Source organism: Podarcis filfolensis (assembly GCF_964270895.1).
Source record: "Podarcis filfolensis genome assembly, chromosome: 9".
NCBI classification, from domain to species: Eukaryota; Metazoa; Chordata; class Lepidosauria; order Squamata; family Lacertidae; genus Podarcis; species Podarcis filfolensis.
In genome coordinates, this window is record NC_139610.1 from 19,241,703 (window position 1) to 19,371,574 (window position 129,872).

General features: G+C 43.3%; 1 protein-coding gene and 2 long non-coding RNA genes across 3 annotated transcripts; 2 read left to right on the forward strand and 1 right to left on the reverse strand.

Moving 5' to 3' along the window:
* Positions 1 to 3,850: 3,850 nt before the first annotated feature.
* Positions 3,851 to 10,924, reverse strand: LOC310770380. The gene is made up of 2 exons (XR_014552128.1): positions 10,825 to 10,924; positions 3,851 to 4,950 (listed from the first exon to the last, which is right to left on the reverse strand). It is a non-coding gene; the product is annotated as an uncharacterized lncRNA (long non-coding RNA).
* Positions 10,558 to 76,542, forward strand: GABRA4 (gamma-aminobutyric acid type A receptor subunit alpha4). The gene is made up of 9 exons (XM_083630496.1): positions 10,558 to 11,209; positions 11,427 to 11,545; positions 41,689 to 41,756; positions 44,077 to 44,297; positions 44,393 to 44,475; positions 46,106 to 46,249; positions 48,703 to 48,855; positions 59,890 to 60,149; positions 74,422 to 76,542. The coding sequence occupies exons 1-9, from the start codon at positions 11,127 to 11,129 to the stop codon at positions 74,956 to 74,958; spliced, it is 1,668 nt and encodes a 555-aa protein (XP_083486622.1). The 5' UTR covers positions 10,558 to 11,126; the 3' UTR covers positions 74,959 to 76,542.
* Positions 76,543 to 77,768: 1,226 nt separating this feature from the next.
* LOC310770332 lies at positions 77,769 to 81,570 on the forward strand. Its single transcript, XR_014552079.1, has 2 exons — positions 77,769 to 80,286; positions 80,367 to 81,570. It is a non-coding gene; the product is annotated as an uncharacterized lncRNA (long non-coding RNA).
* The last annotated feature ends 48,302 nt before the right edge of the window (positions 81,571 to 129,872 follow it).

Genomic DNA, 129,872 nt, shown 5'->3' on the forward strand with positions numbered 1-129,872 from the left:
TGTTTACTTTCTAAAATAAAGGATTCTAGTTCTTGGACCTAATATGTTCACTCAGAAAATGTTATTTGAAGCCAAATGGCAAACTATCCTAATATATAGTGTTTAAAATCCGATATTCCCCTTTGATATAGCAAATTACCTTGGTTAACCATTATATGCACTGGCTGTGTGAATATTTCTCCTTGACATTTTGTGGTACTATCCATGGAGCTTGGTCCATTAGGGTAAATGGAGAACTGGCCCGTTGACCTCAATCTGTCAATCTTCCTGCCTGTCAGTCTTCCTCTTCCTTGGCCTCACTGTTGTCCTTGTAGAACTCAACAGAGAAGTGGATGTGGGATGGGTGGGAATTAGAATCAATTGACTCTCCCTGTCATTGGGTCAGGCTCCACCTACTGTCCGGGTTCCCTGTATTCCACACCACCAAGCTTAATAGACACCAGCTACCACTGAATACTATTTACAACTATGGACAGAGTGCAAACTTATAAGGGCAAAACTATATCTTCCATGAAAAACAAGGGGTCTTCAAGAGGCATATTGGGCAGGGGTCGACAATGTTAATCTTGCCTGGGCCGGATCGGTCCCACAGAGATCCTTCTGTGGGCCGGATTGCCTGCGGTTTTCAGCGATTTTGGGCATCTGCATGTGCAGATGCGATTTTCGGCACTGTGAAAGCGAGTCCCCGTGCCACACTGCGCTGGTTTAGCACAGCGCGCAAGCGGGCAGCTTGGTTCGGGGGCGGCTTGTAGGCCGGTCAAATGACCTCCATGGGCCGGTTGGTTGCTGACCCCTGCTATTGGGGCATGCCACACTTGTGTGCAAACCTCACAGGTGAGTGAGGAATGGATGAGCACGGTAAGCTCAGCCTTATCTCTAAAACGTCATTGTTTAAAGCAAGTAGCTTCTTCGACTTGTGGAGGCTTCCTGGTTCAACCGGTCACCCTGCATGAGCTGGAGGGTCATGGAGATAGCAGCATGGTATGTTCATGTGTGAGCTCAACATGCTCGTCTCTGCTCATGGCTAGGGTTTACCTGCAAGCAGAGTGCTGAAACAGGGATCTGGATTGCAGACAAACTTGCTGGCTCAAATAGCGAAAGGTCCCTTCCAGATGAGCGGCTTATTGTGCATTCATCCCGATGTGTTCGCACGAAGATTGCATGGAGGTTAGATGACCTCAGCTGTTTATCAAGCATTCATTCTAATTGGCCTGTGGGGAGGCTCTAGATGGCTTTAAGCAAGCACCCCCCCACACTTTCCTTGTCCTTGCCCAATCTTTGCAGAAAGCGGGTTTGTTGCGCAAGAGTGCCCAAATCGATTGCGCAGCCTGAGATTGTCAGAACATGATTGAATCCCAGCTGTAAGTGGCAACAGCCTGGAAGTGCCTGAAGCCACCATATTTTAAGAGTTTGGCTCAGAATGGCACCTGATCTGGGGTCACTGTCTCTATTCATGGAGTGTGAGCAATAATGTGCTCCCCTTGCTAAATTTGCGTGAGAATCAAGTGCTTTGCCTTTATTGGTGCATATTGGAGTTCACATTTCAGGTGGCACCTCCTCTAGGGAAAGGGGAGCTGGGAGCCGGGTTGAAAACTCTGGAGCCGCACCAGTTCTTGCTTCTAGCTGAGGGCAAAGGCTAACTCTAGGTCTTTGTTCGCCTCACTCTTTGCTCTCACCTTCACGGTCACAGAAGGAAATGTGGCCTTTTCCCTTCACTGCTTCGCCTCTGCCTGCCAGCCCCTTTTCCACAGCCCTGCAGCAGTGTGTGAAAACTGTAGAGGGATTGTTACAGTTGCTCAGGGCAACAGGAATTTATGATACGTTTTGCATCATAATTTAGAAGCCTCAGAAGGGGAACATTGTGTACTGAACAGCTCTCCCCAAGACTCCTCCCAAACATCCTCGCTCTCTCTCTTGCTGCAGGCTATCAGAAGTCGAAATAGCCATTTAAGAAACAGCTGGGAGCAACCAGGAAGTAGACAGGACATATCCTTTAGGCCTCCTTTGTTTCATCGCCTTCCTTCTGTTTCTCATTTGTTCTTGCTTCCCTGAGCACTAGCCGAAGAAATGATCCCCTGCTCTGGATACTGCCAAGCGTATTGCATTTTCTTTCAAACAAACAAGCCTAACAAAATATCATATAGCAGGACTTTCACAGAAATCCAAGGTGGAGACAGATGTCAAGCTACCTGCTGCTGAAGAGAAGTCTAGATTTGCACAGAGGCTATATCTGACATGACTGCCGGCAGTGTTGAGAGGTACCATTGGAGCAAGACTTGGGGGGCAGAGGTCCAGGGCCCCACTCAGCAGAATGAGCAGAAGGGACCCTAAACACAGCAAGGCTGCATTTATGGATGGGGGAAGAAATCTGAGTCAGTGCACATTAACAGGCGAAAAAATGAACCTGATCTGCACTTTCTGAAATGATATGTGAACATAAACACAGCCATCCTTCAACATCCACAGTTCTCCACGCTTGCCATGGAGTTTTCTTATCAAATAATGTGTGCAAAAATGCTTATATCCAGGGAATGTGTTCATAAAGGCGTATGCTAGGGGAAATAACAATACATCAGGGGGAATTGCTTGCAAAATATGCATCTTAGGAAAAACTGCATGCAAAAAAAAAAAAAAGTGTGTGTTTAACACCCCCCCCCCATTTGATGCTGGAATGTGGAGAACTCTATTTAAGAATGGGGAGGAAAACTGAGAGAAACTTGAAATTGATTCCTCCCCAGCTACATTTAAAGTCAGTGAAGGCACATTACCATCTAAAGAGCCCCTCTCACAATTCTTTTAAGACCAGAGTCCAAAACTACCCACCTGAAGTACTAGTAAAATCTCCAGGGCAACTTTACACAATCCATTTCCCATGGAATAGAAAGAAGGCACAAAAATGTCATGTTGTATAATAATCCTTCAGTTTGAAAGACAGAGACTGAGCAGACAGCAGCCAAGCAGCCAATCCTAGTCCAAATCTGCTTCTGGCCCATAAACAACAGTACCATCCTTTGGACTCCAAGGCTTTGAAAGTTTAGAAAAGCTTTCAGGTTTTTTTTTATCTTGACAAACCTCTACTCCCAAAACAGTTCCTTCCACTTTCCCTGGCCAGGCTAGTTTTTTTAGCTTCCTCCCTGGTGAGGGGATGAGCTTTAGGATGGCACAACTGTTTTGATTGCCAATCAGGACTCTGAGGCTCATTTCTTTTTCAGGCTCTGCCTAAACTGTTGAGGCATTTCAGTTCCCAGGAGAATATTCCGGAAGGTGGCAAATTCTCTGCCTCAAAACCGAGTGAAGAATTTCAGGTGCATCCACGAATCTAGTTTTGATACTATCTAATATTAGTTTAACATTGCTGAAGGAAGCAGTTGGCTTGACCTGTTGGATCAATCCATCAACCTCTGTTGGATGATTTAGAAGGATTGGTTCTGGCATCACTTTCACTGCCCACCCACCTTCTTCCTTCCAGCCCTTAGTACATATCGCTTCCTTCATCTGCCAGTATGAACTAGAAATATAGTTCCATTCAGTATGAACTGAGCTGAAGTGTTTACGATAGAGGAGTTCTCTCTCTCTTTCTCCACCCCCAACAAAAAAATGTTCAGAGACAGTTTCACTCTCAAATTGTGGAAGAATTCTGCCACTCTCCTTGAGTATACTCAGCAAACCTCTCTCCCCTCCATGCTTCACAATTTGGGGAGGCCATTATCATTTAGCCTTGTCCTGATGGACTTCCATACATGGGTGATGTGATATTGTTGCCTGCCACCCCAATCTCTGAGTGATGCAAGATTCCAGGCTCTTACCCAAGGTTCAGTTTCATCAGAATGAGGGACAGCAGAGACTGCGGTATCATTATGTTATATGGTTTATTTACACACATATGCAACCTGAGCCTACAACGGAGAGGCTCACAGCATCAACACCCCAAAAAGGTCTTGCTTCTCCCATAGCCACGGCCATGGCTCTCAGCAGAAATCAGGCATGTCTCTGTCTCTCAAGTGCCCAGCCTGCTTCTAGCCTCTAGCTCACACAATTCAACCCTGGCTTTTGTCCTTCTAACTAGCAGCTAGTTGAAGGAGGGCCCCCACCCATTTTTCCTCTGACACGGAACCACTTCCTTTCTTACCTTAATGACCCATAATTAGAGGGCATTGCCAAGAAATGTGCCTTGTTGAATTCAGGAATTAGAAGGCACTCAGGTACAGGCTCTCCCCACACCCCAAAACTCACAACACTATGTTCAGTCAGCAGGATCATGAGGTGTACAGTGCAGTCATGATGTGAAACAAGGTTTTAACCCCACACATTTACCACAGCCCCCAGCCCAGCATGTATTCTGAGTGCACTGCAGACATATAAACTAGGAAGAGTGGGAGTTATAAGCAAAGGATAACATGCAGAGATATGCATAGATGACAGCACCTTCTGTGGATGCCATAATCACCTCTACTCTCTCCTCTCCAACATCAGCAAAATAGTTTTGTGAAATATGTTTCCAGTACATTAAAATACATGGGTGTAGCTAAAGGACAGAAAATATGAACCCTATGATTGATTTAGAATTCGAGAGACTTGGACACTGAAAGGTGGAGCAAACAGAAGCACAAGGCCTTTGGAGGAAGCATGAGCCTGAAAGCAAACTGATGTATGTCACCTGAAATGGAAGAAAGGGGAAATCACAAAGGAGGAGTATACATGAGTAGCCAACAGTTGCAGGGTGAATGTCTGGTGGGCTAAAGCTCAGAAAGAGCTCAGGCTTGCAAGAGAGATTTAAAATAATTTTAAAAGGTTTCTTCGGCTATGGTCAAAGCAAGAGGAAGAAGAAGCAATCGATAGGTCCTCTGCGTGGAGAAGATGGAAAATTGCTATTGGGTGACAGACAGAAAGTGGAACTGCTCATCACCTACTTTGCCTTGGTCTTCACCCAAAAGGAAAGTGATGCCCGACCTGGTGATAAGAGAATAAACAGTGTAAGGAAGGAACTGCAGCCCAAGATAGGAAAAGAGGTGGTAAGGGAACACCTAGCTATTTTAAATGAATTAAAATCTCCAGGGCCTGGTACTAAAGGAGCTTGTGGATGTAATCTCAGCGCCTCTGTCTATAGACTTTTATGATTCTTGGGGAACAGGAGAGGTCCCTGCAGAGTGGGCAAATGTTGTCCCTATCTTCAAAAAGGGGGGGAAAGAAGACCGGGGTAACTACCAACTGGTGTGCTTGACAATGATACCAGGGAAGGTCCTAGAACAGATCATTCAACAGTCAGTCTGTGAACACTTTGTTGTTGTTTAGTCATTTAGTCGCGTCCAACTCTTTGTGACCCCATGGACCAGAGCACTCCAGGCACTCCTGTCTTCCACTGCCTCCCGCAGTTTGGTCAAACTCATGCTGGTAGCTTCGAGAACACTGTCCAACCATCTTGTCCTCTGTTGTCCCCTTCTCCTTGTGCCCTCATCTTTCCCAACATCAGGGTTTTTTTCCAGGGAGTCTTTTCTTCTCATGAGGTGGCCAAAGTATTGGAGCCTCAGCTTCAGGATCTGTCCTTCCAGTGAGCACTCAGGGCTGATTTCCTTAAGAATGGATAGGTTTGCTCTTCTTGCAGTCCATGGGACTCTCAAGCGTCTCCTCCAGCACCATAATTCAAAAGCATCAATTCTTCGGCGATCAGCCTTCTTTATGGTCCAGCTCTCACTTCCATACATCACTACTGGGAAAACCATAGCTTTAACTATACGGATCTTTGTTGGCAAGGTGATGTCTCTGCTTTTAGAATCATAGAATCATAGAGTTGGAAAGTACCCCAAGGTTCATCTAGTCCAACCCCCTGTAATGCAGGAATCTCAACTAAATCATCCATAACAGATGACCATCCAACCTCTGCTTAAAAACCTCAAGTGAAGGAGAGCCCACAACCTCCCAAGGGAGTCCATTCCAATGCTGAAAAGCTCTTACTGTCAGAAAGTTCCTCCTGATGTTTAGTCAGACTCCCCCTTCTTGTAATTTGAAGCTATTGGTTTGCCTTCTACCCTCCAGAGCAGGAGAAAACAATCTTGTTCCCTCTTCCATGTGACAGCCCTTCAGATATTTGCAGATGGCTATCATACCTTCTCACAGTCTTTTCCAGGCATAGCAACCACAAGGCCAATTGCAAGTTCTTCTAACATCATCAGTCAGGACACCTCCATACAATATTTAGTGCTGAATTAATCTAGCACCACTTTAAGGAGAGTTGACTGCTTCCTCCCATTATACAGTCTATGGGTGACTTTGTGCATTTCAAAGGCATTAGGAGCAGGACATTCACGGCTGCAGCACTTGCTTTATGGAAATCCCTTCCTACTGTCCTTAGATAAGCACCAACTGTGTTGAACTTCCTTCAGAGTTTTCTGTTTCCATGGCCTTTCTCTGAAATGTGACCCCAGCAACATGCAACATTGATCAATGTGATTTTATTTTATTCTGAATTTCATGCGGCATATTGCACTCTTCCATTGTATGCTGCTCTGGTTTTTTTAAAATGTGCGTAATTAATTAACTAAAATAATGGTTTTTATTTTATTGCACCTTGTGAAGTGCACATGTGTTTGATGAATTTACTGTTGCATTTTTCTCTGTATGGCAGAATCCAGTATAACAATTTTATATGCCGTTTGGTTGTATTTGAGTTTATTTCCAGTGGACATTTTATTTTTATTTTTTGTATTTATGGGGAAATCTTTGGCTATGATATCTATCACTGGAAAACAGTCACACTGGTTTATTGTTTTGGGTACAGAAAGGATGGTACAAGAAGAAGAAGTCAAAATTAGACATTCTTTGAACAGGTGGAGCCTTCCTGTTAGCTGTAGGTGCAGTAGGCAGGTATCAATATCTGAAACAAGTACACAAGAATGCAGGCCACTGCTTTCCCTAATTCCTGAATGGTGTATGTGTGTGTGCATGAGAGAGAGAGAGAGAGAGAGCATCAGGGTAAGTTGTAGGCAAGAGAACAGAACCGAGTCATCTGGACTGCAGCAGAGCTGAGCACTCACTTTGCTTTTGTAATGAGAGAAGGATTGCGGTTCGTTGAGAAGGTCTCTCTCCCAGCTCATTGAACCAAATGACCAAATAACTCACAGCATCTCCAGACTGCCACTCTTTCCTTATTCAATCACATACTGGCAGGTTGCACAAGAAAGTTGATTTGGAACTCTTGTGTAACAAAACCCACCCGCCATTTTTTTTGCAACAAGGAAAGTGATGGCAAAATGCACTGGGGAACATGAGATAATAACATTTGCCCGAGGCAACATTTTCTAACCTCCCTGCAGACAAATCAGAATGAATGATTGATTTAACAGCTATTGCTGTTACCCTTGATGCAAGCATAGCAGGATGACTGCTCAATAAAAGGTTGCTTCCTTTGCCTGTCTTAAAACTTACAACATTCAGTTTCACTGGATGGTCCCACTTTCTGGTATTACGAGACAAGAAGAAAAAACCTCCTTATCAACTTCTCCATACCATCCATGTGTAAATTTATACACTGTTATTCATTCCCTTCCCTAAACTAATTGTTGTTGTTGTTTAGTCATTTAGTCGTTTCCAACTCTTCGTGACCCCCTGGACCAGAGCACGCCAGGCACTTCTGTCTTCCACTGCCTCCCGCAGTTTGGTCACACTCATGCTGGTAGCTTCGAGAACACTGTCCAACCATCTCGTCCTCTGTCATTCCCTTCTCCTTGTACCCTCAATCTTTCCCAACATCAGGGTCTTTTCCAGGGAGTCTTCTCTTCTCATGAGGTGGCCAAAGTATTGGAGCCTCAGCTTCACAATCTGTCCTTCCAGTGAGCACTCAGGCCTAATTTCCTTAAGAATGTATGCGTTTGATCTTCTTGCAGTCCATGGGACTCTCAGGAGTCTCCTCCAGCACCCTAAACTAATAAGCCCCAAATATTGTAGCTTCAGACTTTTCCACACAGGGAAGTTTTCCCAGCCCTTCGGTCATTTTAGTTGCCCATTTTCTGAACTTTTCCAAGATCTACCATAACATTTTGATGTGCAGCAGAAGCCCCAGAGTGAAGTGCTAATCATTCCTGTTGCCAGTCACTGCTCTCTCCACACCCCTCTTCATTGGAGCAGGAACAGGGAGGCCAGATTCGGCCATAGGTCCTCCAGTTGCTGATACCCAAACTAATGTGCATCCAGGACTATGAGACTGTAAATCTCATTTTTCTGTTTTGAATAATACTGATACACTTCCATATAGCAGTAATAGAATTCACGCAGAATACTGTATGCAAAGAGAGCAAATCTAGATGGGACCTAGCTGAATTTCCGAAGAAGAAGAAGAAGAAGAAGAAGAAGAAGAAGAAGAAGAAGGAAGAAATGCAGCCAGAGCAAATAAACTTGCAGTCTTCTCAAACTCAAGCAGGCCTTTGTTTTGAAGAGTTGCTTATCTAGATGGAAGCCCTTTGAATGAACAATAAAGTGAAGTAAATTTTAAGTACAGCATCACAGAGTCTCTCTGTGCGTTCTTTATCCAAAGGACTCAGGAGGACACCTTTAGAGGAACAAGATCTGAAGTGCAATCTGGAAGAATTCAAGGGTACAACAGTATTGAAGATAATCAGATTCCGTTTCAAAGGCAAAAAAGAAAAGAAAAAAGTAATGAGACGCTCATGTGTGCTGGTTGGTGATGCAGGGATAAATGAATCATTTAAGCTGTAGTTCTCTATAGACCTACCTGGAAGGTTAGCCTTAGTCGGCTCGGTGGAGCTTACTTCTGAGTAGACGTGCACAGGATTGTACCATTCAAGTTCTACCTCCACACCTGTATTTAAATAACATTTAAATACAGGATGGCCTTCGGATCCAAGAATCCCTGCTGTGGGTCTGGCTGGCTCAAACTGTTTGCATGAAGCACATTTCCCAGGAGAAATCCAGCAAGCTCTGAAATCTTTCTAAAATGGATCTGAGGAAGAGTCACCTAATCCCTTGATGCTGGTGTGATGGAAATTATTTGGGTCACCAAAACCTGGACTTGATCGTGCTGTTCTAAAGGCACTTATCTGACTACCACCCTCTCTGAAGCTGACATCTCTCTGTTGAGTGGCCAGGGATAATTAGCCGGATTATATGCATTTGGTAGGGAGAGCACTGTTTTTAGCATCACAGTGCACTGGGAGGGCTCCTCTTTCTCTAGCCCCCTCCTCTTTAATTTTATGCCAGGATCTCTGTAGGAAGAAATCGCCTTGTCACCCAGCCTCTCCCATCAAAGGAGCGCACATGTGCTCTTTATTCTCCCCTGGTTTCATTGTCTTTTTTTTGGTGCCTCCCTCTCCCTCTCTCCCTCCCTCCAAAAGACAATCAAGACAAATGAAGACTTCATCACCATGATCACGGCCAGGACATCTGGGAAGGAATGGGAGAGAGACAGAGGCATGCACAGCAGAATAGCTAGAGAGAAACTGTGACAGCAAGTCTGCGTCATTCTGGGATGTGGGGTTTCGAAGCAGAAGTGAAAGTGGTAGCGTTGCCCGTAGGCAATGAGGCTGGATAATGACAGGAAGAGGGGGGGTGAAGGTCCCTGAGGGCCATTGTGATGGAGGAAAGGGAAGGCAAAAAGAGGCGTCTGCACAGGCAGTTGATAGGGGTGTGTTTTTGTGTGTGTGTGTGTGTGTGTGTGTGTGTGTGTGTGTGTGTGTGTGTTTGAGAATGAGGGTCCTTGCTGGAATTTGCAAAATGACTTTTCTTGCCAATTGCTATGTGTGTGCTCTCTTCTCTCCCATAGGGAAACAAAATTGCTCTTGAGGGATACTACTAGCAGTTTTTAATCCACATTAAGGAAGGAAAGATTAGTAGTGGCTGTTGCTCATCAGGTTGCGTTTTCTAAGGAGTCTGAAGCCTGCCCAAAGCATACGGGTTGGAAGTCTTTCCTACTGATCCCAGGTGTATAAAAGTTGGTCATTTCGTATCCATGGCTTGTGAAGGGAAGATGCTAAGCATATGCTGAAAGCCACTCTTTTCTGAGCGTTTCTTACGTTTCAGGACATATGACTTGGCCACGGGAACAGACTTAATAAGGAGATTCGTGTTTAAGCCTAAATGGGATCTCTGGAAAGTCTTCAGTTGCAAAGAAGAGGAGCTTTAATTAAACCGGTTTGCAAAGGGAGTCCTTCGGACTTGATGGTGGCGTAGCTCAGAGGCAGAGCACAATGCGAAAGGTTCCGGGTTCAATCCCAGACATCTCCAGTCAGGGTTGAGAGACACTCATTGTCTCCAGTTGACAATACTGAGGCAGAAGAACGAATAGCCTCCTCGCTACAAACCATCTCCTTATGTTCCCAAGTGGGAGGGCGTAGCACTTGGAAGAAAAGGCGCTCTGCACACGCTCAGAGGTGCGGGATCAACAATACGTCATTGCCATCGCTTAAGATTTCCAGAGAATATGAGCCCCGAGGTTCTGGGGCAGGCCTCTTGACGGAGGACCCGCCGCCGCCCCAACTCTCGCTAGAAAGAGAAAAGTACAACATACACTCACAGGAGGGGCCCTGAAACCATGTTGCAAAATAAAATAAAAAATTAAAAATCCTCCTGGGGCGGAGTAGCGGGGCGGAGTCAGCCAGGAGAAAGAAGAAGAAGAAGAGGTGGGGTTTGGAAGCCTGTTGCCCCCTGGAGTGGAGGGAAAGGGACTTGGGAGCGGAGGCAACTTGCGCGCGCGTCCTGCGTCTGAGCGCGCCACGCGTTTGGCAACGGGAGAAACCGACGCGATGTAGGATCGGGGCGGCGGGGGTTTGGCTCAGGGGATCGGGGCCCCAGCCCAGCCCAGGCTCGCCCCCTCACCTCCTCCTCTGCTTTGGTCGATTGGCGTCTGCCAGGCTCCCTCGCTGGCTCTCCAAGGCAAGCAGCAGGCACATCGAGCGTGTGGCTGGGAAGAGCGGGTGCGCCGGTGGCGGCGGCGGTGGGTTCGCTTCCCTCCCTCTCCTCCTCTCCACTCCACCCCGCTCCTCTTCTTCTCCGTCTCTGTCTCTCTCTCTCTCCACCCCCCACCCCGCCTCTCCTCCTTTTCGCGGCTGTGTGATCTCTGGACAAGGCGTTTAGTGACGGGGGAACGTGCTACCAGGCTTAAAGTATGGCAAGCAAAGATGGTTTCTGCCAAGGAGCCAGCGATCGCGATGCCTTGGGGTCTGTCTGTCACCTTCCTACACTTCCTGTGCCTGACGACCTGGTGAGTAGCAGGGCAGCATCCCCACCCCCCCCACCCCTCCGTCCAATTCCCTGGCACCCCTTACTTGATGCCCCGGATTTGGGAAGGGGAGAGAGAGAGGAAGGTGAGTTGGCGAGGGCGAAATCAAAGCTGCCACCTCTCTCTCCCCGCCTCTCCTTTCTTCTTGCCTCTTTCCCACTAAAATGCTTTTGTGCTTCCACCCCCCACTCCCTTGTAGCCTCACCGTGCTCCCGGGACAGCTCAAAAAGGAGGAGAAATTATGGCCGGAGAATTTCACGCGCATCCTGGACCGTCTCCTGGATGGTTATGACAACAGGCTGCGTCCTGGATTTGGGGGTATGGTTACTGTGTACGGTCCCTGCTGTCTGTGCTGAGTCTGCCTGTGTGTCTTGTCTGTGGGGGAAATTCGCCTAGGTATGCTTCTGTGCCTTTCCAAACCAAAACAAAAACAAAGTAATGATGATGGTTGATTTTCTCTTGTTGTGTGCCTTCCACAAACCATGTTGAACCCATTTCCCTCCTCCAGCTCTGCTATATCTGATCACTTGGATGGGGAAGGGGGGGGAGAAAAGGGAGGGAGAGCATTCTGATTCTTTACATCCCCCCCCCCACAAAAAAAGAGAGCCACATTCCAGATTGTGGCACCCAAAGCTGCTCCTTCTATGCTTAGAAACGCCACAGCCACCCACTGGTTCTAGCACAGCTTCTCAGACCAGTTTCCTGGGTCCTGTTTTGGATTTCGGCGGCAGCTTGTCAATCAAAATTCCGCTACATGCTTAACATGAGTAGGGAGGAAGTTTGGTCTCCTCCTCCGAGTTCACATCCTTGGCGATCCAGCAGTGGCAAGGCGACGCCGGGGAACCTTCCTCCCTGCCAGTTTCGGCTACCTCCTCTCCCCTGCCCCTCTCTGATTCCGCCACATTAAGCAGAGAAAACAGGGATTTAGCAGCTGGGCCCCCATTCCTCCCCACCCCCCGCCCAACCTCATCTGCAGATTGTGTACATGGTGGTAGGAGAGAAGTTGAGAGTTGGTTGCCTGGATCCTGCCACTTTGGGGGCAGCAATCGCTTGGCATTCTGTCAAAGGAGAGCAAATGCAGCTGCTGCTTCTGATTAAAAACACACCCGCACACTCCGGCAGTGAGGCTATGGGAGGTTTTATTTGGTTTTTTAAAAGAAATCTTGCACCTGCATCTGATGATCTTGGCAACAACGTTCACATCGAAAGCCCCATCCCTTGCAGGCGGTAGCAGCAGAAAGTGGAACGCCCCCTTCTTTAGCTCGCATTTATGCCCCCTCAAATTTTTTAGCTCTAGTCCAATACATGGGGACCTCCAGATTTTTGTAGCAGCCGCTCATCCTGGCTTTGCTTAATTGCTGCCCTCGCCGCCGCGTTAATTATACTTGTTCATTTTTCTGATTTAGCAGGTTGGGTGGCTGAACTTTGAGTCAACCCATGGCCAGATTTGTGGGTTGGATTTGTGACCCAGGAGGTGCAAAAAGTCCCACAGGATCAAGCAACACTCCGCCTCCCCTTTGCTTCCATGACAAAGTGTTGAGGGCTGGCTGCAGCTCTTCCTTGTTGCTGGAAACGGGCATGTGTCAAAATGTAGGATGAGGCGATGGAGTTATTTCGGAGGCTACTATGCAACCAGCACTGAGCAAAGACTTTGCTGAGGCTTGTTCTGTGAAAACATTGTGCTTCTTTCTTTAAGTGCTTAGTTTAGACATGTGATACACCTACGCTGGCATCTATGCCGGTAATTTCCAGATATGCTGTTACCCAGTGCAGTCATAATGGGAAGCAACTTGGCACTATCAGTTCCTGCTTATTTTAGACATCTTTTCAGTAGAGTTGGGCTGCTCTGAGGTCTGTTGAAGAACACGAAGCATAGATGAAGTTAACCTTATGAAAACATCACACTCAACCAGCGACACAACGGTGGTTTTCTCGTCTCTTTTATACATTTCTCTCCAGTGTGCATGCACAGATATTGTCTGATCACAAATCTCATAAACGTTTTGCATGTGTTTTTGTGAGATGGTAGCTTTTACTTGATCCACTTTGGTTGGCGTGAGGTTCTGGAAACTTTTGAGTTACAAGAGAAAACTTTACCAAGAAGATTAAAGGCAGCCAATTTTTTCTAGCTCAGCTCCAAAGAACTGTGGCCCAAGTTAGACATAAAGAGAGCTTTTGGATTTGTGGTTCTTGAACAGCAGCTCTCCATGTCACATGGCAAAGTCCTTTTGAGGGAGATTATGAAAGTGGTTTGTGATACTGGATGCAGGACTAGTCTGAGATATTTTGCTGCCTGAATCCAAGGACAATAAGATGACCAGACTGGTAGCTGGATCTTATTTCCAACACTGGCGATGGGGCATTATGTTTCCATAGAGAGCAACAGACTAGCTTAGGGAGTGCAGGCCAGGTCAGGCCGCAAACACATCTCTGCCCCCCAACAACTTGCTGCCACTCCCTGGCTCTCATGATAGGATACTGCCCCACACTATCCAATGGTAGGGCCAGTCCTGATGGCATAGGACACTACAATTCAAAGGGATGGGGAGGAATCAAAAATTATACTTGACCCAACTGCTTAGGCACAGTATGAACTTATGCATGTTGTTCAAAACTAAGTCTCACTATAATCAGTGGGGGTTGCTGTCAAGTAAGTGAGTTTAAGACTGCAACCCTAAAACAGTTATTTTCCCTATATGTGGAACAAAATCAGACAACTACATGTAATGTTTAGAATATTTTCTCTCATCCCAACTATTTAATCGCTTCAAACATGCATGTTTGCTTATTGAATAGCATACATGGCGCTTAAAGAGTTTAAGGTCTTTGAGTTATATGATGTTCTACCAACCCAAGAACTAAAAGGAATTGCTCCCATTGCTTGGTCCCTCCTCCTGCCCACCTAGCAGTTTGAAAGCACATCAAAGTGCAAGTAGATAAATAGGTACCGCTCCGGTGGGAAGGTAAACGGCGTTTCCATGCGCTGCTCTGGTTTGCCAGAAGTGGCTTAGTCATGCTGGCCACATGACCCGGAAGCTGTACGCCGGCTTCCTCGGCCAATAAAGCGAGATGAGCGCCGCAACCCCAGAGTCAGCCACGACTGGACCTAATGGTCAGGGGTCCCTTTACCTTTTAGTCTGGCACCCACCCATGTATCTTAAAAATGTTTAGAAGGCAAAAATGATGTACACACACAGTTAAGTCCAGTCACACCAGAAGTGGTTTAGTCATGCTGGCCACATGACCCGGAAAGCTGTCTGAGAACAAACGCCAGCTCCCTCGGCCTGAAAGCAGAGATGAGCGCTGCACCCCAAAGTCAAATTCAACTAGACTTAACCATCCAGAGGTCCTTTACACCCCCCACACCACAAAATGATAACTTTTTTGTCTCTAAAGTGAAGCAAACATTTGCATTAATAAGCAACTAGAGTCCCTACATGACTGAGAATCAGCTACAGAAGTGTTGAATGAACAGATGTATCAGCTTCTGGCTCCACAATGATGTGTCCCACAAACTATAGCTGGCCTGCTAAAATGCATGATCTCATCTATTTTACATCTTGTGCAGATTTCATAGTCACCTGAGAAAGAGGCTGTTAATCTTTCTGGAATAAATGCCAATTTTAGGGTCCCATAAATGATTATATGTCACATTATCTATCTGAGGCACATAAAGTCATATAATTGAGAGGTACCCTCAGGGGCCATTTGATGGTTGGAGAGTCAGTGGTTCAGATAAATAGGAGTATTGCTACACAGGATTCACACTGAGATGACTCTAGATTGGGGTGGGATTCCTGTGACAAAAAGATTGCACACATGACGGTCTGCCTAATTTCAAAGTAGGGCAGCCATCACCAACAACATAAAGAAAAAGAGTAAATGGATAACATAAAAATAGTTATAAAGGGCAGAGATTCGCATATAATTTTCATGGGCTGATAGAGTCCATTTTAGAAATAATTGCTACAATTTAAATACATCTCACCAGAGTGGAGAAGACTGTGACCAGGTGACTTGTCTACTTGCTCATCTTCTCTCCTAATGATAACTGCTGATGGACAAGTTCTGCCTTCACTTAAGTATATATTTAAATTGGGTCACACTGGGCAGCAGAGGTGACATCTTGAATAAAATATTGGAGTGGCAGGTAAGGCCCACCCCACATAATCAATCACAGGACGCGGTGCACGCACACCAATTGAATGGCAATGTCCATCAACTTTGGGGGCTGCCCCGCCCCCTCAAAATTTTTATTGGGTGGTGGGCAAAGGGACCTTAGCTCCTAGGAGTTGTCTCCTATGCAGAGGAAGGTGCTTCCATATAGAGGAATGCTCTCTGTAAAGTATGGTGCATGGGTGTTCTCTGTCAAAATCCCCCTGCAAGCAATTTGTTCAAACCTGTGGGAAGAGTGACCTGTTCCTCACCAGGGACCTGCTAGGCATGGGGTGGAGGAGGGCTGGCAGAAAGAGAGAAAAGTGGGTGGCGGGGGGGGGAAGGGGTGGTTTGATCCATTTTCAGTTCCTAACCCTACTCACTGCTGGCTTTGACCCCACCCACAGCTGGCTTGCAGCCCCTGAAAGATAAAAAGGTAAAGGTAAAAGACCCCTGACAGTTAAGTCCAGTCGCAGATGACTCTGGGGTTGCGGTGCTCATCTCGCTTTACAGGCCGAGGGAGCCGGTGTTTGTCCGCAGACAGTTTTTCCGGGTCATGTGGCCAGCATGACTAAGCCTCTTCTGGCGCAATGGAACACCGAAACCAGAGCAGCAAATGGAAACGCCATTTACCTTCCCACCACAGTGGTACCAATTTATCTGCTCGCACTGACATGCTTTCAAACTGCTATGTAGGTTGGCAGGAGCTGGGACCGAGTAACAGGAGTTCACCCCATCGCGGGGATTCGAACTGCCAACCTTCTGATCAGCAAGCCCAAGAGGCACAGTGGTTTAGACCACAGTGCCACCCCACCCCTGGAAAGATGGTGACCCTTAAAAGGAGAAAAGGTTGCCCACCCTGGTCCAACATGGGGCAGATAGTAGATATTTGGGCTGCTTCAACAATTACAGTTATAGGCTTACACCTTAAGGAGAAATGTGTGTAAATGATACAAGCATGTGTTTGGAAACACTTTGCCTCGTACAGGTATGTCTGCTTGAGAGGTGAAGGTGTATGTTTGATGGCAAGCCCGGGTTATAACACTATCTCTGTACTCTGTAGGCTTGGTAGGCCCTACTCCAAGGGGCTTACAACCTTGAAAGAGACCCAAGCGGAACAGCAGAGGCAGAGGAAGGAAATTTAGGTAGGAGAAGGATGTGCAATTATTTCAGGTGCATGTACTTTTTTTAGGTACATGTGACTGACAATGCAATCCTAGGCATGTCTCCTTGAAAGTCCGTCCCACTAAGCCTTATTGCTGGCCAGGTGTGCACAGGACGGCAGTCTTAGATGCAGTAGTAGGGTATTGTGAATAGGGGTTTATTCCAAAGGCTTTGCAGAAAAAGAAGAGTTTTGAGGAGGGATCTGGAGGAAGTGAAGGTAGTTGGCTTCCTAGGTGTATTCTAGGAGTGGATCCTAGGCAGCCAGGGAGAAAAGATAGAGGAGTTTCAGGGAGCATTTGGACAGCTAAGGGTGGTGAATTTGGATAAATGAAGGTTTGTTGGGAAAGAAGCACAGAGAGATGAGGACTCTAAAGGTAAGAACAAGACACTTGTGCAAAATCTCATTACGAACAGGAAGCCAAAGCAGGAATTTAAGGATGGGCTTTATATGGTCTTGAGTGATGAGGAAGGTGGAAAGTTTTGATAGCAGAATGATGGATGGACATAATGGACCAAGATGAAACAGTGGAAGTCCACTTCAGGTGTGGAATGGGGCAGCTGATTCTTGTTGAATGAAGATCCAGCAGCAGACCTGGGGTTGCTGCCATGTAAATGAATGAAGCAACCTTGTAAACTAGGAATGTTGGAGAACTACCATGCATAAGATAGGGTTTACTTTGTGTTCACATTTGGAATGGAAGGAAAATTCAATGAAAGCCCTAGAAAGAAAACCTTTGAAATCCAAGTTGGGTGTTGGGCCATTTTTGTTGCTTCTTTGTCCAAACTCAAAAAGGTGAACAGTTTTTAAAGCTCCTAAGAAGCAGATTGAATAAAAGACTCTGATTTGGGGAGATAGTATCTAGCCTTGTATTGTCCATTTTTGTAGTAAAGGTACCTTTCTGCTGAACTAGAAAGAACTCATATTATGATTTAATCGTGATTGTATGGCAGTGTGCAAAGGTTTGTTTCTTTGACATAACTCAGAATAGCAGCAGCTGATTAATCATTAAAATATTCTTTTTCTTCTTCGTTTTTTTCTTTTTTGCTGACAAACTTTTATGCCAAAAGTGTTTCACTTTTTTCTTTTTTTTCTTTTTTGGAAAGCATGTAATTCACCAATGAACACATAAGTAAACAAATGTCAGAGAGCATGGCAAGATTCAATGAGAAGAGAACATTTAATGTTAAAGTTGTGTTCCAGGTTGACAAGCAATGGAATATTTAATGTTCCTGCTGAATCATGTTTTCCAGCACATTTAGCTCTGGTTAAATTCTGTACAGATTTCACAGAAGCTGGGCTGACATGTCACAGATTCTGTGAAAGCACCTGTGTGGCAGTTGTTATTATTCATAAAATCACAGAATCATAGAATTGTCGAGCTGGAAGGGTCCACAAGGGTCATCTAGTCCAACTGCCTGCAATGCAGAAATCTCAGCTAAAGCATCCATGACAGATGGCCATCCAACCTCAGTTTAGAAGCCTCTGCTTAAACCTTCTTTTTAGTTTCATTTCATTTCATTTAAACCTTTTATTTAGTGTTAGGGGAGGGGTAGTACCTCTTGCTGGGGACACTTTGTGCTCCTTCTGGGGGAGTTTGTCCACCTTTGGTCCACACCCTGCACTCAGCTTTCACCTGTGACTCCTAGAAGCTGTCAGCATGTGACCATGGCCACACCCAATATCAAAAAGCACACTTATCTGCAAAGGCTTAAGACCTATATGTGTTGTTTTTTTAAAAAAAGAAAAGGTGAAAGCACTTTCTTGAGGGGGCTGGGAGAGACTACCAGTGAGGCAACTTTTCCACGCCCCATCTCTCTCTCTCTCTCTCTCTCTCTCTCTCTCTCTCTCTCTCTCTCTCTCTCTGTCTGTCTCCATTGGACTCCAACATTATACAGCTATCATACTTCTGCCTGTGTCCATTTAGCTTAGTTTCAATCTCCATCCTAAAGGTAAAGGGACCCCTGACCGTTAGGTCCAGTCACGGACGACTCTGGGGTTGTGGCGCTCATCTCGCTTTACTGACCGAGGGAGCCGGCATACAGCTCATGTGGCCAGCATGACTAAGCCACTTCTGGTGAACCAGAGCAGCACACGGAAACACCGTTTACCTTCCTGCCCAAGTGGTACCTATTTATCTACTTGCACTTTGACATGCTTTTAAACTGCTTGGTTGGCAGGAGCTGGGACAGAGCAACAGGAGCTCACCCTGTTGTGGGGATTCGAACTGCCGACCTTCTGATCAGCAAGCCCTAGGCTCTGTGGTTTAACCCACAGCACCATCCGCGTCCTAACCCCTATTAAAATTGCACTGGCATGAAAAATGTAGAGGCTGAAACAGAATGGGCCGACTTCTGCTGATAAACACCTTGGGTAGGATCCGGCCAAATTTTAAGTCATATGGATTTCCTGCTGAAATTAATGGGCCTTAAATGTGTCAGCTTGGCTGGGCTGTGCCCCTTGTGAATTATAAATAAAATCCGACCGGTTTATTACAACAAATCATCATGTAACATTCTGCTTTCTAGGTTAGAACAGAATGACGTGTAAGCGTCTGCTGAAGCCTGGATGTTTTCCAAATTCCCCACCCCCCCAACCCGATAAATATTTCCTTATCAGTAATTTTGTCGTACAGTTTTCCTGGAATGTGGAGATACTGTTGGCTTTCTGTTGATTTCCTAAAGATGGCATGTACCCAGATTCAAAGAAATCTGAAACCATCTTGGCTTCAGTAGAGATTTCATCAATTGCAACATTGCCTTAGACTCTTAAAATTAGTCCCTGTCAGTACACTTCTTAGCATTTGTAGGGTAAAAGGCTGAAAAATGAGTAGGAAGTGCTATCAGCTTGCTCATCTAGAGAAGGGGATTTGTACCACCCTGCTTTTTAAAAGTGGGCGTATGAATGGTTCTAACAGCCATCAGCCCAGCCCCCAGGCACTGTGAGTTCCAGCCACCACTGGTTATCCACCCTCTGCTTCTTCTAGGAGTTCATACCCAAAAGAGGTATTTTAACTGGGAAACATAGAGAGACAGAGGCATTAAAGACAGTCAATACAGAAAAGAAACCAGATGATTAAAAAAAATTCCTAACTTCTGTTTTGACTCTTCATTGATAATAATTTGCTGGGCTGGAACTTAAAATTTTGGGAGTATGACTGTCCATTCAATTACAACAGGATTGGAACCATGGCAGGTCTTCTCCTCTCCAATCCTCTCTCCATCCCCCCTCTCTTCCTCCATGCTTTAGAGGTGAATTTTACTTCAAACCTCTTGATCAGTCAGAGCAATGGGTTGGGCTTTGTGTGCCCAGCCACAGACCCCTCACCCCTGGGAGCCAGGGCCAGGAAAAACAAGACACAACGCAGTAGGATTAAAATTAGGCCACAACTTTATTAAATTTCAGATGTAGGAAACCTTGGCTTAAGCATTGGGCGGTTATCCCTCTCAGCCCCCAATTGGGGACTGAGGCTGGGCAAGGGCGAGGCAGGAAATATAGGGGAGACTGCAAAATGGATGTTTACGCAGCTGCCCCCCTCCAGTTCTGGGAGTTTGACCATACACCGAGCACTCGTGGCCAGTGACTCCCTGCGAAAACCCCTCAAACGGTGCCCTGCTAACAGCACTGCGCGAGGGGTGCGTAACCACGCTACCCCTCCATTCCGTTGATGGACTAAAGAATACCGCCCAAGGCCTAAAACCACCAAAGTTGTGACAATTGCTATGGGGAAGGCAAAACCTGCAGAATCTGGGAAACGGAAATAGCAACCATCGTGCGACTGCAGCAATGCCCACGGACCTGAAAAGGAAAAGGTTAACCTGCAACAACCTTAAAACAGTTAGAGGGAGGGTAGGGTGGGTGATAAGGGACACGGGTGGCACTGTGGGTTAAACCACAGAGCCTAGGACTTGCCTAGGTCGACAGTTCGAATCCCCGCGAGGGGGTGAGCTCCCGTTGCTCGGTCCCTGCTTCTGCCAACCTAGCAGTTCGAAAGCACGTCAAAGTGCAAGTAGATAAATAGGTACCACTCCGGCGGGAAGGTAAACGGCGTTTCTGTGTGCTGCTCTGGTTCGCCAAAAGTGGCTTAGTCATGCTGGCCACATGACCCGGAAGCTGTACGCCGGCTCCCTTGGCCAATAAAGTGAGATGAGTGAGATGAGTGCCACAACCCCAGAGTCGGCCAGGGGTCCCTTTACCTTTACCTTTGGTGGGCAAGGTGAGCAGTCATTACTGTTACTTGAAGTGACCAGCCAGTGTGCAAGTTAACTTTGAAGATGGACCTTCCTTCTCTATTGTTAAAAGGGAAATGAAGCAGGAAAAGAGTCATTGTCTCTCAGGAAATAGATATTCCTTAAAGATCACCAATTATTCACCTGGCAGGAAGTGTATTGTGATGGAATGGGCATTGAGTGTAAGACAGCTCTCGAACCACTCTTTGTCTGCTTTTTTGGCGTAGGTGACTCACCCACGCCAAAAAAGCAAACAAAGAGTGGTTCGAGAGCTGTCTTACACTCAATAACCAGCACTTTGGACCAGCTTTTAATTTATAGCTAGATAGGATCTGAAAATGTAACTAAATTGTGTTTTCTCTGCGCTGTTACCTGAAATATTTTTGTAATGTTGATGGAGAGTAAGTGATTGGGATTTTCATGCTGTTGTGCAATTACAGTTCTACTATAGTTGGATACCTGTTTGGAAGGCTTTTATCGACTTATAAGTACAATCTTGGATGAAAGTACTGCTTGATATTGTATTATCAATATGAGTTGACAGTGTTTATTGGCACTGTGTATTTTTCTTTCCTTTTTTAATATCATGTTTTCTTGGTCTTTTTTCCCTCAAGAGTTTTTTGTCCAAGAGTTTGGAATCTGTGATTTTCAGGATACCAAGGAGGGATTTAGGCTTGTGTTTAAAGCTATGCTTTAGGAAAAAAAACTATTGGATAACTAGGCAGAATATAAGCTGATGCAGGCCATATGATAAAGATAAATTCCCATGACTCCTGTAAAACGTTGTCAATCATAGCTTCTGATCTCAGTAAGAAAGGAATTCAATTTGCTGTAGGTTTCTTTCAGAAACATATATAATTTCTGGCTTCTCCTTCAACTGTATATGTTATAAATGACTTATATAATAACGTGAAACAAATGCCAGTCACGAAGCATGACTAGTTTGGTAATTTAAAGGGGGGGAAATAAGAATTTGAGACTTGATGTGAGATATTAAAAAAACTATGTTTCATATTTAATTATTAATATCTGATAGCCTATATTTTGTAATCGCATACCACTTGCTATTTTATGTTTGTAATCTGCTAGCTGCTGTTCCTTAATAGTCGACAATTTATCACTCAATAGTAATTGTTTAAAATCAGCATTGGCTTGTGCTAAAAGGAGTCACATTGGTTCTTTGCAACATCTGGAACAAACTCATTTATATCAGTCCTTCATTACAACACTTTACTGAAATACAGATACATGGTCCTGGTTTGTACATCACAGTAAGCCATGCCAATCCCTGCATGCTTTGATCCTTCCCACTGGTGTGTGGGAGAAACAAACCGTGATCCCTGGCTTAGCATCATAATTTGTTTCATTCCAATCAGACCTAAATCTGTAGCCAGAGTTTGCTCTTGATTTATTCTTCAGGGTTTGTTTGGAGTGAAACAAATTATGATACCCAGTTTGAAGGTAACATTAAGCCAGGGATTTGGGTTTGTTGCTTCTGCACACAAGGCAGGTGAAATCTGCACATTCACAGCAAATCATTAACTCTGGTTAACCGTGGGAAACAATATTTATTGGCCACCAGCTATATTTCACCCAGTATTAAGGAAATGGTTGTATTTAGAAAAAAGAGAGAAGATGAGATAAAAGGAAAGACTTCTTGTCATCAAAATCTTTGGCTTAACAATGTTGGTTTGGAAGAAGATGTTATCTTGGTTTGCCTCAAATATATATATATATATATATATATATATATATATATGTATGTATATGGCGTATTTCACTGAGACAATTTAGGATGATGCACAGCACTTGTTCATTAGCAGGAAACCTGACACTACATTATTCCAACGTGCAAAAGCAAGTTAGACTCTTGCCAACTACATTATATGATCATGAAGTATAGCTGTAAGTTAGAAAGCGTAAGTCTCACTCAAATAATTTAAGTGGAATAGTTTGCTGATAGAGTCCTGCCAATGGGTTAATCTTTCCTTGCATGGAAGACGATACTGTGTCCTCACATGGTTGATTCTGTGCCTGGTGCAGGGAACTGCAGAAATAGCTCCCTTTATGGAGCCTTCCCTTGCTAGCTCCTCCTAGTTAAGAATTGGGGGAGATGGAGCTGTCCATCTCCTGCTGATCTTCTGTATAGCAAGGCTTTGGAAAAACCTTTCAGCACCTTGGACAAGGCACGCATACAGACTGTCCGAAAGAGCTTTATTTATCTCTATAAAAAGAATAGGTACATACTCTTTGATTTAGGAGGGCATTTATGAATAATGAACTTATGCATTGTGAACTTGGAATTTTCTTTTTCTACTGACTGCAGGATTTAGAGCCTCTATGTATTTTTTTTAATAAAAAAACATTTTATTGTATTTCGGCTATCATGCTAGCAGCAGTTTGATACATCAGCGATGCTTTATTATCTTTAATTCTAAAACACTCTGAGCTTCTCATCATGAATGTACAGGGGGAATATGAATCTGGGAAACAAGCAAAATGCCCCAAAGTCTTCAGGATTTGCCATATATTTGGAATTGGGAGAGCCAAGACAGATGAGGCAATAACAAAGCTCTTCAGGAATTAACATGCTAAAGTGTCTATTTTAACATATCAGCTCTTTTTCAAATGACTCGCAAACTGAGCAAAAGTTCTTTAATAGTTTCTCAGACCCTGTGTTTGCTTTGTAGTAGGAGCGGTCATTAAAGTCAGTGGGAGTTGAACCCACCAATTTTTGCTTGGGGGGGGGACGACTCATATTTATAGGCTCCATGTGCACAGATGTATTGATTGGTCCTTGAAAGCCTGGCGTCTCAGCAGTAATTCACTGATCAGCCATATCTCTACCTTAGAAGCAGGGGAGGGCTATAGTTCAGTGGCAAAGCAACTGTGTTACATGCAGAACAACTGGGATAAACCCCTGCCTGAAATATTGGAGAACTACAGGTATTCAGTCTAGAGTAGATGATATTGAGTTAGATAGACCATTGGGTTGACTTGGTATAGGGCAGCTTCCTATTTTCTTAAGGGCCTTAAACCACAGCTGTTCAAATTTACAATGTCACTGTTAACTTTCAGAATGTAATTCTTTGGTTCCTGGATGGGCATCCCAGGGGTCATAGCATTCTGCTGATCTTCCTCTCCATAAACAGAGAGAGGGGTTTGCTGGTGGGGCATGAGTCTGCTCGTGGTTTACCCAATACATTCCTGAATGAAAGGGAGGGCTATAAAAAGCCCAGCAAGACTTGGTGGTTCTACCGTCTTCAGTTTTCTCTCTCTCACCCCCTTTGGATTATGCTTGCGCGCACACATCCATCAGTTCCTTCCCCATAGCTGAGATATGCCACTATCTCAAAATTGATGGCTAACAATATCAATGAGCTCTCAGTAAGGAAAACAATTGTCAGCCAACTATCTTGGGCCAATTTCCCTAACAGAAGGAAGGCCAGTCTGTAGTAATGGCAGAAAGAAGCAGAAATGTCAGGGTTATTATTTTAACAAAAAATGCATTGAGCAATTCAGAAAAATGACCCAATGGATCTGTGAGGATTTGTGAGGAGCAAATGGGGCAGCCATTTTGTGGCCCTGAGCTATATCAATTTAGGCCGCTGGCCTTGTTTCTCAAACACTCACTATTTATTGGTTTTTCAAGCACATAGTAAACCAGTGTTATAATTGCACCTGCTTATTTGGCTCCATACCCCATTCCCCATTGCTCAGTTCTAGAAAGGCTACCAAATCACTGCATTGTACAACTTCTTGTGCTGTATCCATACTTCCCAATGCTTTCCCAAAGGGTGGAAAACTTGTGGCCTTTCAGGTGATATTGGACCCCAGTTCCCTAAGACTCCTACACGAGTATGAGTCTGGCAGAGAAACAAGCCCGACTGACATGTTCTCTCCCTCCTGGTCATTCTTTCGGGAGATTCAAAATCTTTCTCCAGCCCGAACATTACAGCGACTGATGCCTTAGAGGCATCAGCACACTTCAGGATCAGCAGGGTATAGGCAGCCAGCGTATATACTCAGTGGCCCAACATTTTGGCTAAACTACATTTCTTTACATATACACACTCGGAGCATTGTAACTCATCTCCTTCCTCTTCAGCATCAGACAGTAAAGAGAAAGAACAAAGGACAAATGTCCTACATCACAGAAACACAGTAATACAAATATCCTGTCTCTGTCACTTCCCACAATGTGGAATGAAAACATACACCGTCATGTGATATAACCAATCCCATGACTGCAACACGGGGAAAGAATCCTAACAGGTCAATGCTAGGGAAGATGGAGTTCATCAACTTTTGGAGGGACACAGGTTCCATATCCCTGTCCTACTGAATCATTCATACCAAAAGTTTCACCTGAGCTGTCAATTTACTAGACAAGCCACTATCCCCTTGAGTACAAACCTTGTACAATATGATGATGATGATGATGATGATGATGATGATGATACAGACCAACCTTCTGGGGTTGTTGTAAGAATTATGAAGATGTTGCATGCAATGCACTTTGCCCACTTGAAGTTTGATATATACATGCCAAGAGTGATTATGGATTGGTTATTCTATAACTATAATTAGGTTTTTTATGGTTTATTTAAGTGTTAAGTGTTCTCAGGTTGGATTTGGTGGCTGTTCCTCACAGATACTGATTAAAGGATGTAGCCCTGACACGACTTACAAGTTTGCCTTCTCTTCAATGGGATTTGCAAGCTTGTAAGTATTACCCAGATGGTCGCCTTAATCTTTAACATGCCATTTTAATTGTTACTAATTTAATGCAACAGCATAGCTTATCCACTCCCACTTATCACTAGAGTTTGCTGTTCTTTCAGAAGGAAATAATCAGGGGGACTGCAGTGATGCTTATAGCCACACACACAAAGCGCTCAGTAATTTCTAAGTGAAGGATTTGGGACAAAAAAAGGATGGGGGACTGGTACATGAAAGCAACCTTAACAAGAAAAGCTGAATGTGCACTTTAAAGCACACTCAATGCACATTTAAAGCACATGGCTCCCTCACCCCAAATCCTAGGAAACGTAGTTTGTTAAGGGTGCTGGGAATTGCAGTTCTGTAAGGGGGGGTAGACTAGGGACGCGGGTGGTGCTATCCTTCTGAATAGGTATGTGGGCCACCTTGGCCTAGGCTCCTCCACTATGGTCAGCTGTGTTCCTATTTAAATTATAGTAATTATATCTGGGGGACGCGGGTGGTGTTGTGGGTTAAACCACAGAGCCCAGGACTTCCGGGGTGGCGCCATCGGCAATGGCGGACTCCCTCTGAACCGGAGGGACCAGCTCCGCGCGAAACGGGTCTTTTCCGCTACGGCGAAGCGGGGACCCTTTAAAAAATCACAGGCGGATGAAGCCTGTGACCATGGGACTCGGCGGGCACCTTTAGCGCCCCCCCAACCCGCAAAGGAACCCATAAACAGGCTCCGAAGCGAAGAGGGGTGTGTGGCGCGGTGCTGTGAGTCTACTGCTTTTTCCGTGGAGCGAAGCCGCATAGCCGTTGCCGGAGAGCGCTGCCTTTTTCCTGGGACAATTTGGCATCTAAAGAATCACCCGTGAGTACTTAAAACTCGAACAATTGGACTTCAAATAAGGATTGGCCAGTAGAGAGGAATTGGACTTAAAATTTACTTCAATTTGGTACTGAAACGGTAAGGTCTAAACAGGAAGTCAGCCTTCCGTTTCTTTGTAGTCAGAATAAAGCAAAGATAACGTAACTAGAGCATAGAAATTCACCTTTAAAGGACTGGCTTTCATCATTTAAAATCGTGGAACCCCCCTTCGGTAGCAGGAGAAGAAGGGGGACCTCTTTTTGGATTGTCTAAACCTGCAGAAGTGAGTTTAAAGTAAAGTAACTTTCCACCGTCCTGATCCTGGAGCGGAGTGTCAGGACTGACGTTTGAAGCTCATTGACCAGAGACAAACGTTTCTGACAGATAGTTAAAAGAAAAGTAACATAGTGACTCCATTGTTTCCTTTCACATTTCAAAGGAACAAATATTGACTGAATATTTTAAAAAAGAAACTTTGTTGTTATTGTTCTTAAAAGAAAGAATAAACAAGTTGTCCCCCTAGAGGGAGACTGTGAAATTGTAACCAACTTCAGGAGCTTGCAGCTGTTACAGATTACAATCGTGGGAAAGGACTTGTGACCTTGCAGGACAATGTTTTCAGAAGCCCTGTTGGGGCATTTATCTGAAATAAATGCCCTATTGGATCAGCTAAGCCAGAAAATGGACTTGATGACTAATGCGACCAGAAATTTTGAACAGGCAGTAGGAAACTACATGGAGCCTACCCAGGAACTAAAACAGGAGTGTGCTATGACAGCACAGAAGAGAGAAGAGGATACTGCTGAATCCTGGGTGTCAGAAATGGAGGGAGCTGCGGCCCTGCAGGATCATGAGCCTTTGGATTTGATAAATGAATTTGGAAAAAACCAGACTTGGAAAGATAAAGTTAGGTTTGGTTTGGTAATGGGGGGTTGGAATGACCCTCACATGCCGGGATGTTTGGACTTTCTGAGTCTGGTAATGGGCCGTCAGATGTTTGGAGCTGTGGGGGCTTTTAATTTTGAAGGGAATCTGAAACAGGTGTTTGAATATCACATGGAGTTTAGTCTGGACTATGGAAATGGGGCTGATCTGTTGAAAAGGGTCAAAAATATTACTAAGCTGGAGTTCCTACGAGTGGAAGGAAAATATGAAGAAGAGCCGCGGAAGGGACAGGGAAGAGACTTGAGGGCCTCGGATATAAGGACACCAGGTTAATGCGCTAGATAAATGGGACAAAAAGGACTGACAAAATCTGGAACCAGGAGGAAGGGACGCTGGATGAAGATTGGATTGTTTTACTTGTTTTTCTTTTATCATTAGGACTGCTTTAAAATAATTGATGAATGCTAGAAAAATGTTGAAATGGAACTACTTGGTTCTAGTAAAAATGTTTAAAGAATTAGGTTAATGGTATGGTTATGAGAAGTCGGTAAAAATAAGATTTAAGTTTCAAGGTTTGCTATAAGACAAGATGAAAATAGATTAAGATAATGTAAGGACAAAATATTATGAATTATGGATAGGATTTGCTGTGATAATTATTAACCAGGATACAAGAAAGGGGAGGAGGAGGAGGTCAAAGAAAGAAGGTAATGAAAGTTAAAAACTTGAGAATGATGGATGTATTTTTTCTTTTTCTTTTTCTGTTTTGTCTTTTTTCTGTTTTTTCTTTTTTATAATTTTAAAAAATCTTTAATAAATATTATTTAAAAAAATAAAAATAAACCACAGAGCCTAGGGCTTGCCACTCAGAAGGTCGGCGGTTCAAATCCCCGCGACGGGGTGAGCTCCCGTTGCTCAGTCCCCGCTCCTGCCAACCTAGCAGTTTGAAAGCATGTCAAAGTGCAAGTAGATAAATAGGTACCGCTCTGGCAGGAAGGTAAACGGCATTTCTGTGCGCTGCTCTGGTTCGCCAGAAGCAGCTTAGTCATTGCTGGCCACATGACCCGTAAGCTGTACGCCCGCTCCCTCGGCCAATAAAGCGAGATGAGTGCTGCAACCCCAGAGTCGGCCACGACTGGACCTAATGGTCAGGGGTCCCTTTACCTACAGTTCCCAGCATTCTTTGGGGGAAGTAATGCATGTTGGATGTACTTTAAGCGTATGGTGTAGAGAAGGCAAAAAAGGATGTCGATTTAGCCCTGCTTTACCAGAGAAACCTACCCAGCCAATGAGCACACACTTCACCTGCCAGGGAACGATCCCTTCCCTGGCTACATTTCACACCCACACGATCCCTTGTGATAAGTGGGAAAGAAAACTGGAGAGAAATGATACACAGTGAAATTCTGTTTGTGTTTACTCAGAAGCAGAAATGTTTTCTCTAGAGAACACTCTGGCGTTTTTAGCGGAACTCACATTGTGGTATGCCTAGGATTGCTAAGCCCCATTGAACACAACAGAGCTTCCTTTTGAGTGGGCATGCATAGGATTGCACTGAACACAGGACAAATGCCGAAATATAGCTGTCCTTTGTCAACAACAAACTGTCACTGTTTTCTGTGTTGAATATATGCTATATGGTAATTTATGGCCCTAATAGGAATTTGCACATGTTGCCTTGCAACCAGTCCACACAGAAGGTAGGCACCCTATATATAGAAATGAGCAAACCAGTGATATTTTAGGGAACAGGCTGGCAGGGGGGCCCATTACTTACATCACAGGATCCTACACAACACAAAACACTGTTGCTGTATGTAGGTTTTATTTTATTTGTTTTTTATCTTATATTTTGGAAATGTACATCCACGTTTTTTTCCTTTATTTTTTGGGGGGGTCCCCAAGAGAGTGGGGCCCTAAGCTACAGCTTGTTTAGCTTATACATAAATCTGGCACTGAAACCCGTATCTCATAAGAGCAATCTAGGTGTTAGGCGCAAATGAGCCTAACCAAGCCTCTGTGTTCTTTTATTTGAAAATGAAAAACATTTTTGGAAAGGGCCAAGTCTGGGTGGAGCGGTGCTTATCCTATTTTCTGCTGACTGGTATTCTGTTCCACTTAACTCCCTGCTCCCTGCTTTTTCCCATCCGTGGCTTTGCAAGCTTTGTGGGCTCCTGTAGCAGTGGGTGGAGCTTGGGACCATAGCTGTCAACTTACAGATTTGAAAATAAGGGACCAGCAGCCTCAAAAATAAGGGATCAGCAGCCAAAATAAGGGATTTTTTTGGGCACAGCTATGTTCAACTTCTGAGCCCCTCCGAGTCAAAGGCAGAAAGCCCAGCCAGCAGCCAAACGAAGTCTCAAGCTTCTTATATATTTATTATTTTGGAGATAGTTGGTAAGTCATTATTGTGTGTACTGGGAGTTTTGCCCCCAGTCCTGATCTGTAATATGGGTTTAAATATACTGACCTACCTTAAAGGCTTCTTTTAACCATTACTGTGATGATTATACACGGAGTGCTTTGACAGCTCAGAGAAAATGTAATAATTATAATACTCCAAAGAACTTCACCCTTTGGAAAACGTGACTGCATTTACCCTGGATCAAAAGACATTTCTCTGCAGGAGTTCTAACCCTTTTTTTTGTTTATTAAAAAATATATGATTTGATCTTAAGTTCCTTCGCCAGTAACCAGACAGATAATTGCAGCAGGGATGTGTACGTGGGTGCAGTTAATGATAAATATAATGAGGGCTGGTTCAGGAGCTTGTGAACTGGGAAGCGACTATATCATTTGATGCTGATTGTTTTAAACTTTTTAAAATGCTGTATTTTGAATTGCTGTTACTAGCTCTGGGATGTTAGAATGAAGAATGGGTAATAATAATAATAATAATAATAATAATACTTGTTAAATAGGTAAAGGGACCCCTGACCATTAGGTCCAGTCGTGACCGACTCTGGGGTTGCGGCACTCATCTCGCTTTATTGGCCGAGGGAGCCGGCGTACAGCTTCTGGGTCATGTGGCCAGCATGACTAAGCCGCTTCTGGCGAACCAGAGCAGCAGACGGAAACGCCGTTTACCTTCCCACCAGAGCGGTACCTATTTATCTACTTGCACTTTATGCTTTCGAAGCGCTAGGTTGGCAGGAGCAGGGACCAAGCAATGGGAGCTCACCCCGTTGCGGGGATTTGAACCACCAACCTTCTGATCGGCAAGTCCTAGGCTCTGTGGTTTAACCCACAGCACCACCCGAATCCTTTAATAATACTTGCTAGTGCTTACAAAATGTTTTGTGTGTGCTATTCATCACCTGATGAAGCCTCTAGCCCACCTTTGACCCAGTCATATTTTTACCCTATAGCTAATGTCATATATGACATGTAGTCACCATCATAGGGGTCCTTTTGGACTCAGAAGAGGGTGGAACTGGAGAAGGAATGGGGGTGGAGCAGAAGGGGTATAATGGGGTGGGGCGCACTTACATGCACTCCGTCAATGTGGGGGGGGGGGCTGGGAATGGAACCCCCATGTGAAATGCTCCCTACCTGTATTCAGTGCAAGCTTTGACTTAAGCCTTGGTAGCCAGCCTGTCGGAAAACAAGAGAAAAATTGGAAATGCAAAGAATGTGGTTTTCTACGATTCTTCGCAGATAATTTTCATACAACAAGTGTTCCAAGAAGCCATCCGTACAATTGGCTTCATACTTTTGTTATAAACTTATTCTGCTTACCTGAAAAACAAAATTGTCAGTGTCATTTAAGCCATGAAGTGAGGCTGATCAGTTTTCCAGGCAGCTGTCCAAATGGCAAAACTGGATGACTCAGATGACTGCTAAAAAGATATGGGCCTAGTATTTACCTATACATTGTCTTTCTTGATTTCTTTCCCAGGTTGGTAGTGACTGAAGTTATTACCATCTGTCTACTGCTCAGTGACCTTGGCAAAATTAGATGGTATTCTTAGCACTGTCCCCAGTGGACAGGTGTCCTGCTCATGAAATTGGCCCCAGTTGATACCTTGTTGGCATCTTTAGCTGATAGGCTGAGTGTTGAATAACAGTGAAAAGCAAATTACCTCATAATTTCTTCAAATGACCTTCTTTGAATCAGGAAGATGTCATAGATGTGGTTGCGATCTTCAGTTTATCTCCTCAACGGCAATGTTTTCAAACTTCTTTACCTTAGGGGACGCTTTCTATGTAGACATTATTATTTTTTGTTTATTGAGGTGTCCCAGCACATATTTGCATGTGGTGGCCAATGAGGTGCTTTATAGATGAACTCCCATCAGGCCAATGGTCAGCTTGCGAGGGGAACTTGACGGAGAGGTTGATATCTGCCTTTCCATCATATTAAACACCACACACTTGTCTGAGACTACTCACTGCAGAAAAGAAAAACCAATAATGGCATACAAACTTTAAGAGGAGGTTTCTCATGACCTTCCTCCCTAAGGAATATGCAGGGCCACAGCTTCAAAACCATACCAACAAAATAGATCTTTTTGGTACTGCATAGACTACTCAGCAGCAGGGCTATAGAGCTTCTGTGATTCTGAAGAACTGCCGTACAAGCATACAGTTTGACTGCAACCTGCTGAGAACTACAGTTGTCTTTTTAAAAAATGCACAACCAAATTTCTAGGTAGTGTGGCTACAGATATATCGGCTTGAACGTGTGTGGAGAAACCATTTCAAGTCTATTATTGCAGCTACACAGACTAAAACATCATTTTTTCTGTGAGTAGGGTGTACAGTTATACAAAACGAGCGGCAAATATACGCTGACTTCATAGTTTTGTGGCTGTGGCGAACATTTGCTCTTCTAGTTGCATGTGTGTGTGTAGGTTAGTTCCTTCTGTATACAATGGTACCTCAGGTTACATACGCTTCAGGTTACATACGCTTCAGGTTACAGACTCCGCTAACCCAGAAATAGTGCTTCAGGTTAAGAACTTTGCTTCAGGATGAGAACAGAAATCGGGCTCCATCGGCGCGGCAGCAGCAGGAGGCCCCCATTAGCTAAAGTGGTGCTTCAGGTTAAGAACAATTTCAGGTTAAGTATGGACCTCCGGAACGAATTAAGTACTTAACCCGAGGTACCACTGTATAAGCCATGCTCAAATCGATGCACAGGTTCAGAATCCCACAGAAACACTAACAGCGACCTGAAATATTAAAAACTTAAATTAAAAAAGGGGGAGATCGGAGAGCACCATACTTACACCCTAAATAGTTGGGACCAAAATACTTCCAGGAATAGAAGGGGTTTCATTAGGGCAAACGAGGTATTGATCCACCATTTTCAGTGTACCCTCAGAAAGCCCCAGGCTGCCTCGTTTCTTACTTGCAACCAGTCAGAGGGTGGCTCTGCCTGTTATTGGCTGTGGTGTCACCCACTGCTGACCTCCCTGCCTCCCATCCTACCAGCCCAAATGGGCACCAGTCAACACTGGCTCTAACTCTATGAGCCTGTCTGCCCACACAGGACTTTTGAGGAGCTCTGCTTGATTCCTCCCATTCGTCTGCCATACATGTTGTTGGAGGGGATTCAGGAAAAGGCCGTCTCTGTGGCAGCTCCCAATTGATAGCACTCTCTTTCCCAAGAGAGCTGTCTGTGTTGGTATTTTGCACAAAGTGAATTTTGTATGTGTGTGTGTGCTGGCAGGCCTTTCTGGTTTTTGTTGTTGTTTAGTCGTTTAGTCGTGTCCAGCTCTTCGTGACCCCATGGACCAGAGCACGCCAGGCACTCCTGTCTTCCATTGCCTCCCGCAGTTTGGTCAAACTCATGCTGGTAGCTTCGAGAACATTGTCCAACCATCTCGTCCTCTGTCGTCCCCTTCTCCTTGTGTCCTCAATCTTTCCCAACATCAGGGTCTTTTCCAAGGAGTCTTCTCTTCTCATGAGGTGGCCAAAGTATTGGAGCCTCAGCTTCAGGATCTGTCCTTCCGGTGAGCACTCAGGGCTGATTTCCTTCAGAATGGATAGGTTTGAACTTCTTGCAGTCCATGGGACTCTCAAGAATCTCCTCCAGCACCATAATTCAAATGCATCAATTCTTCGGCCTTTCTGGTTACTGAATGCTAAAAATTTATCTTTTTTTAAAAACAACAACTTGCATCTCTGTATGTGTGTGCTATAAATAAATTTTATTATTATTATTATTATTATTATTATTATTATTATTATTATTATTAAATTCTGATGGTGTTCACCACCCTGGGCATCCTGGAGTCGAACTGGGGAAGCAGGATATAAATATTTTTGTGTGCATTAAAAGCATTATGAAAAAAGAATAAGTACCATACAATCTTAGAGAAGTCCTAACTCTGCCTAGCGCCAGCAATGGGACATGGTCCAAGGTCACATTCAAAGAATTATAAATGCTAAGTGTTACTTAGTGCTTTCAAGTGTTCAAAGAGATTCAGATAGGTTATATAATCCTTACGCATCACTAGGCGACACCAGTTCTTAAAGAACAGGAAGCAGCATATTAGAGATGCTCCGTAAGGTGCGCAGGACAAAGGCTCTTGCGGGCTTTCAAGGCAGCCCCTTGAATTGGGCTGAGAAACTAACGAGGAGCTAGTGCAGGCAAAGAAGACTTGGAATACTAATGAATTGGAAGTCTGTTGCTGCTCTTGAGCAACCAGCCTAGATATCTGAGTAGGAGAGGGAGAAGTGCAACTGCCCTCCCCCAGCTCACCTATAAAAGCATTTTATATTCATAAATATTTATTATCAATTTAAAGGCGTAATTTGCTGGGAAGTTACAGATCTGCCTGCTCCAAATGGTCGTGCTTTTCCACACCGAAACTGTCCCTTTTCTGTTCTTCTGTTCCCAGTTTGCCTTTTTTCATCTCAGCTGAAAGTGAGTGGCACAGAGTGAGGCTCGGCAGCCGACGTGAGATGGGGGTGGGGCAGCCACTGGACACTCTCCCTGTCTGATGTGAAACTGAGTAATAATTGGATTTTGCACTCAGTTGCTTTCCATTCTTTGGAATGTTTCTTCCTCTGAGCGGTGATTCATACTTGACAGTGCCCATTGCAGTGTGTGTAAAGCTCCCCTACTATTTAGCTGACATTAAAAATGCTCACCACTGAATCTATAAATAGTTCCTAGAATGCAAACGGGGATTTTTTTAGAAGGTCCACCAAGGAGCAGCTTTTCATTTTCTCCAACCCAGCATTAGCTTGCTCTTGTGTAATAACTGTATACCTTAGCATCAGAATGTTCATCTGTACTGTGAGCAGATGTTTTCTTTTTCTTTTCAATGTGGTAATAAAACAATTTCCCTCAGTAGCACCTTGTTGTGCCACTTTGCCTGGGTATGTTAAGTTCTAAACCAAAATAAATTTAGGTATTAAGGATACGCAGGTCCTGGCTGGCATTTCATGTTTGTGTCTTACACTTCAGCACGCAAGCTGGCACCCAGGGTGTTCTGTACTGTCTGAAATGGTGTTAAATTAGTCTTTGAATTCCTAAAAATTTCCCTCACTGCTTTTGGTCTCACGCTTCAGAGTATGTGTACTCCCTTAGGATTAGCTTGAGGTTCAGTTAATAGATCTTACTATGGATGTTTCCCATTGCTGGTTGTTTACTATATGTGTTGCATGCACTGGGTGGTTCAAAGTATATTATTATTTAATTTTCATAGTGCTTTTATGATGCATGAAATTCTAGAGAACAACACATTAAAAGAGAGAGAGCAGGTCTCTGCCAGAAAGCACTAACAATCAGTAATGCAGGAAGCAGAGGGAGGGAAGCAATAGAAGGAATATGGGCTTTAAAAAAATGTATCTATAAAGGCTTTAATCAGTGTTTTTTCAGTTGATGTGCACTGGAGCGCAGTTCCGGCACCTCTCTGGCAGGCGCCATTGAGGGCCAGCGCTCCCCACCCACTTCTTGCCTTTACATACTTCTGAGAAGCTCAAAACGGACATTTCAAGTCAAAATGCCAGTCTACACTTTGTTAAGTTCTATGACTCCACCTTGAGGGACGCAGGTGGCGCTGTGGGTTAAACCGCAGAGCCTAGGACTTGCCGATCAGAAGGTCGCAGTTTGAATCCCCGTGATGGGGTGAGCTCCCATTGCTCGGTCCCTGCTCCTGCCAACCTAGCAATTCGAAAGCACACCAGTGCAAGTAGATAAATAGGTACCGCTCTGGTGGGAAGGTAAACGGCGTTTCCGTGCGCTGCTCTGGTTCGCCAGAAGTGGCTTAGTCTTGCTGGCCACATGACCCGGAAGCCAATAAAGTGAGATGAGCACCGCAACCCCAGAGTCGGTCACAACTGGACCTAATGGTCAGGGGTCCCTTTACCTTTACCTTATGACTCCACCTAGCTCCTAGCCACATTTGGTCAAGCTATGGGGTGGAGCCAATTCATATTTCCTTTTCTTAATTCTGTCTCCTGTGTAGCAGTGGCGAGTTTTAAGCTTTCCAGCCAGGCCTCTACCATTGCACATGTCTTCTTCTTTTTCTCTGGCGATCACTCGTAGCCGAGAAAGATTGTCTTCCATAAACATGGTTTTAACAATGAGTCCGTAAGTGACTGTGGAGGCCAATTCTGGATCCACACATCCTTCCACAGTGGGGCATAGGTTTCTGGGCAGGAGTTGGTCAAGGTGAGGGTTTGCCAAACGTGCCTTCCTCTTAGCACGTTTCTTCCTTTTGTCCTGAGTTTGAGCATCTTCAAAGTCTACGACATCTTTGGTAAAGGCTGTTCTCTAATTGGAGCACTCACAGGCCAGTGTTTCCCAGTTGTCGGTGTTTATATACATTTTTAAAGATTTGTCTTGAGAAAGTCTTTAAACCTCTTTTGTTGACCACCAGCATTATGCTTTCCATTTTTAAGTTTGGAATAGAGTAGTTGCTTTGGAAGATGATAATCAGGCATGCGAACAACATGAGCAGTCCAACAAAGTTGATGTTGAAGAATCATTGCTTCGACATTGGTGATCTTTGCTTCTTCCAGTACACTAGCATTAGTTTGCCTGTCTTCCCAAGTGATATGAATTTTTTTTCAGAGACACCGTTGATGGAATCTTTCGAGGAGTTGGTGATGGCATTTATAAGTGGTCCATGTTTCACAAGCATACAGTAAGGCTGGTAGTACAATAGTTTTGTAAACAAGCATTTTGGTTTCCCTGAGAATGTCCTGGTGCTCAGACACTCTGTGCTTCAATTGGGAGAAAGCTGCACTTGCTGAGCTCAGGCAATGCTGAATTTCGGGATCAATGTCGGCCCTTGTGGCAAGATAACTGCCCAGGTAGGAAAAGTGGTTGACACTCTTCAACGTTACACCATTGAGTTAGATTTGTGGCACTGCAGAGGGGTTGTTTTGTCCTTGTTGGTGCCACACTTTGGGTTTTTTGGATGTTGAGTGATAGGCTTCTGTGACGATATTTAGAATGGTTTGGAAGTCATCCTCTGAGTGTGCACACACTACATTGTCACCAGCATATTGAAGCTCTGTGATGGAAATCATGGTAACTTATTCTTTGTTTCCAGCCTACTCAAGTTAAAGAGCTTTCCATCTGTTGATATATGATTTCTGCCCTGGTCGGGAGTTTCCCTTTGACAATGTGTAGGATCATGGCAATGAAAACAATTAATAGAGTTGGGGCGATAACGCAACCCTGCTTAACACTTGCTCCCACTGTGAATGGTTCACTTTGAGAGCCATTGTTATCTGCAATTGTTTCTATCATTATCATGGAGGAGCTGAAGGATATTCACAAATTTATCTGGGCAGCCAATTTTCAGAAGGACAGTCCACAGGGCATTACGATTTACAGTGTCATAGTCAGGTTGATAAACGCCATATACAGGGGATGGTTTTGATCTTTGCATTTTTCTTGTATCTGTCAAGCAGTGAAAATCATGTCCACTGTCCCCCTAGAAAGTCAAAAACCATTTTGGGATTCAGGAAGGGTAGCCTCAGATACAGTTAGGAGATGGTTTGCTAAGATCCTTACAAGAGTTTTGCAGGCCGCAGTTAATAAAGAGATGCCTCTATAGTTTCCGCAATCCATTCTATCACCTTTTTTTAAAAAAAGGTTGATAATTTTGGCATCCCTAAAGTCTGCTGGGATCTCCTCTCTCTCCCAGATTTTTTCAATGAGCTTGTGAAGTTGTTATGTCAGTTCATTTCTGCCCACTTTGAAGACTTCGGCAGGTATCCCATCAGGTTCGCTGGCTTTGAATCAAACAAAAGCAATCCGATGGATTTCCAATGACAGTTGAAGCATTAGTTCTGTATGCTTTGGCATGTTAGCTTGACCACTGATACAAGATCTTCAGGTGTGTAAAAGAGAACCCAGCAATGCAAAAGCTTTACACACATGGAACCAAATGCCCTGCAATAAGCAATAAGTTTATGACAAGGACATCCAAGCCAATGTACAGTGAGTCCAAAATGGCCTTGCAGGTGAAGCAGGGAGGCCTGGCAAGCCTAATTTTGCCCATAGGTCAGAGGTTTGTCAACCCTGTGCTAAGCGAATAAAGTCATGTTCAGAAAAGCTGTCATTCCAACAGGAAGATGTGGGGACTTTCAGGAGTTGATTTCAAGCAGCTGCACAATCTTGATGACTTAGGAATTAAAAATGGAAAGTCAGAAAAAAGAGATAGAAGGTGAAGACTTTTGAACTAGAAAATTGCAGGAGCTGATTGAGGTGACTGTGATCCGAACATGGCTTGTATATTGCTTCTTTGTTGGGAAAAGCTTCTAGTGATTCCTGCATTCATCTTCTTCCGAACTGAACTCTTAGGTGTAATTTACAAACTGTGAAGTGAGGTAATTTTACATGCTTTTGTTCTGTGTTCAGTTAGCAGCTTGAAACCTCCATATCGGGCCAATGGGAAATAATAATTTCACTTTTCTCATTGCTTATGCTTCCTTTCTGCATTTTGACACTAAGTGACATTTGCGCACACAACAATGTTAGGCACAAGGCAAATGCGCTTTACCTTTCAACAAAATCTTCACAATGTTGTCACATTGTGCCTGCTAGGCTGCAAGAGTTGTTTAAAAGAGCCCAATAAACCCAACAGCCTGGAAGTTTGAAGGCTTCGAAATATATGGAACTTCTTCCTCTTTGGTATAGCCAAAGAGAATAACCATCAGGGACGAATCAACAATGAAACTAATGAAGGTTAAGCTTCAGGGCTGCTAATCCTGGTGGGGCCCCAGAAGCATCTTTAGTCCACACCGTGACCCAATTAGAGTCACATGACTCAATCTGAGTTGCAGAGGGCCTTCTCGGTAGTGGCGCCCGCCCTGTGGAACGCCCTTCCAGCAGATGTCAAAGCAATAAACAACTACCTGACATTCAGAAGACATCTTAAGGCAGCCCTGTTCAGGGAAGTTTTTAACGTGTGATATTTTACTGTATTTTTGGTTTCTATGGAAGCTGCCCAGAGCCAGATGGGCGGGGTATAAATAATAAATTATTATTATTATTATTATTATTATTATTATTATTATTATTATTATATATCTGTTGTATATATTTCAACCATCCCAAAGTTTGAGAGTCAGTAGCACAGATGCTGTAAAGGTGTGCTGATCTGTCGTGGAACAAGCCCTTTGCAGAAGATAATAGTGGCTACCCAGACCCAAAGCTGTCAACTTACAGATTTGAAAATAAGGGACCAGCAGCCTCGAAAATAAGGGATTAGCAGCCAAAATAAGGGATTTTCCAAACACAGGGAGCCCCTCCAAGCCAAAGGCAGAAAGCCCAGCCAACAGCCAAACGAAGCCTCAAGCGGTGGTTCCCACAGCGCAGCAACCCGGCAAAGGGGATGCAGCAAGGAAAACCACCGTCACCTCTCCGCTGGGAAGCGCTGAGCAAAGGCGAGTCCCCAGGCAACGCAGCCGATTTGATCAGCACAAGGCATGCAAGTTCCACCTCCCCAGTCATTCTTAGACTCCTTATTGGGTGAGCAACACAGCCAAGCAACACAGTTGGAGCCTCCCTCCTCCCTGGCCGGCAGGCAGGGAGGCAGAGGAACTGCTTCTTTTGAAACCCAGGAAATTTAAGGGACATCATCAATAAGGGACAGCAGTGGGACACAGCGCTGGGATAAGGGACTTTCCCGCCAAATAAGGGACAGTTGACAGCTATGCCCAGACCTCATTGCTGGTTGTGAACGGGCTTCCATGATGGTTCAAGCTTCAGGGCCCCCAAAATGTAGGTCCATCACTGATAGCATTGAGATTCCTGCATTAGACGTTTATGTTGTGAACTGCCCTGAATCTATGGATGAAGGGGTGTGTATGTATACTAACTAACTAACTAACTAACTAACTAACTAACTAACTATCCAACCAAATAAAATAAAAAAATATTCTATATGCCTGAGGTCTTTTTTAAGATACACAGTTTTGCAGCAGAACCCATCTATATTATTATCACTGTCCACCTGCTAAAGTCATAAGAACATAGGAAAAGCTCTGCTAGACTGGACCAAAGGTTGCCCCCATGATACTATAAAGATTTTGAACCTGGAGAGAGCATGGTGGAGGTTCCCGCCTGCCTAGCTAAATAATTCTTTCCCATCACAGATTTACCTAAGTGTAAGTCTGTGTGCTTTTCAGGGGGGTTGAAGTAATAAATGTGTTATGGATAATAGTTTAAGGGGATGGAAGGATGTGCTCAAACAAGCACCAATAGATTGTGCCTTTCAAATATACCTACTTGAGACAAAATAGCTTTTGGAGGCAGCAAAGAATGTCAGCCAGTATGCTGATTTTTAAAAAAATCTAATAAGGATAAATTGTTTTGTAGAAATATTATGGACACTGTTGCTATTTTGTTTGCTGTAATCGTTTGAAAAACTAAAATGGTGCGTAGGGTATTAAGAGACTATAATGGACAATAGATGCTGGTGACTTGTTTTCCAGCTCAGTATGTGAACATGCTGGCTATGTAACTTGGCTTAATAAACCATAACTTGGCTTATTAAGACAAAATATGTATGAGCATTTTGACTGCACGCTCGGCCACTTTGCTCCTTCCTTTGCTGTGAACTGATTAACCTGGACATTAATTGTGGTCAAGGATGTTAAACTCAAATGATTTGGAGGGCAACCCCCCCCCCCGAAAATGCTTGGGAGCCACAGTATTCTCATAAATAAATGCAGGTCCCACCTTCCGAACACAATGCATTCCCAGGAAATAATTTGTTAAGTGAGCATTCACATAATGAGCTGATGAGCCATTATTTCTTATGGGAACATTTCTAATCCATGAGCCAACTAGCAAAAGAGAGGCAGAGGAAAAATCTGATTTGTCTAATGTCTCCTGCTCCCTGATTTGTCTGAATTATCCTGCTTGGTGATTTGTCCGTATCTTTCTCCTCACTCCCTCTCTCCATGGTTTTTGCCTAAAAATGGCAGCCCCTAGCCAGCAAAGCACAAAAAAGGAAGGAAGTGGGCAAACTCTGGCTGTTTGGATATCTGAATCAGCCATGCATGCAGCAAGGTTTCGGCATAATTCTTTGTGTTTGGATAAGCGAATTTTCGCATAATGAGCAGGTGGATTGTGGGACCTGTGTGTATTCTGAGTGAGGTGTGGTAGGATTGCATTGGGAATTCTAACTTCTTTATGTTTTCTATTTCTCATGTAGTTGGATCACACTCTGGATAGGTTCACATGCAAGAATGAACTCTGTGCCCACACCTTTACCCCATCCTCCTCCCTCTACACTTCCTTATCAATTGATTACTTGCAGATTGTTGGTAAACCAGTTGGCCATTGCATCCAAACTGGCAAACTATGGCATGTACCTACGTTGCAGAATGGGACTGTAAAATAGTATTTGATCTTAGGGTGTTACACTGATTTGCAAAGCAAGCACAAACCATAGTTTGCCAGCTTGGATGTAACTGCAAAATATGGTCTGTGGCAAATGGCATGGTCTGCAGAAGATGGAGCACAAAAGTGGAAGAGGGATAGGGAGTGTGAACAAGGGAGCAACTGAGTATAGGGTTTGCTCTTCTAGTGTCAAACCATAGTTTGGTGTTATATGTGAACTGAGTCTTTGCGAATGCAGTTGTATATTCCCCATTAACCCAATTTGAAGCAAAGTTTGAAGGACCAGATCACTTTTCTCTTTATAAATAAGAGCTTTTTCCAGATCTTCATGTGCATGTATTTTCTTGCCCATGTCAATCCGAGACAACGCATTACAAAAGCATTTCTGAATTATACCAGTGTACTTACGTAAGTCAAGAGATGGCATGAAAATCAACATTATGCAAGAATTTCCAAGTTCAGCAGGCTTGGTTGGAAGAACATGCTGCCTGCACATTTTCCTCCGATTAGTCAAATGAATCGTCAAAGTGACAATTGCATAAGATGTGGCTTTTTTTTCCAGTACAATCTTTCCTGCTTTTAAACCTGAAACATTCCAATTTTCCTTGCTCACTTCCTTTTTATATATATTAGGTCCTGTAACCGAAGTCAAAACAGATATCTATGTCACCAGTTTTGGACCTGTTTCTGATGTAGAGATGGTAGGTATCACTCGCTTTCTTTGATTTTGTAGGGTTGAGGTGGCGGTGAGGAAATGAACCCCAGTAATGAGTGAACGACTAATTCAGATGCCTTTGTGCACTGCTGTCAATCATGCAAAGTAGGGAAGATTAGCAGCAGCCTAATTTTCAGGCTATTTTTAGATGTGGCAGCCCTGATTCTGGTCCTCCCATGCAGGCTGGATTTAGACCAATGTGTGTGAGTTTTTTTGGTTTTTGTTTAAATCGCTTTCAGCAGATATACACCAGCTATGGAAATGATATAGCCAGTTCTTTGGAGAATAGTCACCCCAATATAGAATAATTCATAACCTTGTTGGATGCGAAGGACAACAATGGCAGGAACAGAGGCATTGGATACTGGCATCAAAGACTTAGTCTGAGCCATGGAAGTCTGAAGTCTGTGAACTGTACATATTAAGCAAAAGACGCCCATTTCCCTGAGTTGCCTCATTTTGCACGATTTATACTACTCCTTTAAGTCATGGGGAGGGGCAAGAAGCTAATGCAGAGCTATAAGGGTGTGCCCTCAGTTGCTACAAATCTTACTAATCTTCTGAGGTTTCATCAGGTATTGCCTGTTCTCATTCCAACAGTAAGGACTATAAATTCTCCCAATAGATAAACAAATACAGTGGTACCTTGGTTCTCAAACTTAATCTGTTCCGGAAGTCCGTTCCAAAACCAAAGCGTTCCAAAACCAAGGCGCGCTTTCCCATAGAAAGTAATGCAAAACGGATTAATCCATTCCAGACTTTTAAAAACAACCCCTAAAACAGCAATTTAACATGAATTTTACTATCTAAGGAGACCATCGATCCATAAAATGAAAGCAATAATCAATGTACTGTACTATAGAATAAATAAGAAAGTATTGTAGATTATAAAAATTAAAATTATATTTTGTTCTTACCTGCACTGATGATAGTCATTGTTTGGAGGGCGGGGGGGCTTTTATCCATTTCTGCAGTCACACAACCAATCAATCAATCAATCAATCAATGAGTAGATGAACTGGGTTCTACACAGTCACAAAAACAAATTAACTGAAAAAGCCTCAAAAACAAAATTGCAAAATAAATAGCAAAAACAAAAGCTTCAAGCTTAATCCGTTCCGGAAGTCTGTTTGACTTCCAAAATGTTCAAAAACCAAGGCGCAGCTTCTGATTGGTGCAGGCGCCCCAGAAACAACAGCCGACAGCTGCAATGGACACTCAACTTCCAAAAAATGTTCGAAAACTGGAATACTTACTTCTGGGTTTTCAGTGTTTGGGAACCAAGGCGTTTGAGTACCAAGGCATTTGAGAACCAAGGTACCACTGTAAATGCAAGCTGAGGTTCTCAGGTAGTTGAGTTTCACACCCAGTTCCATCTTCCACACATTTTCTCTCCTCCTGCTTGGAAGTCGCAGCAAATGCATAGTCGTGACGCTAGTCTATGCCTTGCTCTTGTTCAATCTGTGCATTTCCCAGTGCATGCTTTTCAAGTGCCCAGTGATTTCACAATTGGTTTGCTAAGGTTTCAGACCTAGTCACATTTATTTGGGACTTGATTTCAGCTGAAAATATCAACTTCGTGTGCATATCCTTTTCCATATGGACTTGCCCTCTCTGCTGAGGTTTGTACGCATTTGCTCTGGAGCCTCTTTGCTCTAGATGTCCATATGACCTTTGCAGTTCACATAGGGTTCTGCATTAAGCCATATGCATGCACCTATAGATCTTTATCTACACACACACACATTTTTTTAGTCCTGTGAACGCATTTATGAAGGCCATTGGAAAGATGTGTGTACATAAGTGGTGTCCAAATAAAGGGCTGCATGATCATTTTGTGACATGCTACTTCCCATTTGGATCATCCCATCTGTGTTTTATTTGTTGAAATTAGATAATATTCCTTTGATTTTGGCTGATATAATTAATCATGTGGCCCACTGCATATTTTAATTTGTCCATCTGTTTAAAAAAAATAGCGTGGACATGAAAACCATTAACATATGTTAATGAATTAATCATTCTGTTTCCAGTTCTGTGCTAGAGTACAAGTTTAATTGCGTGCTTCTTGCCATTCTATTAGATTATAGTAATTATTTTTGATTGATTTAATATGTATAGCAATTTATTTATATGAGTAATGTGGAAAATTAAAGTATTAAAGGAGTACATAGTTCTGTTTAATTGATAGAAATGTGTTTAGGGAGTTTACAGTTACCAGTGACTAATTTGTCCTTGAGGGATATTCATAGAAAGGATATGCTTATAAAACATATTAAGTTTGTGTCTCTTCCAAATTACTGTAGGAATACACGATGGATGTTTTCTTTCGTCAGACGTGGGTCGACAAAAGATTAAGATATGATGGTCCCATTGAAATTCTAAGACTTAACAACTTGATGGTTACCAAAGTGTGGACACCAGACACTTTCTTCCGGAATGGGAAAAAATCTGTCTCACATAATATGACAGCCCCAAATAAACTATTCAGAATCATGAGAAATGGTACCATCCTTTATACAATGAGGTAGTTGATTTATCTATCTTTCTGTTCTTTTATTTTACTTTGCGTGAGAGAGGGAACACATCATTCTGGGGCTAATTCCATTTTGTTCCTTATAGGCTCACCATAAGTGCTGAGTGCCCCATGAGATTGGTCGATTTCCCAATGGATGGTCACGCCTGTCCTCTGAAATTTGGGAGTTGTAAGTCACACAGACCTTCTCTACTTAACATTTTATGTATGAAACTGGTCAGATAATATCCAGAGCTGCATGGCTTAGGTCAATTGAAATTAATAGCAGGGAATATCACTGGACTGGTTGAGAAATGGCAGCTTAAAACAAGGGAGAAGGGAGTTGGGAAAAGTTCTGCTGTTTTGCTTCTTGGTGTTGGCTACTGTGTGGTACCCATCTCTGCCATTTCTCAAAGTTTTGTGTGTGTGTTAAAAACAACCACCCCTCAGTGTTTCTCTATCCCTGCTTTACTCAAAGTTGTGCGGCTATTTAAAACCACCATGTTCCTGTCAGTGTTTCTTCATCCCTGCCTTACTCAAACTTCTGCTATTGTTTAAAATAGCTGGTCCCCCCCTTTAAGTGTCTCTCCCTTCTCACTGTACTCAAAGCTCTCCCTCATCCATTTCTCGCCAGCTCATGTGACAGAGATAAAGGTTGTGGAGCCCTCTAATATTCCATAGTACAATGTATTTCGCTCCTGGTACCATATGTTTTCTTTAGTGTGAAGTTCCAGGGGCAATGTAGTAATTTAGAATATATATATATATTTCATTAACAAGAAGACACCCATATGTGTACAACACCCATCAACTGAACTTAAACTTCTCTAAGTGAACAAGTTCAATGGCAGACTTGCTTTTTAAATTCTGTTTCATCTTAAAGATCCAGTAACATATCTCACAATGGGGTGTGTGCACAAAGATGGCTGTGGGGGCGATCTGGGTGTAAAGAAGAGCTGAGAAAAGTGAGGAAGGGGGAGGAAATGGGGTGCAGGTAAAAATGGGGTGTTGCAAAAAAAAGAGGGGAAAGGGGGCAAGGGAATGGGAGAAGTGCCATTAAAAGAAATGCAGAATAGAATGGGGTGGTGATTTCACAACTGAATGGAAGGTGAAAATGAAGCTAATTGCTATGTGTGGCTTGAGGAAGATTCAGGAGTTTACCAATAGGGTAGTTTGTGTTCAAGAGGAAGTTGCACAGAAGGAGGGAGAGGAGAAGGAGGCATGGATATAGGGGTGAAAGTGAAAATGGCTGTAAAGTGGAGTCACTGCAGAATTGAAGAGAGAAACTGCTTCAGAAATTACAGGGAACCAGGCAGAGGGCCTTCTCGGTAGTGCCGCCCTCCCTGTGGAACGCCCTCCCACCAGATGTCAAAGAGAACAACAACTACCAGACTTTTAGAAGACATCTGAAGGCAGCCCTGTTTAGGGAAGCTTTTAATGTTTGATGCATTACAGTATTTTAATATTTTTTTGGAAGCCACCCAGAGTGGCTGGGGAAGCCCAGCCAGATGGGTGGGGTATAAATAATAAATTTTTATTATAAATTATTATAAATGGGGTTGGGAAGGTGAAAAATTAGCTTAGTAATTGTATGGGGTGGGAAGAGGAAGCTCTAGGGGTTAATATGGGGTGAATGGCAGTGGTGGGTCTGGCAAGCAGAGCTGAGCAGCGGTTCACTCCCTAGTAAAAAAAATAAAAATATAATTATTAAGGTGACTGGCTAATCAAAGTAAAAAAAAAACCTGAAGCGATCCAAAGGCCTGTTGGCATCCATAGGTCAAGACCCAACATTTTAATTGTATGTATTCCCCCCCCCCCAGATGCATATCCAAAGAGTGAAATGATTTATACCTGGACAAAAGGACCTAAGAATTCAGTGGAAGTTCCTGAAGAGTCTTCCAGTTTAGTTCAGTATGACCTGCTTGGGCATACAGCATCCACTGATACTGTTAAATCCATTACAGGTAAGAATCTAGTTGGTGATCATCAACTTAAGGGGTGGAGTTAGCAGTCTAATTTTGTTTTAGCCAAAGATGCTTTGGAAATCTGACGGTAGCCTAAGAGGCATAATAAGCATATGACAAATCCTAGACCATTTATCTCCAGGCTTACACTAAAGCAGATAGCCTGTTGCTGCATGCTGTTCTGTCTCTCTTCGGAAAGCAAAGTGAAAATGGTTGAAAATGCAAGATTGTAGCTACCGACATATTTTCATAGCCGTGCTGCTGGCAAGTGTTGATCTTTGTGATTTATCATGCTACAAATTGCATGCAGATTGTCGAACTAAATCCCTATTAGAATTGCTGCTGGAGCAAACACATTAAACATAACAGCTATTACTGCTGGGTTGTTTTTTAATTTTTAAAAAATATTTTTGTGTAGTGATAAAAAATAGCAACAGGCAGCAGTGTGAGAAGTGGCAGTGCTTAAGATCTGTGGGTGTTTTTGTTTTTCATTTTTTAAAAAATGATGGCTGTTGGTTGGTTATATGATTGTATTGCTAAACGCTCTATTGCTGGTGCAGTTTGAAACATGCTCTAGCAGAGATCACGACAGAATTAAGCAACAGAGGGAGCAGATGTAGGCGACAGATTTCCGAGTGTCGTTATTGATAGCAAGATGAAGCAATATTTTCCTAATGTATTGGATATTATCTGTAAGTGAGATATCGCTGATCTATAATGGAATATCAGGCCAAGATTCTTAGATTGCTCCTTAAGAAGGTGTCTCCATGATCTTGGTAAAAAATCTCAGTATGTACCGTATTTTTTGCTCTATAAGACGCACCAGACTACAAGACGCACCTAGTTTTTGGAGGAGGAAAACAAGAAAAAAAATATTCTGAATCTCAGAAGTCAGAACAGCAAGAGGGATCGCTGCACAGTGAAAGCAGCAATCCCTCTTGCTGTTCTGGCTTCTGGGATAGCTGCGCAGCCTCCATTCGCTCCATAAGACGCACACACATTTCCCCTTACTTTTTAGGAGGGAAAAAGTGAATCTTATAGAGCAAAAAATACGGTAATTATAAAACAACTAGATCCTGGAGTGTAATGGACTTCCCAGCAAGATACATTTCCTTCCAATTCTTTTAAAATTGAGTTTGAATAGCAGCCCAAATCCGAAATGATGGTTTCATACCAGAATTTCCACCAGAAGGCTCAGGTTGTTTATAGCTTTCCTTTAAGTGGGTGGGTGGTACGTGGGAGGAGAAGATGGGCGGAAGTGAGGCAATTAATTGAGCATTTTGATCATGCTTTGGGTTTTGGCAGGCAATTTCTTTTCACGGTGTGGAATGAAGAACATTGGTCTGGTTCTATCCTGCACACAGTTGCACTTTGGAACAGACCTGACCCATCATGGGCTTAATAAACCTCCTGTTCTTAATGCATGCCCTAGACTGGAGAAACAGGGATGGAAAAACAGTGACAGGCAGGTGGCCAGTGACAACACATCTGGTCAACTATGTTTGGCTCTGTAGACTAGGACATGAGCATGGGAGAAGGCATGCAAGCCTGCAATATGTTTGATAATCCTTAGCTCTTTACTGTCTTGGCTTTGAAACTCATTTGCTCTTGTGCAGCATTTTTTGGTAGGCCCTAAGCCTGACTCCAAGTAGGATGGAGAGCCAGCCCATTTCTTTTCAGATGGACCTATAACCACCTCACTTCATTTCCCCCCCTCCTGCTTTGAGCATTGGACTGGTCCCAAGGTCCCAAGCATACTTTCCATACAGCCACTATTATGGAAAATTTCCCATTGCAGGCCCCACTGAAATGAATGGGTACTCAACTACACAAGCCCAGGGAGGTGCTTTTGTGCTGTCCCCATTCATTTCAATGGGGTTTAAATGGGAGAACTTCACCTGGTGAATAACAACTATGCTTGGTATTCATTGCCTAAAAAAAATCAATGAAAGGAAGACATTTTCTTGGTGCATCTGTTGAAAATATAATCCTGAAGTAGTAATTATATGTTTTCCAGATGCTGCAGTATCAGAACAGACAGCTAATATTATACTTATTTTCCCCTCCCTCCAGCGTATACCTACATATCTTTATGGTACGTGAAAGTATGAGGGATGTCAAACAGTCCCTATTATTTCATGTTTTACATCCCACCTCCTGGATAGTATTTTAAGATCTACTTACTTTCCCTGGACTCAGTATGGCTTTTGTTTATTATTATATATCCTGTTCTTCCTATGTGGAGCTTGGAGTGACTCATGTGAGCTCCCACTGCTGTCTTAGCTAGGCTGAAACTTCTTTCACTGTAGTGAAACTTCATGTTTTCAGAGCCAAACGAACTGAATGCAATTTGAGTAGCTGGAGAATGTGTTAAAATAAATAAATAAATCTGGGTGTACTGAAAGTTTTTTTATTATTATTAAATATCATTTTTGGCTTTCCCCCCCTTTAAGGTGAATATGTCGTTATGACAGTACACTTCCACCTCAGACGAAAAATGGGTTATTTTATGATACAAACATACATCCCATGCATCATGACTGTGATCCTCTCCCAAGTTTCATTTTGGATCAATAAGGAGTCTGTTCCTGCCAGAACTGTTTTTGGTAAGTCTCACCACTGACTTTGTATGCCTTTTTAGTCTTCTTGAGGAGCCCAACTGATTTGAATGAGAGATTTGACCAAGTAAGGCGTATGCCCTCAGGCTCTGAATCTGTAATGTCAGCTTCGCTGATACAGGCCCCTTTCTCCTCCTGCCTTGGCGAGAGTGAATTGAAAAAGCAATTAGGAAAATCGATTACGCGATATTAGAATGAAGCACATTAAAATGCAATTTGAAAGAGGATGCTCCAATTGACACTGAAAGCAAGAGGAGACAAACGGCATGGAGGCAGCGCACAGGGAGCTGAGGGGGAAATCTGGGTTTCTGACAAAGGAGAGGAGAATACAGATACGGCTGAAGCAATTTTCTAAAGAAGTTATCTTTCTAAACCTCAGCATTGCCATGCATTGGAGAAGGATTAATCAAGTGGAGACCATTGAACCAAAAGACCTATTAAGCAGTACATTTCAGAGAGAGATGAATAAAAGAGGTTAAAATTAGGCCTGGCAGGGGCGGACTTTCCATCTGAAAGAGAAATCTGAATATGTATGTATTACTTAGCCCTCCTCCATTTCATCCCAGCAAGAAATCGCAGAAGAAAATTCCAGTGGCGCCTTTTCTTGTTGAGGCTGTAGAAAGGTAATAGGTTTTACAGAACTGAAAGTGCTTTGATATAGATCCATTTTTGCTTGGGGTGTGTAGATTTATCCCCACCTAATCCTATGTTGTCTCGGCTCAGACAGGTTCCCATAATAAATTAAAGCCTGATAAATAGGTTTTGTCAGAGATGACGTTGATGTTTCATTGATGTTTTTATGGCTCTGCTGTTGATTTTGTCCTTATATGTTGTACTCCACCTTGCTTGAATTTTACGAAAGCGCAGATTATTAAATTCATTAATAAATAAATACTGGCGGGATGGATTCAGAAATCCATATTAGGGCAATGCCTTTATTAGGCTAACCAAAAGGTCACAAAATTTTTTGAGTTGCCCTGAAATCCTAATATGAGTCGATCAGTGTTTCCCAAATGTGGGTCTCCAGCTGTTTTTGAACTACAGTTCCCATCATCCCTGACCACTGGTCCTGCTAGCTAGGGATGACGGGAGTTGTAGTCCAAAAAATGCTGGAGACACAAGTTCAGGAAACCCTGATTTAGAGGGTTGATTGGAGACTCTCCCTCACACACAGGCACCCCACACAAATGACCTGGGAGACAGGATTCTAAATTGGAGGAATTTTGGATTCTCCCCCCACCCCCATGGCTGACATGACTATCTTTAGTGGGATAGTATTTGTATGTGCACCCAGCAGGCAGGTGGTGATGTGTATGCTGTGATGGGCTGTGGTGGGTGGCTGTCAATTACAAAGGGGGTTTGGGGTTGGCTTACCCACACCAAGAGGAGCTCAGAAGGATGGAAAGGATCCATGGTAACTTAAATAATATTGTTGCCTTTGTTTTTGTTTTTTAAAGATATTTATTGAAGTTTTACAAAAACATAGGCTTACAAAATAGAAAAAAAGTCATATAGAAAGAAAAAGATACAAAAACGAGAGCATACAAAAATACATAAAAAAGAAAAAAGAAGAATAAAAATACGAAATACAAAAAACAAATAGATAAAAAAGAATTAAAAGCAAATCCGTTTTTTGTAACTTTAAACTCATTAGCTTGTTTCCTTGGCCTCCTCACACCTCCCCTTATTGTATTCCCATTTAAATAATCAAATCAGCAAATCCTTACCCTCTTTCGTTTATCTTAACTCTATATCTTAACATATTATAACTCTATATTTTCATCCGTTATCAATTCATTTTTGCATATTCTTATTAACTTTGTTGCTAATGCCACTTATTTTCAATCCAACATCATTTTAACATTCATTAATTTTACAGTGTTTCTGCAGATAGTCTTTAAATTTCTTCCAGTCTTCTTCCACCAACTCTTCTCCCAGGTCTCGGATTCTGCCAGTCATTTCCGCCAATTCCATATAATCCATCACCTTCATCTGCCACTCTTCCAGGGTGGGTAACTCTTGTGTCTTCCAATACTTTGCAATAAGTATTCTTGCTGCTGTTGTTGCATACATAAAGAAAGTTCTGTCCTTCTTTGGCACCAATTGGCCGACTATGCCCAGGAGAAAGGCCTCTGGTTTCTTCAGGAAGGTATATTTAAAAAATATTGTTGCCTTTGACCATCCTGTATAAGTAAGGCTGATGAGCATTTAGCAATGAGTTTACTGTACTGTGTGTGTTGCCAGAGAACTGTTTGTTGTAGGATGGGTGCTGCTCCTGCAGGCAAGCTTCTTCAGGTCCACAAAATGTCATCCAAATGCCAGCCTGTATTTTCCCCCTTATTTACCTAACAAGCCTAGAAGTGTCTACTTGGAAGTCCCACCTAACTCAGTGAGGCTTACTCCCAGGAAACCAGGTATTGCAGTTTTAATCTAGACTTACCCTTTCCATGGAAAATCCAATCAGTTAAAAAACCTTGTTGTTGTTTAGTTGTTTAGTCGTGACCGACTCTTCGTGACCCCGTGGACCAGAGCACACCAGCCACTCCTGTCTTCAACTGCCTCCTGCAGTTTGGTCAAACTCATGCTGGTAGCTTCGAGAACATTGTCCAACCATCTCGTCCTCTGTCGTCCCCTTCTCCTTGTGTCCTCAATCTTTCCCAACATCAGGGTCTTTTCCAGGGAGTCTTCTCTTCTCATGAGGTGGCCAAAGTATTGGAGCCTCAGCTTCACGATCTGTCCTTCCAGTGAGCACTCAGGGCTGATTTCCTTCAGAATGGATAGGTTTGATCTTCTTGCAGTCCATGAGACTCTCAAGAGTTTCCTCCAGCACCATAATTCAAAAGCATCAATTCTTCAGCGATCAGCCTTCTTTACGGTCCAGCTCTCACTTCCATACATCTCCACTGGGAAAACCATAGCTTTAACTATATGGACCTTTGTTGGCAAGGTGATGTCTGCTTTTAAAGATGCTGTCTAGGTTTGTCATCGCTTTTCCCCCAAGAAGCAGACATCTTTTAATTTCGTGACTGCTGTCACCATCTGCAGTGATCATGGAGCCCAAGAGAGTAAAATCTCTCACTGCCTCCATTTCTTCCCCTTCTATTTGCAAGGAGATGATGGGACCAAAAAACCTAGTTGCCAATAAACCATTGGTGGTATTAAGTCCCCATCTGAACGCACCCTGAAGTTTGTAGCAATAAACCTTCATTTGCTGGTCTTTGTGCTCAAAGGTGAAAATGCTTTAAAAAAATACTGTATAGTTTCCATGGATTTTTTTTCTAGCTAGCAGTCTTTCAGCAAGTTTGGAAAATTCCATCGTTCCAAGAAGTACAGTTCAGTGTTTCCTGCTTTGTTTGTTCTCTTTCCCATCAGAGGAGCTTCAGGCTCCCAGCGGCCTGCCTTTGTCTTGTTAGATTTGATTATATGAGAAGCAGGGTCTTGCGTAGCCCTTCAGATTACATTTCTCCATCTTCAAGCAGGCATGAAGAAGCTCTTTATATTTTTAATGTTTACAGAGACCCAGCAGCTTTTGTCTGGGTGAAAAGTTTTCAATGGGAAGCTCTTATAAGTACAGCTGATGCCAAGAGCCAGGGATAGCTAATGTGAGCCAGTTTCATGTAAAATAAACATGAACAATGGTTCAGGGTTTCATCATCCCCCTCCCTTGCAAAAAATGCTTATGAAACAGTGAGATGTTCTAGGTGTGAGACTAGAGGAAGGGCAAGGCCCAGCTAAGACATTTCTCTGTCTGAGGCAAATATTATGCTCCCCATGCCATTCCAATCACCAGAAGCAGACTAATCAAGTGTCTCTATTTTCCAGGGACAGTCCCAGATTTACAGAAGCCGTCTCGGTTTCTAATCTGATCCTGGAATGTTCCACTTTTCCTTAGACAGGGGTGCCCAAACCTTTTCCAAAAGGGCCAGATTTGATGAAGTGAACATGCATGAGGGCTGACCAAAGTTGTTGAGCTTTTTTTTGGATTGAAGTTGCTGAGCTTTTTAAAGGACATATACTGCCACAGTGGCCGGTGGGCTGGATTAGGCCCCCGAAACGGACTTTGGACACGCCTGCCTTAGGACATCCCTATTTTCATTGGAGAAATGTTGGACAGTATGGTTATGTGGCCCCAAGCCAATGAGATAAGTAACTATACAGCCTTCAGAGCCAGTGTGGTGTAGTGGTTAAGAGCGGTAGACTCGTAATCTGGGGAACCGGGTTCGCGTCTCCGCTCCTCCACATGCAGCTGCTGGGTGACCTTGGGCCAGTCACACTTCTTTGAAGTCTCTCAGCCCCACTTACCTCACAGAGTGTTTGTTGTGAGGGAGGAAGGGAAAGGAGAATGTTAGCCGCTTTGAGACTCCTTTGGGTAGTGATAAAGCGGGATATCAAATCCAAACTCTTCTTCTTCTTCTTCTTCAGAAGACATCTGAAGGCAGCCCTTTATAGGGAAGGGTTTTTTATGTTTAATGCTTTATTATGTTTTTATATGTGTTGGAAGCTGCCCAGAATGGCTGGGGCAACCCAGTCAGATGGGTGAGGTATAAATAATAAAATTATTATTATGGGATAGAATGTCCCTATTTTCATTGGAGAAATGTTGGAGGGTATGCTCTCTTTCCATATTCCCGGTTGAATCTCATTCCTGGTAGTCTTCCTGCAGAAAGATTTAACAGATAAAGAGCTTCCTTAAAAAGGACCAAGTGATAATCCTGCCATTTCCCCTCCAAGCAGCAAAGTGAATTGTTCCCATTAATACTGATGTCACTAGTTCTATTTGGATTACGCGAGGAATAAGAACAGTCACAGTTTAGGCTACAACATAAATATATTAGCATTCATATGCCAAGTAGGCAATCTGATACTCTCTTTAAAAAGACTTGAGTTTTTAATGAAATACACGATAGTATACTTAACAATTAAATATCCGGGGAGCACTTCTCTGCTGTGCTTCTGTGTATATACCCAGAGAGAATCAGAAGGATTAACAGTAGTCTTTTGTTATGTTTGGAATTACTATTTTAATCTGAAAGGCCCCTTCAAAATAAAATGTGTAAGTTCCCAAATAAAGGAATTGTCTTCCAGTAGGATACAATCCTTGTCTACATAATGCAACACAATTCCCCTCCCCTGCGCTTTCTGCCTGTGCTGCCCAACTCTCCAGCATGAGATCTGGAAAGTGGCTGCCTCCTGGAGGCTGCCAGAAGGGAAGCAACTCTTTGGGGTGATCCCTCATGGATCTGAGGCCAAGTCTCCAAACTTTTGCCCTGCTGGACACAGCAAGGAGAGCAGCAACTTGGGCATCGTGTTACAAAGGTTGGATGCCACTCCCAAACTCTACTAAGCTGTGGCAAGATTCCAAGAGGTTCCAGGAGCTCACCCAGGGTCTGTGTTCCCACGAGAGTTAGGATGTGTTGGAGACTTGCCGTGCCTTTAGAAATACAGTGGTACCTTGGGTTACATACGCTTCAGGTTACAGACACTTCAGGTTACAGACTCTGCTAACCCAGAAATAGTACCTCGGGTTAAGAACTTTGCTTCAGGATGAGAACAGAAATTGTGCTCCAGTGGCGCGGCAGCAGTGGGAGGACCCATTAGCTAAAGTGGTGCTTCAGGTTAAGAACAGTTTCAGTTTAAGAACGGACCTCTGGAACGAATTAAGTTCTTAACCCGAGGTACCACTGTATGGTTTAGTTACACATATTTACACCTTTAGTCAGCATGGTCAGCTCAAGAGGGGCTTGTCCCCCACAGCAGTACAGCACTGGAGTCCAAGGTATCTCACCCGGCCTGCCTTCAGCCAAGATCTCAGCTATCCCCAAGCCTCATGCCAAAGACCCCAACCTCTTCTTGTGACATCACACCCAGTTAGCATGGCAGCCTTCCAAATTCCATGTCTCTGTTCACACCTCAGGGCGGGAGGGGGGGGGGGGAGGACAGTTATCGTGCATTGCCAATGGTCCTCAGCGACCCTGCATTGTTTCTTAATGCCCCCAGTTTGGCCAGGTTGTTGATGTTGTCGACTGCTGAAACCTTGTATCCTATTTGCTGATGTAGTGCGCACCCCTTACAGTATCCGATCCTTATTTAATGAGGCATCTGGCCTGCCATTGTTAGAGGCACTAATCTTGAGTAAGGAAAGTTGCTCCGATATGAGAGTTTTCTACCCAAGATCCCTTGGGCTCAGCCTCATTTCAATGGACTGTAGTCTATAGTAATAATAATAATTTATTATTTATACCCCTCCCATCTGACTGGGTTTCTCCAGCCACTCTGGGCAGCTTCCAACAAAACACTAAACTGCAATAACCTATTAAACATTAAAAGCTTCCCTAAACAGGGCTGCCTTCAGATGTCTTCTAAAAGTTTGGGGGGACTTCCGGGTTGGCGCCATCGCCGAATGGCGGACTCCCTCCGAGCTCCGGAGGGAGTCTGCTCGGCAGGGGCTGGGTTCTACCGCACCGGCGATGCGGGGACCCTTAGAAACCACGGCCACGGAGGCCGTGGACATGGAGACTCGGCTTGCACCGTTAGCGCCCTCCCGACTCGTGAAGGAGCCTTTTTAAAGGCTACGGATCGGGTGCCGGGGAGAAGCGTGGTGCCTTGAGTTTTCTGCTTCCCCTGCTGAGCGAAGCCGCATGCCATCCGGCGGAGAGCGCTGACTTCTTCCATTGAAAATTCGGACTTTTCAACAACAACCCGTGAGTAAATTTGGAAATCGGGTTCAAAAGGAGGAAAAAAAATTTTTTTTTCGAATTGGATACGAGCGGGGGGGATCCAAAAAGGAAGTCAGTCCCCTCCCTATTGTAAACTTTCCAAAACAAGGACGGGGAAACCAAGACCCAAAAAGGCTTGCATTGCTGATAAAAATCCAAAATTTCACGATGGGGAACTACAAGAACTGTGCTGGAGGAGGAACTGGAGAAGGGAAACGCAACCCCCCCCCCTGGGAACCGGGGCGACTGAAGAGAGAGCCTGGTGAAAGGAGTCGGAGATTTTGACAGCTGTCAAAATAGCTGTCAAAGTCGAAAAGTGGAGTGGATTTTATTATGAGAACTTGGCTGGTTAAATTTGATACAATTTGCTACAACTTGTTAAAATTTGGATACAAAATGGCGAATATGGATAACAAATTGACTTTTGGATTAGAGGAAACAAAGTTACAACAATCCCCCTTGAGGAGCTTCGGGACATTACAAGGATCGGGAAAGTGGAAAAACACCAAATGGAACTTTACAGGACTGGTTATCTTCTGGGAAAGCTGCAAAACGGAAATAACATCTCGTCTTCAGGGTGTTTTCTTTTTTGTTTTTTTAAAGGAGACAATAGATTTTTCTATTGAAGAAAGGAAGGGACTGAACGTAAGGTTTTGCCCCTGAATAACAACCATCCCTGCAGACTTACCAAACTTTCGAACTACAACGTTTTAGCAGCGGAACAAAGGGAAATCAGACTACAACCTGGAAAGAACAATGGAGGGAGTTCTATTACAGTTTTATTAAAAACTGAAGTTAAAGTTTTGAAAAATAATGATAATAATAATAATTTTGATTTTCAAAAAAATTTATTTTTAATTTTAAAAAGAAAAAGCCAGCAAGGAGTTGGGGAAAAGTTGTGATTTATGGCCTTAAGAATTCCAGGCAGACACCAGGGGTTGATGGTCAGGGGGAAATTAAACCGGGGACAGGGGGGGGAGAACTAAAACTCCAAAGGCTTGCCAACTTGGTTATTTTTTGCTGAATTGGTCTATTAGTCATTATATTTTTTTTTTTTATTTTCTACCTTTTCTGTTTCTATTATCTGGGGTGCTTCTTTTATTAAAAAATGGAAATTGTGGAATGACATGGGGTGGGTCTTGGGGAAAGAACACTGGGTTTTTTTTTTTTCTTTTTTTATTGTAAAACAAATTAAGTTTCAATTTGGATGGGGAACTTGTTTGGCCAACAATATGAAAGGGGAATATGGTAGGGGTGGGGGAAGGGGGGAGTCCCGTAAAGTGATATTTTTTGTATTTTTGAAAAATTTTAATAAATATTATTAAAAAAAAAAAAATAAAAGTTTGGTAGTTATTTTTCTCTTTGACATCTGGTGGGAGGGCGTTCCACAGGGCGGGGGCCACTACTGAGAGGGTCCTCTGCCTGGTTCCCTGTAACTTGGCTTCTCGCAGCGAGGGAACCACTAGAAGGCCCTCGGAGCTGGACCTCAGTGTCCAGGCAGAATGATGGAGGTGGAGACGCTCCACCTTTAGGTATACTGGACCAAGGCCGTTTAGGGCTTTAAGGGTCAGCACCAACACTTCGAATTGTGCTTGGAAACGTACTGGGAGCCAGTGTAGGTCTTTTCAGTGTAGGTCTAGCAAATGTTGAGGTCACCTCCTCTCTGCTTCCCCATACTCTTGCTTTTGATGCTCCTCTTAATTTCTTTATTCTCTTCTGCATTGCAAGGCAGATGTGAATGTGCATACCAAACCCACGCTTCAGGTGATCCTGAATCCACATTAAACATGTTTTTAGATGTGCTGTCAGATGCCCAGAGTGGCTGGGGAAACCTAGCCAGATGGGCGGGGAATGAATGAATGAATGAATGAATGAATGAATAAATAAATAAATAAATAAATATAATAATTATGTCTCAAGTGTGCATTGTGACACAGATGCAGTTTTGAAAGTCTACAGTCTAAACACAAGCTTTCCATGCACAGCTTTCCTTTTGCTGGAATGAGCACATGTGCGCATGCACACACATGCACACAGCATTGCAGAACACAGAGAGCCTTTCCCCGAGGTGGTGATGCTCTGTACTAATTCAAGCTGCAGCCTCAGTCCAAGAGCTGTAAGTGGATTGTTCCATATCATTAGAGCTATATTACAGAACTGTCAGGAGGAACACTGTACTGCTGTATTTGATCACATACCGCTGTCTCCTTGGCTGCTTTATTAAAATGTATAGTCTCTCATGTTATTTTAAAGCAATATTGAGTTCATTCTTCCTCTCTGCCTTCTGGTGGAGAAAGAGAGAGAGAGCCATAAACAGAATTTGCAGTGGAATCACTGTCATTTAGAGCTCTGAGCTTCAGTGGAGCCTTTTAGGTTTGCAAAAAATAGGTTTTTGCCACACACACAACCTCCTTGGATAAAACACTTTAATTGCTATTGGGGTCAGGTAGACCACAACTAAGTAAGATTTTTAAAAAAGCAATAACAAGATGTATTGGACCAAGGGATTCAATCTGTGGTGGTATGTCTTTGAAAATACAATGGAAAATCATACAGCACATAGCACAACAGGTTTCAATTGCTAAAACAGGCGGAAAAATAATCAGTCGACTGGTCCACCAAGACCCTTATCAATTTCCAAGCATGAAAACTTTTTTGACCACAATCAGAGTTCTAAGCATTCTTTCACCGAAGTAATGACTCCATTTTAATGTAAAATTATGAATTTGTTTTCAGTGCTTATAATGAGTGCATGCAACTGTATCCAGATGATATTAGTGTGTGTGTGTAATGGCAGCCCCCATGTTAATTCCCGTGATGTCTCATGGATCCTGGCTATCTCTAGTAGCTAGGAATAAAAATATGGAATGGGTGAGGCCATAGTTTTAACTTCTGCATTAATCTAAAATAGTTATGGTGCTGTTAAAGGAGAGTTTTCACCACACTGGAGTAACTTAGACACTAACAGTCAGTGTGGCATTGTGGCTAGAAGAAGAAGAAGAAGCGTTTGGATTTGATATCCCGCTTTATCACTACCCGAAGGAGTCTCAAAGTGGCTAACATTCTCCTTTCCCTTCCTCCCCCACAACAAACACTCTGTGAGGTGAGGGGCTGAGAGAGATCAGAGAAGTGTGACTAGCCCAAGGTCACCCAGCAGCTGCATGTGGAGGAGTGGAGACGTGAACCCTGTTCACCAGATTATGAGACTACCACTCTTAACCACTACACCACACTGGCTCTCCAGTGAGTGCTGGACTAGTACCTGGGAGACTGAGGGTTCGAATCTGCCCTTGACCATGAAGCTCGTTGGGAGACCTCTCTGCCAAACCTACCTAGAAGCTTGACGGGTGACTTCTCATTGCCTCTCAGCCAAACCTACTTTGCAGGGCTGTTGTGGGGATTAACTGAGGAGAAGGAGAACCATGCATGCCACCTGGCTGGATGATGAAGAGTGGTAGGAGGCACCAGCTGGGAGACCCTCATGGGAAACCCCAGAGGAGGAAGGCTCAGAGCCAGGAAATTGATGGAGGCTGAGAGGCAGCAGAGTGGGAGGAGGGATTGGAGGCTGAGAGGCAGCAGGATATAGGGAGCAAGGAGAGTTGGTGACCGGGAACTGTTCTGACTCAGAGGCTAAAGTAGAAAAATTCTAGGGGCCTGCCTCTCCTACTGCGACAAGCTCCCCTCTCCACTAGTCTCCAAGGACATGCAAGGCGATGTGTAGAGTGGAGCAGAGATTACAGGTGCCCAGGTGAAGTTTGAGACTGCTTGGAAAACATCCGGCAGAGGAGGAGCCCTAGAGGAAGTGGAAGGCGAGGACTGTCAGTCCTGGGAACTAGCAGGGCAAGTCCTGCTGGAAGTGTTGCTAAGTTGTATGCCATATTCTTGAATAAAGAATTAACTGCACCAATAGTCTCTGCTTCCTGTGTGCTGACCGACATCTGGGCCCAGCCCTGACACTACCTTGAGTTCCTTGGGCTGGGAAAAGGGATATGATTGCAATCAGTCAATCAATCAATCAATCAATCAATCAATCAATCAATCAATACCTCACTCATGCAGTGTTTCATCCTCCCCACTTTAATTTCAGGTGGGGTCTCATTTGTCTCAATGCTTTTTAACGAAATCCTCAAATGCACTCCCCCCCCCCTTTTGGTAAGGAGAGTGTTGAAACGCTTGCAAACTATTTCAATTTGCGCCATTTTGTATTTGGCTATGGCCCCAAATATATTGGAGTGATTTTTTTATTTAAAAAATTGATATGATTCTCAAATGCAGCAGCGTTGCTTTGCTTCTTTTCTTTTTACAGGGATAACAACGGTTTTGACCATGACAACTCTGAGCATCAGTGCGCGGCATTCTTTGCCCAAAGTCTCCTACGCCACCGCCATGGACTGGTTCATTGCCGTGTGCTTCGCCTTCGTCTTCTCTGCGCTGATTGAGTTTGCAGCTGTCAACTATTTCACTAACATTCAGATGGAAAAAGCCAAAAGGAAGGCCGCGAGATCTGCTCCTGAAGTTCCAGCAACTCCTATGCAGAAGGAAAACTGTGCAGAAGAGGCACCCACGGTATTTAGCCTATTTAATATGCATTAAAACATGACTAGTGAAATGTTGACCAAAAGTGCATTCAAAGCTGGGTCAGGGTTGAAGTGCATGGTCAGCTTCCATTCTAGGGTGGTTTGAACCCATCTTGCTTTCCATTGTCCTCTAGCTTCCTTTGAGACTATTACTTTTGTCCACAACCTAGACTGCACTCTTACTTAAACTGACTTCTTTGCCTTTTCCCTTCAGTCTTACATTTCTGTGTTACTAAGTGTTACTACAGTAACATTTCCATGTTACTACAGTAACATTTCAGTGTTACTAAGGCAGAAAGCAGTGCATCTGCAACACCAGTAGCAATTACAGTGGTACTTTGGTTTTCGAACGTAATCCGTTCCCGAAGACAGTTCGAGTTCTAAAATGTTTGAAAACCCAAAACTTAACAGCCGAAAGCTAGGCCTCAGGATCTTGCATTCAGTGGAAGCTGCGTGGCATCTTCGACTTCTGAGGCGTGTTCGAAAACCGAAATGTTCGTCAGTGGAGACGTTTGAAAACTGAGATACCCCTATACACTCTTTTTCTCCCCTTAAAACCAGACCTCTTTGCTTTACTTCCTTGTTGCCATTTTCCTAGATAGGCAAGGAGGTCTGAAGGTCAAAATTATATATGTTAAAGAGTAGGCAGCTCCATGTAGCATATTTAAACTTAAAAGTAAGCTTTTGGGGCCCTTATTCAGATCAGGATCACTGCTTGTGGGGAAGAAAGGTTTATTTATTATCTCCTGTACCATCATTCCCACCCTCCCAGTTGCCTCCATGCTCTAAGTAGCAAATGGAAAAAAGCTCCCATGGGCACCAATGGGAGCTTCCACTTACCTTTCACTACTTGGTGTCGGGCTGATTCTGGGGGAAATCATAGTGGGAAAAGAAACGATTAAACTTCCCTTCTTTGCATGTGTGGTCTCAGTCTACATTGCACCGCCATGATTACTTTACAGATTGGATCTGGACTTGTTGTGGGGTTGGTTTCTGGGACTGACTCCAACCTATGATCCTGGGACTCATGGTGTGACTCTTCTGTACACTTTCAAACAGGATTTTCAAAGCTAGAAAGCTTTGAAGCTGGGAAGGCTTCTCACAATTCTATCTTTCAAATTGGTGCCTACCACGTGTCAACGACATTTTGGAAAATCCTTTCTGAGACCATTCTTCAGGCTGCATATTCTCAAAAAGTTTCCCTGGCCCAGTCCAAAGAAAGTGGATTGAATCCTGCAGGCAGAGATGGAATTGTATACATTCCTTGTTTAGTGCCATGTTTTAAGGGTGCGATAAAACGAACAGGAAACGCAGAGGCTTTTATTTTCACTTGATGCATCTGAAGGAAATTACCCTCCATTAAACTGTTATCGGAAGCAGACATCCACATGAGACATTGCTGTATAAAATGAAGCCTCAGCTCATTTAGGCTGACCCTGAGATAAAGCCACATCATCAAAGTGCTATCACACCATCTGAACTGGCCGTCAAGGCTGGGCATCAGGCTGCTGCCTGTACTTTACACTCGGACTCAAAATATTACAGCAACTCCTCTTCACTCCCACACTTAGTGTTCAAAGTCTCCCCTTGGGATCAGCCATCTCCGCCCCCCCCCCCGAAGAATACTCCTGGGAATGATAACATAGCAAGGGTATTTTATTCCCAGGAAAGCCACAAGATTGCTGCAGCCAGTCAAGATGATGCTTGATGTGGTGGCAAGCCTTTAAAAAAGAAAGTGGTGAGCAGGAAAGGAAAAGCACTTTGACTGCCCCATATTAAAACATCACCAGAAAAGAAGAAGTACATAAGTAAATAGGAAGCGAGAAGGACATGGATTTGCATATAATATGAAAATGTATATGTATAGATGTCAATCCAGATATAATTAAAGGTAAAGGGACCCCTGACCATTAGGTCCAGTCATGGCTGACTCTGGGGTTGTGGCGCTCATCTCGCTTTATTGGCCAAGGGAGCCAGCGTACAGCTTCCAGGTCAGCACGACTAATCGCTTCTAGCGAACCAGAGCAGCGCACAGAAATGCTGTTTACCTTCCTGCTGGAGTGGTACCTATTTATCTACTTGCCTTCTGACGTGCTTTCGAACTGCTAGGTTGGCAGGAGCGGGGACCGAGCAACGGGAGCTCACCCCATTGCGGGGATTCGAACCGCCGACCTTCTGATCGGCAAGTCCTAGGCTCTGTGGTTTAACCCATGTCCCCCAGATATAATTACTATAATTTAAATAAGAACACATCTCACGACAGTGGAGGAGACTGGGGCAAGGTGGCCCACGTGCCTATTCAGGTGCTATTGATGGGCAACTTCAAAGCCTTTGTTCTCCTTTCTTATGGCTCCTCATATTTAAACTGGACTTGGGCCAGGCTGCCCTTCAGATAGAGGTCTTCTTCAGTTAAAGGATTGTCATCTGTCAAGCAGGACGCAATGGCACCCTGTTGGAGCCATCCATGGCCAGTCTCATGTGATATGAATGCAAATGTAACGAAAGAGTTTGATGGGACTTGGAAATAATTTTAAACCTTCTGGTTGCTTCTGAGATTTACTTGTACTTCTGTAATTAAACTTTTCCCTGCCCCCGCTCTTTCCACCGCAAGTACCAACATTTGGCCTAAAGCATAAGCAATTATTATTTTTTTCTTGGTTAACCCAATGCAATAACTTCTCCTAACAGGCCTCCAAAGGCTATAAGTTTCACATGTCCCTTCGTAAGCTAATTTAACCTTGGTTACTTCATTGTATATGCACAAATACTGCCCTACATTGGTTTTACTATCCCTTTCCTTATGGGCACTGCAAAAGCAATCACCCTTTCTTGCATTTCCCCCCCGGTTCCCCCTCTTTTATTTGTCCCCAGCTTCTCATAAAATAATAGCATTAAAACAAAAGCTTGCCGTGCTGCTTTATCTAAATTGTTTTTCTTTCGTTACCCATATTTTTGAGGCAACAAGTGAATAATTGGTTTCCACGAACTGAAAAATAATGCAAAATTCATGGGCCCTATTCTCCACTCCAGCAAGAAACTTTATTTCATCTGAAATAAAAATGGGTTACATATAAGAGTTCATTTCGCCTCTGATTGCTTCTAGGTTCAGAGTTTCTTTGCTGGGGTGAAGTCATAAGAAGTAATTGGCTTGAAGGAGTTCATATTTATAGTATGCAGTTTGAAGATAATTGAAAAGAAAATACACAGGTGGAGTGTAGCTTGGGAGAAGATGCCTCAGAAGATTTGTGACAGGAAATACGGATCCAACAAGATTGAGCTGAAGGTCACTTATGGTGACATTTCAAATTAGGCTTGTTAATCCATTTGTAGGAACACAGGAAACTTAAGATGTCTTCTAAAGGTTGTATTGTTACTTATCTCATTGGCTTGGGGGTCACATAACTCCATACCCTCTAACAATTCTCTGATAAAAATAGGGACATCCTAAGGAAAAGTGGGACATTCTGGGATAATAATAATAATAATAATAATAATAATAATAATAATAATATAATATTATTTATATCCCACTCATCTGGCTGAGTTTCCCCAGCCACTCTGGGTGGCTTCCAATCGAGTGTTAAAAACAATACAGCATTAAATATTAAAAACTTCCCTAAACAGGGCTGCCTTCAGTTGTCTTTTAAGATAAGATAGCTACTTATTTCCTTCACATCTGAAGGGAGGGCGTTCTACAGGGCGGGAGCCACTACCGAGAAGGCCCTCTGTCTGCTTCCCTGTAACGTCACTTCTTGCAATGAGGGAACCGCCAGAAGGCCCTCGGCGCTGGATCTCAGTGTGGGTGTGGAGACGCTCCTTCAGGTATACAGGACAGAGGCCATTTAGGGCTTTAAAGGTCAGCACCAACACTTTGAATTGTGCTCGGAAACGTACTGTGAGGCAATGTAGGTCTTTCAATATAGGTGTTATGTGGTTCCGGCGGCCACTCCCAGTCACCAGTCTAGCTGCCGCATTCTGGATTAATTGCAGTTTCCGGGTCACCTTCAAAGGTAGCCCCACATAGAGTGCATTGCAGTAGTCCAAGCAAGAGATAACCAGAGCATGCACCACTCTGGCAAGACAGTCCGTGGGCGGGTAGGGTCTCAGCCTGCGTAGCAGGTGGAGCTGGTAGACAGCTGCCCTGGATCAAATCAGAAACAGGGATGGCTACTGTAAATCTGTGACTGTCCCTGGAAAATAGGGACACTTGGAGATCTGGGTCACTCCCATTCATAACTGATGGTACCTGCGATAGAAGCCTCTGTATGAAAGCAGATGCTGAGCCACTGAGTTCCAGCCCTCCCTAAATTTAGTTTCTAAGAAGGAAAAGCACTCACAGTGGTACCTCGGGTTAAGTACTTAATTCGTTCCGGAGGTCCGTACTTAACCTGAAACTGTTCTTAACCTGAAGCACCACTTTACCTAATGGAGCCTCCTGCTGCTGCTGCGCCGCTGGAGCACGATTTCTGTTCTCATCCTGAAGCAAAGTTCTTAAGCTGAAGCACTATTTCTGGGTTAGCGGAGTCTGTAACCTGAAGCGTATGTAACCTGAAGTGTATGTAACCCGAGGTACCACTGTACTTGCTATCTGGAGGGTTAGTACATTTTTGCTACTTGCTACTTATAAACACCATGCTTTGGATTGTATGGACTACTGTGCGCGAGGCTGATAGATGGATGCCCTCCCTTGTGACAAGGGGTTTGACCTTGAGGAAGGTTGTTTGGCCCCTTCCAACAGTCTTGTAACACAAACAGCACACACACACACACACACACACACCCCTCAATCTTTTGCGGCTTCCCCAGTGGTTTTCAAATTATGTTCTGTGGAACCCTGGAGTTCCTCTGAAGCTTATTGAGAATCCTTAATGAGAAGATCAGAATTGCTGAGCAAGTTATTCCTAAAAGCCTATCACTACTCATCATCTCCTGCAATGTGCAACTGCAGGGAATATGGGGTATTATTTTATAATTCTATTCCAGGGCATACCCTCTGTTTATATAAGGTAAAATCAAGTAAGCCAAAGAAGCCTTGCCAGTAGCCAGGATGAACTGAGTGTTCACCTAAAAAACTTCTCTGAATTACTCACAGTATTCAGGATTCCATTTATCTCTTCTCATTAAGCGTGCTGGCTGGGGCCGATGAAAGATGCACCACATTGGCTACCCCTGCCCTAGAGAGATGCTATAGAGGTGCTCAATGAGTCTCCTAGGGGTTGAGGGTTTTTTTTTTTGCCTTCCTTGGACTCCAGAAAGGGAAGTTTGTCAAGTATCTCACAAGCCGCAACAGAAGGTTGATAGGCCATGTGAGTCTGGCTTGGTGAGTCATAATGTATAGTGTGAGAGTAAATAGTGTTAGCAAAGTCACTTAAATGATGCTGGTGGAGACTGGAGAGAAAATAAAACCTGATAGCACTTAATAATAATAATAATAATAATAATAATAATAATAATAATATATTATTTACATCCCACCCATCTGGCTGCGTTTCCCCAGCCACTCTGGGCGGCTCCCAATCGAATATTAAAAACACAATACAGTGGTAGCTCTGGCTGTGAACGGGATCCATTCCGGAGGTCCGGCCGTATCCTGAGGTTTTTGCTACTGGAGGTGCTGCTTCTGCGCATGGCACGATTTAGTGCTTCTGCACATGTGCAGAAGTGGTTTTTCACTTCTGTGCATGCACACGCAGCGGTAGACCGCTTCTGCGCATGCAGCGAAACACTTCTGGGGGTGCCGGTAACGTAACCCAAAGTTCCACTGTACAGCATTAAACGTTAAAAACTTCCCTAAACAGGGCTGCCTTCAGATGTCTTTTATAAGTAGGATAGTTGCTTATTTCCTTGACATCTGGTGGGAGGGTGTTCCACTACTACTAAGAAGGCCCTCTGCCTGGTTCCCTGTAACCTCACTTCTCACAGTGAAAGAACTACCAGAAGGCCCTCGGTGCTGGACCTCAGTGTACGGGCTGAACGATGGGGGTGGAGACACTTCTTCAGGTATACAGAACTGAGGCCATTTAGGGCTTTAAAGGTCAGCACCAGTACTGACAACACTGGTATAATTTGAGAAGAAAGGAACAGCGAGGTCTTGTCTTTCTTATTTCAGACTTTGTACATCAGAGGGAGACATTCAACCAATACAAGTGGGAAAACTCCCTCTGAACTACAGAACTAATCAGGAAACATGGTACCTCAGCAAATTTATGCCCCTCTTCTTGGTTGCTAAGCAACACCTCCAGCCTTATCCCTTTTGGCTAGTTGACTCCAGCGCTAATGGAATTAACCCTTTAGTTGTGCCTGGATAGTGAATGAAGACATGAGCAGGGAGCATGGAGACGTGCATGCCAGTCCTACTCCGGCCTCCCCGTGCCAAATTGCCCTGTCCAAGCCACCAAAGGGGGCTTCTTCGTGAGGACTTCCAACAAACAGAGCATTGGAGGACAACTGTGAGTGAAAGATAGTGAGCATAACAGAAAACATTCTGAACTAGCATGCCTCCTTTTGTGCTGGCTTCGGAACAGAAGTTAAAACCCAAACTGTAGTTGCTACATGGGAAACCAGCCTAGATAATCAGAGAATAAACTCTGCTAGTTTGAATTGCCACTAACTTTTAGGTTTTTTTTGGGGGGGGGGGGGAATCCTACCATTTACTTTGAAGCAGACACCGAATGTTAGAAGAGGGTGTGCTGGAAGCTGACCTAGTTTCTAAGCTGTACTCTCCAGGGGTACATGACAAGGGTTAAATATTGTGCTAATAAAGATTAGGAGATAACCAGAAAAGGAAACATTTTGCCTTGACCTGATTCGCAAGGAAATGCTTTATCACAAGAATTTGTTTTGTTTTTTTAAAAGAAAATCCATACATCTTTAAATATACAATTTAATGGAATAAAAACAAGAAGAACCGAACTCAGGAGCATGAAGACTATAATAATAATTTCCATGAAAAATCCCATGTGGGAGCCTAACTAGTTCTTTTGGAGGATATGTGTCTGCTATCAGCACAAGGCTTTCCACCCATCTCCCTGCTGGTTTTTATCTATTTTATTTATTTAATAAACTGCATACGCTGCTTGATTGTAAGAAAACCTTTAGGCACTTTACAAAAATAAGGTCTAGTAAAAGAAAGACATAACTGTGGGATGGGATTTAATGGGCAGGAGAGGATATTAATTGTGATTTATCCCTCCAGGTGCCCATTTGTGGGGGTTGAGCGGAGTTTTAAAACCCCACCCTTGGCAGCAAAATTAAAAGCATAGAAATTAGACTGTAAAACCCCTTTTTTGAGCAAGTCCAGCCATGGAGTGAGCTATAGCTCTCCCTATCTCACCCTGCTCAACAAAGAATCAGGCAACAACTTGGGAAGTAAGTTTAAAAACATGAATTACTCCCTTATAATATTGCGTTGGTTCACAGCAATGGCAGCAGTAAAAACTATGCAGGGGAAATACTTATACTTACAGTATAGGTAAAGGTAAAGGTACAGCTTTTGGCATGTACCTAAAGTTGGAGCAAGTGGAGGCATGTCTTGCATCCATTGCTGGTCAACAGAAGAGAGAGAGAAACAGGAAATACCATTTTCTCCTTCCTTTCCAACAGCAGAGGGAAAATGACATCACACAAAGCCCTCCCTCCCAATTGCATTTTTATGGTTTGAGTACCTGAGTATCAGCAATGCAGTTCTGTTGTATTAGCCCCTTCTCATGCTAACTAGCAAGAACATGCATGCTAGGTTTGGCTACTAATCTCCCACAATAACATGATGCCATTGTATTGGCATTCATCCATCCATCTCCATGCCAGTTCAGTGCATGTTGCTTCCTGCGGAGAGCAAAACACTGAATGTGGTGTCACTCTAACTACTGCGACAGTGCCATTCCTTCATTCAAGTTACCATTTTAGAATAATCATAGGCTAGTCCAGTCTTCTCCAGTCTATTGCCTTCCAGATGTTGCTCCATTACCCCTAGGCAACATGACCAATGGTCAGATATGAGTCCAACAACATCTGGAAGACACCAGGTTGGGAAAGGCTGGGTTAGTCTTTCCCAGTAGACTGGGAGGGCAGGGTAGATTCTAGAATGAAGAATAAGAGTGTTGGCTGCTGTGTGCTAGGAAGATCCCAAATATTAAATTCTGCAGTTGTTCAGCTTGTGGGGCAGATACATACCTGAAGCAGCCTTGCATCCCTGCCATGTTTCTCTAGGCCACTTTAGTGTCTAAGCCTTGGGCAGATTCTGTCCAGATGCCTGCAAGCTATGCATGCAAGAGATGTCCTGTAACTCGTAATGCATGGAGTATCATCCAGCCCAAGCTGAGCATGCTTAAGTCCCATTTATTTCAATGTGTGAGAACTAATGATCATAATACATATATTGGATTGTATGTCTGTGGACAGAGTTGCCTTCTTTTAGCTTTAGTATAGTGCTTAATTTTTAAGTTATGTATAGGATCCTCATCATCATTGATCTCCAGCATTATAAGAGCTAAAGATTTACTCCTTATCTTCATATAATTGGATGTCATAGAATCATAGAATTGTAGAGTTGGAAGGGACCCCAGGGGTTATCTGCGCCAACCCCTGCAATGCAGGAATCTCATCTAAAGCATCCATGAAAGATCATAGAATCATAGAATCATAGAGTTGGAAGAGACCACAAGGGCCATCGAGTCCAACCCCCTGCCAAGCAGGAAACACCATCAGAGCACTCCTGACATATGGTTGTCAAGCCTCTGCTTAAAGACCTCCAAAGAAGGAGACTCCACCACACTCCTTGGCAGCAAATTCCACTGTCGAACAGCTCTTACTGTCACGAAGTTCTTCCTAATGTTTAGGTGGAATCTTCTTTCTTGTAGTTTGGATCCATTGCTCCATGTCCGCTTCTCTGGAGCAGCAGAAAACAACCTTTCTCCCTCCTCTATGTGACATCCTTTTATATATTTGAACATGGCTCCTTCCATCACCCCTTAACCTCCTCTTCTCCAGGCTAAACATGCCCAGCTCCCTTAGCCGTTCCTCATAAGGCATCGTTTCCAGGCCTTTGACCATTTTGGTTGCCCTCCTCTGGACACGTTCCAGTTTGTCAGTGTCCTTCTTGAACTGTGGTGCCCAGAACTGGACACAGTACTCCAGGTGAGGTCTGACCAGAGCAGAATACAGTGGCACTATTACTTCCCTTGATCTAGATGCTATACTCCTATTGATGCAGCCCAGAATTGCATTGGCTTTTTTAGCTGCCGCATCACACTGTTGGCTCATGTCACGTTTGTGGTCAACCAAGACTCCTAGATCCTTTTCACATGTACTGCTCTCAAGCCAGGTGTCACCCATCTTGTATTTTTATGGCCATCCAACCTCTGCTTCAAAACCTCCAAGGAAGGAGAGTCCACAACCTCCTGAAGGAGACCTTCTGAAGGAACCTCTTGAAGGAGACCGTTCCACCGTTGAACACCGTCGAACAGCTCTTATTGTCAGAAAGTTTTTCCTGACAATCTCCTTTCTTGTAACTTGAAGCCATTACTCAAACTGGGGGGGGGGGATCAGTGTCCCATATACTGGAGTGGACATTTCAGCTGAACATTAGGAGAAACCCTTTGGTGGTTAGAGCAGTTCAGCAATGGAACTGATTACTTAGAGGAGAGATGGGGAACCAGTGGTCTTCCAGATATTTTTGAATGACAACACTCATCTTTGATTTAAAGCAGGGTTTCCCAAACTTGTGTCTCCAGCCGTTTTTGGACTACAGTTTCCATCACCCCTGACCACTGGCTAGCTAAGGGTCATGGGAGTTGTAGTCCAAAAACAGCTGGAGACACAAGTCTGGGAAACCCTGATTTAGAGGGTTGATAGGAGGCTTTCCCTTGCTGAAGGACTTCAAAGCAGGCTAGTCATCAGTTGAACATGATTCAGCTTTGGGCTTTCTGCACTGAACAGAAGGTTGGAGGAGATGCCCTCTAAGTCTATGGTGTTATGTTTCATGCTCCCCCATGTAAAATATTTCCTACACATTGTAAGCCATCACATATGAGGAAGCATTTAGATATACCATCTCCATGATATTCTGGAATTCTGTGTCTTGCTCTCTAAATCTACTGTGGTATGTTTTTTACTTGTTCATTTGGTTCCACTGTTTGTAATTTTTGTTTGTAATTTTTGTGGTGCTGGTTAATAGGCAGGTGAGCTACCTGCTGCAAATCTCAGCTTTTGTAATCTCAGCTTTTGCCGGGATGCACAGTTTCAGCTCATGCTAAATTTGCAATCCGACTTCACTGGAGTGCAAAATTGGCTTGCTTGTCATAAGCTGCTAATACGAGCAAAACAATATAATACTTCTTTTTCTGGCTCAAGTGGAGGATTATGGTGGCTCAGAGGACTTTCTTCTTCTTCAAAATTTGCACTGCAGGTGAACAGCTGTTTCTAATGGGCAAACCTTGTTAAAAATCAAAGAGCATGGGTTGTCTTGTACTTGAGCACCATGTTTGCTTGATAACAAGCGGTCACACCTAGAGAGTTTAGTTGGTGAGGAGGAAGCAGCGGAGGATCTGTGAGTTGTTTTTGCAAACAGAGATTAGTAGCTCCTCTCCCCCCACCCCTCACTGCCCCTTATTGTATCAAGATGGATTTTGAACCATAAGGTGAGACACACAATCTTATTGAACAGAGCTGCCATAATGTTTAACAATAGATTAGACAGATTTGCAGCAAATTATGCCAACGGCATACTCCATTGCATTACACACGGTCAATTAAATGTGCTTCCATTTGGAAAGAGACGGCTGCAGCATTAATTACAATATTTATACATGCCTGCAAGGAAGTTTGCCTAGTTATCATACCTTTGTGCCAAATAGAGCTGATAAGATTTCCACAAGTGACTGTGCTGATGAAAAGAGCATCTTGTGCGAGCCCTTGGGAGAAATCAAAAAAGTTAAAACTCTGCTGTTTCTGGCTGTCAAACACACACACACACACACACACACACACACACACACCCCTTCACCCCTTTTCAAAACAAAGAATATTCAAAACATTGTGTTGGGTAGGTAATGACTAAATGCTTCTGGAAGGGGCAGCAGGGGGAGATCTCAGAAGTAAATTCTGCTTAATACTGCAAGTTTTGGCCTACCTGAAGTAAAGGCCAGGAGCAAACTGTCAGCTGAATGCATAACAGAGAACACCTCTGAGGAAAATTAAACTCTCTTCTTTCCCCATAATAAGGTGCTTCGGATTCCATTTCGAAAGAAAAGCATTTGCATGTCAATGTATTTTGTATCAGTTTCTGTGGGGAACAGTATCAAAGGTTACCCTGTTCATAAAAAAACCATCCTGTTCATCAAAACAACACCCCAACCCTGCATAATCACCACTCTAGTAAATAAACAATAATAACATATCAGGCAGAGGTCCTAGAAACAAACCTTTATCTTTTAACGGTATTATTTTTCACTGTTATTCTTCTTCTGTCTCTTCATGCAGTGCATTCTCAAGTGGCAGAAAAGCTGGCAGTAGGCTTAATAGCAATAGGGTTCAAAAGACCACATGCAAGAGGTCTTCCTATTTATTATACATTTTTGTGGCTGCACACAATCATATTTTTGGGTTCCTCTTCAAATGTAAATGATTTGTTCGGGAAACAAATTATGTTTCCTTCCTAACAAATCCCCACCCCCATTGTGCCATCATGTAGAGCGCTCGATGGCATAACCAAGTTTTCTTACCATTTAATTACTCTGTGTTTTCAAAGATGTGAACATTACCACTGGGTTTCTCTGCATTTTTGAAGGCTTAAAGTGCTTTACAGTGGTATCTCGGGTTAAGATCTTAATACGTTCTGGAGGTCCGTTCTTAACCTGAAGCTGTTCTTAACCTGAAGCACCACTTTAGCTAATGGGGCCTCCTGCTGCTGCCGTGCCGCTGGAGCACGATTTCTGTTCTCATCCTGAAGCAAAGTACTTAACCTGAGGTACTATTTCTGGGTTAGCGGAGTCTGTAACCTGAAGCGTATGTAACCTGAGGTACCACTGTATTGTCAAGGATTTCTTAAGTAGCAGTGAATGCTCTGCTCTCAGAGTGTTATAAACTTCTATGCACAATTACACAACCTGTGTGCACGTCCACATGGTACATTGCTCTTCCCCCCTTTTCGAGATGAAAGAATTGTGAAGCTCAGTTGTATACGTGTATATCCTGCCACATGTTAGGTTGTACGTGTAACAAAGGGACTCTACTAAGTGTATGCCATTCTGCAGGCATGCCATTCTTTTAACTCTCCTCAACGTTGCCTGTGCTTATTTCCGCTCCCCATTCCACTTACTCAAGCCAAGGCATAACCAATGTGGTTCTTGGGATGTTGATGGACTCCAGCTCTCATCAGCCCCAGCCAGGATGGCTAATGATCAGCCATGATGGGAGTTGTAGTCTAACAGCATGAACGCTTTAACAAATCAGCACACTGGAAAAATGGAGATGGATTTATACATCAAACTGCATGTTTGTACATGTTGGTAGCATCCTTTTGTCTCACAAGACAATGGAGTACACCTCTGAAACTGCTGGAGAATCACAGCGCCTGCTGTGGCTGCAGGCCTGGGCAGTGTGTTTGGACGTAAATGTGTGCATGGCTGCAACTAAAGACTACAAACCTATACCCATTTACCTGCAAATAAGTTCCTTTGAACTCAGAGACACTTAATTCTGAGTAGGCACATACAGAATTCTGCTGTAAAACCATTTGTCATCAGAAGCAATGCTGGATACAAAAAGATATCCACAGTGTTCAAAAATTTTTACAGACTCATCAAATTCCTATGTTCTTTGGTACTGCAAGAGACAGCATTACTTTGGGTCGAGATTTATTTTGTCAGGAAGAAAGAATGCTCAAATGAGTTACATCACTGGCATTTATTCAATTAAGATTTTTTTATTTTTTACTCCCTGAAAATTGGAGCCACATTCAGTGGCGTAGCGTGGGGGGTGTAGGGGGGGCCGGCCGCACCAGCCGCAACATCTGGGGGGGGTGCACGCTCGCACTCGCAGCTCTCTGCCCCTACCTGGCTCACTCACAAATTACTTGCCTTGCCCCGGGTGCTGACAACCCATGCTACACCACTGGCCACATTTAGCCATAGCTGTGAGTATTAAGGTCAGTCACACTGCACCATTTCACACTGGGCTAAGCATACAAGCACTGCCAGAGGGAAGATTGGCACGTTCAATCTCTATGAACAAGCTTTACATCCAGATTTGAAATTCAGTCCGCATGAACTATGCAAACTACAGTGTGCTGAAAACATTTCCCACCCGGGCCTTTATTAAAATGGGCATAGAGTTGTGCTAGAACACAGCTGAGTACCTGGGCTATTTCCAGAAATATCAATGTGGCTTGCATTACATGGATCTTTCCCATGGATATTGTCCCTGTTGTCAGAGCCTTTCAACATATTACAAGAATGAGGTTGTAGACAGAAGTGGTAGAATAATGGACTGTACCACTTCGGACTGCACTTTGGAATGTTCCCTCACATTGAGAGGTTTGTCAATTATATGTAACCTCTGTCTACTCTATGCAAAGTAGCTCTTCAGGCTTAAAGTTTTAGCATGACCTTGATCGACTGGTTTATTACATTTTGGGAGGTCTTTATGTAAGGGAGCATATAACTCCCTGTACTCTGAAAATGAAATGCTACAGTCTGGAATACTACCGTGATATAACTTTATGTAATATGCCAAATAGCTTCTCAATCGTCAGCAACCCAACCAAAATAGCTGTCTAGTGTCTACATTGCCAAATCACAACGAAAATTCAGTGAGATAGTTTTCTAACTGTGATTGTCTAACTGGCCATATGAATATGTTGCTATGTAATGGGAATAAGAGATTTCATGTTGACCAACAAATCTGCACTGAATGCCCTAGCCGCATTCCTAAATTTCAGGATTTTGCTCATGCAAAATTCTTTCTAAAGCTGCAGATGTTCTTTTTGTGTCAATTTTTTATTAAACTTTAAAATCTTTAGATATAAATTCCAGATCCCAAATTTGTTATGCATTTCTCTTTCAACTTTGACCTCCTGCTTTCCCCTCCGTGCGGTTCTTAATCCCATCCTATTTACATATTGCATTTTAACAAACTTTTCGCCTAGGAGATTCTCTTCTATTTCATATATTATCAAATTTTCTACCGCTGCTCATATTTCAAATCCTGCTTGCGATTTCATCTGCTCATGATATTTTCTGATGTTGTTCTTTTTCATATTGCAGAGCACGGACTCAAATTCAAATGTGAGAAAAAGAACTAATACCACCGTACAGACGGAAACGGAGAGCGTCAGGAGAATTGATACAGGAAACAGTTCCATGCCACCTTCCACAGTAACTCAGGGGCCTTCGGACGTTATGCCCCGATCTCCCTCAGCATCAAGTCCGAACCCCTTCAGCCGAATTAGCATATCTGAAACATTGGCTTCTGCAAGAGCTACTCCTTCAGCTCCTCCCTCTACCCCAGTTTTAACAGGATATATACCCCAGCAAGCCACGGCTGGATCTCCAACCATTCATCGTTTACTTGGATCTAGACTGGAGCAGATTCAGACTACAGCAAATACTTTGGGGGCGCCTTCAAAGTCGTCAGTCATCGCTCCTCCTCCTCCTCCTCCCCCACCCTCAAGCTCTGGCACCAGTAAGATAGACAAATATGCACGCATTTTGTTCCCTGTCACCTTTGGAGCATTTAATATGGTCTACTGGGTGGTGTATCTATCCAAGGACACGATGGAGAAATCGAAAAGTCTAATGTAGTCTTGCTGCTATGTAGTAGGTTTTTTTCTGAAATTTATTCTACACACATTTGAATGCAGAGTTTCTTCTTTTAAAGCTATTTTTTAAAAAAGAAACCTTTAATGCTTATTTTATAAAAAAAAGAGAGAGAAAAAGCTCTGTGCTCATTTTCCCATGGTAAAGGGCAGGTATTATTAGGTAAATTAATGCAGCAAAATGGAGGGGCAGGGAGTATGGACACTGTCTTCCAGGCCTTTTTGAAATGGTGTTCTGTTTGAACAAAAATGCATGGGGCCATTGGGAAGAACAGAGATGGGAAGCAAATATATTATAGTGATATACAGATACATGTATACAGTAAATGTGGTCTGACTTTCCTGAAAGTGTGCACCAGTAAGTAGAAGCTGATGTTTTCATGGCCTAGCTGCAGGACAGTATTCTCTCCTGTGAGTTGAGATGGCTGTGAATTGGAGGTTATTCATACCTTCGCTGGTAAAGACACACCCTGGAAAAGAAAATGCATTCATGTAGTGGAAAGCAAAGCAAAAAAACTTGCTGTATGTGGGGAAGCTTTCAGAGAAAAGAGCTATGCAAATAAGGGGGTAGATAATTTCTACTAAACAAAATGCACAGGCAGTTATGTTTTTGAACTAAGCTTGGGTGGGTCTTAAGGTAAAACACTTGCACAAAATCTTTTTGGCTGCCAAATTAGGGTCATGACCAAGCCCAATTTAAGTCAGTTCCACTAATATGAATGGGACACAATAGTGCTAAGCTTGAATTGGATTGTATAACCTGTCTAAGTAAACTGGAACTCGTCTTATTTAAATCAACTTGCTAGTTGCATTGCCCTGCATTTCATGTGCATCCTCCATAAATCATTTAAGCATCATTCTTCCATTTAAGCTATGTTAGGCTCAAGTTCACTTAATGTTTGCCCTTCAACAGTTGCTTTATAGAAGAAGAGTACCAAATGGATGGATTTGCCCCTCTACTTTCCGTGATATTTTTGTTTTTTCTTCCCTCGCTTGCCAGGATGTTTCCCCTCTTCACTTGCTTTGATGTCTTTAGCTTACATTTCTAATACATCTTACCTTGAATATGTGAATATTGAACCAGGGCCTGGTTGTTGTTCCTGTTTCAGTGGCCTTAGTCACAATAACTTCAGGTCTTTCCACTGTGGCACTGGGGCTGCTTCCTGTGGATTTTAACCTAGGTACTTCTGTGACATTTGTATGTAGGAACCTATGTTTCCCACATGAATGTTGAACAGCCTCTGTCTGACCATGGAACTGGGTCATGGCAAAGCGATTCCCATACCAGTGTCAGAACATAAGAAATGAGCCAATTCTGAGAGTACCGTGTTTTAAGCACTTTACTGGTTTAGCCGAATTGTACAACCTGCAGCACCAACCCATAAATATTTAGAATGTGGATTCGTGACAGCTACAAACTACAAATGTTAAATTTTGGCAGCACTGCGGCAACATTATGATAACATTGCACTGGAGCAAACATTTACGACTTCTGTGAGCTAGTCCTAAGGGATTGCTTTGGAGAACCGTTTGTGTTTCTCTTGACTTACAACTCTGAAAAGAAAAGAAAGATCAAGCTCGGAAAGTATTGTTTCCATCAAAATTGTATCTCGCCTCATGTCTCTCCTCATTTGTGTATTTCTTCTTTATCTGTCCACGAGTCTCCCCACTCCCTGGATTCAATATTTCACCAAAAGGCAGACAGCCAACATGTTACAAGAGGGGTAGGCCATCACATTGGCACGGGAAGTAACTATGAATACTCCCTTCAACATTTTTGGTATGTCTGTCTGTAATGCAAGCTGTGAAGGTTCAGGTGAATGAATAACCTGCTAGGGTCACCCCTAGAACACTACAGTGGTACCTTGGGTTACAAACGCTTCATGTTACGAACTCCGCTAGCCCGGAAGTAGTTGCTCTGAGTTGCGAACTTTGCCCCGGGATGAGAACGGAAATCACAGGCCAGTGGTGCAGTGGCAGTGGGAGGCCCCATTAGCGAAAGTGCGCCTCAGGTTAAGAAAGGTTTCGGGTTAAGAACGGACCTCTGGAATGAATTAAGTTTGTAACCCGAGGTACCACTGTACTTCTGCATTCTCTCTAGTAGTGTCTTCAGTGCCTTTAAAAGCAGACAGCTGTTATTGCCCATGTTTTCTCAAGATATATGGACAAAGTCCCTTTTAAAAAGCCTGTTTCCAAGTTTTCTTCTTAAAGTTCACCTGGTTTCATACAGTTCTAAAAAGAGCCTTCTACAGTGCCATGAAGAAGCACTGCCCATCACTGCGTGACTCTTGACTGTTTTCGATTATGCATACTGCAGAGAATGTGAATTGAAACAAGTTTCCCCCCCTTTCTCATGAAAAAACTAGAAGTTGGGGTCCTCCAATGAAGCTGAAAGTTGGAAGATTCAGGACAGAGAAGAGTGTTGTCACACTCAGGTGTGGCTGGCCACTATAAGAACAGGATGCTAGACTAGATGGGTGCTTGGTCTGATATTAAAGTTACTTGCATTCTTACGGCCTTGGCCCAATATACCTGAAGGAGCATCTCCACCTCCATCGTTCAGCCCAGACACTGAGTTCTAGCTCCGAGGGCCTTCTGGCGGTTCCCCCACTGTGAGAAGTAAGGTTACAGGGAACCAGGCAGTGGACCTTCTCGGTAGTGGCACCCGCAATGTGGAACGCCTTCCCATCAGATGTCAAGGAAATAAACAACTCTCTGACTTTTAGAAGACATCTGAAGGCAGCCCTGTATAGGGAAGTTTTTTTATGTCTGATCTTTTATTGTGTGGGTGGGGTATAAATAAATTAATAATAATAATAATAATAATAATAATAATAATAATAATAATAATAATTCTACTTCTGAAATGGGGGGGCCTCCTGTTCTAATGGAGGCTCCCCATGCATTTGTGAATCCTGATCTTCCAGGGTTTTAAAACATGTGGGGCATCTCTGTGAGTATAGGAGGTGCCTCATTTCAGAAGTAGTAGCCAAACAGAAGAGCAGTCAAAAGGAACAGCACAATAAAATAGGCAGAGCTATAGGTGTGACTGGGTGACCTTCATGACAGTAACTCCGACTGTGGTACAGATGGCATGGCAGCTAGCTAGAATACTATCTTTAAATGACACCTTTCTTGCTTAACAGACTCTACAACTGGTAAGCCCAATGTTACTAGAATTCCATAGATGGTGGAACTAGTGAAATGAATTAATGGCTTTATTATTGCCCCATATCTAAGTTAGATTCTGAGAGGGGGAGGTGGTAATCAGAGTTAAGCCTGAGCCCATACAGGTGATCAAATTGTCCTTAATTGAGTCCTCTCATTCTGAGGCAAACTTGTTTGAATCATTCAGGTACAGATTCACGGTATAATATGTGTCTGTGTCCACCTCCACATTCTGGGAATTTCAATATTGTAGCTGTCCAGTTGGAATGTTTTGTATTTATTTTGAGTCTTGTAGTAGATTTATGAAGCAAAGACTGGGGAAATCAGAGGAAATCAATGCATTACAGATGGCACTTACAGAAGCCTTTTTCTCTATCATGCCTTGTGAATTTTGGACTGTGCTGAAAGTACACCACAATGATTCAAAGATTTCAAAGACCTACAAGCAGTATATAGTAAAAGCTTTTTGGCTGGGTTACATTGTTGTTTCTCTGCCTTTATGAAATCCCATTGTTCATTTCCTCCATGCCATCTTGGGAGTTGGGCCTGTACAATGACTAAGCAAACAAGCTGTATATAGTCTGCTAGCCATAGTTAGTGGGCTACCAGGGGCTTGATAAATTATCATTTTTTGTAGTATGCTGGCAGCTATCTGGCAGGCCACAGTGCATGACTGGTGGGCTGTGTTTGGCTTGGTGGGTCATGAGTTGCGCAGGCCTCTCTTGAGAGTCAACTAATTCCTTATATTCACACATCAAGATGGCTGCAACTGTCCTTGTGTAAGCAGCAGGTTCACACTGAAGTTTCTTTACATGGCCAGGCACTCAAGTACACGGCTGTGTGTGGAAAAAGAATAGTTTGTTCATGTGAAGTAGGCCCCAGCCTCCTACACTCCATGCTCCCACCATGGGTGCCATATTTCTTGACTTCTTCACACTTCTTGCACCATATCTGTCTTCAGCCCCACAAGTAGCTGGGCCCACTGTAGTTAATAACTCACAATCAAATCTCCTTCTTTCAGCTATCGAGGCAGAGTCACAACCCACAAATACAACTTGTTTAATGGTTACTCCAATAAAGCATGCAAAATTGCTTGCTTCCCCTCTGTTTGAGATGACCTGGGCTTCATTGAAGTAGTTTCTAGTCAGAGGAGACAGATTTTCTGGGTGCCTCAGAAGCCTGCAATATTGCTGTTAAGGTTGCTTTCATCACCAATCTACATTCTTTCCTCATCTGACATGCGCCCTCCCTCTCGTACTTCTTTCTTCATTTGAATGGTGATTGTCCTTTCATGCTGTCATTTTTCACCAACAGCCATTTTAAAAAATGCTGGGAAATCATGAGTGAAGCCCCAGATTCCCTACAGTTCCCCACCTCCCAACTCTGGGATCAAACACAGTAGTGTCCAGGAAGTGGCAAAGAAATAGGGCAACCAATATCTCCCTGGGATTGTACAACTTGAGAATGGAAGTAGCCCCTTATAGATTTGAATACAGAGCAAGATTTCCTTTCCCTCTTAAGAAAGTTTCTGAGGCTATTTTCAAATCTTTCCCCTTTTAATCTGTCATTTTACAAGGGATCATATAAATACCTCTCAACACCTGTGTGCTTACATCCAAAAGACACAGATAAAGATAATTCTATTCCAAGTCAAGAAGTAACAATCATTCTTATCATTTTTATACAGTGTTTTTTTAAGTGTTCCGAGCTTAAGTCTCTGAGAAGCAAAATGTATTTTTTTTGTTGATGTATAAGCACCGCCAGCTGAGCATGTTTGGTTTCCAGTACTGAATCTGGTGATGCAACAGATATGCTTTAAAAAATATTTTCTATTGTGTTGCTTTGTAATATGTAATTTGATTTACTTTTGGGGGACATCTTTCTGTGTTCTTGCATTATAAGGATTTTTGAAGCAAATCAGTCTATTGGAATGTAAAATCTGAAGTCGAATTGTGTCTTCAATCCTTTTGAAGAAGGCAATGAGAGAATCCTCCTTTTTAATTGGTAAATTAGCTTTTCTTTGTAAATTAGCTTCTTTTCCTTTTGTAAATTAGCAAATCCATCAAGAACCTCAGAAACAGATGCAATTCTGTGAAGGTGACTTCAGAAAACTTCTCAAATCCAGACAGGGAGTCTTCAAAGGGCAGTGTGAAACTCTCATTATTTATTTTTTTAAAAAAATCAAACATATGAATCATATAAACGAGAGCTCCTTGTTATCAAGAGCCCCTTTGGAACATGAAGGGGTCATCCATTGGGTTCCATCCATAAAAAGGCATCTTTTGTGAGGACTGGTACTTTCACATAGGCGTTCAGTATAGGATCAGTGATGCCCTGTGCTCAATGGGAATGTTAGGGCAGAAGGTCGGGAGACCAACAGTAGGTGGAGGCACATCAACAGGCAGGGCCAACTAATTCATCTTTTGTCCCCAGTTTCCTCCCTTTTGAGTTGTGCATGGGAAAGGCGAAGGAAACTGGAAGACAGTATCCACCCCCAGTCCCTTGTAAGTAGGTGGAGGGCTGGCTGAGAACAAAGTGAGGTTAGTGACTCAGTACCTCTTTGATCAAGTGGACCAGCCTCTAGTGTATGTGCTTAGCATGTTTTGTGTGATTTTTCCAATTCCAGCTGCACAAAGAGCACACAACAGGGTGCTGCTGGTTCTCACAAATGGTGCCTTCTTATGATGCTTCTTGAGAGCAGCTTCCACAAGGGGTAGGGGCTATTACCAGGGCCCTGACAAATACACTTTGCTGCCTTTACAGCAAAGGTCCTGGCCAGAGCAAGTCATGTTGCATAGAATCTAAGGACTCATCTACACCGGTTGGTTATAATGTTAGAAATGACACCCGAGGGTGCTGCAGAACAGCGATCCACCAGCAATGGAAAAATGCATTGAGCATTATATAACATTATTTTTAATAATATTTTTACAGATCAATGTAGATCCAGCCCAGGTGTGGCCAAGTTATTTCAGCACTTGAGGGGGGAAATCTCACTAGCACCTCTTCTTGGGAGTAGAAATACAACAACAATAAATAAATGAATTAATTAATTTAAGCACAACCAGAATAACCTAGTGAATCCTCCCTCTGCCTACAGAACTGGGCCTAAATATCTGGGATCAGCCCAATGTAGAAAGTTTCATCAGCAGTGCTCTCAGTCCAGCTATAGATTGCTAGTTAGGACTTACTCCCCTTGAAATCAGTGGAACAAGATAGTGACTAACTCAAGGATGGTTGCTTTTAATGGGGCTTAGTCCTTACTAATAGGAGTTGGATTAGGGCCATTGGCTTAGGCCCTAAAATAAGTTGATTGAATTGAAGACAATTCTCCCATCCCTTCTTTCTCCCTGCAGCTGGGGGTAGGTGGGTGGGTATCTTCCAAAACGATGTGAGGGGAGGACAGGTGGGAGAGGGAGGAAACACCTCAGGCCAAGACTGGCTCCTAAATTAACTTAAGGAAGTTCATGGAAGGAAAGTTTCCTCCAAGCAGCAGCACCCATCCCAAACATTTCAAGAGGGCAAGATCCAACTCATAGTCTTTAGCAGGCCTGGAGCCCAAGAAGGTTTGCCATGCTTAAGTCCTATTGAAAGGAATGAGCACTGAGTTAGTTCCCCCACTGGTTTCAATGCACCTAAGTACAACTATCTTTCTCCCAATACGTAGAGTTACAAAGTGTGTGCACACCCACAAGTTGTACATCTTAGCAAGCAAAGCTCATTTGCAATTGGTTCCTTTTGTTCCCCACCCCCCACACTTCTATTTGCAACATCAAATGTCTTGCAGGCATTGAGAAGTGGAAGATAATGAGACAAGAGAACTAATGTGTATTATGTGTACTGCTATAATTAACTTTGATTAGTTTGTTGATCTACTCTGATTTATTTTTTTTAACTTGTTTCCGATTATCTGGTTTCAGCATGCTTGCTATACACTTAACAAAATTCTGTATCCACATTGTCTTCTGGAGTGACTTATCAAAAGCCACTGTTTTATTCTACAAAGAAACAAGGACTGTATAACTGTGGTTGTCATACAGAACAAAAGGTGTTTCTTTTCAAGTCACTGTTATTTATAAGCATGTTTATTGGTTTTTTTTATTATTATTAAAAAAAAAAGAAGGGGAATGGAGATTGATGGAGAAGGCAGAAATCTGCATGAATTGCTCAACAGGACTCCCAAACTCAGTCACTTTACGTGTTAAAATATTGTAGCTTGGCTTGTTGACTCTTAATTATGACAGCTTGTTGTCCTCTTATGTGAGAACATAAGAAACCAGGGAGCCTGGAAATCATGAATATTTTCCTTTCTTCCACATTTCAGCTGAAGGGGCTTATAAACCTCATCACTGCGCCAATTAATGTCAGAGTCTCCCTCCCCAGCAGCTCAGAGCTTATTCGCTTTCATGGCAAGAGGAACCATGAATAATGTATTTTCAGAAGGGAAAAGATGACTATGTATGTGCTTCATTGTTTAGGTTGAATTGGAAGAGAGACAATCTTATTGTCTGGGGTTATTTTGTTGTTGTTGCTGTTCCTTTCAAATCTAGGGTTGGAAATATTGGAGACAAGAGCGTTTTAGGAGCTGACAGTAGTATGATAGAGGCATTTGTGGTTTCTTTTCTCTCCTTGTTGCCTCTGGCCCAACTGGTTTTGCAGGGTTTTGAAGCACTACAAAAACTTTTAAAAATAAGACTTAGTTTATAGTTATTCAAAGTGTTTGGTCTCATTCTTGGACATCAGCTGGTGTTGCTTCCATCTTGCCGTGGTGGTAGTCCATTGAGGACAGGGCACACCCAATGTTTCCTTGTTATATCCCACACTGTTAAATGGTTGTTATGCTGAAGATGGAAGGAGGAATTCAACATTGCCCTAAGGCGATCCTTCCATCAGGGAAAACATTTTGGCTTGCCAGATGGAACAATCTCCCTCCCCTCCCCCTGTTTGCTGTTCCAGTGGTTCTCTTGACCCTTGATTCAATTTTGAGGGGTTCAGGAGGATGAGGAAAGGTGGGAAAGGCCTCTTGTCCTAGCAGAAGCCCTTCTGCATGACTTCCACTGACAGGACTCATTGGTTGAATCCTGTCCATAGAAAACACTTTTACCTCCCCCCCCCCAGCAAAAACGTTCAGCGTGATCCACACAACCCGCAGGATTTCTGCATATCACCAATACATCACAAATATGGTTCACCTACACTTATCATGGATTTAGTTTTAAAGCCAGTAAACAACTTGTATGAACAGGTTGCAAATGTGTGCAACTAAATATTTGTACCATGTTCATTAGGAACAACTCTTGGGCGAGAGTACTGTAGCATTTTAATACAATTCACCCATTCATTCCCATTGAACCTGCACAGGTGGCATGACTCCCAATCGAGTATTAAAAACAATACAGCATTAAATATTAAAAACTTCCCTAAACAGGGCTGCCTTCAGATGTCTTTTAAAAATGGGATAGCTGCTTATTTCCTTGACATCTGATGGGAGGGCGTTCCACGGGGCTGATTGTGTTGACTGTCAGAAGAAAGAGCTGTCCTATGCCCAGTTACATCCCTGCTGGAATCAATAGCACAAAAACAACTCTTTAATTTGTCAATGTGTATTTTAAATAGAGGTAAAAGGTGCTTCTTAATACTAACTCAGACCAATGCCTCAAGTAGCACATTGATGTGGACTGGCTCCAGCAGCTCTTGACGGGCTCAGGCCGAAGCCATTCCCTGCTCTACTATCTGAAGTCTGGTTTACATGTGCAGCAGAATCTGTGGCACGATGGGAAAGATGCACTACACTGCAGGCAGAGAAGGCCACATTTTGGTGTGCGCCCTGTATAGAAAAAAGCACCTTGCACAGCTAGAGAATTAGCACAGTAGGAATGGGCTGTGTTACAACATTCTCCCTGCTGTGATAGTTTTGTATATGTAGGGTGGTGTTGTTTAGTGTGGGAGACCATTCAAAGTGGCACTGATTACCTGCAGTGGTTTGGTTCACTCTACCATTTCCAGAATCTGCCATCTTATCTTAACCCCTTAGATTAGGCCTCTTCAACTGGAGATGTCAGTGACTGAACTTGAGATCTTGTACACAAGAAGCTGTATGTTGAAATAGCCATTAACTGGAAGTTCCAGTGATGTTATACACACAAAACTATATGCTGAAATGTTAGACGGGGTAGGGAAAGAACACAGAAGACCTGGAACTGTGGCAGAGTAAAAGAGGAGTTATCAAAAACGGAAGGCCACAGCTGAGATTTCTAATATTGGCCATTTTATAGCACTTTCAGTAGTCACATTGACAAATCTCACTCTGGAGGATGGTAGGCCCAGCCCTGCAAGAAATTACAGTGGTACCTCAGTTTATGAACTTAATCCGTTCCTGAAGTACGTTCTTAAACCAAATCCGTTCTTAAACCGAGGCACACCTTCCCTAATGAGGCCTCCTGCCATTGGTGCCCTTCCACTGTTTGGCTTCCATTCGTAGACTGAGGTAAAGTTTGCAAACCAGAACACTACTTCTGGTTTTGTGGAGTTTGTAAACCGAATAGTTTGTAAACAGGGCTGTTCATAAAACGAGGTACCACTGTACCCCATGGTGTCACCAAACTCCAAACTTTATCTGGATATGAACTCTGAATTTCTCAGGCACTCGAATCTTGCTTCATAACAAGGAAAATCTTCACAATTAGCAAAAAGAGAGCCCTGTTTACTGTCATGTAAAGAGAGCCAGCGTGGTGGAGTGGTTAAGAGCGGTGGAGTTGTAATCTGGTGAACTGGTTTCGCTTCCTCACTCCTCCACATGCAGCTGCTGGGTGACCTTGGGCTAGTCACACTTCTCTGAAGTCTCTCAGCCTCACTCACCTCACAGAATGCTTGTTGTGGGGGAGGAAGGGAAAAGGAGATTGTTAGCCGCTTTGAGACTCCTTAAGGGGAGTGAAAGGCAGGATATCAAATCCAAACTCTTCTTTTTCTTCTTCTTCATGCCTATTCAAGTGTGTGAAGATTCTAGGGCTTGTGAAAAGCCAATCAAAGCAGCTTAAGGCATGACATTAAGTTGGATACCTGAATCTCAGCTTGCTGACCAAGGCAGTTTTCCATTTAAAAGGGAGAAAACACTGAGATTGGTAGGCAGACAATACACAACCACATCCTAGAAATAACCTGATCAAGAAGAAATATGTGACAGGTCCATCCAGCACTGAATTATGCAGAGGAAATCGAACTTCTGCACAGTCTAGTTTGGTTGTGCTAATTTCAAGCTGGGATGATTCTTAAAATGGAGTTTGGGGGCTGTTTGAAATGGACACAGCACATTCATCTGAGTTATCAAGTCCAAAAGTGTCCCAGTTCATTCATCACAAGTTGCAATTCTATACGCACTTTCCTATAAGTCCCATTGAACCAAATGAGGCTTACTTTTGCATGGACATGTATAGATTTGCATTGTACATGTGCAATCCTATACCTGTTTACTGGTGAGTAAGGCCCATTGAACTCAGTGGGACAAATGTTTGAGTAGATCCGAGTGTAGGTTTGCATGGTAAAGCAATGTGCCCAGAGGATTAATGAGTAAATAATAATGACGATGATAAAATAACCCAGCTAATTATTGAATCTGAATGTATACATTCAGTCTCGGTCACCTGACCCGAACCACAAAAATCTAGAGTGGTGAAAATAACTGTAAACTTGTTTTGGTATTGTGCAGCTTAATTGTTACCTTACCTGTATTATGAACATCTGTGTCTTTTGAAAAAAAAAGAAATCCATCTTGAAAAGGGAGAGGTTGTGCAAAACTGTTCCTATTATATTCCAATGTATGCTGCTGATGTCAATAAAATACTATATTGTGAGAGTTCTTAACCAGTGTCGGCTCCAGCTTCTGCAGGGCCCTTGGTCAAGACACCTTCCATGGGACCTTCTCCCCAAATGAGTCCACCCCCTCACTCTGGCAGTTCCATACTCTTCAACATTTCCCCAATGAAAAGGACAACCTATGGCCATACCCTCCAACATTTCTCTGATGAAAATAGGGACACCCAGGTCTCAGCTAGATTGGCAAAGAAAAAGCTATTTATATGCATTGTATATGCAATATAGCATTGTGCCACCAGATGGCGCAGTGGAGTCCTGTTTGTCTCTACCTGTTTTCCCTGTTTAAATTTACAACGCATGTAACACTTCTTCGATGTGTCTAGATACAGTCCCAGGGCTCTTTCTTCTAGAAAAAGAGGTGCTAGAACTCACCATGAACACATCCCTCTTTCTCTTAGAAGGGCAATGGCACCCATCCGAGAGGTGCTGGGACTGAGTTCTGGTGAGTTCTGGCTGGGAAAAAAGCCCTAGGGACGTCCTATTCCATATCCTGCAACATTTCTCCCATGAAAATAGGCACATCCTAAGGAAAAGTGGGACATTCTGGGATCAAATAAAAAATGGGGACGGCTTCTGTAAATCCAGGACTGTCCTTGGAAAACAGGGGCACTTGGAGAGTCTGCAGTTCCAGAAAGCTTGTATCAAAGGGCCCCTTCTGGTGTGTGCATGTTTTTGGCTTGGTGAGACACAAGTTGTGCAGGTCTATTCAGAGCACATCCTTTTATTTCCCCCCATGTAAGGGAATTGGTGCTATTCTGTCCTATGGAAAATCATCATCATTATCATCACCAACATCTGCTCTGGAGATCAGCATCAGAACAGAGACAAAGCCTACAACGAGAGGATCCGTCTAGGGGTGCAATTTGTCTTCTTGTAGTATCTCTTTTCTCTTCATAAGGATACATTTTTTGCTCAAACTTCTGTAACCATGGGACTCAGAGCTCCTTTTTGTAGTCACGTTAAATCCTACATCCCACTGATTTATCACTAAGATGTTGCAGATGGACAGGTAAGAGGATGGGCTTCATCAGTGAGATGATGAATGTTAAAGTGCTGTATAATTTATTGAAGTGGCACAGAAGCTGGCCAGCATCCTAATATTATTGTCAAGATGCAGCTCGGTCCATTAATCAGCTAAAAGCTAAACAAATTAAGCTAATTCTATGCCTGCAGTTGAAACCACTAAATGTGCATTTTCAACATCGTTCTGAAAAAAATACATTTCCTGTTATTGTTGTTTTCATTCTCTCTCCACAGCTCTCATTTATACATTCTTTGCCTTAAAAAAATACGGAAATTTGAAAACGATGCTTTATACTTCAGTGTTTTATACTTCTATTATTATTATTATTATTATTATTATTATTATTATTATGTGCATGCTCCATGCTACCACTGAATGTAGTAGCCCAATATTGATTTCTGCCTCTGTAATGTGTAGGGCCCCCTTCATGGATCACTGCCTTGCCGTGGCGAAGGGGCTTGAATAACTCAGAGAAGCTATGAACTATGCCGAGCAGGGCACCCAAGATGAACAGGTCATAGTGGAGAGTTTTGACCAAACGTGATCCACTTGGAGGAGGAACCGGCAAGCCACTCCAGTATCCCTGCCAAGAAAACTCCATGGACAAAGACAACAGGCATATAAAAGTTATGACGCTGGAAGATGAGCCCCTCAGGTCGGAAGGTGTCCAACATGCTACTGGGGAAGAGTGGAGGACAAGTACAAGTAGATCCAGAGCTGATGAAGCGGCTGGGCCAAAGCCGAAAGGACGCTCAGTTGCGGATATGCATGGAAGCGAAAGGAAAGTCCAATGCTGTAAAGAAAAATATTGCATAGGAACCTGGAATGTAAGAACCATGAACCTGGGTAAGTTGGATGAGATGGCAAGAATAAATATTGACATCCTGGGCATCAGTGAACTAAAATGGACGGGAATGGGCGAATTCAGTTCGGATGACTATCATATCTACTACTGTGGGCAAGAAACCCGTAAAAGAAATGGAGTGGCCCTCATAGTCAACTAAAGAGTGGCGAAAGCTGTACTGGGATGCAATCTCAAAAATGATAGAATGATCTCGATACGAATCCAAGGCAGACCTTTTAACATAACAGTAATCCAAGTTTATGCACCAACTACTGAAGAAACTGAAATCGACCAATTCTATGAAGACTTACAAGACCTTATAGAAGTGACACCAAAGAAGGATGTTCTTCTCATTATAGGGGATTGGAATGCTAAAGTAGGGAATCAAGAGATAAAAGGAACAACTGGCAAGTTTGGCCTTGGAGATCAAAACGAAGCAGGGCAAAGGCTAATAGAGTTCTGTCAAGAGAACAAGCTGGTCATCACAAACACGCTTTTCCAACAACACAAGAGACGACTCTACACATGGACATCACCAGATGGGCAACATTGAAATCAGATTGATTATATTCTCTGCAGCCAAAGATGGAGAAGCTCTATACAGTCAGCAAAAACAAGACCTGGAGCTGACTGTGGCTCAGATCATCAGCTTCTTATAGCAAAATTCAAGCTTAAACTGAAGAAAGTAGGAAAAAGCACTGGGCTGGTAAGATACAATCTAAGTCAAATCTCTTATGAATACACAGTGGAAGTGAAGAACAGGTTTAAGGATTTAGATTTGGTGGACAGAGTGCCTGAAGAACTATGGATGGAGGCTCGTAATATTATACAGGAGGCAGCAACCAAAACCATCCCAATGAAAAAGAAATGCAAGAAAGCAAAGTGGCTGTCCAACGAGGCCTTACAAATAGCGGAGGAGAGAAGGCAAGCAAAATGCGAGGGAGATAGTGAAAGATACAGGAAATTGAATGCAGATTTCCAAAAAATAGCAAGGAGAGACAAGAAGGCCTTCTTAAACGAGCAATGCAAAGAAATAGAGGAAAACAACAGAATGGGAAGAACCAGAGATCTGTTCAAGAAAATCGGAAATATGAAAGGAACATTTCGTACAAAGATTACCATAATAAAGGACAAAAGTGGTAAGGACCTAACAGAAGCAGAAGACATCAAGAAGAGGTGGCAAGAATACACAGAGGAATTATACCAGAAATATATGGATGTCTCGTACACCCCAGGTAGTGGGGTTGCTGACCTTGAGCCAGACATCCTGGAGAGTGAAGTCAAATGGGCCTTAGAAAGCACTGCAAATAACAAGGCCAGTGGAAGTGATGGTATTCCAGCTGAACTATTTAAAATTTTAAAAGATGATGCTGTTAAGGTGCTACACTCAATATGCCAGCAAGTTTGGAAAACTCAGCAGTGGCCAGAGGATTGGAGAAGATCAGTCTACATCCCAATCCCAAAGAAGGGCAGTGCCAAAGAATGCTTCAACTACCGCACAATTGCACTCATTTCACACGCTAGCAAGGTTATGCTTAAAATTCTACAAGGAAGGCTCAAGCAGTATGTGGACTGAGAACTCCCAGAAGTACAAGCTGGATTTAGAAGAGGCAGAGGAACCAGAGACCAAATTGCAAACATGCGCTGGATTATGGAGAAAGCTAGAGAGTTCCAGAAAGACATCTACTTCTGCTTCATTGACTATGCAAAAGCCTTTGACTGTGTTGACCACAGCAAACTCTGGCAAGTTCTTAACGAAATGGGAGTGCCTGATCACCTCATCTGTCTCCTGAGAAATCTCTATGTGGGACAAGAAGCTACAGTTAGAACTGGATATGGAACAACTGATTGGTTCAAAATTGGGAAAGGAGTACGACAAGGCTGTATATTGTCTCCCTGCTTATTTAACTTATATGCAGAATTCATTATGCGAAAGGCTGGGCTGGATGAATCCGAAGCCGGAATTAAGATTGCCGGAAGAAATATCAACAACCTCAGATATGCAGATGACACAACCTTGATGGCAGAAAGTGAGGAGGAATTAAAGAACCTTTTATTGAGGGTGAAAGAGGAGAGCGCAAAATATGGTCTGAAGCTCAACATCAAAAAAACGAAGATCATGGCCACTGGTCCCATCACCTCCTGGCAAATAGAAGGGGAAGAAATGGAGGCAGTAAGAGATTTTACTTTCTTGGGCTCCATGATCACTGCAGATGGTGACAGTAGTCATGAAATTAAAAGACGCCTGCTTCTTGGGAGAAAAGCAATGACAAACCTAGACAGCATCTTAAAAAGTAGAGACATCACCTTGCCAACAAAGGTCTGTATAGTAAAATCTATGGTTTTCCCAGTAGTGATGTATGGAAGTGAGAGCTGGACCATAAAGAAGGCTGATCGCCGAAGAATTGATGCTTTGTGAATTATGGTGCTGGAGGAGACTCTTGAGAGTCCCATGGACTGCAAGAAGATCAAACGTATCCATTCTTAAGGAAACCAGCCCTGAGTGCTCACTGGAAGGACAGATCGTGAAGCTGAGGCTCCAATACTTTGGCCACCTCATGAGAAGAGAAGACTCCCTGGAAAAGACCCTGATGTTGGGAAAGATGGAGGGCACAAGGAGAAGGGGACGACAGAGGATGAGATGGTTGGATGGTGTTCTTGAAGCTACCAGCATGAGTTTGATCAAACTGCGGGAGGCAGTGGAGGACAGAAGTGCCTGGCGTGCTCTGGTCCATGGGGTCACGAAGAGTCGGACACGACTAAACGACTAAACAACAATGTGTAGTGCAATTTGCTCTGTGTTCTGATGTCATAGGAGCACAGGAAATGAGCTAATACTTAGTTGGCGGCAGTATGCCTCTGAATACATGAGAACACAATTATGTGAGAGTGCAGTTACACTTCACTTGTGTCCTGCATATGGGCTTCCCATGGCATCTTGTTGGCCTCTGTGAGATCAGACTGCTTTTTCTAGATGGGTCTTTGGCATGATCCAGTAGGGCAGGATAGAAATCTTACAAATAAAGAAACAAAGAAGTTTCTTTGGTACACTCAAGGCCAGCCAGCGTGAAAAATGGCAAGCCAAACAATTAGAAATGCTACTGAACGCCTCTCGCTGCGGTTTGCTTCAGGATCAATATGTTCTCTCTCACCCTGATGCTAATTAGTGTTCAATATAGATGACACCCTGTCTGCTTGATAGATTTGTGGCTATGGGCTGTTGTTTCCTTTCACAACATTCATGTCCCATTGAGTGCCAGTTGTCCACAAATTAGATGCATGAGTTACTATCATTTCATATTGTTCTGCAGCAAGCCTGCATATCCTGTGATGCACAGGGTAAAAGTAGCACACTAGCCGCGTGTGGTGGTTCACCAATGGCTCCATAAGCCTCCAGTTTTTCATTTTTGGTTGGGAACTGTAAAACTGGGAAGAGGAGCTTTCAGGAACATAGGACGTCATTATGACTGGTGGGTCATGGTGCATTAAACTTGGCAGGTCACAAAATTGGGCAGTGAAGTTCTTCAGAATGAAACCGATCACATAATAATGTGATCCGCCTTCTGGTTCTCTATCTGCATGTATACCCCCCCCCCCAGACCACCATGAGGGATGCGAGTGGTGCTGTGGTCTAAACCACTGAGCCTCTGGGGCTTACTGATTGGAAGGTCAATGGTTTGAATCCGTGCAACGGCGGTGAGTTCCCATTGCTCTGTCCCAGCTCCTGCCAACCTAGCAGTTCAAAAGCATAGCAGCGCAAGTAGATAAATAGGTATCGCTGCGGTGGGATGGTAAACAGTGTTTCCATGTTCTCTGGCTTCCATCATGGTGTCCCGTTGTGCCAGAAGCAGTTTAGTCATGCTGGCCACATCACCCAGAAACCCGTCTGTGGACAAACGCTGGCTCCCTCGGCCTGAAATGAGATGAGCACCGCACCCCATAGTTGCCTTTGACTGGACTTAACCGTCCAGGGGTCATTTACCTTTACCTATTTACCTGCTTAGAAGCCATTTTGGCAAGTGATATCTATTTAAGCTGACTGGGGATAAGGACACCTGCAGGATTATAGATTCCCCATCCTGCTCTAGTTTAAGTGAGATCTGGCTCTTGAAAGCTTATCCCACAATACATTTAACAGTCTTTAAGGTGGCACATTGTTCTTCAGGGCTTTTTGTTGCCGCTGAACCAGACTGATAATTCTAGTGTTGTATTAACTGAGGTGGAGTCTCTAATGTGAGGGCACTAATTGCATTCTTCTCTGCCCTCTCCCAATTACTTTTAAGAAGTTCATTTTCTGTTCAGAGCTTTTAAGGGAGGTGTGATGGGTGTTCTTTTAAGATGTGTGCTATCTTCTCTATATGCAAGCTAATTAGGAGAAATTTGATGTCCTCGCCGGAATGCATGTTAATTTCAAACAAGCTCCCTTTGGTCATTTCATTTTCTCACTTCCTGGTCTGACCACTTGGAAGCAGGGCTCATATGTGAACAGAATACGGAGTTTTTGGGGTGCGGGGTCATGACCTGTAGATGCCAGGTGAAACTTTAAAAGAATTAAAGAGAGAAGAAAATTCATTGCCTCCTCCCTTCTCCCAGTCTATCATAGACCTAGATCTCTCTATTTGACTTTTGGGACTCTTCTTGTGCCACACTGACTCTGTTCCACCACCTCCTGAAAGTGTACAAACTGTGTACAAACTGTATCAAGTTTGTGAATTTGAAATATGTGATATTTGCCATATCCTGCTGTTTCCAAAGGCACCAGTCCACAGTTAAATCCAGATGCAGAAGGTCAAATTAGGAGTCTGCTTTGGTCAAAGAAATGACCAGTTTTGGAATGAAGTGCCAATTACACTTGGCCTCTCCAAGTCCTCTAGCAGTGGATGGAGCTGTGAGGCACAGCTGATCAAGAAAACATAGTAGCCTTAAAGCTGGGTGTGAAAATATAGTATTAATATTTCTTCCTTCCTGTAAATTGAAATAAGCAATGATTGTACAGCCTCCTTCTATTGTAATTTCCCTTCTTTATCTGTAATGTGGACATAAAAGTTGGCTATGGATATGAACTCTGGTGGGCTAAAATTATTTGGTAGCTCCATACGATGGTAGAACAAATCCCTTGGGCAGAAAGTATTATTACAGTTTGTCTTCCTTACAGGACAGAGTCCCTCAGAAGAAGAAGGAAAATAATGTGCCGCAATCTGAAAATGTCTTCAGGAAACAGCAGTATGAGTAAACCAATATCTCTGGCTGAGTTGTCTCAAGATGCTGCCTCTCAGCTTGAAACTAGTTCACGATCAATGCTCCTATGCAAATTTCCTAGATATGTGCTAAATATTCACTTCAGTTTTAGCTTTTAATGCTGCAGTTTTGAAGTAGAATTCCTCCTGTGCAACGGTGTTTGGATATTCACCCTCCCTCTGCCCCAAATCTGCTCAGTGCCACTGTAACCCTCTCTGCCATTTTGGTCCTGTTTTCCCTCCTCCCTTACTGCTCCACTCTTTTTCAGAATTGTGGTCACATGGACTATCCCACCCAATCAGAATTCACAGTCTATCACCTGGTTGAAGGCAATTGTCCTCAGTAGAGGAAACGAAATCAGATTTCGCTGTGGAATGATGGGGGAAGTAATGGTAACTGAGGGCAGTTTAAATAAATAATATTGTTTAAAGGAGCATCAACTCCTCCGCTCCAAAGCCCTAAGGAAAGGAGGCATTATTTAGCATCACTAAAAATGTCCGTAAAAGAAGATGAATAATAATAATAATAATAATAATAATAATAATAATAATAATAATAATGTATTATTTGTACCCTGCCCATCTGGCTGGGTTTCCCCAGGCACTGTGGGCAGCTTCCAACAAAGACCAAAAAATACACTAAAATGTCACACATTAAAAACTTCCCTGAACAGGGCTGCCTACAGATGTCTTCTAAATGTCAGGTAGTTGTTTATCTCTTTGACATCTGATGGGAGGGCATTCCACAGGCGGGCGCCACTACCGAGAAGGCCGTCTGCCTGGTTCCCTGTAACTTGGCTTCTCGCAATGAGGGAACCGCCAGAAGGCCCTCAGCAGTGGACCTCAGCATCCGGGCAGAACGATGGAAGTGGAGACGCTCCTTCAGGTATACTGGGCCGAGGCTGTTTTGTCTTAGCCAGAGATTACAAATTATAAAATCAGAGTTTATTTTTTTCAGCTGGAACTTTCCGGGACTCAGTGCCGGCAATTCTTAGGTGGATGCTATTGCCATTATAAGGAAACAAGGGAGGCATTCATGGTGAGTTCTGGCACCTCTTTTTCTAGACAAACAGCACCATATAAAATGCGTGTGAAAGAGAAATTAGTCATGTTAGTTCCTGGAAAAATGGATATGCCATTTTGGGACTGGAGAGATATGGAAGAAATTGGTAATCCCAACCTGGATGCAACTCTCAGGAGAATGCAGAGCAGGGAGGGTGAACACACATTTGGTCTCAATGCTTTCTCTCTTAAATGTCACCAGGTGACCCTGAGAATAGCCTCCCAACAGCAACATGGTCAGGACATCCTCCTGATTAATCTTTTCACAGGAATCCCCAAACCGTGTGCCAAGCATACTTGTGTTCTGTGATGGAACCGCTGCAAGAAATATTAACAGCTCCAATCAGCCCAAAGTTCAACCGACAGATAAGGCTGATCACTGCATCTTTGCAGGATTCAAAACTCTGGCTTTGCTACTTTCTAGTCACCCTCCTGAGCTGAGTAATTCTTGGCCCTGATAGGGGCTGCCAAAATGACAGCAGTGCAACTTGGGCCACAATCCTATACACACTTACAGTGGAGTAAGTCCCATTGAACTCATTGGGGCTTACTTCTGAATTGACATGCACTGGCTTGCACCGTAAAGCTAGGAACTATGAAATTTTACCAGGAAGATTTCCTTCCACATTCTTTGTTTTCACCCCACCAGACAATTTTTTTTCACATTCTCTCCCTTCCCCTGCCATTTCTAGGTGTTATACTAAAATAGCCAACTATCCCTGGCATTTAAAAGACTGACCTGACTTCATAGCACTCCACAGAACAAGGCACAGTATTATTTAAAGCATGAATTATTTGTAATAATTATTTCATTTGCGAATTGTTTGCCATGATGCATCCCAAAGCAATTGACAGTAAGAACATCAGCAGTAAAAACACAAACACATTTTCTAGTCCAATGCAGATAAAAGACCAGAGTTAAAACCTCCATTTAAATGCTTGTTGGAAGAAGATGGCAGAAGATAATAAAGGTAACTATAGATAATGGAGATAAGATGTGGCCCAGCTTTGGTTCCCAGGCAGCTTGGCCTCAGTTTCCTTCCCACTGTCCACTTTTTCAATCCATTGGGGACCTCTTCCATCCTTGCCTCATCTGCATCCTTCCTTCCTTTTTTTCAATTCAGTCCTATTCAACCCAGCTCTGTGGCCATTCTCACAAGATACCCACTGTTATGTACTGAGTTGAATAGGATCCAAAAGGCAGCAGTCTGATTGGTCCTAGAACAATAGGGTCCAGAATGCAGCAGTCTGATTGGTCCTAGAACAATAGGGTCCAGAATGCAGCAGTCTGATTGGTCCTAGAACAATAGGGTCCAGGATGTGGCAGTCTGATTGGTTCACAGGAGCCACCCAATCCAGCTCCAGGTGGAAGTGAATCCACAACCTGATTGGCCTACAGGTGAATCCCGGAATAAGCCAATCACGTGGGGCCCATTTTGTAAATGATGCATATAAAGCAGACATTCTGGGGGAACTTCCATTCCTCCTCACCACTATGAGCTGAATAAAGAGCATGAAATCCACTCTCGACTCCGAGTATATTTCACCCACCCTAATTGTCGAAGCCTTGCAGAATGTGTTCCTTGCTAGCTCCATTCTTTAACACGAAGTATGCTGATTGCTAGGCATGCAAATAAGTTTGAGAGGAGGTGAGTGGTTGGTATAATGGCTGCCGATATCATAAAAGGGGCTGGTGTTTCCCTTAAGCAGAGGAAAACAGTGCAATTTCCAAAGCAAATCTTAGTGGGGGAGGCCCAGGGCTTTTTTTCCAGCCTAAACTCAGTGGTGCTCAGTTTTGGCACCTCTCTGGTAGGTGCCATTGCCATTATAAGAGAACAAGGGAGGCGTTTGTGTTGAATTCTGACACCTCTTTTTCAAGAAAAATAGCACTTGAGGTGCTCTTGGCAAAGCGAAAGACTGAGAATTCTCAAAATCCAGACCTTTACCTTCTTCCCATTCTCAACTTTCAGACAATGCCTCTTCTATCCACACCTGAAAAACACTTTGAGAGGATGAGATGGACAGACTTTCAGAGGTGTGATACATTATGACATAAGACCTAAGTTAAAATGCCCTAGATACATTCTGAATCCTATTACTCTTTTGCAAGGGTAATCTTTAAAAATTCAAATCCTGATGTTTTCAATCCTGACTGTCACCAGAATTTGTAATATGAGAGGCAGGATGAAAAACATAAGGATTTGGGTTTTTTATTTCGCCCCAGAAGGACTACCCTTGAAAAGCAGTCCATTAATTTTAGACTGCTTTGCATCTGTTTTTACCACAGCTGCTTTTGCAAATTTAGCTGTGAAGCAAAATAGACTCCAGTGTTCTGACACTGAGCTTCCTTCAGAATTCACAGGCTTGGCTAATCTTTTCTATCTCGAGGGAATCACTACGCCCATGGGAAGTGATGATTTTTACCCATAAAACCTTAAATGGTTCAGAAGGACAATACCTCAAGTACTGCATCTCACCATATGAACCTACCCAGGCCCTGCAATCATCACCTGAGGTCCTTCTTTGTGTGCCATGTCCATGAGAGGTCTGGAGGGTGGCAACACAAGAACAGGCCTTTTCTGTGGTGGCTCCTCACTTGTGGAACGTTCTTCCCAGGGAGACTTGCCTGGAGCCTTTGTGGGGCTCTACGTGGGGCTACCTTTGAAGGTGACCCGGAAACTACAACCAATCCAGAATGCAGCAGCTAGACTGGTGACTGGGGGCGGCCACCGAGACCACATAACACCGGTCTTGAAAGACCTACATTGGCTCCCAGTACGTTTCCGAGCACAATTCAAAGTGTTGGTGTTGACCTTTAAAGCACTAAACGGCCTCGGCCCAGTATACCTGAAGGAGCGTCTCCACCCCTATCGTTCTGCCCAGATACTGAAGTCTAGCACCAAGGGCCTTCTGGCGGTTCCCTTACTGAGAGAAGCAAAGCTACAGGGAACCAGGCAGAAGGCCTTCTCGGTAGTGGCGCCCTTCCATCAGATGTCAAAGAGATAAACAACTACCTGACATTTGGAAGACATCTGAAGGCAGCCCTGTTTAGGGAAGCTGGGAACAGGCTGGGAACCACCAGAAGGCCATCGGCGCTGGACCTCAGTGTCCGGGTAGAATGATGGGGATGGAGACGCTCCTTCAGGTACACTGGACCGAAACCATTTAGGGCTTTAAAGGTCAGCACCAACATTTTGAATTGTGCTTGGAAACGTACTGGGAGCCAGTGTAGGTCTTTCAGGACCAGTGTTATGTGGTCTCGGCAGCTGCTCCCAGTCACCAGTCTAGCTGCCGCATTCTGGATTAGTTGTAGTTTCCGGGTCACCCACTTTAGTAATAATAATGTGGAAAGGAGGGGGGCTCACAGCCACTGCTGTAGCGTGGGGAGTCAGGGGGGCCATGGCCCTGGGTGCAGAATGGGGGGGCGCAGCTGAACCGGGCACCAGAGTGAGACCGCCTACCCATCAGCAGTGAGTCTAGGCAGTGGCGTAGCGTGGGGGGTGCAGGGGGGCCGGCCGCACTGGGCGCAACATCTGGGGGTTAGGGTTAGGGGGCGCAAATCCACGGGTTAGGGGGCGCAAATTACTTTCCTTGCCCCGGGTGCTGACAACCCACGCTACGCCACTGAGTCTGGGTGAGTGCAATGCCCTGCCCTGCTCCTGGCCGTTAGCTGGGAGGGGTGCGGAGGGTGAAGAGTATCCTTTAAGCCCTGCAGCTGCCAGGCAGCGGAAGCGGTGGGGGCTAGCTTAGCGCCCTCTGCCCTGCTGGGGGTGTGTGTGCAAGCACACACACTCCTGCCCTGGGTGTCGGCAAACAGCGCTACACTGTTGCTCACCAATAAATATGATCTATTTGAGTAGAATTGGGCATGAGCCAGAAACAAAAAGAGGTCTGTTGAACCAAAGTGCCATCCAATTGATCCACCTCAAGGTTTACTGCAACATATTTACTGAATATCCAGACCCAAGTATATTCCAAAGTTACACTGCTTCCAGATTTTGGAACTCTGTCCCTAGAGAAGTCAGACTAGCTCCCTCCTTGTTGTCCTTCCTTTACAGTTGAAGAATTTCTTGTACCAGCAGGCTTTGGGGAAGTGACTGCTGTTAATGAAAGGGCTGGTGCCATGCTGTTCCTATTGTAATTATATATATGTTTTAAATAGAATATAGGTATATGTATATATTTGATCCATGTTTAATTGTTTTTTTAATTATTATTTTTCTGTGTTTTACCTCTTCTTATTTTTTCTGTAAACTGCCTTGGGTTCAATTGAGAGGGAAAAGTGGGGTATAATAATAATAAAATAATAATAATAATAATAATAATAATAATAATAATAATAATAATAAAATAAAAAAATAAAAAAAATAAAAAATAATAATGATGATGGCTTTATGTGAGGTTGGCTCGACCCCCCCAATTCAGTATTAACACATTAATCATCAACCACAGCATATACTGACTGGTTTATTTACTGCATTCTCCACTTCCTCGACTAACAAGACATTTTGGGGCATGCTTTAGCGGGGACAGTCCCCTTGGCAAGCTTGTACTGCTGTGAGAGCTGTTTATTGTGCATATAGATGCTGAGCTGGGGGGACAAGCCAAGACTGTGACAGACAATGCTAGTGAAGAGCATAAAAAGAGCTCTGCTGGATTAAGACAAAGACCTATCAGGTCCAGCATCCTGTTCTCACAGTGGCTAATTTGATGCTTATGGAAAGTCTGCAGGGATGATCTGAGTGAAACAGTACTCTCCCATTTGTGGCTGCCAGCAATTCAGAGGTATATCATCTCAGTCTGGAGGCAGCAGCATTTGTTTCCCCAAAAGCAACAGCATTTACTTGCAACTCTTCCCAAATTTTATATGCCTGTTGTCTTTGTCCATGGAGTTTTCTTGGCAGGGATACTGGAGTGGCTTGCCGGTTCCTGCTCCAGGTGGATCATGTTTGGTCAAAACTCTCCACTATGACGTGTCCATCTTGGGAGGCCCTGCACCGCATAGCTCATAGCTTCTCTGAGTTATTCAAGCCCCTTCGCCACAGCAAGGCAGTGACAATGACAAACCTAGACAGCATCTTAAAAAGCATCTTAAAAAGCAGAGACATCACCTTGCCAACAAAGGTCCATATAGTTAAAGCTATGGTTTTCCCAGTAGTGATGTATGGAAGTGAGAGCTGGACCATAAAGAAGGCTGATCGCCGAAGAACTGATGCTTTTGAATTCTGGTGCTGGAGGAGACTCTTGAGAGTCCCATGGACTGCAAGAAGATCAAACGTATCCATTCTTAAGGAAATGAGCCCTGAGTGCTCACTGGAAGGACAGATCCTGAAGCTGAGGCTCCAGTACTTTGGCCACCTCATGAGAAGAGAAGACTCCCTGGAAGAGACCCCGATGTTGGGAAAGATGGAGGGCACAAGGTGAAGGGGACGACAGAGGACGAGATGGTTGGACAGTGTTGTTGAAGCTACCAGCATGAGTTTGACCAAACTGCGGGAGGCAGTGGAAGACAGGAGTGCCTGGCGTGCTCTGGTCCATGGGGTCACGAAGAGTCGGACACGACTAAACGACCAAACAACAAACATCTTCCCAAATTTGCTTCTTGCCCACTGTTTGTAAAACTTGGGTTGTCTTCTCTCACTGCCTAAACACAAACTGTTTTCCTATGGCACACAGACACATACAGGAAGCAGATTTCCCCCCCTGTCATCCTGCCTGGTGGGTGTGACCTTCAGGTTCTCAGCTGCCAATGGCTTTTAAAGCAAGCAATTAAGCTGAACAAAGAGGGGTTGCCTCTTCACTTGACACAACAGAGTTGCATTCCCATAACCCATCACTTAATTCTGGAGCACAGCAACTTCCTTGCACCCTTATACATGTTAACACTCACAGCCAACCTTTTGAAACAGAGAGATGCATTCAAATTGATGACAATAATGATAAACAACCATTTTATATACACAACTTTAGCCAGAAAGTACATGTTTTGATGAATGCATAGAGCTCCTGTAAGCTTTCCAGCATCACCTCTTTATACCTATTCAAAACAGAGGTTAAAAGCTGCACATCTAAGTAATGCCTTCCAACAGCAAAGTTTAAGCGACACAAATATAAGCAAACCTTCTATTTTCCCCGATGATAGCTACATTCTGTATGGAATGACATCATCTAAAGCAATACTGACAGGACTGGAGACAGCTTGCTTGCCGCATCCAGTATTATTATTTTGATTATTTAATTTCCCTCCTTTATTTTATAAAATATTCCATTTTAGCTGCTGCTACAATGACAAGTTTTTGAAATATAAATCTTAAAACAACCACCACCATAGGAGTAGCCTTCAAATAATCTTGTTTACATTCTTTGTAAGGATTCTATTCTCTCCCTGTTTTGCTGAAGCAACCTGTTGTGATGCTCAGAGTTTAGTTCAAACGTTCAGCTCAGAATGTCCAAGATAATAAGTTTGGAACCAGAACCAGAAAGGACCTATATTTCATCTTCAAAATGACTCAGTACAGCAAGTTTGGCTGAGCCCCTTGCCCTCCAGATGTTGTTGATCTACACAGTGTCTATAATACCTGACCATTTGGAGTTGAGTTTGACAACATCTGGAGGGCTACAGATTACCCATCGCTGTGGTCCAGGTTCTGCCATGGGTCAGAAACAAAAGCCCTGATGTGTGGAATTTAGCAACTATATTTTGTAGACGTTCATCACTTTGAGCCAGAAAACACTATTCTTTGCTTGCATTATCCTTTTTGGCCCATTCCCTTCTAGACAAGGGCCATGTGGTCACAGGCCACTGAATAGATATTCTGAAGTAGCGGAAGTCTATTTACATTTTTCAACTCCCAGCCATCACTTTTGTAAGCAAATGTACCTTTGGGATGGGACGATTAGGAGCAGAAAAGCGACAAGAGCAAGGGTGTTAAACTCTTTCTTTATTTTCTTCTGATCTCCCAGTCACGCACCTGGAAGCTACTCCCTGCATTGGTGGCTTCCAAACATGCGTAGTTACTAGGACCTTGGAGGTCTATCATCAGGTTTAGGAGCTATCCATGGTGCTGATACTTTCCTTTTTGCCTGTGCATCCAGATCAGGGCAAGGAGAAGTAATATGGAATCATTGATCCAAACCCTGCTGTCCTTGCTTAACAGTTGAAGGATGAGCAAACAGCGACACCCTGGGCCCTTAAAAACCCAGTGCCCTTAGAATAGGGGGAATGTTCTAACAGATTGAAACCAACACCTTGATCTTTGCCAATGCAGTGATTGGAACACTTTTGTGACCAGCCAATCTCAGGATGTGGATTCCTACACTTTGCACCATTTTCAGTCATAACAGAGACACAAATAGCAATTCTAAATGAAGCACTTTACTACAGATCTACTACAGATCTAGCCATCTCCTCTCCAAACTACTGCTCTGTCAGATAATCATGGTAGTTATTTATGAGTAAAATGGCTGCTTTGCTCTCCCTTTCAGCAGCGCATGCTGATGCTTGAGAGGTGTTAATACAGCACGGCAGATAAAACTTGATTTCTTTATCAATTCTACTCTCAGACTCGATATGTTTAAGTCCACATCTCATCTTTTCTCTCGGGCCCTTCTCACCTTACGTTCTTCATATCCATTGAAAATGCGGCACTCCATTCTGCTATATATTCTTAAAGCCTTGGCTTTATTCCTGACTCTCTTCTCTCCCTTCAGTTCCCAGGCAATTGCCAAGTCATGTTGCTTTTCCATTTACAGCACTGCAAAGCTACAGCACACTCTCTCCACCCTGTTGATGGAAACTCTGGTTCAGCCTCTGTTCATCTCTCACCTTCATTACCACAATTTCGTTCCTTTGCAGACTCCCATTGTCTCTTCTCAGTTCCTTCACCTCTGTGGAACCCTGTCACACCATTCATTCATCTTTCTCATCACCACAATCTGACCACATGGTGCTCCTTCTTAAATCCCCACTCTAGCCCTGTATTCTCTATATGCTCTGTATTCTTGCACATGCGTCCTGTGGCCCTCCAGCTCCTTCAGTCCTCAAGCTCCACCAACCTCAGCCATTTGAAGGTCTCCTGCTCCCCTTAATGCAGGGCTGGGAAACCTTAGGCCTGTCAACAAAGAGTGTTTGAGGAACCTGTAATCCATTCTTCTGGGACAGAACTGTGCCACCTCTGTTTCCTAGAAGAATACTATGTTTTGTTTTGATATCAGCACTTTTGTGATGGCAGCAGCCATTATTCCAAGGCTGACCCTCACCTTGGAACTATTTGCATGCCTGTTAACATAGTTCATTTCACATTAAGAGGCAAGAGGCTGAATTGTTTCATTCATTCATTCCTTTAATTTGTACTTTGGTGTTCCTCTCAAAGAGCCCAAAGAGGGCACCAAACATAAAAATGTTAAAACAATACAATTTAAAATAAATATATATTTAAACTGTTTTAATATCACTTGAAAACATTTAGAGCACCTAAAAACATCGAGAACACCTACAAACATGGTCTCATTGGATAGAGAGAGGGAGAGGTCTGGGCAAAGGTGGAGTAACTGCCACTGACATTCACCTTTCTTCTTGACTATAGAGCCATCTAAATGACCACATTTCTCTATTCATTTGTCTCTCACTAGTATGTGACACACACACACACACACACACACATGCACAAACTCACACATTTTCCAACAGGTCAATCACGATCTACTGGTCAATCCCTGGAAGGCTCTGGTAGATTGCGGCCAACCGCCGGCTCCTCCATCCGGCCCTGGCCCCTTGCCCCACCCTCTAGATCACTAATCAAAAGACGGAGCTCTCGTTGAGAGGCTTAGTGTATCATTAGCGTTCTCTTGGTGAGCGACTTTTTAAAATTCTCCATTCTTCCAGATTCCTGATTTTGTTCCCTAAAGAAAGCTCAACAACGTTGACCTCAACCCTCCCCCCCCAAAGGGGTGGATCACTGCCAGTTTTAATTGTGTGAGTAGATTGCAGTTTCTTGGAAGTTGGCCGTCCCTGCATTAAAGTATTCACAGGCAGTTTGCCATATGTCCTCTTTTTCTAGGACGTGTCCTCTTTTTCATGGGTATGTAAAATGAGAGGCGCCATAGCGATCCATAGTTAAAAGTAGATGTTGGCAAGTGTGTCCTATATTTTGCTCTTCAAAATTTGCCTATTGAGAAAATAGTGCCCACCATTTTAACACACCTGTCATATCCACACTGTGTACTTTAAGATTAGTTAGCTTGCAATCTTATGCACACTTGCCCAGGAGTGAGCCCCACGCAACTCAGACATGCCTAGGATTGCACTGATAGTTTTACTGCCTGTATCCTGGGCTCTCTCTCCTTCCCCACTGCCAGCTGCCATCTCAGCAGGAGTTTGCATCTTTATCCATCTATTGTAGTCATTTAATTAGCTGCTATCTTGCTACTTCTTGTTTGAAGTTTGCAGTTATAGTGCTTTTTTCATTCATCCAGCCAGAAAGCTTAAATAGGTCAAGTTCTAAACTACTAGATAAGTTTCATTCTTGACTGACTCATTAATGCTTCTTTCTTCCCGGGAAGATTTCTCCAGCCTCTCTTTCAACAAAAAAACACATAAATAAATGTAAATCTTATTTTAGGTCCCAGTTTTGGTAGAATATTTAAGGGTTCCTCTCTCAAAGGCAAGCTGTCTTTTAGATTTATAACCACAGTCACCAAGGAGCCTGTTTATTAAATCTTGCTTGACAGCTGTTTCCTTACTAAGATATTTTGCAATTGAAATCAGGCTGAACAGCACTGGCCTGGTTAACATTGTGGGTAGGAATATGTACGACCTAGGTGGGCAATCATCACAAGTGCCTCCTCCTTTGAACCTCTCATTGCTTAAAAACAGAAGATCAAGCAAGCCAAGGCTGCCTGAAGTACATTTATAAAATTAATGGATTTACCGTCTTCCATATAAAATCCAGCATGATGAAACCTATGAAGAAAATGTTGTTGTTTAGTCATTTAGTCATGTCTGACTCTTCGTCACCCCATGGACCAGAGCACGCCAGGCACTTCTGTCTTCCACTGCCTCCCGCAGTTTGGTCAAACTCATGCTGGTAGCTTCAACAACACTGTCCAACCATCTCGTCCTCTGTCATTCCCTTCTCCTTGTGCCCTCCATCTTTCCCAACATCAGGGTCTTTTCCAGGGAGTCTTCTCTTCTCATGAGGTGGACAAAGTATTGGAGCCTCAGCTTCACGATCTGTCCTTCCAGTGAGCACTCAGGGCTGATTTCCTTAAGAATGGTTCGGTTTGATCTTCTTGCAGTCCATGAGACTCTCAAGAGTCTCCTCCAGCACCAGAATTCAAAGCATCAATTCTTCGGCAATCAGCCTTCTTTATGGTCCAGCTTTCACTTCCATACATCACTACTGGGAAAACCATAGCTTTTACTATACAGACCTTTGTTGGCAGGGTGATGTCTCTACTTTTTAAGATGCTGTCTAGGTTTGTCATTGCTTTTCTCCCAAGAAGCAGGAGTCTTTTAATTTCGTGGCTGCTGTCACCATCTGCAGTGATCATGGAGCCCAAGAAAGTAAAATCTCTCACTGCCTCCATTTCCTCCCCTTCTATTTGCCAGGAGGTGATGGGACCAGTGGCCATGATCTTTGTTTTTTGATGTTCAGTTTCAGACCATATTTTGTGCTCTCCTCTTTCATCCTCAATAAAAGGTTCTTTAATTCCTCCTCACTTTCTGCCATCAAGGTTGTGATGAAGAAAATAATTCAAGACAATTCTAGAATAGTCTTCCTCTGGAAATAAGGCATGCACCAACAAGGGCAATTCAGGTGCAGGCTGAAAACATCTCTGTTCACCATGTCTTGGGCTGGCTGTTGATGCCTGCCACTATAGAACTCTAGGGGTTTTTTGACCTCTTGGTTGTTATTTATTGTATTTGATTATTTTAATTGTGTTGTGATGGAGAGACTATTGGTAAAACCTATTTGGTGTTTCGCAACTTTCTGACTAGTTGCAGGACCTTAGCCAGACCTAGCAGAGTCAACGCAGAATCCACGGAAGCAATTGGCGACTTGGCTGCAGACAGGATAGACGAAGCAGGAACCAGGAACTTGTAGTTAGGTGTTTATTATATACAGTGGACTATTTACAGGAACAAAACACGGATCTTTAGCTAGCTCTCTCTGACACGACTCACAACTCCTACACTGACACACTGAAGCACTGAACTTCTGAACTCACGAACTACCAGTTAGTAGGCCATTAATTATCACTCCCTTGAGAGAGCTTGACCAATCAGGGAGCGGTCTCCATGTCTCTGTTATAACCAGGCAGACTTACTCCTTCACGTGACCTTCTGGCTGTCTGCCAAACCTTCATTGACTGTGTGTGAAGCTGCACGTACACAGTTTCCCAACAGAGACTGCTCTTGAGCTCAGGTCCTGCTCACGAGCATCCCATTTGGAATCTGGCTCGCCATTTGAGAACAGGATGCTGACCTAGATGGGCCATTGGCCTGATCCTTCCCATGTAAATTCAGTGTACGTCCTATGCAACAACTGCGGCAAGAATTCTTTTAGCCCCAAAATGGAAACAACAAGAAGTACCAACGAAAGATGGCAAAAACGACTGCAGCAATCAGGGGCTGCTCCAGTCAAAAATTCTATACAGAATGGGAATGCATAGGGGAATACATGAAGAAATACGGTGTTAAAGCAGAACTCTTAATAGGCAATTGTTAAGCGTATAAGGACAAAAGAAGTAATTATAATTTAACAGTTTTCATGTTATTCTATTTTATCAAAGCAACTAGAAAATAAATACTATGATGGGAAGATCTCACACAGGTGAAGGAAAGCAGTGGGGAGGAGGGGAGGGTTAGGTTGAATTTGGGAAATAAAATAATATCTGGGACAGCAGTGGTGTAGTGGTTAGGAGTGGAGGACTTGTAATCTGGTGAACCGGGTTTGATTCCCCGCTCCTCCACATGCAGCTGCTGGGTGACCTTGGGCCAGTCACACTTCTTTGAAGTCTCTCAGTCCCACTCACCTCACAGAGTGTTTGTTGTGGGGGAGGAAGGGAAAGGAGATTGTTAGCCGCTTTGAGACTCCTTCGGGTAGTGATAAAGCGGGATATCAAATCCAAACTCTTATTCTTCTTCTTCATAATAGATTCTTATAGAATAGTAATATATTGTAACCAGAACAGAAGTTTAAAAGGGGAAGTAAATGTACTTTTAGTATTTTCATTATTGTAATAGTTATTATTATTTCTTATCGATAGAAGGCAATGTTAATTTAGACTTCTTTGTTTTGCTGTCTGTATAATTTTTTTTTTAAGCCAATAATAATTTTAAAAGTACCAACGAAAGAAGAGTGGCAGAAGAAGAGTTGCAGAACGGGCGAAGCTGACAGGAAAAATCCGAAACCAGCAAGATCAAGTATTTCCAAAAAGACTGGAGTAGATTTATATGATATCTGAAAGATCATTGTAAGCAATTAACATTGCTAGCAGGGTTGTCTGAAGACATGTGAGGAGAAATTTTCTATCTTTCCGTATTTATATATTTAATTTTTAAAGATATTCTGTAGTGAGTGTAATTAGAATTGGAAAATGTATAGATTGCAAAGATATAAAGGTTAATTTTGAAAGCCATGAGGCGGGAGGGAAGGAATTTGATAGGCTCTAAGAGCCAAGAAGGTATAATGGATAAAGATGATGTGAATGTATAATGTTAAATGGAAATTATATTTTAAATTATATTTTTAAAAATTCAGGGTATGTCCAACAACATATCCAACACTCTGCTATGGCAATCCATGCCCCATAGTGGTGGGTCTTCTCACAGAAGAACATTGAGAAGGTTCTAAATAACTCCAGCATTCTCCAAAACACAGTTTGAAAAACATTGATCTAGCAAAAGAGACTTCCGTTGCCTTTTTCTACTTCCAGGTTCTGTCCGCTTTCATTGCTCGGCAGACGTGCATTATCCCTACAAATAGGTCTAATTTTAGAGTGCCTTGAAAGCAGCCAATTCAGGTTAAAAATAACTCTTTGTATCATTTAAATAGTGGCTCTCTCACATAAGGGGGCTTATGTGAGAGGGAAAGAGAAGGAATGCATTATGTGTGAAACGAATTGAGAATTATAAAATAAAGCTGAATTGACACTTCAGGCAATAGGGCCATAGTCTATGCCTCTCTCAGAGTTAGGCCATCAAGGAGACAAGATGACAGTTAAGTTCTCTGATTCTCTCTTCCATCTGGGAGGCATCATGTGAGCTTGGACAAACCTCTCGATTGGAAGCTTGCAGACATGGGCACCATCTAGGGCACAGTCAATCTAGGGCACAGTCTAGATACTCAGACCCCTTCCATTTGTTCCTAAGCTTACCAAAACCAGTTTCTCTGGAAATTGCTTCAAATATTTTGCTGAAACAGGAACTACCAATTTACCCCTCAGATGATTTTGCTTCAGGTAAAACGGTGGCAAATTTGTGTCCAGTAGCATGTCATATCATCTACACCTACCTTTTTCAGTTGACAGAATATCGACCCTTCTGCTTTGATACCCTTTATTTCTTCTTCTTCTTCTTCTTCTTCTTCATCTAGGTTTTCAAGATAGCCTACAAAAGAGAACCATAAAACAAATATAAAACAGATCAAAAACTTCAGAAACAAAAGCAGTTATCTTAGCAACAGTGAAAATAAAAAAGCAATATATAAAAAATCAGTTTAAATCTTGTGCAATCTTTTTTTTTAAAAAAAAAACCAACAACAACACAGGCTCTCCAGGCAACCCTGGTGGCATATAAATGATGGTAATTATTATTAAGAAAGCCTACAGAGTGGCAAGGATGTTTCAAGAAGAACACCTGGAGACAGACTTAACAGGTAGGTTCCTTTTTAAAAAAAGGAAAGGAAAAAAAGGTAACATTTTCAATGAATATATCCCCTCCACAGACACCTCTGTGGTGATGATGGCATTAAAATGTCCTGCCCTTCTTCAATAAAAGAGAAAAAGGGAGACCAGATTGTATCAAAGGTATATTTTTTGGAGATGCCTTCAATTAGTCGCCAATGGTATGCGAAGTGTTCTGATAAAGCAATGCTCCAGATATTATTAACCCAAGCCTCTGTTGGTATATTAGAGGTTTCCTTCCATCGTTGGGCAATAAGTAGGCTAGCTGCTGTGAACAGGAAATAAATTAATTCTTTAGATTTAAGGGTGGAGTTGCAAGGCATGTGGGATTCCAATGCTACTGAAAGTTCATTTTAAGGGTAATTTCCTGGGGGTGAGCCAAAATTGTTTTTAGAAATGGATTATGCCTTATAGATTCCCATGCCTTTTCACTTATTAACCCTTCTGCTTTGATACCCAAAGAGTTTTTGCTAACATGTACTAATATAGTTAACTCTGGTACACACATGCACATATATCGCTTCGTTTCTATGCATTTGATGACTAGCAAGTGAATGTAAATGAACCGAGCCCTGTGTCTAAGAGAGGACATTAAAGAATATCTGTCTGTGGTGTGCCAACTGTGATTGCCCATTCTCACCTGCAAATTATTAAGTGGGGACCATGTGTGCATGAACCAGACACCAGCTTCATTTATTTCAGTGGGAGACACTGGTTGTGTACCTTAAAAAAAAATTCTTACATGCATTGACTATAGAGATTTGGCTGGTGGAAGCAGAATCACGATCAGGAAATGTAAATTGGGAGAAGTGAAGGGAGGGAGTATACCTTATTTAATAAAGTTGCATCCACGCAAAAAAAAATGTGTAAACATTCTCAGTGAACACATATTATTTGACTTTGTTTTTCTGGTATGCGACGTAGGCTATTGCATCTATCATTTATCTGTCTGTCTGTCTATCATCTCTCTATCTATCATCTATCTATGTATATCTATGTATATCTATCTATCATCTATCATCTATCATCTATCTATATCTATCCTCTCTCTCTCTCTCTCTCTCTCTCTCTCATCTATCTATCTATCATCTATCTATCTATCTATCTATCTATCTATCTATCTATCATCTATCTATATCTATCTATCTATCATCTATCATCTATCATCTATCTATCTATCTATCTATCTATCTATCTATCTATCATCTATCTATCTATCATCTATCTATCTATCTATCTATCTATCTATCTATCTATCTATCTATCTATCTCTATCTATCATCTATCTATCATCTATCTATCTATCAGCTATCTATCTATCAGCTATCATCTATCTATATCTATCATCTATCATCTATCATCTATCATCTCTCTCTCTCTCTCTCTCTCTCTCTCATCTATCTATTTATCTACCTATCTACACACACATACATATAATTTCTAGTTTGCCTCCAGTTTCAGAATGATTGGGGTACACCTTTTCAGCCTGATTTACAGAGCAAAGAATGGAGAAATAATGCCTCGCATTTGAAGCAAAGCAGTGATTAGTGTTGCTGAAGTTATTCCTGTCAGAGGCAATGCTTTGTCAAATGTCCCCTGTTTTATAATGCTCATTATGTCCTCTAGTGGCGGGAGAAGCACAAAACGATGGAAGCAGATTGAATATTGCAGTGAAGGCACAGACTTGTCAGCAAACAAACAAACGGAATTTGGGTTGGACATTGTGACTCTTATCATTGTGACTGGAGTGGAGTGAGGTTGCGGCTGCACAGTCAAGAGTGCCAGGTGGACCCACCAGGTTGACCCACCAGTGTGTTCATTACACTGCCCCAATCCAGTCCCATCCTGCATGAATGTGTTGGGAAGGGAGCTTGGCAGCTTTGTCCCACCACACTGACTGCTACAGATGCCTATAGTTTTCCTTATCTCTTTTGCTACCATTCCAACATTCTCAGTTATTCCATTCCATCCTTTTAGCCTTTATTTAGGGTCACACCAGGTATGGCCTTAAGCGTTTTTTAAAAATCATGCTTATTAGACCATGGTGGAATCTACACACATAAAAAAAACGCTGTGAAAATGCTTTTCTTAAAAAAAAAAAGTTTTGAAAAATAAGTTTAATTTTGCGTAGCTCACTGTCGCCACCTAGTGTCTCATTTGTATATTGCACTTCGTTGTTGTTTGGTCGTTTAGTCGTGTCCGACTCCTCATGACCCCATGGACCAGAGCACACCAGGCACTCCTATTGCACTTTACAACACATTTAAAACGTTTTATTAATAACGTTTTTATTTTTATTTGCAGCTGTGTAGATGAGTCCCATGTCTCCCCCCCCTTCGAAGGAGTCTTGAACTGAACTGAAACTGTGGCACAGGTCGGAAGGGGGATTTAATCTCCTTCTGCTGTTCTCTGCTAAAATTCTCCCTGAAGCTATGCTCACCAATTTCCCACACCCTCCAACGTTTCTCCAATGAAAATCGGGATGTCCCATTTCATCATCATCACCATCATCATCATCACCATCATCATCATCATTATTAACCTGCCCATCTGACTGGGTTGTCGCAGCCACTCTGGGCAGCTTCCAACATATAGAAAAACAAAATAAAACATTAAACATTAATATAACTTCCCTATACAGAGCTGCCTTTAGATGTCTTCTAAAGGTTGTATAGTTATTTATTTCCTTGGCTCAGGGGTCGCATAACTCCATATCCTCCAACATTTTCCCAATGAAAATAGGGGTGTCTTACCATACCCTCCAACATTTATTTCTCTGATGAAAATATGGACGTCCTAAGGCAAAGCAGGACATTCCAGGATCAAATAAAAAACCAGGACAGCTTCTGTAAATCCAGGACTGTCCCTAGAAAACAGAAACATATATCTTCTCTTATGTTACCATAATACATTCTTTTATCTACTATATTGCTTCAGCAATGAGAAAGCTCCCAATAAAACCTTTGTTTTATATAAGTAATAGAGGAAGACCAATACGTTTCAAATGGTTCTCTTTCCTATATCTTAAGCTGTACAATTTCTGTAAGCTTGGACATCATAGTGACATACCATATTTCGTTAAACCACACTTTCATCAGTGGGCATTATTAGTGTGCATCATGTGGTGTCAAATAACATTTCCCCCCTGTTCTTAAGTTTCTGGCTAAAATAGAATGTTTTAGTCACGGTTCAGTTTTCAAAGAATCTATAAGAATTTTAAAAATATATAAAATATATTAAGTAGTGGATAAAATTCCCTGCCAGCCCTCATGAATTCCTCACCAGTGAACTCAAACTTCCGCACCAGTAAAGTGTCGTTTCCAGTTAACTCGGTTTCCTTCTTGAGTATGAGGGCATGGGTCCTTTTGCTTCTCTGCCCATCTGTCACATCCTGTGCCCTTCTCAGTAAACTCAACTGCCCCACAATGCCCTTTTCACACTTCCCTCTCTAAAATATACCGTATACAGCACCACACAGACAAAGGACATACTACAGCAAATGGCAAGAATGCCAGTTGAAAACAAAGCGGTCCTTATCTGAAGGCCCATTGAAAATCATAGGAGCTGTGAATGTCAATTGAGATGGCATGGCTCAATTGAAAGAAATGTAAGCATGAAATTTGATGTGATTTTTTAACAGCCCAGTTGAATAACTTGCTGTCTTAGAATAGGAACTGGACAGAAAAGAATCTGGAAGAATTCCTCATACCAGTGGAGTGCGGTGATTTTGTGTGTGTGTGTGTGGGGGGGGACAGTAAGGCCAGAGGTGCCAGCTTGCAAGGGTAATTGGTGGTGGGGGCAGCATCACGATGTCACGCATGTGAGCATCTCATTTCCCTCACTAAGGTGGGCAGAAGCTTCCCACGCTTTGGGAAGGATGCTGGAGCCCTCCTTGTTAGGGACTGTAGGACAAGACCGAAGAAGAAGAAGGAGAAGGAGGAGGAGGAGAAGAAGAAGAAGAAGAGGAGGAGGAGGAGTTTGGATTTGATATCCTGCTTTATCACTTCCCGAAGGAGTCTCAAAGCGGCTAACATTCTCCTTTCCCTTCCTCCCCCACAACAAACACTCTGTGAGGTGAGTGGGGCTGAGAGACTTCAGAGAAGTGTGACTAGCCCAATGTCACCCAGCAGCTGCATGTGGAGGAGCGGGGATGCGAACCTGGTTCACCAGATTACGAGTCCACCACTCTTAACCACTACACCACTACACAAAGAACTTATTTATGTATGCTACAACAGCGGCAAGAGTCTTGATAGCACAAGGATGAAAGAATGAGAAAATTCCAACGAAAGAACAGTGGCAAGAAAAATGGATGAGCTTTGCAGAATTGGCCAAACTGACATACAAACTGCAGGACAAGGACAACGGTGACTTTAAGGAAGAATGGGAGCTTTTTTTTACAAATTATCTAAAAAGACAACAAAATGAACTGGACTCCTTGGCAGGTTTTGAATAAACATACACAAATTTATTGGTTGATAACATGATAGATAGATAAGGTAAGGATATGTACAATTTTATAACATGCAGAGAATAATATGTGCAGAGAAATCAGAGAGAGGAGCTGAGGGAAGTCTTTGGTGGGATGGGGGAGGGATGGAAGCTTGGTGGGAGGGGGGAGGGAGGGATGGATGCTGGAGCCCTCCTGCCTCCTTTCCAAAACCGGATAGGCTTTGGGAAGGTGGCAGAAGGGCTCTTGGACCCTGTCGGAGCATTGCACCTCCCTCCTAAGGTGGACAGAAGCTTCCCAGGCATTGGGAAGGCTTGACTACTTTAATACTCTAATTTACCAGGAATATTTAGGGGACCAGCCTGGTCCCCTAGTCCAGTGACCACACACCACTGCCTCATACCTAGACTTCTGCATTGTTCCTGATATTAGAGAGGCTCAGGGAAGAACCTAACCTTGCTAAATACATGTAGATCCTTATAATATTATCAATATTTGCAAACTGCTGTGGAGTTAAAAATACCAGTAGTATATCCTCTTATAATCTGACACACGGTGATAAAGTGAAAATGATTGATAATATATATGCCCCATTAAAAGCTAACAAACCTAGTATGCCAGGGGGTGGGTGGGTGGGAGATGTGAGCTCTGGATCAGGGGACCCTGCTTAAAAAAAAAGAACTCATAACCCACCTACTTTCAGCAGCCAGAAACATCATAGCCTGACACTGGAGAGACCTGTCAGGAGTAAGCATGGACCAATGGTACCAAATAGTATGGGAAACAGCCTTACTAGAAAAACTAACCAATAAACTGAAATTGACACGGGAACAAATAAAAGAAGATGCCTTCACCCCAGTATGGCTCCCCTTTATCACGCACACAGCCCAACAAGACAATGACAAAAATCCACCCACAGCAAATCAATATGGCTAACCTGATCCAAAACACCCACTCACCCCACTCACACATGAAAACAAAGACCACCACAGCCAACCACAAATGAACAACCACACCCTAGTCCAACCCCAACCTCTCTCACCACCAAAGGAACACAAGTGAACAGCAAAGAACCTGCACAAGCAATGCTGACACCAAACTCTACATATATTAAGTAAAATAGAAACATCGTCACCCGACTCCACCCATCCTTCCCCCCGCCTCTTTCCTCCTTTTCTTCCTAAAGTCTCAACAAATGAAACTGATTTGTAAAAATGTTACATGGAAGGGGGGGGGGGGAAAGGAGAGAGAGACATTGCACATACTTTTGTAAATCAAGAAAATCTTTAATAAAAATACATTTTTAAAAAGTAGTAGAAGAAGAAGATCTGGCCACTCAGAAGCATATGATCAAAAGCATGCTTAATGTTACACCTGGTTTACCCTAAGGCTGTATGCACACCCTGTTTCCTCTGCCTCCGGCGCACTCCTGCTGCTAGTTTGTGAAGCAGCGTGCACACCAAGTTAGCTGCAAGACACATACCGTATTTTTTGCTCTATAAGACGCACCAGACCACAAGACGCACCTAGTTTTTGGAGGAGGAAAACAAGAAAAAATATATTCTAAATCTCAGAAGCCAGAACAGCAAGAGGGATCGCTGCGCAGCCTGCATTCGCTCCATAAGATGCACACACATTTCCCCTTACTTTTTAGGAGGGAAAAAGTGAGTCTTATAGAGCAAAAAATACGGTATTTCTTGTAGTTCCTTGAGAAATACTGCATCTTCATGCCTTTCCCCTCAAGTCAGCTTTGATCTGATATGACAATGAAAGCAACACAAAGACATCCACACCTTGTCTCCACCCAGTGGTTTGGACAGATTGCGGGCAAATTGCAAACACATCAAACTACTGATGTGTACAGCAATGTGCAAATGTTATTTGAAATGCCATGGGGGGGGGGCTTGCTACATTTTAAGCTGCTAACACGTACACAGCTTCTGTCTGAGGTGTGTAGCCTTGTAGGCATGCAAATAGGTCAGAGATGAGAGTGGGGATTGGTAGAATGGCTCCTGATGTCACAATGGCACTAGTGTCGTCCTTAAGGATGGGGAAACAGTGATATTTCCCTATTTCTAAGAGGAAGAGGGTTTTTTGGGGGGCGGAGTTTCTTCCTAGTGAAATTTGGCAGGTCCCCCAAGCACAGCCTCACATCTTTCTGAGGGTCTCTTTCCCACCCCTACCAAAAAGTGATTCAAAAGCAGGAGTTGGACAGAGAGGGTGGCTGATGTGTACATTTTCACGGAACATGATATACTCCTAGCATGAAGACTTAACTTGGTAGAACAAGAAGTCATAGAAGTCAGCTGTTTATAGCTAGACCAAACAACATATTGCCCATAGTTTTGTATTTAGTGGAGACAAGGTCATATGTACGAGATAAAACCCTATGGCAGGAAATGGGCACTACAGACTGTGATTCAGTTTACAGTAAATAAACTCAAATCAAGGCAACAGTTCCATCGGGTTATCATCTTTGTATCCTTCTGGGTCAATTTTCCTAATAGCAGTTTTCACAGGCAGGCAGACACCTCATTTCTCTTAATTTCTTCCTTCTTGTCAGTCCTTTTCCAGTAGTGGGTATTTGTTTTCTGCAGTGGGGCTGATAAAACAGCAGTACCTTTCCCTCAAAAGCCATTCCATGCTCATTTTTGTTTTGTATAGAATGCCTCTCAACAAGGTCCTCAGGAATTTTTGAATTATTACTAAGGATGCAATCCAAAGCAAACTTGCTCAGAAGTGAGTCCCGTTGAAATCAGTGGAATGTACTTTGGAGAAAACCAGGCTAGAATCAAGTAGGAAAATATATATTATTAATAGAGAGCAAAAAGGAACCTGGAACTGTGCAAAAGCACCACTAAAATCAGCAGGATTTGACTTCTGAACTATCTTATAGAACTTTAAATTTGAATACTTGTCTATTTTAAACCAGAGTGTCGTTTTAAATGTTCAACCATATCTTAACCATTATATTTTGAATCTGCAAGTGGTGTTGCTTTTGATGTGTGTATGTGTGTGTGTGTGTATCTATATCTATGTATCTATCTACCGACCTACCTATCTACCTATCTATATCTATCATCTATCTATCTATCTATCTATCTATCATCTATCTATCTATCTATCTATCATCTATCTATCTATCTATCTATCTATCATCTATCTATCATCTATCATCTATCTATCTATCTATCAATCAATCTATCATCTATCTATCTATCTATCTATCTATCTATCTATCTATCTATCTGTCAGGGAACTGACATCGGAGCTTAGAGCGGAGGTAGGGCTCTCCGATGATGCAGGAGAAGGGACCAGCAGGGAGAGGGAGAATACTTCCATTGGGGAAGAAAATAGGCGTGACACCAGGAAAGAAGGGGAGGAGGGAAGGTCTTCGGAGAGAGGGCTCCAAGACCCTTCCACAGAGTCCAGCGGGGAGAGCCCAGGACCTCCGCTGGCCACGCCCACTCTGCGCAGGAGACTTCCGCGCAGAGAGGCTAGGAGGAGACTTGGCGTCAAACAGCTTTTATGTTGGAAGAAGTTTAAGGAACGCCCACTGACGGATTCTGCCAGTGACTTAGACAGTCGCCTTGTAAGGGCTGTCAAATCAGGGAAAGGTTTAGCTACCCCAACAGCTGGGAGCAGTTTGGAATTTACGCACAAGCAACCCCAATTCCCATTACACTATCTATCATCTATCTATCTATCTATCTATCTATCTATCTATCTATCTACCTATCATCTATATCTATCATCTATCTATCTATCTATCATCTATCTATCTATCTATCTATCTATCTATCATCTATCTATCTATCTATCATCTATCTATCTATCATCTATCATCTATCTATCATCTATCATCTATCTATTTATCTATCTACACACACACACACACACACACACACACACATAATTTCTAGTTTGCCTCCAGTTTCAGAATGGTTGGGGTACACCTTTTCTGCCTATCTATCTAATTTGTTTTCGTATTTGTACATTTACATTTGCTTTCATGCCAAGTAACATTTACGTACACACAACAGAAACCACAGAGGAAACGCCAATGTCAAAACACGTTTGGCTTCTGTTGATATTTTGCAAGCTAGAGTGTTTTATGTAGTAGCCATCACTAGCCTGATCCTTAGTGAATCTGTCTAATCGTGTTTTAAAGCCATCTAAGTTGGCGACCATCACTATATCCTGTAGGATCAAATGCTGTTGTTTAGCTAGGCATGGTGCGAAGAAGTCCTTCCTTTTGCTTGCCCTGAATCTTTCTGGGGAAGAAGAATAGAGGAAGGCAACCTTGCTTCTTCAGCTCACCCTCTCCACTCCCCATGGCTTCCAAAGTCACCCCACATATTCTTGCTGAGATGCACAGGCCAAGATATATCACATAAGTTTCATATTTGTTTGCAACTACCAAGGAATGATTTAGTGACAGCAAGGATGTCATTTCAGGAAATTCAGAACTGTATACACTCCCCCCCCCACCAAAGGGAGGTAATTAAAGGGGCTGAGTTCTTTTTCAATCCCACTCCTCCTCCACCACCACCATGCACTGAATCATTCAGAAGCCTTATCTTTTGAGGGGGATCCTGACACGGCTGACACATGATGACAAAGTAATGCGAGCTGAAAATAGGCCCTTCTAAATCGGTACGCAGCATTCAGGAACAAATATGAATAGCAGGACTATTCTGGGAGCAGAAATATTCTGAAGCAATTACCTAAGAAATATAATGATGAGCGAAGAAGCCTAGGGATGATGACAGATGTCAACCAACTAATGCTATGCCTTATTTTAGTGATTGCGCCGCAAAAATGAAATGCAGGTGTGGCCGCGTGGAGGTAAAACAAAAGGCTGCCAAAGAGGCACTGCTGGAACATTCTTAAAGAGAGCCAAACCAAACTGAGATGGAGAAGCAAAAGAGAGATGGGAAGTAAGAAAGTTGGAAGATAGGCAAGGACCAGTAGAATCACAGACCCTCCAAGTCTCCCTATTTTCCAGGGACAGTTCTGGATTTACAGAATCTGTCCCAGTTTCTGGTTTGATCCCAGAATGTCCCTCTTTTCCTTAGGACGTCCCCATTTTCATTGGAAAAATGTTGGAGGGTATGGAGTTATGCAGCCCCCGAGCAAAGGAGACAAGTAACTATACTAGGGTGACCATACGTCCGGGATTTCCTCGACATGTCCACTTTTGGGGGGCCAGCACCTGCATCCGGGTGGATTTTTGCATTTTGGAATAAATGTCTGGGTTTGGGGTTTTTTGTTTCTTACGTTTATGTTTTTTTAAATTCACATGCTCAGAAGGCGCTGTGCCCCGGAACAGGAAGCGGGCTTTGGGTGACCTGAAGCAGCCTTCCTGCGGCCGTGCTAGGCCCTGCACTGCTCCCGGTGGCTGCCAAATCTGGCATGGCTTTCCTGGGGCCGTGCTGGGCCCTGTGCCGCTCCAGGCCATCACCAAGCCTTGCGCGACATCCCCGGGGCCGCTCAGCCTCACATTGTGAGCGGGCGGCTGAAGACAGCAAAGGTAAGAGAGGGGAGGGAAGAAGGGGGTAGCAAACAGGCAAGGAAGGGGTTAGCGGCAGGGAGGGGGCAAGCGAGGGAGATGAGGGATGGTGGGGTGTGTGGCCTGATGGTGTGTGTGTGGACGTCTGGGTTTTTGATCCCCGGAATATGGCAACCCTAAACTATACAACCTTTAGAAGACATCTGAAGGCAGCCCTGTATAGAGAAGTTGTTTAATGTTTAATGTATTATTATGTTTTTATATGTTGGGATGCGGGTGGCGCTGTGGGTTAAACCACAGAGCCTAGGACTTGCCGATCAGAAGGTTGGCAGTTCAAATCCCCACGATGGGGTGAGCTTCCGTTGCTCCTACCAACCTAGCAGTTCAAAAGCACGTCAAAGTGCAAGTAGATAAATAGGTACCGCTCCGGCGGGAAGGTAAACGGTGTTTCCATGTGCTGCTCTGGTTCGCCAGAAGTGGCTTAGTCATGCTGGCCACATGACCTGGAAGCTGTCTGCGGACAAACGCCGGCTCCCTCGGCCTATAGAGTGAGATGAGCGCAGAACCCCAGAGTCGGTCACGACTGGACCTAATGGTCAGGGGTACCTTTACCTTTATGTTTCCTGTTTCCTCCTGGCTGGGACATACTTCCTTTGCATGTGACTAGAGGTGGGCGTGACCTTACCTGTCCAGGTAACAAAAGGGACAAGGCACACAGCACTTTCCCTCTTTTTGACTTCCTCCTTTGTTGGAACAGCTTTTCGCTAGAGATGCTCTGTTGGCTTCCAGCCTGCAGAGGACACTGGGATTATCCCCATATGGGATAGCTCCAAATGTATATACTTTGTAACTAAGTCTGCCTTCAGGGATCCATCTGTGAACTGAATGTGAGTAAACTACTTTTATATACTTTGTGGCTTGTTTATTCTTTTAAGAGGGATATAAAGGAACTTACCAGGAACCTGATATTGAGAGGCTTACACAAGCCTGCAACCAGCTACTTGCTGTGTGTTTAAAAGGGGAATGTGAAACTCTGCTAAGTAAAGGAACTTGCTAGCGCAAGTTAGGAAGGATATTAACAAGCAATATATCCTCTCCTGCCTCCCTGAACATTCCCACAGTGATGAAACAGGAAGTGTTGCTTTGCCCTGCCTTTGCTACCCCCACCTGCCTGCTCCTGTAGCCGCCATGAGCCCAGCTGCATCCGTTGCTGGTGGAGAAGTGGCGCCACTATCGGCACTGATTTGGGGAAGGATTGGGCCAGTTTTGGGTGAGATCTCGCCCAAAGTCATGTGAGAGCTTGTGTGCTCTCGTACAATTTCTGTTGAGATCTGAAGCCGCTGAAACTTTTTTTTTAAGCAACAGAGGAGTAACCTGAATGTTTAGCATTTCTCGCTGCCTAGGTAGGGCAGTGAAATACCAAATTTCTGAGTTGTGCAAGAACTTTCACTTCTGCAAAGGAACTTTCCCTCCCCCTCCCCTCTCCCCAATCTGCTCAAGAGAGTTGGAGAAAAGCCAGAACAGACATGGGGTATTTATTATTTAATTTTACTATAACACCACTATTTAACATTGTGTGTAGGAGAGCTGGGGGTGGAAATGCTTGAAAGGCATCAAAGAAAATACCTTTAGGTTCACACATGTGTACAAATATGCCAAAATTATTATTTTTGGTTAAAAACAACAATGCAAAAGCAAATTTTCTACCATTCGTTGATGTCCAATATCTGTTTTAAATATTGTATTTTTATATTCTTTGAACTCACCATGGTAAAGAAATCCTAATAATATTACTATTGGTAATCTGAGGTGGCCACTTCACTTTGCTACATTGCAGAGCTGGCCCTGCCTTTGTGGATGAGTCACACTTAATGTGGCAATCATTTTGGCTACATGTTATTTAAATGAAACAATAAAAGTATACCCTTGTTGGCAGGGCAACGCAGCATTAAATATGGAACAGATGGACACAGAGTGGATGTGAAATTATAATTTCTTGTATTATTATGAATGCATTTGTTCTGCATTTTGTAGTCATGGAGATGGGCAAAGGGTTATGAAGAGCGCTGAAGCCCTGGACCCCACTACTAAAAAGCTTGTGCAGTTATTATTACTCCTCTGACTTCTGAGAATTCAGCAACCATTGTCTGCTTTCAAGTCTATCTCTACAGCTAGAAAATCTATCCACTTTTTTTAATCTTTAAAGAGAAAGCAGAAGGTGCTGTGAGTGTCTGAGCAGGGGTGCACACATAGATGAACGATTGCAAACCCACCTGTGCCTGAAGCATGCTGGAAGCACGATTGTGCTGACTTCAGCTCTGTAAGTTGTTGCACCCTCTTCCCCTGCCCCAAGACCCCCAAAACTCAACTTTCAGGCAGAGAAGGGTAATATTCAGCTCCCCTCCTTCCTTGTCTCTAAAGTCACAGAGGGCCTAGCATGTAGCAGAACAAAGAGCACAGAGAGGCCCTCTCCTCAAAGGAGTTTAAGACTGCTTGGAAAACATCCAGACGATTAGGAGATGCAGAGGGAAGTGGGAGGCTCAGATCGTCAGTTCTGGCAACTATTTTTACTGTGGGCCAGTCTTGTCCACAGGTTTTTCTGTTTGTATTCCACTTCCATGAATAAGGATTCAACTTTACTGCTCGTCTCTGAATCTTCATGCTGACCTGTAGCTGAACCAGCCCTGGCAAGTTGTGATGGCTGGATCTACACTGATCTGAAAAACGCTTTTAAAAATATAGCTCTCAATGCAGTTTTCCATTGGCGATGGATTGCTGCACTGGTGTCACATTTTTATAAAGCATTTTAAAAGTTATAACTCACCAATGTAGATTAGTCTACAGCCGAGTGTCTTTTCTTCTGATGAGAAGCCCCAGAATCCCCAGTATGAAATTGATGTTCTGTGCACCCAGAGACAGCCCAAGATATTTTGGCACCTGAGGTGAACCACAAAATAATAATAATAATAATAATAATAATAATAATAATAATAATAATAACAACAACCCTAACCCTAACCCTAACCCTAATTATTATTATTATTATTATTATTATTATTATTATTATTATTATTACAATTTCATTTCACTTCACTTCACTTTTAATTTGTATTCCACCTTTCTGTATTTCTGTGCACAAGATGGTTTACCAGCTGAAGAAACAACAAAGATTGCACACCTTGTAACTACCTGATCCAATACAAAAATATAATAAAAACATAACCTTAAAATAAACAACTTATATCAAATAAAATAATATTCAATAATCCAAGTAATATTCAATAATCGTATACCTCCTTAAACCCATCGATCTCAGGGCAGTTCACAACATTAAATTCCCAAACAACAACATACATACATACATACATATGGAAGGAGGGATGAGTGACAAGCCAAATCAGGAATAAGGAGAGAATGAAGATCCACATTGGGATCTGCTGTCCCTGTGGATCCTGCCACCTGAGGTGGTTGCCTCACCTTGCCTGATGGGTGGGCCAGCCCTCTGTGCAAGTGGGTGTTTTACAAGAATTATCCAATGCGAATGCTTGTAAGGGCTAGGCTCCTTTTAGGAAGAAGAGGATGCCATCCATCCATCCCTCCATCCATCCATCCATCCATCCATCCATCCATCCATCCATCCATTTCATTTATATGCTGCTCTTTGGGAAATCTGACAAATCCCTTGCCTGGGATCGTCAGAAAGCTGAAAATCACTATCTTTTACCAGATTTTGCACACACTCTGCTCTCCCAGAAAACCCTACAATTTTCACTGCCTACTGGGGCTACACTGAAATCAGATTTAATAATAAAAAAAATAGGGACCTTGTGGAAGTGACAATAAATTTATCACTGATAGAACACCAGCTGTACATATTTGACTGATTATAAGGAAACAGGGAGAGAAACACAACACAATTAGGTTTCCAACAGAGTGCAGATTTGGTGTGTTCTGGCAAATGGAAATGGAGTCAGCAGGAGAGAGATACAGAGAGAAATCTGTTTCTGAACCTACAAAGAAAAACAAATCTTTTTCCTCAGAAGAGACTTCTCAGACTCTGAAGTTGGTGGGAATATATTTGCATGGTCAACCTGGGATGAGTGTGCATATGAAAGCTGTTCCTGCAGCTTTCCAGATGTCATTGGACTTCTCTGGATTGGTAGGTGTGTCCTTCTCTTAGACTAAAAGGCCTTGGGGTTGGGTGGGATAACATAGTAAGCTTTAACTTGAGGGCTAGTGGAGTTTGTTGTCGTTTAGTCATTTAGTTGTGTCCGACGCTTCGTGACCCCATGGACCAGAGCACGCCAGGCACTCCTGTCTTCCACTGCCTTCCGCGGTTTGGTCAAACTCATGCTAATAGCTTCGAGAACACTGTCCAACCACCTCGTCCTCTGTCGTCCCCTTCTCCTTGTGCCCTCCATCTTTCCAAACATCAGGGTCTTTTCCAGGGAGTCTTCTCTTCTCATGAGGTGGCCAAAGTATTGGAGCCTCAGCTTCACGATCTGTCCTTCTAGTGAGCACTCAGGGCTAATTTCCTTAAGAATGGATAGAGTGGAGTTTAGGCAGGCCAATTTAATAAGTCATAGTTAATTTTAATCTTGTGTATTGTTCTTCTGAGTAGAAATAACTTTATAAATTGCCAATCCTAATCTATTTTGTTTTCCATGTGACCATTACAGTTGTACCTTAGAAGTCAAACAGCTTAGTTCCCGAATGTTTTGGCTTCTGAACATCACAAACATGGAAGTGACTGTTCTGGTTTGCGAACTATTTTTGGAAGCCAACAGGGCTTCTGCGGCTTCTGACTGGCTGCAGGAGTTTCCTGCAGCCAATCTGAAGCCACACTTCGGTTTTCAAACGTTTTGGAAGTCAAACGGACTTCCAGAACGGATTCTGTTTAACTTCCAAGGTACGACTGATTGCATTTGCATATGCTGCTCGTTATTTCTCCCAACCCCAAGATTCACCATTGTACAATGTGCTGTTGATTGCTGTTTGATATTATTGTGCTCATTTTTTATGATAAAGTGAAATTTCTTTTAAAAATTGGAATGTCTCAAAAACTTTTAGAAAACCTCTTAATGAACAAATGCAATTTAGACTGGCCAGTGAAACCTTGCACTGCTTTCTCACTCACAACTGTGAAATAGAAAACCATTGCTGGCATAAATCAAACCTATTAAGTCTTAATGAATCCCCTTATGTCAGGAACTACAAATATGCTTTCTCAGAAAGCAACAAAAAAGGGAGTGGAGAGCAAAAGAAATACTTCACTGCCTGCTTACTCTTTATGTTACAACACTACAGAACAATCCTAGTAATGGTGTTTGCATGGGTTTTAGATTGCTCTGAAGAAGGAAAACTTTTTTCTGGAACAAATTAAACATATAAACTTGGGGGACATTCTTTTTTGTTTTGTTTTCTTGCATCATATCTTTTCTCAGACTGTGGCCCAATATGATGTTTTTAATAATTGTGTAGAAGAGGGAACTTCAGAACTTGCTGGAATTTCTTCCTCCTTGGAGTTCTATAGTTAGCCAGCATGGTGTAGTGGTTAAGAGCAGTGGACTCGTAATCTGGTGAACCAGGTTCACTTCCCCGCTCCTCCACATGCAGCTGCTGGGTGACCTTGGGCTAGACACACTTCTCTGAAGTCTCTTAGCCTCACTCACTCACAGAGTGTTTGTTGTGGGCGAGGAAGGGAAAGGAGATTGTTAGCCGCTTTGAGACTGCTTAGGGTAGTGATAAAGCAGGATATCAAATCCAAACTCTTCTTCTTCTATAGCATTGCAAGGTGCTGCTGAAATTTCTTCCTCCCCCTCTGAGTCGAATGGGGTTGCAAGGTGCTGAAATTTGACACAGCTATTAAAGATGCAGCAGCTCCCTCTTTTGCATCTGACTGCCATAGCAGTCTAATTCCTACATTAGCCAACCAGATGTCTCCTGCAAGCTCAAAGCAGCTCATGAGAGCAATGGTCCTCTCTTGCTGTTGCCAGAAGCCAGATGGAAGGGTGGGGGGCTGCAGGAGGGAAAGCTTAAATATCTAAGGATTCTGGTCCACTTCCTTGTTTACCTTTCCTTTCTCCTTTACTTCATTTGTGCAAATGGATAGCCACTTATACCTGATTCCTCTCTAGTCAAACGCCTCTTTTGTTCAATTACGTTTCCTGCCGCCTTGACTTTGTTCTCCGTTTTCTTCTACATCTGACAATGACATCGCTCCCTTTGTTGCCCAGCCAGCGGGAGTACAAAAGCTAACAACAATTCAGAGTCGCTCTGAAAGGACACATGCAGGTTATCTAATGCTGAATGCTCATCAGTTGCAAGTTCGCCTCCCCGGGATTTTCAAAGCCAAAAATCTACTGCAATGCAGAATCTTGGGGAAGAAAAAGAAACACACACACACTCACCAAAAACCATGAAGTGATTGCTGTTCTTAGCAAATTTCCTGAACGCTCCCTTGGTAAAGATCCATCGTACCCTGATGGTTTCTTGTTATCATAATGTAGCTTCTGTTTGGCTCAGAATTACCAGTTTCAAAGAAAGACAAGCCACCTGAGCGATCCTGACATCTCTCCCCCAGGGCCACCGCTCCATTCACAGTCCTGCTGCACATAGGATCATAGAGTTGCAAGGGACCTGAGGATCATTTAGTCCAGGCATGTCCAAAGTCCATTTTGGGAGCCTAATCTGGCCTGGTCGATTTAATCCGGCCACTGTGGCAGTTTGTTTCCTGGGGTAAAATCCCCCCCAAAACCTGAACAACTTCAATCCAAAAGAAAAAAAAAGCTCAACTATTCTGGGGTAAAATCATAAAAAAAGCTCAACAACTTCAATCCTTAACAATTTCGTCGGCCCTCATGGCCCTTCACTTCATCAAATCTGGCCCTCTTTGAAAAAAGTTTGGACACCACTGATTCTAGTCCAACCACCTGCAATGGTTGAGAGCCAGCATGGTGTAGTGGTTAAGAGCGGTAATCTCGTAATCTGGTGAACCCGGTGAACCCGGTTCGCGTCTCCGCTCCTCCACATGCAGCTGCTGGGTGACCTTGGGCTAGTCACACTTCTCTGAAGTCTCTCAGCCCCACTCACCTCACAGAGTGTTGGTTGTGGGGGAGGAAGGGAAAGGAGATTGTTAGCCGCTTTGAGACTCCTTAAAGGAAGTGAAAGGCGGGATATCAAATCCAAACTCTTCTTCTTCAATGCAGGAATATGCAGCTGGCCCTTAGGGGGATCAAACCTGCAGCCTTGGCGTTATCAGACCACATTCTAATTTGTTGGCCAGGACATCTGAATAACTGTAGAATGGTGAGTCATTTGCTTTCCAATTGTAGTTGGAAAGAGGGAGGATTGATTAAGGAAGAGTGAGACTGCACTAACACTGCTGGCCCCACCTCCACACTGCCCCTGCGTCAGGAAAAAGGATAAGTCTACTGAATACACACAGACTGTCTCCATGCAGTGGAACTCTGCACATTCAGAAGGCTTCCCCACTTCAGAGCTTCCTCCAACATGTGAGCAGTATGCGGGCAAAACAAGGAGCTTTGTGGTGCCTTTAAAAAGCTAGATAAAGCCTCTCCTCCTCCTGGAGGGGAGGGATTGTGATCAGGAACCGTTCCTGCGCTTTGCAGGGGGCGTTCCGGCCCCTGCTTGCCATCATTGCTGACGCGCCATGCTCCCTGGTCAGGCTTCCAATCAGTGGAAAGCTCGGGGGCGGGGTTTAGCCGCTCAAATGCGGCCGCGGCAGCTCTTCCCCTCATTGTGCTGCCGGATTTCTTCGGGTCACCCACCCACCCTTCCCTTTAGTTCATCGCTTCGTGCTTGACCTTGCTATGGACCCATGGTTGGTCGCCTTGGTTGCCCAAGGGGCCTGGTAGGAGTTTTTACCCAATTGGCAAATTGGCACCGGCCTCTTGGTTTTTCGCCTACCTCATAGCAAATCGTCACATCTTTTCCGGTATTGGTGGTTAGGCATTGGAATGTGTTGTCGGTGTATGGAAGGGCAGGGCGTGGCCATTGCCTACCCCTTCACTTATGGGTATTCCGTTAAAGGAATCCGGCGGTCATGGATCCTGTCTGATGCCCTGCAGTGGCTGGGGGCCATGGCACGACCCCCGGTGACATCAGGGGAGAGCTTACAGTTGTATTTGCATCAACAGGCTCCCCCTACTGGTGGTTAACCCTTGTTAGACTCACCCCTCCCTGAGTGGGTGGAGTCAAGATTTGCTGTTTTTTTCAATGCCTAAGCCAATACCTCTCACATGCTGTAATCAATAAAGTTGTGGCCTTTTCTAGCCCATTAACCTAACATACTGTGTCCATGTGTCTTTATTATTCCCAAGCGGGGGGGGGGGGTGTCCTCGAATCACAATAAACTTCCATGCACCAAAAGCTTACTTCAACCATGAAAGCCAATACCACAATTTATCTGTTAGTCTTTTAAGTGTCATTTGAGCTGGTGATAACATTGATATCCACGCAATGGAAAGCTTCCCCTGGTGATTTCTGCATGTCAGACTGATGTTAAAGGCACAAGGTGCAGTCTCTCTCTCTCTCTCCGTTGGGTCATCTCCTGATCACTTGGATTACGGGTAACCAGAATGTACCTGCTAGAGCTAGATGCTCTATCCAGCTTGTACACTAGCCAGACTGCAGTCCAGTAACATTCAGAAAGCCACAGGTTAGCCGCCCATAACTTAAACTATAACAGGTCCACCTTCAACTCTCATCTCTACCCTAAACTCAGTAGAGAAGTCACCTTAGTCCACCATCTGTAAAATGAGAATAATAGTACATGTGTGCCCCCTACTTAAACAAGGGCTACATTCTGGGACTCTACACCCATAAGTGAAATGGCATAAAGTGGGGAGCACCCTCTGAAAAGCCTCTGAATGCCTATTTCCCCCTGCTCTCCAGCTCTCTCTCCAATCTAGACCAAAATATCTAGAGTTGAAGCTCTGGGGCTGGCTGGAGGCTAGAGGACATGTTGGAAAGTGTCATCGTCGTCTGCTGCTGCGCTACCCTGTGTGCCAGCTGTTAGGCAGGGAAATGGAGCAGTCTAAACAAAGCTCCATGGTGCCTTAGCTTCCGCCGACCTCACTGATGTCCTCTTTAGACTCTCAGGAGAGTCTCCTCGCGAGCCACAAGGACTCTCCAACTCTCTCCTGCTACTTCCTGGTTTGAATTGATTGATTGATTTCCTGGTACCATGTGTATACGTGATCGCACACAAATACAGTGTGTGCAAGTCAGGACATACCTGTACTAACATACTTCACAGCAGTGATGGGGAATCTCCATCTCAGGGGCCCTCCAGGTATCACTGTCTGCCCCTCCCAGACTCTCCCAAGGCCCAAGGCCTCACTGGACCTGCTCCCAAGCTCCCTTGCACATTTTGGTCTGGTTGCAATGTCTCCTGGATTGGTGAATGCCTTTTGCTTGTCTGGATGGAGGCAGGAGTTTGCACAGAAACCTCCCTCCCTCTGCTGCAGTATTGCCTATTCAACAGAGATAGGAGCCACATTAATTGCTCCACCCACTTTTGTCTCTGGCCCCGCCCCTTACACGCAAGTCATCCCCCACAGAAGCTCCCCCACAAGAGGGTGGAAAAGGTTCACTTGCTCTGCAGAGTCGTCGTAAGACTCACAAGAAAATAATGTGTGTAAAGCATGGGTAGGCAAACTAAGGCCCGGGGGCCAGATCCGGCCTAATTGCCTTCTAAATCTGGCCTGCAGATGGTCCAGGAATCAGCGTGTTTTTACATGAGTAGAATGTGTCATTTTATTTAAAATGCATCTCTGGGTTATTTGTGGGGCATAGGAATTCATTCATTTCCCCCCCTTCAAAATATAGTCCGCCCCCCCACAAGGTCTGAGGGACAGTGGACCGGCCCCCTGATGAAAAAGTTTGCTGACCCCTGGTGTAAAGCATTTTGAACAGCCAAAGTTACTACTCCTATGACTACGGCTACTATGGATGTAAATAGATAACAACTTTACACGTCTGCTGCATGAAGAGTTATTCTTGTTTTCCCCTCTAGCAATTTTGAGGAAAGCCTTCGATTCTGTACTTGTCCATAGCTTGGTTAAGAAAGTTACATATGGGGATGTTTTTGGCACTCTTACCTGAACGCTCTTGTCTACTCAAAATGCTTGATGATGCCACAGCTTGTATTTGTCTCCATTAATGTGCCTGGCACTTCAGTTTTCTCCGATGAAAGCTGGCTTTGGTTTCCCCCTATAATTCATCTTTTGTTCTTTTCCCGGGGATCATCATCCTGATTTGTTGTCTGCAACTGAGGCTCCAATTAAATTCACAGGGAGTTTAGCCAGGAGAAATGCAGGAGCTCCAGCAAGGCTCTTGGGGTGTGTGTGTGTGTGTGTGTGTGTTTGAGACACATCTGTAATGAATTATATTGCTTAATTAGGAAATCCGTCACCCTATTGCAACCTATAACAAAATGCCCCCTTTGTCGCAACTGATGTTTGACATCCATTATGAACAGTCCCTTTGGAACTATGAAGAGCTCCTTTTACATCCAATAACAGCCAAAGAACTGGTTTCTCCGGTGCTGAATTACTGTCTTATGCTGTTTATTGCCTTAATGGTGTTTCTGGTGTTGCATTTTAATTAAGTGTTGTGGACCACCCTGAAAACCTTCAGATTGGAAGTTGGCTTAAATATAAATAATAGTAATGATAATATTTCTGAGTCATCTGTAGACTCTTTCAATGGGTGGGATGCTTTAATCATGCCTTTTAAAAATGTGAATGAATTTTAGATTTCCCCTCCCCCCATGTTTTATGCTGGTTTTTCTTTTTCTTTCTTTTTTGAGCTCTTCCAGAACTGTTGGGGAGTCTCAGGCCTTCCCTGAAGAATATTCAGTGCAATGGTCTCCCCATTTTCTGCATTCATGAATTTTGGGTTCAACTGCATATCCTTTAATATTGTTGATGGAAGCATTCCTTGTTAGTCCATTCCTTCCTTCACCCACCAATGTGAAGTAGAGGGTCATTCATTCCTAATGTGAGCAGAAATTTCCCAGAAGATTGTTTTCTTGGGAGATGGTGGGAAGTTCTCCCCAAGGATATTTGACCAAATCCACTCCTCTCTGATTGTGCCACTCATCAACTGAACACAGAATTTTGGAAGGCTATGTTTTAAATGCCTGGCTTGTCAGATATCCAAGAATCACTGTTGTTGCCATGAAACTTTAGTCCTTTATAAGTGTCAAGCTTTTCATATCTGGAGCCCGTGTTTAACCCCAAGCTCCAATGGGGAATCCACTTATCATTGGTTGCCATAAGTACCTGCTACTCTCTCGCTTTAACGACTATTATTCCCCTTCTCTTGGTGTTTTTTCTTTTCTTCCCTCCTTTCTCCTCCTCTTAAAAAAATCTAAGCAACATCACCACAAAAGAACATGTTTGCTGTGCCACTGTCATGACCCACCTACCAGTTGAAAGTCAACAGCCTACAGGGTTTTTCACAAACAACAATAAGGATACATTTCACATGAATATTATCTGTGCTGGATTGGAAGTGGAAGAGTCACTGTAAAATCAAGCATTCATTCTAGTCCAGGGACAGCCAACACAGTGCTCTGCTCAGATGTTATTGGACTCCCATAATCTCTGACCATCAGCCATGCGGACTGGGTCTGATGGGAGTTGGAATGTAATATCTAGAAGGCAAGCCATTGGCCACACCAGTTCTAGTCAATTGGACATGCTGCACAGCTAGGGAGGAACCCAGGGAACTAATGGCAGAGTTGGTCTCTGGTGAAATTTGTTGCCCTGATAGTGTTAGTTCTGCAGTGCAGTC

Coding starts and splice junctions, on each gene's coding strand:
- GABRA4 (XM_083630496.1), top strand. CDS start 11,127: ATGGTTTCTGCCAAGGAGCCAGCGATCGCGATGCCTTGGGGTCTGTCT. Junction 11,210..11,426: donor TTCCTGTGCCTGACGACCTG/GTGAGTAGCAGG, acceptor ACTCCCTTGTAG/CCTCACCGTGCTCCCGGGAC. Junction 60,150..74,421: donor GTGCAGAAGAGGCACCCACG/GTATTTAGCCTA, acceptor TTCATATTGCAG/AGCACGGACTCAAATTCAAA.